Below are 144,179 nucleotides of genomic sequence, written 5' to 3'. Positions count from 1 at the left end.
AAGGACTTGCTACCTACCTTAAATTTCTTCAAGGCGTCCTTGAGTAGCAAGTTTTCCTTTTGAAGTATTTCTAAATCATGACATTTCATACATGGAGCTAAGCTATCATTATGCTCAATTTTTAATTTATCAAAATTACTAACAAGAGAATCATGCTCCTTTTTTAATAATTTATATTTTTTACTAATTATTTTATATTCATCAAATAAATCATAAAAAGCATTAAATAATTTATCAAATGATAAATTTACATCAATTGAACTTGATACCTCCTCTCCAATGGCCATTAGTGCATAATGAGCAACTTGCTCGGTGTTGGGCTCCTCTTCTTTGGATGCACTTGAGTCATCACATGTTGCTTTGAGCGCCTCCTTCTTCGGTGTTCTCTTCTTGGCTTAGGGACATTCACTCTTGTAATGTCTCAGTTTCTTGCATTTGTAGCAAATTATTTGATCTTTCTTGGGTTCAAATTTTTTTTAGTATCATTTTTAGATTTATTTTTTAATAAATTTTTTGAATTTTCTTGTTAAAAGTGCAAGTCATCATCAAAGTCCTCATCACTTGAGTTTTCTCTCAAGTGGTATTCTTGTGTTCTCAGTGCCATGTCCTTCCTGTTCTTTGGAAAGGTGTCCTCAAGCTCTTCATGAGCTTTGCATGTAATTTCATAGGTTATTAGCGACCCAATTAGTTCTTCAAGAGGAAAGTTATTTAAATCTTTGGCCTCTTGAATGACCGTGACTTTGGGGTCCCAACTCTTTGGAAGGGATTTTAAAACTTTATTAATGAGCTCAAAATCCGAAAAACTTTTACCAAGTCCTTTTAGACCATTGACGATATCTGTAAAATGGGTGTACATGTCTCTAATGGTCTCACACGGTTTTATTCGAAATAATTCATAAGAATGTACTAAAAGGTTGATTTTTGACTCTTTCACTCTACTAGTGCCTTCGTGAGTCACTTCGAGTGTGTGCCAAATATCAAAAGCTATTTCACAAATTGAAACTCGATTGAACTCATTTTTATCTAGAGCACAAAATAATGCATTCATAGCCTTAGCATTTAAAGTGAAAGTCTTTTTCTCCAATTCATTCCAATCAATCATTGGAAGAGAAGACTTTTGAAATCTATTTTCTACAATATTCCAAAGCTCAAAATCCATAGAAATTAGGAAGATTCTCATTCTAGTCTTCCAATAGGTGTAATTCGTCCCATTGAACATGGGCGAACATGTAATTGAGTGACCCTATTGTTAGGATCAAGAGGGCACTAAGAGGGGGGGTGAATTAATGCAGCGAAAAACTTTTACGATTTCAATAAACTTATTTCGATTAAAGCTGATTCAACAAGAATGGTTTCAACTCAATTCTTTTCGGAAGAACTTTGAACTTGAAACCTTTCCTGAAAGAGCAAGAAAAGATAAAGGTGATTTACAGCAAAGTAAAGTACACAAATAAAAAGTGTCGATTTTATACGGTCTTCGTACGATTAAAGTCGATCTCGAAAAATATTTACGTCAAAGCGTAAGTAGACATAGTTAAGGCATAGTAAGGAGGAGAGGCAATTTGTTATAAAGAAAAGTTGCTCAAAGTAAATGCAAACCAAGATTTTAGAGTGGTTCGGTCAACGTGACCTACATCCACTATCGGCTTCCTCCTTTGACGAGGTCATCGACATCCACTAGAGGCCTTCCATCAATAGGCGAAGGCCAATCACCCTTTTACAGCTTTTCTCCTTTTGTCGGGCTTAGGAGACAACCCATACAAGTTTCACTCCTCTCTTGAATGATCTCAACACTTAGAAAGGAGGAGAACTCTAGCTTTTACAATACTTTAAGGCCTTAAAGACTCAAGAGAATGTCAAGTTTTCGTTGCCCTTTCATGTAGGAAAGGGTGGGGTTTTTATAGGCCCCAATGAGTTTTAAAATGGAGCCTAAAAGTGTCCATTCTCGGATTTCTAGGGTTCTGGCGGTACTGCCACCATTACTGGGTGGTACTACCGTCTATCATCGGGCACTAGGCGATACTACCGCTCAGTTTGGGCGATACCACCGCTTGACAGAGCTCAAAGATTGAGCTTTGGCAATACCATCGCCTGACAAGGGTGGTACCACCACTGGCAGCAATAACTGTCGACGGTACTACCGCCTGACAGGGGCGGTACCACCGCCTAGAATTCTTGGGAGACCGAGTCTCCCAAGCGGTGCCACCGTCAGCCAGGAATTCAGGGGCCAAATGGGTTGTTTCATTCGACCCAATTTGGGTCTGTTAAGGATCCAGTTGGCCCCTAATTAAGTTAGTGGGATTACCTCCTAATCCAAACTTAATCTATATTCTAACTATGACAATTAAGATATCATTACTGCAATTCGTGTTCCGGTGCGTTAATCGCTTCTTCCGGCGAGCTTCCGGCATACTTCCGGCGTACATCTAACAAACTCTCAGCGATGCTCCAATGGACTCCCGACAAGCTCCTGGACTTTGCGATGATCTTCTTGACGAGTTTCGACGAGTTTCTATGGCAAGCTCCTAGACTTCTCGGTTGGTTCCCACAGAACTTCCGACGAACGTCCGGACTTCTAACGAACTCTCGAACTCCCAACATAATCTTGATCTTGACTCCAGCATAACACTTGTTGTATGTCTTATTGCCATCATAGTTAATCCTGTATATTTTTCTCAACATATAGATTAGATAAACAAATGACAATTGATTTCATCATCAAAATCTGAGATTCAATAGTCGTAACCTACATCCACTCTGATTCCTCCTCCGTCGAGGCTACCGGCATCCACTAACGATCTTCCTTCAATTGGCAAAGATCAACTACCCTTACAACTCAATTCTCCATATGATAGGTTCAGGAGAGAACCTTTACAACCCCTTTCACTCCTCTCTTAAACAAGACTAACACTTAAAGCATTTAGAGGAGTTCTCATAAGATTACAACATAGTTTATCTTCTTTTTTGCTCTTTAATCTTATGTTTATTAACTAGAGATGAGAGGGGTATTTATAGGCCTTGAGTGGATTCAAACTTAGAGCCTAAAAGTGTCTCATCCCCGGTTTTTGGGATACTGGCAGTACCACAGGCTATGTTGGGTGGTACCATCACATGTAGCACTGACACTAGATAGTACTACCACCCAATCTGACAGTACCACTGCCTAACATAGCTCGAAGACCGAGCTATGGTGGTACCACTACTTGACAGTCTCTCAAAGACTGTGTTTGGGCGGTACCATCGCCTAACACAATTTCGGAGACTGTGCCACGACGGTGTCACTTGTTGGGTCACTATTTAGGCCTTCCACTTGGCCCAACATAGCCCAAAGTTGGGCCCAATTGGCTTCTAATTGAGTTGGCCTACTTACATTCTAAACTGACTCAATTAGACTCTAAACTAACTCGATCTAGACATTATCGATTACAAGTGAATCCTATGTTGTCCGGCATATCATTGGTTCTTCTCGCACTTCGTCCGATCTTTCGATGCATCGTCCTCTCCTTTGACATATTGCCCAATCAGCATGTTGTCTTCTCACAACATCCGATCTCCTTGGTGTAATATCCGATCTTCTTGGCCCGATGCCCGAATTGATGGACGGAAGCCTTCTGCCGACACGTCGACTGATCCTTTGGCTCAACGTCCAATCTTCTGAAATGTTTGCTCCGGCCCAACGTTTGATTCCTCATACTTTAATCGATTTGCCTTTTCTGATCGAAGCTAGTCCTACGTCACTTAAATGCACATTAAATCATAAACACTATTAATTGGTTTCATCATCAAAATCCAAGATTTAACACTACGCATTATTTTATATCATCTTATTTTGCTATAAAATTACATAAGAATCGTGAGATAATGAGTAATGCATTAATGGTAGTAATACCAGTTGAAAACTCTTTGATAGTTGGTCAGATATATAGAAACTATGTTATTACTATTGAAAATCACGATTTACTAGTAGATCTTATTCTACTAGAATTTCAAGATTTCGATACTATCTTGGGTATGGACTAGCTTTCAGCATATCATGCAAGTGTTGATTATTTACAAAAGATTGTTACTTTCTCACCCCTAGATTAACCACCTTTTAAGTTCATTGGGATTCAAGAAAAGCTCCCTCCTATTATTTCATCCATGAGTGCTACCCAACTATTACTGAAAGGATGTCAATGATACTTGGCCTTCATTTCTAGAGAATAATCTAAGAAGCTAATATTAAAGGATATTCCCATTATATGGGATTTTCTAGATATTTTTCCTGAATATCTACTTGCACTATCACCAAACAGGTAGATTGAATTTATAATTGATCTTCTACCTGGCACTACACCTATTTCTAAACCCCTGTATAGAATGGCATCAATTGAGTTGGAGGAGTTAAAGAAACATATTCTAGAGCTTTTGGACAAAGGTTTTATTCGACCTAGTGTATCACCTTGGGGTGCCCCTATCCTATTTATGAAGAAGAAAGATGGATCTATGTGACTATGCATCGATTATAGACAACTCAACCAAGTGACCATAAAGAATAAATATCCCCTTCCCCGAATAGATGACATATTTGATCAACTTCAAGGTACTTAGGTATACTCGAAGATTGATTTGAGATCCGGGTATCATCAACTGAAGATAAGGAAAGGAGACATATAGAAAATTACTTTTAGAATAAGACATGGTCATTATGAATCTTAGTAATGCCTTTTAGAATTACAAATATATCTGCTACCTTCATTGATCTCATGAATAAGGTGTTCCACCCTTATCTTGATAAATTTGTAATTGTATTCATTGATGATATCTTGATCTACTCCAAAAACAGAGTAAAGCATGAATATAATCTTAAGACAGTTCTGGAAGTCCTAAGGTAAGATAAACTATATGCCAAATTAAGCAAGTGTAATTTCTAACTCAATGAAGTTATGTTTATGGGTCATGTAATTTCAAGTGTTAGTATATTTGTTGACCCTCACAAGATTGAAGCTGTGATAAAATGGAAGCAACCTTCTAATGTTTCGAAGATTAGAAGTTTCTTGGATTTGGCTGGATACTATAAAATATTCGTATAAGGCTTTTCAAAAATAGCAGCACCATTGACCAAGTTGACACAAAAGAATAGAAAGTTTATGTGAGATGATAAATGTCAACAAAGTTTTCAAGAATTGAAGAAAAAATTAACCAGCACTCCTATCTTGGTGATTCCTTTAGGGGGAGAAGGGTTTGTAGTGTATAGCGACGCCTCACTACAAGGGCTTAGTTGTGTTCTGATGTAAAACGAAAGGGTAGTTGCTTATGCATCTAGGCAATTAAAGCCTCATGAAAAGAACTATCCTACTCATGACTTAGAGCTAGTAGCTATCATTTTTGCACTGAAAATTTGGAGGCATTATCTCTATGGATAGACTTTTGAAATCTTCATAGATCATAAGAGTCTCAAATATATTTTCACACAGAAATATTTAAATATGAGACAAAGAATATGATTGAATTTTCTAAAGGATTATGATTTTAATATCAACTATCATCCTAGGAAGGCTAATGTTATTACTGATGCCTTAAGTAGAAATACTTATAGTCTTGTAGCCTATATGAATATTTAAAGGAATTCTATGATGACGGAGTTGGCAGACTTAAAACTTAAACTTTTATTAGAGATAAATAGAAGTTTTCTTGTGTGTTTGATAGTATAATCATATTTGGTAGAAAAGGTTAAAGAACGTCAGAAGGAAGATATATATCTTCAGATGATAGTTAAGGAGATAACTCAAGGATCTATACATGAATTCCTCTAAGCTGAAGATAGTTCTGTTATATTCCACAACCGACTTTGTGTTTCTAAAAGCCATCTAGTAAAGATGCAATTATTGGAGGAGGCACATATATCAAAATTTAATATCCATCCCGAGACTACTAAGATATATCGAGATTTATGCTAAAACTACTAGTGGCGTGGTATGAAGAGAGATATAGTAGAGTTTGTTACTAAATATCTGATATGCCAATAGGTGAAGGTAGAACATCGAGTACCTATGGAAAAATTATAAAGGATTTTGATTCCTGAATGGAAGTGGGAACAAGTCATTATGAATTTTGTGATAAGATTACCCAAAACTACGAAAGAATATGACGAAATTTGGATAGTAGTAGACATACTTACTAAATCTACTCACTTCATCTCTATTAACAAGAAGTATTCATTGGATAAACCAGCAAGCCTATATATTAAGGAAATTATTCGATATCATGGGGTGCTAGTTAGCATTATCTCAGATAGAGATCCAAGGTTTACCTCTAAGTTTTGGGAAGTCTACAAAAATCTTTGGGCATACAGTTAAAGTTTAGTACAACTTTTCACTCCCAAACTTATGGCCAATCTAAAAAGACAATACAAACTTTTGAAGATCTCTTAAGAGCATGTGCTTTGGACTTTAGTGGAAGTTGGGATATGCACTTATACTCTAGTATACAAATGACTCCATTTGAAGCTCTTTATGGAAGAAAGTGCAAATCACCTGTATATTGGATGAGGTAGGAGAATAGAAACTTTTGGGGCCTCAATTAATTCAAAAAGATGATGATAATGTTTGAATTATATGCCAAAGATTATTAATAGCTCAAAGTTTTCAAAAAAGTTATGCAGATCGAAGGTAAAGAGATCGAGAATTCGAAGTTGGTGAGCACGTCTTCTTAAAAGTGTCACCAATGAATGGAGTTATGAGATTTGGTCAAAAGGGAAAGTTAGCCTCAAGATTCATTGAGTCATTTGAGATCTTACAAAAGGTCGAGCCTATGGCGTACAGATTGGCATTGCCCTTGGCTTTAGCTAGCTTCCATAATGTATTTCACATATCTATACTTCAAAGATATATCAAAAATCTATCACATGTCATATCTTACCAACCTTTATAATTAAGAGATGATACCACTTTTAAAGAACAACCAACCCAGATCTTGAAAAGGAAAGAACATGTTCTAAGAAATAAAATTATACTTTTGGTAAATATTTGTTGGCAACACCATTCAATCCAAGAGGCAACATGGGAAAGAAAAGAAGATATGCGAGAGCAATATCCTCATTTATTCTATTAAAGTGAACTAAATTTGAGAACCAAATTTCCTATAGGATGGGAGAAATATAATCAAATCAAATAGTTAAGTTAGGAATTAAATTTTTCCTTACTTACCATTATACTTTAGAAAATCTTAATATATTTCCTTGTTTGCTATTACGAATTAAGAAATAACTATTAAGCATTCCAAATAGGATGATATCATATTTGTTAGTATATTAAATAGAAATAATTCATATTAAATAAATATAAAAAATTAAAATAAATTTCTTTTAATAGAGGCTCATCTCCTCTTATTTAAGGGGAAGGAATTCTCTTCTTTGTTTCTCACTTAGCCGAGCCTAGTAGCGGGAGGAACGAGAGGTTATATACCCTGTTGACGAGATGTAGGTTTTTCTATCTTTCTTGAAAATAAAAGTTTTAGTTTTTATTATGATTATTTAAATGTTGAAAGTTTTATAGTTTAAAAAATATTTATCAATTCTGTAAATGTCAAAAATTTTATTATTGTATTAATATCTATCAATTGAAATTTTTATAATGTTCTTTGACCCCTACTTAAGGGTTTTTATTTTTAGATTTAAACATGTTAAAAATTTACATATTTTATATATTAAATATATGATATTTCCTAGCATTACAACTTATCTTTAATATTATCTGGATTAAAATTTTTATTAGATTAAAATTTTTATTAGATTAAAATATATTATCTAAAATTTTTGATATTATAAAAGATTTAAAATTTATTTGACTAGAATATGTTGAAATTATACATGTGTTAAAGTATGATTTATAATTCTTATTAAATTTAAAAGGTTATTTCCTTATATTAAAGCTTATCTCTTAATCTTATCTTTTAACGTGTTATTATCTTTTTTTATATATAATTGTAAATATATGTTATGGTATGAAATTGGATATGAATTGGATTGAAATCGCTCACAGGTCATGCCCAACCCATAGGTAAGGCCACAACCCACTGGCCAGGCCTAATCAACAGACCAAGCCTAGCCCGTAGGCCAGGCCTAACCCACGAGTCAAGCCCAGGCCCGTAGGCTAACCCAGCCCAACCATCATGGGCGATCACATGCGACGCACATGATCAATCCATGGGCCAAGGTTGGGCTAGCCTAGTGTGATGCATGCCCAATTATATATAATGCACATGACTAGTATATGGGCTGGCCGAGCCTAGTCCAATATTATTGTTGGATTTGAGCCCAAATATTGATTGAACTAAACTAGGCTTGATTAGTCTAGATCGATTCAGGGTGATTCCAAATTAATTAACTTATTCAAGTCAGTTTAATCTAAATTAAATATAATCTAGTCTAAATTATACTAGTCTAGGGTGGTTCTAGACCAGTTAAATGAGAATTAAAGATCGGTTCAGTTAGGTTCTAGGAAATCGAGTTCAATTTGATCAATTGAACTATATGATTGAAGTCAATTAAGGGTTAATTTATATTATTTGATATTGATGATATTTAAAAGAGATGTTTTCAATGTGTTATTTCATCCCGATATAGATATAACCAATGTGAGATTATGTTATTTCCCTACCAAGTGTAGGTAGGGTGATTCCTTTCCGGGATTAGCGGGTTATTAAACATAATGGCTGGATGGTTCCTTCATCCGCTGTTAGGAAGAACGTGTTCTTACTTTGGTGGGTGAGGGACACTACTCCATTCGATGTTGGGAGTGCAATATGAGTTTGCGTCTATTTGTTGTTGGAAGAACACAAACTCATCCTGTAGGATAAAGTCTCTTCATCCACTATTGGGGGAGTGTTCCTTCTGGTATTTGATATACACCAATGGAATGATTGATTTTTTTATCATGTATTCATTTTGAGTTGACTTTTGAGGTTCCTAATCAGCTTTGCTGAATTTTATTTATTTTTGATTTTCAGAACAGTCTCCCTCTAGTACTAAATCAGATTCTAATAGAGAGCGGACCTTCTTCTACCGCTAGTAGAACCACTTGGATGATTCTTGAAGTTAACATCACTATGTTTACTTTTCTTCTTATGATTTGATGAATAAATAAATTATAATAAATATTTATAAATGATGAATAAAGTGATGTTTATATACTTAGCTTGAATGTGTGGAAAGATATGAAAAAAAAAATCCAAGATGTGACGGTAATGCTTAGTTAAGCCTATGAAGTTAGGCTTCCCTAGTTATGTGATTGAGATTAAACACATTTTTGTCCCTTTATATAGTTCATTATATCTTAACCCAACTTATTATTTGGGATAAGTATGTATAACACATGTGACTTATCAGGTGGGTCAATTCGGTCTGGGTAGCACTACATGACAAAATCTAATTTTCTCTTTTTTTATTAGTTTAGAATGATTTCAAACTAACTTGACTAGTTCAAATCTATTTAACAATTAAAATCAATCAAATCTAAATTAGACCAATCTAATGTGATTCTAAATTGGATTTATATGGATTTGAGGTTCATCGTTTAGATCTTAATTGAATTGACTTTAGTTTAAGTCAATTGGATTATTCTAATCATTATTCTTGTTGATCGAGGATTATTGAGAGATTGATGTCCTATATGTTTATGATTTGATCAACTTAAAAAATTTATTAAATATTTATGATTTAAAAATAATTATTAATTTTTTACTATTTCTTTTAGATCAAGATATCGATATTATTGTTATTATATAATACATATGATTGGTCCACATTGGAAGTATAACATGCAAAATAACTATGGGCTCATCATAGTGTAAAGCCACTAATGGACATAGTCTGACAAATCATACATCAAACATATTCCCTCATAATATTTTATTATATTATTTTTTAAATATATACATAAATAAATAATCATGATTATTTATGTATTTCTATCAAGGTTAAGTAAGATTATTTTCTTTGGGGTTTAATGGGTCGCTAAACATGATGTTAGATAATTCTCTACTTGATCGTTGTTGGAAGTGTGATATGGATTCTCTCTTTCGTTATTAAATTATTGAGAAAAATATATCTCGTAAAATATATTTCTCCATCCGTTGTTAAAAGAATAAACTATCATGTACACTTTTATTGTTTAACTATTGTGTATGCACGTTGCATATAATTGATACATGATTTTATTTATTATATAGAAATTATTATTATTTTTAATATAAATTTTATAATAAATTAATATATTATTTATTTTATATTAAATTATTAATATATATATATATATATTATAAATATTAAAATTACTTTTATAATATTTTTTTGAAGTTCCTAGTGTGATTGCTGGATATATTGTTGACATCTTCGGACCTCCTGCATTCTCCTGCCATGGCATGATTCTGAAAAATCTACTTTTCAGGTACTATATAGTAATTGCATTTAATTACATTGGCAAAACATGTCACATTTACTGGGCTGCAAGCCCGTCGGGAAAGGGGTTACAAACTCATGTGCATAACACGTGACCACTGTCCATCTAAAACCCTTGCTGGTCATAACTCTTCGCCCTCCCATTCCGTTCGCAGCCGATATTTTTAGGGTTTTACCTCACACCCTCTTAGCGATGACGCGGCGAATACTGATCGCTAAGCTCCACACCCTCTGCCGCTCCTCGCGGGCTCTCTCGCTCCCCCGCGCTTGCCCTTCCCCTCTGCTCCGCTTCCGTCCCCTCGTCGCCATCGCCACTGAATACCCCCTGCTCCGCCTCAACTCAGTCGCCGACGCCTCAGGGACCAGATGCTTCTCCACCCGGCCGACGACGTCTTCACTCAACGATCCGTCACCGAACTGGAGCAACCGCCCTCCCAAGGAGACCATCCTACTCGACGGCTGTGACTTCGAGCACTGGCTTGTCGTCATGGAGCCCGCCGATCCCTCCCTCACTCGCGACGAGATCATCGATAGCTACATCAAGACCCTGTCCCAGGTTCTTGGAAGGTGATCTTTTCTTTTCTTTCCCCCTTCCCCTCCTTTTCTCTCCCTCCTTTCTTCTATCTTATTTTGTATAAAATATTTATATCAAGACCCTTCTACATCCTCTCTCCTCTATCAAATTATTGAGTAATTATTTGCGATCTTCCCTTTTTTTTTGCAAAGAAAATATATCATATAAGGTTTCAAACCCTCAACCTTTGATAAGAAGATTTTGTACACCGCTATTTTACCAATATTTAAGGTATACACATAATAAAAATATATCAGATGAGGTTTTGAACCCTCAACTCTTGTTTATTTGTTGCTAGGTTGCAACAAAAATTCAAGGTTGTTTAGATTAATATATGGAGGTGGTTTATGTAGAATGTTGTCTGTATTTTTAAACATGTGTCTGTCTCAAGGGCCGTATTTTAGCTTTATTTTCTGCGGCTGATTACATAGTGTCATGTATGATTTATGGATATTCTTTCACGTGAGCTCTATAGTTTCTTGTCTTCTTGTTATCCTTAGTCTTGTCTCCTTCAAATGTGAACTATTTCATCTGTTACTGTTCTGTGTCAAATTTAGGATGTGTAAGCTGATTTTACAAATGAAGTAGATGAAGCTCCATAAACTATTAAAGCTACAATACTTTTCTTTGATCTAATTTTTTTGCAAATATCCATTTAGGTCTTCCGATGTGTTATGTCTTGAATGTTCTCTTGACAATTTATCCATCGTGCACCTGTTAGGTTCATTGTGAAAGGCATTGATTTAGTATTTGTTGTCGTGCATTGTAATCTCCTTTACATTTGATGACTTTTGTCTCATCTCTTTGCCCTTCAATTAATATTATGTTACAGTGAAGAAGAAGCGAGGATGTCAATTTATTCGGTGTCGACAAAGCATTACTTTGCTTTTGGGTGCAAAGTATCTGAAGAGATCTCATATAAGATCAAGCGTATGTTTGTTTTACTTAGTTCTTATTTTATACTTCCGTAAATATGTTTGTTCTTTCCTTTAAATTTTCCATGTATAATGCAGCTTTGCCGAAGGTCCGTTGGGTCCTGCCTGACTCATATTTAGATGTGAAGAACAAAGATTATGGAGGTAAATACCAGAAGAAAACTTATATTCTTTTCCCCTTTTTGCATCCTTTTCTTCTCTATAAATAACATAAAGATAAAAAAACAGTATATCGTGCTTATACACTGTTAACATGTGGTCTCTCAGGTTGTTACCATTATGATTGGTTAATTCCTTCTCATATTTCTTTTGTTTATTCTACAATAAAATGCATGGTTTTACTGGCTTTGCTTTGGTTATTGCCTTCTATAGCTTCCCCGTTCTTGTATCTCATAGCTGTAATAAAATATGATTATCACATTTAGTCATAGATGAGCATATAAAACACACAATAGTAATGAGGAGGTTACCCAGTTGGAGATTGTCAGAGCAGTTTTTTCAATATACAATGCACAATTTCATTCAAAAGGTTTACAAGATTTGCATTGGTCCATGGTAAATCTAACAAGCTAAGCTACCTTAACAAGCATTTCATTAAAGAAGTGTAATTTCATGGTCGTTAAGAGGATTGCTATCATAAGATTTTACTATGGTCTCTTTCATGATTGTATTATGTCAAATGAGTTTTGGTCAACTGTAAGCGGACATGGTTGTTACTGCATATTGCTTATGGTTGTTTACTCTGAATATATATGTACAGTGAAGCATCTTTTACTGGAGTTTAGGATTGCTTCAGTAATTTTCTTTATCACTAACAAATTTTTTCTTGATCTTCTCTGAACATTTTCAATCTATAATTTGTAAGCTGTTAACGTTTGTTGAACCTAGTTGATTGATAATTGTTTGAAATAACAAGTGAAAAGATGGGTCAAAAAATTTACAAATACATCTGTAGAGAGGTAATTGATCCAACTCAAAATTTCTACCACATCGTATATGATAAAATTTTGAATATAGAACATGAATTGAATATTCTCTTTATAAGCAGCTCATTTCATTAATTAAGGTAGGTATATATGATCAACATGGGAAAAGAAACATGTTTATGTATGAGTATGTTTTGTTCTATAAGCTGGCATAACTGCATCCACCAATTGCATTTTGTGGTCAAGCACACATCAGTGTATGACGGTGCTGGAGAAATCTATGCTGGCTTGACTGATGGTTTTTCTCCACGATGTTGCATAGGATGGAGTTTAGATTTCATTTAATAGGCTTTATTATGAGATCGGTTAGTGAAAATACAAGACAACATTGTATCTGCAGCATTAATTTTCCCTTCTATATGTCAATATAATTTTTACTTTTATATGTATATAGTAGGTAATGTTGCTCATATTCTTTGGTTTTAAAATTATGTGCTGCTTCAGTTGCTGCCTTTGTTCCATTAGGTTTTGCAGTACTAGGACTGAATTAGTTTCTGCACATAGATGAAGATAACATATTGTTGAGTTTGTTGAAATAGTGCTAGCTACTTGCATCAAACTTTTAGCAAGATGCTAATTGAGATTCTTAGTACACTTTAGATTATTAATATTGTACTTCATTTGGTTATTTGTCATCCCTGACTGCTTTTGAGTGTTGAATATTGCTGCTTACAGCATGAACAGAGGATGATAACTTGACTTGATTGCTTCTGTATGGGCCTTTTTCTTTCCTTAGTTGGTACTTCTCAATTTGCAAATTCTGAAGCTGAGTTCACCATAAGATAAACTATATTGATCTTTTTTCAGGAGAACCATTCATAGATGGTACAGCTGTTCCCTATGACCCTAAATACCATGAAGAGTGGGTGAGGAATAATGCACGTGCACAAGAGAGGTCGAGGCGGAATGATAGGCCTCGCAATTTTGATCGATCACGGAACTTTGAGAGGAGAAGGGAAAACATGCAGCACTTCCAGAATAGAGAAGCACCACCAATGCAAAACCAGCAGGAGTTCCAGAATCGTGATGCACAGAATGCAATGCCACAAAATGCCCAGAGTCCTATGCCTTCTAGAGATGTTCCTCCAACACCTAATCATGATCCCAATACCATGCCACCACCTAACTACATCCCAAATGCTGGAAGTAACTATGGAGGGGGCGGACAAGGCTATCAAGGAGGCCCTGGTTATCAAGGGGGTGGTCAAGGGTACCAGGGCAGCTATCCTGGAGGCAATATGCCAAGTGGTCCTGGTTATCAAGGTGGCCGCCCTGGTTACCAGGGAGATTCCCGTGGTTATCAAGGAGGCGGCACCGCTGGTGGAAATGCAGGAGGCATTATGCCAGGTGGTTCAGTCTATCAAGGAGGCAGCCCCGGTGGTTATCAGGGAGGTGGCCCAGGTTATCAAGGAGGCAGCCCCGGTGGTTATCAGGGAGGTGGCCCAGGTTATCAAGGAGGCAGCCCTGGTGGTTATCAGGGAGGTGGCCCAGGTTATCAAGGAGGCAGCCCTGCAGGTTATCAGGGAGGTGGCTCTGCATATCAAGGAGGTAGCCCGCGTTATCAGGGAAGCAGTCCACCTTATCAAGGTGGCTTATCTGGTAATCAATCTGAAAACTCTAGTTATGAAGGAAGCAGCCCCAACTATCAGCCGGGTGGTGGACCTGGGTACCAAGGTGGGGTTCCTTATCAAGGAAGAGACATGCCTGGAAGAGATCAATAAGCGGCATTCTACGTATCCTGTGCAGAATTGGTATAAAATGCTAGAGTTTCTTCTGTTACAATGACATGCGGGTTGACTCTCTTAGGGACTGAAATTTTACCTTCGTCTGCACTGTTTATTGTTTCAAGGACATCTTTTAGCTTCTGGAACATAATATCTAAGAATATATCAGATTTAGAATTGTGATCCAGTGGTTGCATCTAGTTGGAACTGCTACGGACAGTATTTCTCATAATTACTCGCGTAGTGCTTTTTTGAATATTTTGCTTCATCGGCAGTATTTATTTATCAATAAATTTGGCTGTTTTGTTCTTTAATGACCGACTTTCATGTGGTTGTTATCATTCTTTAAATGCAACACTGTAATCATCCGCTCGGGAAGAGGAGAGAAATCATTGATTAATAATTAAAGAATAAATTTTTAAATCAATATAAATAATTAAAGAATAAATTTCAAAATAAAGAAAAAAATAGATGTAACTCCTCCAGGATATTCTCTCACGTCTTACTCTCCCATTAAAACATACTACAGATATATGTGGATTTTTTATAAAACAATTAAATCTATTTATAAAATAATTAAATTCTAATTTTCTACGGCTCTTTTCTGCTAAAAAAATTCTGTTCATATGAGAATATCTTATTCAACAACAATATTTTATCTCTTTTCTTACAACAAAAATCCTTTTCATACTTGTTTCATCTTTTTATTATAGAATTTCTCGTCCAACATCAATTTCATCTCTTTCTTTCACAAAAAGAAATCTTTTCATATTAAATTTCGCTTCAAGAACACTGATTCACTAATCCAAAAATATTTCCATACCTAACATTATGTGCGTTAGTGTGCATCTCACAGTTAGGGCACGTGTCCCGTAAGGTAGCTTGGTTCGACTGGTCTCTTCACCTTCACCCGAGGCCCATGAATCTAGCTGATGAAAGAAGGCCGAGGGTTTACGTAGCTTCCCTCCATTTGAGTTACGCCAGGAGGCCCACCTTTTCCTCCCATTCTCTCCCTCAAGCGGTGTGATTACTCTAATGATTATTTCGTCTGTAATCAAAAGAGAGGAAGGAGGTAAAAGAGCGAGCACGACGGAGGAAAGAAAGCACGTTAGGGAGAGAGAAAAGCGGGTTCATCGCGATAGTCTTGGCTTAGATCTCGCGAGGGGAATCAAATTGGCTCTGCTCTTCCATCGGGATTCAAATTATGGCCGTGCCCGCCCGCCGAGTATACGACCTCCATCGAGTGCTATAGGCAAGACCCATCGATTTCCCACCTTCTTTACTGGCCATGTTGGATCGATGAGCTCCAGAATTCGTGTAGGGCAGATTATTGAATTATAATCTTCAATGAGTTTGTGTTAAAGTTACCTTCTTTACTGGCCATGTAGGTGCCTTATCAAAAGTAGACTTTATTTTATGATTATTATGATATTGGTTATATAAGATTTGTGAAGAATAAGATACTTGATCATATTTTGTGTGATAGTTGATTATATTCTTGATTTCACTAACTCTATTATGATATTGTTGTGATTCTTTATGTTGTGGCTCAGGAAAGGGCACGGTTTGGTTCAGTCATGATTGTGTAAGGTCATCCGCAAGGTTACTCTGAAAGAAGGCTTCAAGGGGGAAGAGCGGAGAGTCGTAATTATCGTCTCTTAAGGTGTTCTCTCAATGAATTCGCGAGAGGCTTCTAGTCCCGAGTCCCTACACAACAAGCCAACATTAGAGGGGGTGTTCCAGCTTGACCTCTCCAAAGCTTAAGTCAATTTTTTGTTGATAGTGAATCCTGTCCCTTGGCATATGCTTGGGGGTGATTTTTATACCTTCCGTGGGGAACCGACTCCCCTTGTGCACGCTGGCATTCGCCAACATTTCTAGCTAGCGATTTATTTGTTCTAGGGCCATCCTCCTGAGCTCATGCCTTGTGGGGTTGTATTCTTGTTGGCTAGTTTTGCTTGATTTTAGTTGATGTGGATTTGCAGTATGTTAGGAGGCTAGTTTTGCTTGATTTTAATTAGTGTGGATTTGCAGTATGTTAGGATCGAGTCGACACTAAGAGGGGGGATAAATTAGTGCAGTGGTAAAATCACATCAGTTAAAAAAAATAACTTCGTTTTGATTAAAATAGATTTCGAAAATATGCTTAGCTTGAAAACGTGTTCATAAACTTATTGAAAGCAGTAAGCAAGTAAAGTGGTTTGCAGTTAAAGTAAATTAGTCAAAAGAAAATACAAACTGAGTTTATAGTAGTTCGGTCATCATGACCTACATCCACTCCCGATTCCTCCTCCGTCGAGGCCATTGGCATCTACTATCGGTCTTCCTTCAAAGGCGAAGACCAATCACCTTTTTCAGCTCTTTCTTCTTTTATCGGGTTTAGGAGATAACTCTTACACCTCCACTTACTCCTCTCTCAAACTATTCTAACACTTAGACTTTTGAGAGTAGTTCACACAAGATTACAACAACATTTCTTTCTTTTTCACTCTCAATACTTGTGTAGTTTAACCAAGGATGAGAGGGGTATTTATAGGCTTCAAGTTGATTCAAACTTGGAGCTTAAAAATATCTCATCCCCAGTTTTTGGGGTCTTGGCGGTACCACCGCCTGCAGCATTGACACTGGGCGGAATCATCGCTTGACAGTCTCGGAGACTGTGCTACTACGGTGCCACCAATTGGGTCACTATTTGGGCCTTTCATTAGGCCCAATACACTTCATACATGGGCCCAAATGGCCCATAATTGGGTTGACCCAATTCCAATCCCAATTATATACTAACTATGAAATCTAAGACATTTATTAAGCTAAACAAGTCCGTAAGTCTAGGTTTCTTCCGGCGAGCTTTCGGTGATCTTCCAACGAACTTCCGACGATCTCTCGGCAATGTTCCAGCGGACTCCCGGTAAGCTCCTGGACTTTACGATGATCTTCTTGGTGAGTTCCGACGAGCTTCTTTGGCAAGCTCCTGGACTTCTTGGTCAATTCAGATATAACTTCCGACGAACATCCGAACTTCTGATGAACTCTCGAACTCCCAACGAAATCGCGTTCTTGATTCCGAGACTTTATTTTACTTTATGCCTTGATATCCTAGTTAATCCTGTACAATAAAAATATATTTTGATCTAGACAATTAATACTAAGCTAATCAGATGTTGTCCGGCATGTCATTGGTTCATCGACACTTCGTCAGATTCTTTGCCGCATCGTCTTCTCTTGTGGCCTATTACCCAATCGACTAGTTGACCTCCGCAACTCATATTTCCTTGGTGCAATATCCGCTCTTCTTGGCCCGATGCCTGAACTCATGGCCTAAAGCCTTCTGTCGATATGTCGATCGATCCTTTGGCACGACGTCCAATCTTCTGACATGTTTTTCTCTGGCCCAACTATTAGGATTAAGAGCACTAAGAGGGGGGGGGTGAATTAGTGCAGTGGAAAACTTTCGACGATTTAAAATGACGTTCGTACGATAAAAACAATTTCGGTAAGAAAGCTGATTCGGAAATCACTTTAACTTGTGATCAAGCGAGATGCAGTTAAAATAAAGATATAGAGGCAATTTGCAGTTAAGATAGAGAACATAATGTAATTGCAAACCGAAATACAACGTTCGTACGATAAAAGCGATTTCGATATGAAAGCTGATTCGGAAGTTGCTTTAACTTAGATTAGGCGAAGTGTAATTAAAGTAAAGCTATGGAGGCAGTTTGTAGTTAAGATATAGAACAGAAAGTAAATGCAAACCGAGATTTAGAGTGGTTCAGTCAATCTTGACCTACATCCACTTTTGGCTTCCTCCTCCGATGAGGTCACCGACGTCCACTAGAGGCCTTCCTTCAATAGGCGAAGGCCAACCACCCTTTTACAGTTTCACTCCTTTTGACGGGCTTAGGAGACAACCCTTACAAACTTTTCTCTCCTCTCTTAAAAGATCAAAACTTGGAAGAAAAGAGGGAGGAGAACTTCTAGCTTTTACAACACTTTTGAGCTCTAAAAATCACAAAGTAAGATTGGATTTTCGGTGCCCTTTCATTGCTAAAAGGGTGGGGTATTTATAGGCCTCAATCCAGTTTGAATTCTGAGCTCAAAACTGTCATTTCTCGAAATTTCGAGGTCTGGTGGTTCCACCGCCTGACTAGGGCGGTTGCACCGCTTGGTAGAGCTCGAAGACTGAGCCTCTAGGTGGTGCCACCTCTTGTTAGGGGCGGTTGCACCTCCTGGCAGAGCTCGGAGACCGAGCTCAGGCGGTGCCACCGCTTGATTGGGGTGGTTCAACCGCCTGGCAGAGCTCGGAGACCAAGCTCCTAGGCGGTGTCACCTCTTGTCAGGGGTAGTTGCACCTCCTGGTAGAGCTCGGAGACCGAGCTCAGGCGGTGCCACCTCCTGACTGGGGCGGTTCAACCGCCTGGCAGAGCTCGGAGACCGAGCTCCTAGGTAGTGCCACCGCCGACCCAAGCGGTGCCATCGTTGGCTAGGAAATCTGGGTCCGAATGGGTTGATCCATTCGGCCCAATCTGGGTCTCTTAAGAGCCCAATTGCCCCAAGATTAAGTTAATGGGATCATTTTCCATTTCTAACTTAATCATCGTGCTAACTACGATATTTCTTAAGACATTTCCTGCAACTTGCTCCGGTGCATCAATTGCTTCTTTCGGCGATCTTCCGACGAACATCCGACGAACCCTCAACGATGCCCCTGCGGACTTCCGACAAACTCCTGGACTTGGGACGATCCACTTCGTGAGTTCTGACGAGCTCCTTTGGCAAGCTCTTGGACTTCTCGGATTTGTTCCCGTAGAACCTCCAACGACCATCCGGACTTCTGTCGAACTCTCGAACCCCCAACGTGATCATAGTCTTGACTCCGGCGTAACTCCTGCAACATGTCTTACTTCCATCATAGTTAATCCTGTATATGTAAAACAAAACTTCAATCTAGATAATTAATCCTAAGCAATTAACCAAGTTGTCCGGCATGTCATTGGTCCCTCGACGCTTCGTCCGATTCTTCGGCGCATCGTCCTCTCCTGTGACCTATTGCCCAATCAGCCAGTTGACTCCGTAACTCCGATATCCTTGGCACAATACCCACTCTTCTTAGCTCGATGCCTGAGTCCACGGCCTGAAGCCTTCTATCGATACGTCGATCGATCCACCGGCCCGACGTCCAATCTTCTGACATGTTCCTCCGGCCCAACATGATTTTTTCTGCTTTAATTGTCTCATCTTGATCGAAGCATCCTGCGTCACTCAAAATGCAAATTAAATCATAAACATATATCATGTGGTTTCATCATCAAAATACGAGATTCAACAATCTCCCCCTTTTTGATGATGACAACCACTTGATGACGGAGTTAACCTTAACTCCCGGAGTTTAAACAAACTCCCCCTATCAATATGTCATATTGATAGAAACTCTTGGATTCAAAAATCCAAGCAACATGTCATCATAAACTTATGCATAACATGTCATGTCATCAACATACTTCTTCCCCTTTGTCATCAACAAAAAGGAGAAGTACAACTATTCTTGTGTTTGTGATATAAGTTAAACTCATTGCATGAAAAACATAATATCAGGTTTTATCATCATGCAGTTTTGAAGCTAGAAAATTTAGCAAGTGTTACATCATGCTTAGAACATTGAAGCTATCAAGTTTTAGATATGTAAGTTTTACAACATACAAGATAGCACTTTTGCTTCTTTTGAGATAGCAACTTCTACATCATGCAAGCTAGCAAATTAGAGATGTTCAAGAAGGCAACTCTTGCTTCTTGAAATATGCAAGTTGCAAGCTAGCAAATTTTTGCTTCCTTTGCAATGTTTGAGCTCGCAATTTTGCTTCCGTTGCAAAGTGCAAGTTTAGCATGTTTAGCTTTTCTTGAGATAGCAACTGTTTGCTTCTCTTTAGACTACAAGCTAGCAACTTTTACGATATGCAAGTTTTACTACATACAAGTTAGCACAAAAGCATAGCAAGATTCTTAAGTTCAATTATGGCAATTCAACACTTGCTTCTTGTGCAAGATTGCACTTTGCTTTTCTTTGCATGTTCTGACTAGCAAAATCTTTCTCCCCTTTGTTTTTTTCAAAAAGAAGGGAAGAGTACAAGCTAGCCAGCATTTGCCTTGAGCTAGCAATCTTTCTCCCCCTATGTCATTGCCGAAAAGAAGGAGAGGAACCAATGATTTAGACTTTTACATAAACTATGAATTTGCATCAATCAATATTTTAATCATCACATGATACATACAAGACAACAATGCAAAGAAATCATGTCATGAAAGACATCGATTGTTAAACATGATATGATAATAGTCTCAAAAATTTCAATTTGCGATACATGTGATACACTAAAAAATTTACTACGATGCTTTTAAGGATATCAACCTATTTTTGATACAAAGCATGACAAGAGTAATTATATTGCAAGTTTTCTAAGTTTTGTATTTTTTGCTTCTTTCGAGATAGCAATTCTTTGCTTCTCTTTAAATTGCAAGATTTGCAATTCATTGGTAGTTTTCATGATAGCAAGTTCTTTCAATGAAATGTTCGAGCTAGCAAGTTTTCTTTCCTTTGAAATATGCAGGCTAGTAAACTAACTCCCTCTTTATCATTATCGAAAATAAGGGAGAAATCAATGGCTAAAAAATTTAATTATTATACAAGCCATATTACAAAATCATGTCATGATATCAAGAAAATTCAAGAAGGATATGATTCATTTGACAAATCTTTTTAATAGAGCAAAAGAATTATACAACCAAGGATCATGACTAAAATATATCAATATCATAGATCAAGTCATGATTCGTGATTCATCATAAAGCAAATTAATTTTCAATCATCACATAAGGCATTTAAAGAATTTTTGAAACATAGGAGACTGATTAATTTAAGCATGCAATGTTTCAATCAAATTCAAGTCATGAATACCAATACTTTCATATTGTGAGTATCAATTCATGAATACCAAAAGATATTATTTGTGATTCCAATTTTACAAGATCAAGATTATGATTTAGATAAAACTCATTTAAGTCAAATCATTAACTTGAAACTCATAATCAAGTCATCAAAATCAATTTTGAGATTCACAAAATATCATGATATCATTAATCTCGATCAGATGGGAAAGGCATTTTTTAAGTGATTTTTTTTTCATCTAAGTATGCCTTAGTCTTTATATGCCAAATCAAGATAAGCATGAAGGTTCAAGACGTAAAGGCAAAATCTTATAAAACAACTCATCAAGCAAGATTTTAAACATATATTTTCAAGCCATATAAAGAGTAAGTCAAGGATTGAATTATCTCATGTCATGAATTCCAACAGGCATCTCAAATTATCAACATCACATTAAAAAGATATTTCAAAAAGATATATCGATAACTGATTCATTTGTATCATTTCATTCATTCAGAAGATTATCCTCTTTGGTAAATAAATCTAGGAGAACAAAATGAATTAAGGGAGATGTAACATGATTGAAGCATTCAACATGATTCATATTTAAAATATGTCTCATGTCATAAGTATGAATCAAGCATTTGTGAAATCCGAAATCATCCTCAAAGTCACATTCAATAAATTCATACTTGATAAGCATATATTTATTGAAAAGATGATAAGATAGAGGATCACATTTCGTTTTTATAAATTTCTATTCATGTGATTTGCTTCTTATAAGCATACCTTTACCTTTAATAAAACAAGTGTCAACATTTAAGACGGAAAGGTAAAAAACAAATCATCAAGCATGATTTCATAATAACATCCTTTTAATATCTTGATATTCATCATCAAGTATGATTTCAAAAAGTATGTTAAAGAGAAATCATTAAGACCAAATGCATGATACACTCATTTATTTTCAAAATATTCGTCATGTTTATTTTCATGAGATTCACAAGATTGGTAAAATAAATTCATTAATCTCAATAGGATAGAAAATTCATTTCTATTTCATACAATTGATTTCATGTGAGGGTATTCAAGTGTTTTGTAAAAACATGTATCATCATTTAAAATTGAAACATAAGTTTCGTCATGAAGCCGTCAAGACCAAACACATCATAATATCACATCTATCATCAAAAGACTATCAAGAAATTCATACATAGATGTACATGCACTATGTCATCTTAATATGTCACGAGAATGTCATCTTAATTTGTCATAAAAATGATTAGACCAAAAACATGTTAATCTAAAATGAGAGTTTCAAATTAACATTTACTTCAAAAACTCATGCATGGCATAAAATCATCAAGATACACATGCATGGATTAATCCTAAGCATTATCACATATCATATAATTATTATCCCTAATGTTGCATACATCATTCAACATTTCAAAACATAACATGCATGAAACCTTAGCAATATACTTTTCATGATCAAATTTTTAATTTTTCAATGATGCTAAAAAGAAAAACATGATATAATTTTTGAAAAGCAAATTTTTATTTCCTATTCCTACTAGCTAAATTAAGCACTCATGAAAAACTTCAAGTAATTTCAAAATAATTCAAGAGTGTTGAGTTACTTACCTTGTAGTCGAAGCCCGTCAAAGCCCAATTCGTCGTTTCGCCTTTGGAAGTTCTTGATTCATCCTTGGTTGCCTTCCTCTTCTTTGGCCTCTTCCTTCGCTCAAGTCCATTGTTTCATATGAATTCCTTCTTGATGAATTAGAAGTGTAAAATTTGTGATACTTTTAAGATATCTAAGTATCCTCTTAACTGCTTTAAGATGAGATATCTTAGGATTAGATTGAAACCTAGCACAAAGGCCTACACTAAACATGATATCCGGTCTTGTTACAGTGAGGTATAGTAGACTCCCTATTATACCCCTATAAGCTTTTTGATGAAAGCTTTCTCCACTTTCATCAATTTCTAACTTAATGAAGGTGCTCATAAGAGTATTGATAGCTTTTGAGCTATCCATATTAAACCTTTTTAGCAAATCTAAAGCATATTTTGTTTGACTAATAAAGATACCATTACTTAGTTGTTTAATTTGTAAACCCAAAAAGAAGGTTAATTCTCCCATCAGACTCATTTCAAATTCAAGACTCATACTCTTAACAAATGATTCACAAAGAGATTCATTTGTGGAACCGAAGATAATATCATCAACATAAATTTGAATACTAAGAAAATTATTTTTAAAATTTTTGATAAATAATGTAGTATCAATCTTGCCTTTAGAGAAATTATTTTCAATAAGAAATGAACTAAGTCTCTCGTACCAAGCCCTTGAGGCTTGTTTTAAACTATAGATAACTTTAGTTAATTTAAATACATGATTAGGGAGACTATTATTCTCAAATCTAGGAGGTTATTCAACATAAATTTCTTCAAAAATAAAGCTATTAAGAAAAACACTTTTAACATCCATTTGAAACAACTTAAAATTATTACTACGAGCATAGGCAAGGAGCATCCTTATGGCTTCTAATCGAGCCACACGAGTGAAGGTTTCTTCGTAATCGATACCTTCTTCTTGGTTGAAACCTTTGGCCACTAATCTAACCTTATTTCTAACCACGATACCAGATTCATCTTGCTTGTTTCTAAACACCCATTTAATACCAATAATTAAATGGTCAGTTGGCCTAGGAACAAGCTTCCACATCTCATTTCTCTCAAATTGATTTAACTCATCTTACATTGTGATAATCCATGAATCATCTTCTTTCATGGCTTTGTCAATACATTTAGGTTTAATTTGGGAGAGAAAAGCGGTGTTGGCATAAAAATTTTTAAGAGAAGAACATGTTTGAACCCCTTTAGATGTGTCTCCTATGATTATCTCCTTAGGATGAGCATCTACATACTTCCAATCCTTGGGTAAGGATGTTTCGGAAATGGATAAATCCAAGTTACTAGTTGGAGAAGTGGTTTCATTTAAATTCAAAGTATCAAAATTAACATCATCATCAAAATCATTTTTCTTAATTTTAAAAATTTCATAAAAAACAACATGAATGAATTCTTCTATAATTAAAGTTCTTTTATTGAAGATACAAAATGCTTTAGAAATCGAAGAATAGTCAAGAAAAATTCCTTCATCGGATTTAGCGTCAAATTTTTCTAAGGCATCTTTTTCACTTAAAATAAAACACTTACACCCAAAAACTTTAAAATATGAAACATTGGGTTTTTTTTTGTTCCTCAACTCATAAGGAGTTTTTGTGAGTAAGGGTCTTACTAGAATTCTATTCATAACATAGCATACTGTGTTTACAGCTTCGGCTTAAAAATATTTGGGTAGGCTATATTTATTCAACATGGTTCTTGCCATTTCTTACAAATTTCTATTCTTTCTTTTTACTACTATATTTTGTTGAGGATTTTTTAGAGTAGAGAAGTTGTGGTTGTATCCATTGGATTCATAAAATTCTTGAAAATCATGGTTTTGAAATTCACCACTGTGATCACTTCGAATTGACGAAATCATAGAACCCTTTTCATTTTGAACAAGTTTACAAAACTTAGTGAAATATCTAAGGCATTTACTTTTGTGTGTCAAGAAAGAAGTCCATGTGTATCTACTATAATCATCTACAATGACAAAAGCATAGTTGCTACCTCCTAGGCTTGATGTAGACATTGGTCTGAATAAGTCCATATGGATCAATTGCAAAGGTCTAGAGGTTTTTATTTGATTCTTAGGTTTGAAGCTACCTTTTATTTGTTTTCCTAATTGACAAGCATCACACACATTATCTTTGATAAACTTGATATGAGGAATTCCTCTTATAAGTTCTTTAGATGAAATTTGGGTGATTAATTTCATGCTAGCATGACCTAATCTCCTATGCCAAAGCCAAGCATCATCATTCAAAACCGAAAACACATTTCATTGCAAAGATTATTGATGTCAATGGTTGATACATTATTTTATTTTAATGCAATCATAGATATATTTTTATGTGATTTTTTAATAATGTAAGCATTAGATTCAAATTTAACAATATATCCTTTATCACATAATTGACTAATGCTCAAGATGTTATGTTTTAAACCATCAACTAACAAAATATCTTCAATAAAGAAGTTAGATTTGTTACCTATAGTTCCTTTGCCAATGATTTTACCCTTATTGTTGTCTCTGAAGCCGATATATCCTTCGTCTATGCTAGTGAGCTTAGAGAATTGAGATAGATCTCCAGTCATATGCCTTGAGCATCCACTATCAAGGTACCATCTCTTGCTCCTAGCTTATGATGGTATACGTTTATATAAAAAATGATGATTTTTAGGTACCCATTTGATCTTAGGTGCCTAAAAAATCGATCTAAATTGCTTATCATATTGCATAGAGTTCTTTATGATTCCTTTAGGAATCCAAATCAATTTGTTTGGACTAACCTTCTTGAATGAACAATGATAAGCTCTATGTCTATGTTTGTAACAAAAGTTGCAGTTGTTTTGGTACGAAATATGCAAGATAGAGCCTTTAATGAAGGTGGTTGAATTTTGATTAGAGCTTTTTACAAATCCGATTCCACTTCTTTTATGAACGTGACCCTTATTGTTAAGGATCATGTTCAAGGACTTGCTACCAACCTCAAATTTCTTCAAGGTATCCTTGAGTAGCAATTTCTCCTTTTAAATTATTTCTAAATTATAGCATTTCGTACATGGAGCTAAACTATCATTATGCTTAATTTTTAATTTATCAAAATTATTAAAAAGAGAATCATACTCTTTTTTTAATAATTTATATTTTCTACTAATTGTTTTGCATTCATCAAATAAATCATGGAAAGCATTTAATAATTCATCAAATGATAAATATACATCAATTGAACTTGATACCTCCTCTCCAATGGCAACTTGCTCGGTATTGGGCTCCTCTTCTTCGGATACGCTTGATTCATCTCATGTTGCTTTGAGCGCCTTCTTCTTTGGTATTCTCCTCTTGGCTTGAAGACATTCACTTTTATAGTGTTCCGGCTTCTTGCATTCGTAGCAAATTACTTGATCTTTCTTGGGTTCAAATTTATTTTTAGTGTCATTTTTAAATTTATTTCTTTTAATAATTTTTTTAAAATTTCTTATTAAAAGTGGCAAGTCATCGTCAAAGTTCTCATCACTTGAGTTTTCTCTAAGTGGTCTTCTTGAGTTCTAAGTGCCATATCCTTCCTATTCTTTGGAAGGGTGTCATCATGCTCTTCACGAGCTTTGCATATCATTTCGTAGGTCATTAGTGACCCAATTAATTCTTTAAGAGGAAAGTTGTTTAAATCTTTGGCCTCTTGAATGACCGTGACTTTAGGGTCCCAACTCTTTGGAAGGGATCTTAAAACTTTATTAACGAGCTCGAAATTCGAAAAACCTTTACTAAGTTCTTTTTGACGACATCCGTAAAACGGGTGTACATGTCTCCTATGGTCTCACTCGGTTTTATTTGAAATAGTTCATAAGAATATACTAAAAGGTTGAATTTTGACTCTTTTACTCTACTCGTGCCTTCATGAGTCACTTCGAGTGTGTGCCAAATATCAAAAGTCATTTCACAAATTGAAACACGTTTGAACTCGTTTTTATCTAGTGAACAAAACAAGACATTCATAGCATTAGCATTTAACGTGAAAGTCTCATTCTCCAACTCATTCTAATCGTTCATTGGAAGAGAAGACTTTTGAAAACCATTTTCAACAACGTTCCAAAGCTCAAAATCCATAGAAATAAGGAAGATCCTCATTTGAGTCTTCTAATAGGTATAATTCGTCCCATTGAATATGGGCGGACGTGTAATTGAGTGACCCTCTTGGTTCCCGGCAAATACCATCTCTCTTGAGTTTTAATCCAACTAAGAGTGAACCTTGCTCTGATACCAATTGTTAGGATCAAGAGCGCACTAAGAGGGGGGGTGAATTAGTGTAGCAGAAAATTTTCAATATTTCAAAAAACCTTGTTTCGATTAAAGCTGATTCAACGAGAATGATCTCAACTCAATTCGTTTCGGAAGAAATTTAAGCTTGAAGTCTTAAGTGAAAATGCAAGAGAAGAATAGGTGATTTGCAGCAATATAAATCACACAAATGAAAAAAATGTAGATTTCGTAAAGTCTTCGTAGAAAGCTGATCTCGGAAGATGTTTTACATCAAAGTGAATGTAGACGTATTTAAAGCACAATAAGGAGGAGAGGCAGTTTGCTATAAAGGAAAGATGCTCAAAGTAAATGCAAATCGAGATTTTAGAGTGGTTCGGTCAACGTGACCTACATCCACTATCGGCTTCCTCCTTCGACAATGTCACCGGCATCCACTAGAGGCCTTCCTTCAATAGGCGAAGGCCAACCACCCTTTTATAGCTTTTCTCCTTTTAACGGGCTTAGGAGACAACCCTTACAAGTTTTCACTCCTCTCTTGGACGATCTCAATACTTAGAAAGAAGGAAGAGAACTCTAACTTTTACAACACTTTAAGGCCTCAAAGACTCAAGATAATGTCAAGATTTCGGTGCCCTTTCATGTAGGAAAGGGTGGGGTATTTATAGACCCCAATGAGTTCAAAAATGGAGCCTAAAAGTGTCCATTCCTAGATTTTCGGAGTCTTGGCCGTACCATCGCCATTATTGGGTGATACTACAGTTTGTCATTGGACACTGGGTAGTACTACCGCACAGTCTGGGTGGTACTACCGCCTAACAGTGCTCGAAGACCGAGCTCTAGTGGTACCACCGCCTGACAGGGGCGGTACCACCACTGGCAGTAATAACTACCGGTGGTACCACCACCTGACTAGGGCGGTTCTACTGCCCAGAAATCATGGGAGACCGATGTTGTATCTTAGATTTTGATGATGAAGTCAATTGTCATTTGTTATCTAATCCATATGTTGAGATAAGTGTGCATGATTAACTACGATGAATGTAAGACATGCAGTAGGAGTTGAGCCGGAGTCAAAGACTATGATCACGTTAGGAGTTCGAGAGCTCGACGGAAGTCCGGACGGTCATAGGAGGTTCTACGGGAACAAATCCGAGAAGTCTAGGAGCTTGCCAAAAGAAGCTCGTCGGAACTCGCCAAGTGGATCGTCGCAAGTCCAAGAGTTTGCCGGAAGTCCGTCGGAGCATCGCCGGAGGTTCGTCGGATGTTCGCCGGAAGCTCGCTGGAAGAAGCGATTGACGCATCGGAGCAAGCTGTAGTAAATGTCTTAAGAATTGTTGTAGTTAGCATGTAGATTAAGTTAGGAATGGGAGGTGATCCCATTAACTTAATCTAGGGGCAATTGGGCCCTTGACAGACCCAAATTGGGCCGAATGGATCAACCCATTCGGACCAGAATTCCTACTATGTGGTGGCATTGCCCAGGAGAGGGTCTCCCAGGAAAGCTGGGCAGTGCAACCGCCCTAGGTAGGCGGTGGCACCGCTTGGGCTCAGTCTCTGAGCAAGACTGGGCGGTGCAACTGCCCCTGACAAGCGGTGGCACCGCCAGGGCTTAGTCTCTGAGCGAGACTAGGCGGTGCAACTGCCCAAAAGTTCAGTCTCCGAGCTGCCAAGCAGTTGTACTGCCCCAATCAGGAGGTGGTACCGTCGGACCTCGAAAATCCAGGAAAACATATTTTTGAGCTCCAAATTCAAACTAGTTTGGGGCCTATATATACCCCACCCTTTCCTGCATGAAAGGGCACCGAAAATCCAATCTTACTCTATGATTTTTAGAGCTCAAAAGTGTTGTAAAGGCTAGAAGTTCTCCTCCCTCTTTTTTCAAGTTTTGATCTTTCAAGAGAGGAGAGAAAAGTTTATAAGGGTTGTCTCCTAAGCCCGTCAAAAGGAGTGAAACTGTAAAAGGATGGTTGGCTTCACCTATTGAAGGAAGCCCTCTAGTGGACGTCGGTGACCTCGTTGGTGGAGGAAGCCAAAAGTGGATGTAGGTCAAGATTGATCGAACCACTCTAAATCTTGGTTTGCATTTACTTTGAGCATTTTATCTTTACTGCAAACCTCCTCAAAAGCTTACTACCTTATGCTCTTTTACAAACTCACTTTCAAGTTAAGTTTCCGAAAACAGTTTTACAAACTTCCTGCCTTACTTTACTTCAAATACATTTCTATAAGTTTTCAAAGTTATTATCTACACGAAACGTCTTTTATATTGGAATTGGATTTCAACGTACGAACGCAGTTTTAATCGTCGAAAGTTTTTCGCTGCACTTATTCCCCCCCCCCCCTCTTAGTGCTCTTGATCCTAACAATTGGTATCAGGGCGGGGTTAACTCTCAAATGGATTAAAACCCAAGAGAGCCATAAACCAAGAGGGCCACTCTATTACACGTCCACCCATGTTCAATGGGACGGACTACACCTATTGGAAGACCCGAATGAGGATCTTCCTTATTTCAATGAATTTTGAACTTTGGAATCTTGTCGAAAATGGATTTTCGAAGTCTTCTCTTCCAATGATCGATTGGAATGAATTGGAGAAGAAGACTTTCGTTCTTAATGCAGAGGCTATGAATGCCTTATTTTATGCGCTTGATAAAAATGAGTTCAATCGTATTTCGGTTTGTGAAACCGCGTTTGATATTTGGCATACACTCGAAATGACTCACGAAGGCACAAGTAGAGTGAAAGAGTCAAAAATCAATCTTTTGATACATTCTTTTGAACTTTTCCAAATGAAACCGAGCGAGACTATTGGCGACATGTACATCCATTTCACGGATGTCGTCAATGGTCTAAAAGGACTCGGCAAAAGTTTTTCGGATTTTGAGCTCGTAAATAAGATTCTAAGATCCCTTCCTAAGAGTTGGGACCCTAAAGTCACTACTATTCAAGAGGCTAAAGATTTAAACAACTTTCCTCTTGAAGAACTAATCGGGTCATTAATGACCTATGAAATGACTTGCAAGGCTCATGAAGAGCAAGAAGACATCCTTCCAAAGAACAGGAAGGATATGACACTTAGAACTTTAGATGACCACTTGAGAGAAAACTCAAGTGATGATAATTGTGACGATGACTTGGCACTTCTAATAAGGAAATTAAAAAAATTCATTAAAAGAAACAAGTTTGAAAGTGACAAAAAATAAACTTGAACCCAAAAAGGACCAAGTTATTTGTTACGAATGCAAAAGGCCGGAACACTACAAAAGTGATTGTCCCCAAGCTAAGAAGAGAACATCAAAGAAGAAATCGCTCAAAGCAACGTAGGATGACTCGAGCATGTTCGAAGAAGAGGAGTCCAACACCGAGCAAGTTGCTCATTACGCCTTAATGGCCATCGGAGAATAGGTAACAAATTTAATTGATGCAGATTTATCATTTGATGAATTATTAAATGCCTTCCATGACTTATTTGATGAATGCAAAATAATTAATAGAAAATATAAATTGCTGAAAAATAAGCATGATAGTCTTGTTAGTAATTTTGATAAATTAAAAATCGAATATCATGATAGTTTAGCTCAATGTGAAAAATGCCATGATCTAGAAACTCTCCAAAAGGAAAACTTGCTACTTAAGGACACCTTGAAGAAATTCGAGGTTATAAGCAAGTCTTTGAACATGATCCTTGCAAATAAGGGTTACGTTCCCAAAAAGAAGTGGAATCGGATTTATGAGAAGTCCTCACCAAAATCCAACCACCTTCATAAAAGGCACTATCTTACATGTTCAACACCAAAGCAAATGCAACTTTTGTTGCAAACATGGACATAAAACGTATCATTATCCATTCAAGAAAATTAATCCGAACAAACTGATTTGGGTTCCTAAAGGAACCATGATAAACTCTATGCAACATAATAAACAATGTAGATCAGTTTTTGAGGCACCCAAAAGTAAATGGGTACCTAAAAATTATCCTTTCTTGTAGAGACATTCACCATCACAAGCTAAGAGCAAGAGATGGTACCTTGATAGTGGATGCTCAAGGCATATGACCGGAGATCCATCTCAATTCTCTAAGCTCACTAGCATAGACGAAGGCTATGTCACATTCGGAGAAGGGTAAAATCATTGGCAAAGGAACTATAGGTAACAAATCCAACTTCTTTATTGACGATGTTTTGTTAGTTGATGGTTTAAAATATAACCTCTTAAGTATTAGTCAATTATGTGATAAAGGATATATCGTCAAATTCGAATCTAATGCTTGCATCATTGAAAAACCACACCAAAACACATCTATGATTGCATTAAAACATAATAACGTATACACCATTGACATCAATGATCTTTGCAATAAAATGTGTTTCTCGGTTTTGAATGAGGATACTTGGCTTTGGCATAGGAGATTAGGTCATGCTAGCATGAAACTAATCACTCAAATATCATCCAAAGAACTTATACGAGGAATTGCTCATATCAAGTTCATTAAAGATAATGTGTGTGATGCTTGTCAATTAGGAAAACAAACGAAGAGTAGTTTCAAATCTAAGAATCAAATAAGCACCTCTAGGCCCTTATAATTGATCCATATGGATTTGTTCGGACCAATCTCTACATCAAGCCTAGGAGATAGCAAATACGCCTTTGTCATTGTAGATGACTATAGTAGATACACATGGACTTACTTCTTGAAACACAAAAATGAATGCTTTAAATATTTCACCAAGTTTTGTAAACTTATTTAAAATGAAAAGGGTTTTATGATTTCATCAATTCGAAGTGATCACGGTGGAGAATTTCAAAACCGTGATTTCTAAGAATTTTGTGAATCTAATGGATACAACCACAACTTCTCCACTCCAAGAAATCCTCAACAAAATGGAATAGTAGAAAGAAAGAATAGAAATTTACAAGAAATGGCAAGAACCGTGTTAAATAAACATAGCCTACCCAAATACTTTTGGGCCGAAGCTATAAACACTGCATGCTATATTTTGAATAGAATTCTAATAAGACCCTTATTCACCACAACTCCCTATGAGTTGTGGAAAAATAAAAAACCCAATGTTTCATATTTTAAAGTTTTTGGGTGTAAGTGTTTTATCTTGAACGAAAAAGATGCCTTAGGAAAATTTGATGCTAAATCTAATGATGAAATTTTTCTTGGTTATTCTTTGGTTTCTAAAGCCTTTTGTATCTTCAATAAAAGAACTTTAATTATAGAAGAATCCATTCATGTTGTTTTTAATAAGACATCCGAAATCAAGGAAAATGATTTCGATGATGATGTTAATTTTAATTCTTAGAATTTAAATGAAACCCCTTCTCCAACTAGCAACTTGGATGCATCCACTTCCGAAACACCCTTACCCAAAGATTGGAAGTATGTAGATGCTCATCCTATGGAGCTAATCCTAGGAGATACATCTAAGGGGGTTCAAACACATTCTTCTCTTAAAAATTTCTATGCCAACGCTGCTTTTCTCTCCCAAATTGAACCTAAATGTATTGACGAAGCCATGAAATATGATTCATGGATTATCGCAATGCAAGATAAGTTAAATCAATTTGAGAGAAATGAGGTGTGGAAGCTTGTTCTTAGGCCAAATGACCATTTAGTTATTGGTACTAAATGGGTCTTTAGAAACAAGCAAGATGAATCTGGTATCGTGGTTAGAAATAAGGCTAGATTAGTGGCCAAAGGTTTCAACCACGAAGAAGGTATTAATTACGAAGAAACCTTCGCTCCTGTGGCTAGATTAGAAGCCATAAGGATGCTCCTTGCCTATGCTAGTAATAACAATTTTAAGTTGTTTCAGATGGATGTTAAAAGCGCTTTTCTTAATGGCTTTATTTCTGAAGAAGTTTATGTTAAACAACCTCCCGGATTTGAAAACAAAAGCCTCCCTAATCATGTATTTAAATTAACCAAAGCTCTCTATGGTTTAAAACAAGCCCTAAGGGCTTGGTATGATAGATTAAGTACTTTTCTTATTGAAAATAATTTCACAAAAGGCAAGGTCGATACCACATTGTTTATCAAAAAATTTGAAAATAATTTTCTCATTGTTCAGATTTATGTTGATAATATTATCTTTGGTTCTATGAATGAATCACTTTGTTAATCTTTTGCTGAAACCATGAGTCTCGAATTTGAAGTGAGTTTGATGGGAGAGTTAACCTTTTTCTTAGGCTTACAAATTAAGCAACTAAGCAATGACATCTTTATTAGTCAAACTAAATATGCCTTAGATTTGCTAAAAAAAATTAATATGAATAGCTCAAAAGCTATTAACACTCCTATGACCACCTCCACTAAGTTAGAAGTTGATGAAAGTGGAGAAAGCTTCGATCAAAAACTTATAGGGGTATGATAGGAAGTTTACTTTACCTCACTGCAACTAGACCAGATATTATGTTCAGTGTAGGACTTTGTGCTAGGTTTCAATCGAACCCTAAGATATCTCATTTTAAAGCGGTTAAAAGAATACTTAGATATCTTAAAGGTACCACAAATCTAGGATTATGATATCCAAAATCTGAGAATTTTGAGTTAATTGTGTATGCTGATGCAGATTTTGCTGGGTGTAGATTAGATAGAAAAAGCACATCAGGATCATGTCAATTTTTAGGACATTCCTTTGTTTCCTGGTCATCTAAGAAACAAAACCCAGTTGCACTATCAACAACCGAAGCTGAGTATATTGCAGCTAGTGCATGCTGTGCACAAGTTGTGTGGATGAAAAACACCTTAGAAGATTATAAATTCCATCTTAAAAACATTCCCATTAAATGTGATAACACAAGTGTAATATATTTAACAAAGAATCCCATTCAACACTTAAGAACAAAACATATTGATATTAGACATCATTTCATACGAGATCATATCACTAATCATGATGTAATCATAGAGTTCATTGATACTAAGCATCAACTAGTTGATATTTTTACAAAACCTCTAAGCGAAGAACAATTTGATTTCATTAGAAGAGAATTAGGAATGTTAATGTGTCCGAATGTATAAACTTGTTAAAATCATTTTTCGGACTTTATTGATTGAATGATCAAATCACTTGATTGCCATTACATGCCTAAAATTACATGTTGGAAATTATGTTTTTTGGATACAAAAATTTCCATAACAATGAGCATGTTTTGTCTTCATGATTGTATTTGAAAATCTACAGTATAGTCTTGTCCGAATGCATGAAAGTGTTAATTTCATTTTTGGATTCTCTTAACTGTGGTATTCTAACAATTGAATTTTCTCGATACATTATCCTTTTCCAAACTTAATAAGCATATGTATATCGAGTTTGATTCTCATCATTGATTTTTGACATATGGAATCAACTAGCAAAAACATCTCTCATACACTTATCATGTGAAAAATATTTTTTAAGAAATAAATTTGATAAAATGATTCCTGCGTGTAAATTCCTTTTTGAAATATGGATGATAATGTTTTTACTTGCAAAGATTTGTTTCACATACATATCTTGATCCTTGTAAAAATAGAATATGATTTAATCTCTCATCGATTTGAACTTCATTCAAAGTAAACTCACAAATAGCTGGTATCACAAATAGTCTTCCTCCTTCATGCAAAAAGATAATAACAAATGAAAAGGAAGAAGTATTAAAAGCTATCTCCATGTCATGTTTTCCTTGAGATGTTTGCATAATTGGTATCCTATCACTCACTGTTGGAAAATGGCATGAACCTAATTATGACATGAATAAAACCACACTTATGCTTAAAAATTGTTTATATCGTTTTCCTTTTTGTTGATGACAAAGGGGGAGAGATATATGAATTGATGCTATGATTATGCCATGCCTGCATCATCGAAAATATATGAATCGATGATAACTATGATTGCCATATTTGTATTTTGCCATGTTTGCATCATATTAAGATATCAAGAACTTGCATTGTAATTTTACATGTTGATATCTTATGTTGAACTGCTACAATCATTCATATTTGAAATGTAAAACTTGAGAATGGATGTCAAGTCTTGACATTATTTTCAGTAAGATACATCATGATAGGAATCATGATGGGAGTAATTGATAAGGATAAGAGTTCTTAACTTATCAATAAGTCTATTGATTTCAAAGGCCTTAAATTCAAGAATGACTTATCTCAAGTATGGCATATAGATAGGGGGAGATAAGGTTAACTCTGTTATCAATTGATTGTCATCATCAAAAAGGAGGAGATTGTTGCATCTCGGATTTTGATGATGAAGCCAATTGTCATTTGTTATCTAATTCATATGTTGAGATAAGTGTGTAGGATTAACTACGATAAAAGTAAAATATGCAGCAAGAGTTGAGCCGGAGTCAAAGACTATGATCACGTTGGGAGTTCGAGAGCTCGACGGAAGTCCGGACGGTAGTCGGAGGTTCTACGGGAACAAATCCGATAAGTCCAGGAGCTTGCCAAAAGAAGCTCGTCGGAACTCGCCAAGTGGATCGTCGCAAGTCCAGGAGTTTGCCGGAAGTCTGTCGGAGCATCATTGGAGGTTCGTTTGATGTTCGCCGGAAGTTCGCCAGAAGAAGCGATTGACGCACCGGAGCAAACTGTAGTAAATGTCTTAAGAATTGTCATAGTTAGCATGTAGATTAAGTTAGGAATAGGAGGTGATCCCATTAACTTAATCTGGGGGCAATTGGGCCCTTGACAGACCCAAATTGGGCCGAATAGATCAACCCATTCGGACCAGAATTCCTACTAGGCGGTGGCACCGCCAGGGTCGGCGGTGGCACCGCCCAGGAGAGGGTCTCCCAGGAAAGCTGGGCAGTGCAACCGCCCCAGGCAAGCAGTGGCACTGCCTGGGCTCAATCTCCAGGCGAGATTGGGCAGTGCAACCGCCCCTGACAGGCGGTGGCATCGCCAGGGCTCAGTCTTCGAGCGAGACTAGGCGGTGCAACCACCCTTGTTAGGTGGTGGCACCACCCAGAAGCTCAGTCTCCGAGCTGCCAAGCGGTTGTACCACCCCAGTCAAGAGATGGTACCGCCAGGACCCCGGAAATCTAGGAAAAGACATTTTTGAGCTCCAAATTTAAACTAGTTTGGGGCCAATATATACCCCACCCTTTCCTGCATAAAAGGGCACCAAAAATCCAATCTTACTCTGTGATTTTTAGAGCTCAAAAGTGTTGTAAAGGCTAGAAGTTCTCCTCCCTCTTTTTCCAAGTTTTGATCTTTCAAGAGAGTAGAGAAAAGTTTGTAAAGGTTGTCTCCTAAGCCCGTCAAAAGGAGTGAAACCGTAAAAGGGTAGTTGGCCTTCGCCTATTGAAGGAAGGCCTCTAGTGGATGTCGGTGACCTCGTTGGTGGAGGAAGCCAAAAGTGGATGTAGGTCAAGATTGACCGAACCACTCTAAATCTCGGTTTGCATTTACTTTGAGCATTTTATCTTTACTGCAAACCTCCTTAATAGCTTACTGCCTTCTGCTCTTTTATGAACTCACTTTCAAGTTAAGTTTCCGAAAATGGTTTTATGTTGGAAATCGATTTTATCGTACAAACATCATATTTCAGTTTACGCTTACATTTCGATTTCTATCTTAACTGCAAACTTCCTGCCTTACTTTACTTCAAAGACATTTCCGTAAGCTTTCAAAGTTATTATCTGCACGAAATGACTTTTACGTCGGAATCAGATTTCAATGTACGAACGCAGTTTTAATCGTCGAAACTTTTCCGCTGCACTAATTCCATCCCCCCCCCCCTCTTAGTGCTCTTAATCCTAACAACCGAGTCTCCTGGGCGGTGCCACCGTCGGCTAGGAATTCTGGGTCCGAATGGGCTATTCCATTCGGCCCAATTCGGGTCTATTAAGGGGCCAGTTGGCCCCTAATTAAGTTAGTGGGATTACTTCCCAACCCTAACTTAATCTATACTCTAACTGCAACAATTATGACATGATTAATGCAATTCTATGTTCCGGTGCGTCAATCGCTTCTTCCGGCGAGCTTCCAGCGAACTTCTGGCGAACATCCAACGAACCCTCGGTGATGCTTCGGTGGACTCCCAGCAAGCTCCTGGACTTCGCGATGATCTTCTTGGCGAGTTCTGATGAGCTTCTATGGCAAGCTCCTGGACTTCTCTGTTGGTTCCCGCAGAACTTCTGACGAACGTCCGGACTTCCGACGAACTCTCGAACTCCCAACGTGATCTTGATCTTGACTCTAGCATAATACCTGCTGCATACCTTACTGCCATCGTAGTTAATCCTGCACACTTTTTACAACATATAGATTAAACAAACAAATAACAATTGACTTCATCATCAAAATCTGAGATTCAACAAAGATTGGACATCGAGCTGAAGGATCGGTCGACGTACCGATAGAAGGCTTCGGGCCATGAGTTCTGCCTAGAAATCCATGAGTTAGCCAAAAAAGCTCATCGGAACTTGCTAAGAAGATCATCGTGAAGTCTAGGAGCTTGCTGGGAATCCGTTGGAACATTGCCAAGAGATCATCGGAAGTTCGCTGGAAGAAACCTAGACTTATGGACTTATTTAGCTTAGTAAATGTCTTAAAATTCGTAGTTAGCATATAATTGGATTGAAATTGGGTCAACTCAATTAAGGGCCAATTTGGCCTAAACTGGGAGTGATTTGGGCTTATTGGGAGGACCATTCAATGACCCAAATGTTGGGCCATGCGGTGGTACCGCCAGAACAGGCGGTAGAACCACCTATGAGTTGGAAAACTCAAAAAACTCGGTCTCCAAGGCTGTCAAGCGGTGGTACCATCAGACTGGGCAGTGGTACCGCCTAGTGATAGTGTGTCATATGGTAATACTACCAGACTAGGCGGTGGAACCGCCCAGTGTTAGGCTACAGGCAGTAGTACCGCCCGTACCCGGAAGTCTCGGAAGTTTAAATATTTGGATTCATTTTTTAAACCATTTGGGGCCTATAAATACCCCACTTAGGCAGAAAGAATGCAGCAAGAATTCTAGAGAAAAAAACTGAGTAAACTCTACCAAAACTTTTAGTTCCCTCCTCCTAGTGCTTAGTGTTAGTCCTAGGGGAGGTGTGTGAGGGAATACTTGTAAAAGAGCGACTTGTAAAGGTTTTCTCTTAAACCTATAAAAAGGATAAAGCATTATAAGAGGGTCTTTGGTCTTTACCCATTAAAGGAAGACCGATAGTGGATGTCGGTGGCCTCAACGGAAGAGGAATTGAGAGTGATTGTAGGTCACGATGATCGAACCATTATAAAATTGGTTTGCTGCCTTTTACTTTGTTCTTTACCTTTGCTACAAATAATTTTACTTGCCCATTGCTCTACTTCCTTATTACACACTTACATAAGTGTTTTTAAGGTAACATCCTTTTGAACAATTTTCAACGAATGAATATTTTATGAAATCGACGTTTTTACCGTTGCACTAATTCACGTCCTCGTCGTCCGGGTACTTCGCCAAGATGAGTCTAAAGGATGGATATCAAGATCCATTCGACTATGAGTCATATACAACTTGGGAGCCTTGCCTTCGTGGAAAACTGACCAACTCTCAATTTAGTTGAACTGGAGAGAGAGCCAATGAGCTGTTGGAACTCATACATAGTGATGTTTGTGGACCCATGTCAACTCATGCTATTGGTGGTTACTCCTACTTCATTACCTTTATTGATGATTTCTCAAGATATGGACATATGTACTTAATGAAGTATAAGTCCGAGGCCTTTGAGAAATTCAAAGAGTACAAGAATGAAGTAGAGAACCAGACTGGAAAGAGTATCAAGACTCTTCGATTAGATTGAGGAGGTGAGTACTTAAGTACAGAGTTTACTCAGTTCCTCAAGGACCAAGGGATTCTATCTCTATGGATGCCTTCTTATATATCTCAGTTGGTGTATCTGAAAGGAAGAATCATACACTATTAGACATGGTACGATCCACAATGAGTTTCGCTGACCTACCCATCTCATTCTGGGGATATGCCCTATAGACCACAGCTTACCTTCTAAACATAGTTCCAACTATGTCGGTAGTGTCTACACCATATGAGATATGGAAAGAGAAGAAGTCCAATCTTAAGGTCGTTAAGTTTTGGGGCTGCCTTGCCCACGTTAAAAGACGCAACCCCGATAAGTTGGAATCAAGGACGGAGCAATGCAAGTTCATGGGATACCCCAAGGAAACTTATGGGTATTATTTCTATCATCTCGAGGACCAAAAGGTCTTTATAGCCAAGAGAGCGGTGTTCCTTGAGAATGAATACATTTTTGGCGGAGACAATAGGAGCATGATAGAGTTGAGAGAGGTTGGAGAACTTAGTTCAAGCACCATTCTTTAGCCCGAGTCTGTTCTGGTACCTAACACACAAGTTCCAACTTTACATAAGTTCGATAGAGTACCCCATCCTCTTAAGAGATATGTGAGATATATTGATGAGAGAATGTTGAGGACATTGATCCTCAGACCTACGAGGAGGCTATTATAAGTATAGACTCTGAGAAGTGACAAGAAGCAATGAATTCTGAGATGGATTCCATGTACTCCAATAAGGCTTGGAACCTAGTTGATGCGCCTGAGGGTATTGTACCCATCGGTTGCAAGTGGATCTTTAAAAAAAAGATCATAGTAGATAGAAAGGTAGAGATCAATAAAGCAAAGCTAGTGGCTAAGAGGTATCATCAAAGGCAATGTGTTGATTATAACGAAACCTTCTCACCCACAGCTATGCTAAAATCCATCCGAATTCGATTGGCTATTGCAGCACACTATGATTATGAGATCTGGTAGTGTCACGCCCCTCAAAATATCGATAATATTAAAATTCAAGAAAACAAATCAATCCAGGATCCAAACTAACATTTGAGGTCACTAAGAAAATATGAGGATCAAAATTTCACCTCTATAATCTACAAATTTATAAACCCTGTGCGGTTCATAAACATACAACACATCGCTCGATGATTCATAAAATCTAAACCCAACTCACCAAAATAATAACGACAACATAAATTCACAAGTGTGGGAGTCTGTACAGTCACAAAACCAACGTTTACCATAAGTTCATATCGTTACACGAATTAAATTTACAATTCCATAATCCTAAACATGAGAGGTCCTTTAAACTTATAGAACATCCACAAGTTTAGATTCATCGCCAACATTTCATTAGATGCAGAGTGTGCTTATACAACAAAAACATATATACTAATAAAGATCTACCCAAAATCTTTTAGCTTTCCACTACCTCAGCCCAATCTTAACATTTAAGCAAGCGACACGCTATCCTGAAAAATTTATACAACAATAGAGTGAGCATATAAAGCTCAGCAAGTGACTAACATATCCATGTCAAAAGAGGACAATTTCCAAAGAGAAAGTTTCAAAATGCAAGGCAGAATATAAGAATTCATAGACGTAATATCATTAGGTGCAAAATCACAAATGACATTTTAATCAAACATATTTGGTTCATAACAGATGGGGCATAGAGTAATTGGAGCATATCAGCAACGAATGAAACGTTTTGGAGCATATCAATAATAAATGAAACATTTCTGAGCTCATCAATGGCGTATGAAATGTTTCGGAGCATATCAATGGCGTATGGAACATTTCGAAGCATATCAATAATGAATGAAACATTTCGGAGCATATAAATAACAAAGGAAATGTTTCGGAGCTTATCAGTGGCGTATGAAATGTTTCGGAGCATATCAATAGCGTATGGAATATTTCGGAGCATATCAATAACAAATACCAAACAGAAGCTCAAACGTCGTATTTGACGCTGCATTCAAATCATTCTTATCCAAAGCATGTACAGAAACACATAACCAAAGCTCTAGATATCATATCAAACATACAGAAAGTGTAGTGGGACCATAGATAGAATATAATTCATCCATTTCTGAATGACCACCAGACAGAAGTCTCTCACGTCTGGGAGCTCCATCCACCCACGTCTAGGTGAAGTCAGAGGGGGCCGGTAGAGCATCGCAGGCTCTATGCATAACTCCCTTTACCATTTCTGGCAAAGATTCACATTATCCAATAATATTAGAGTATAAAAGGGCAGTATGAACAATAAATAACATATATCGAAAGCACACACGGAATAACAAAACGTATATGTGCCTTTACGAGTCAATACGATGCAAGCAACAATCTCTCATAAATGTATTCAGATTTGGAATGAAATGAAAGCAAGAGTATATATGGATTTCATGCTAGTCATAGGTGCCCAGCAAGCCAATCACGTGAGTGATGGCACGTGTGACTTGATACAGAATCTTTTTGCTTATTATATTTTGGCGTATATCACTTTATAACTATTGCATAAATGTATATATATATTGTGATGTCCTTGGATTTGTGCAATGGGAATCAGATCGTGATGAGATCACGATAATGAGATCGATTCACCTTTAAACACATATCCTAAATAATCCCGGTCATAGGTTACTCGAGAGGGACATCGTGATAACCGGATAGACTGGTGTGCTGTATACCCATCCATATGATGGATGCAACTGGTCTCATAGCTGCTCGTGTAGGGACACTAGGGATACAGTACAGGTGCTCATTGGAGAATGAGTTCACTGATTGATCCGCTTACGGAATGCTGGATGGTTGATGATGCCTTATTGTCAGACAGCGATTCCGTAGTCCTAGTGGTGTATCTGGTCCTTAGACTTGAGACACCAAGGATGTCCTGTATGAGTGCTCCACTCTTTGATACCAGACTTATAGGTTTGGCTGTCCCAGATCTAGTACAGCTGGTCATTGGGAGTGGTAGTCGACCTTACGAGGGCTATTGAGTGTCGACAGATGATCATCCACTCTCGGCGTCATGAGAGGAATATCCCATGTGTTCTTGCTCAGACAAATCCCTGGCCAGGGTCATTCGGGTTGAGAGAGAAAGAGTTCTCCGGGAGAATCCGATTAGAGCGAGACTTGAGTAGAAACCGTATGGGTCTGACAACACCATGCTCGATATACGGTCTTTGGGATATTATATGGATGAGGGACTATAGGTACATGGTAACTAAGGACAGACAGGTCCAATGGATTGGATTTCCCTGTATCGTCTGGGGACTACGGCGTAGTGGCCTAGTACGTCCGTAGTCGATGAGTCGAGTGAATTATTACAGAGATAATAATTCACTGAGTTAGAAGGAGTTCTAACATGTATGACTCAGGGCCAGCTCGATATTGGGCCTAGAGGGTCACACACATATGGTAGGCATTGCGATGAGTAGAGGTTCGGATATGAGATATCTGACGGAGCCCTTGTCTTATTGGATGCAGATACAATACCCACTAGGGAAGGACCCATTAGGGTTTGACACGGGATCTCTATAAATAGGAGGGATTCACAGCCTCATAGGCTAGAGTCTTTGCTTGCCCTTCCTATTCTCCTCTCCCTATCCACCTCAGAGTAGGCCTGGAGCTGCCTTCTTTGGTTCCTTATACCCACCACATCGTGAGGTATAAAGGTGAATCGAGCTGTGTATACAGCCTCTTTCTGAGTAGCCCACATATAGAATAGGCGCATATGAGTAGGCCTGTATACCCACCACATCGTGATTCACAGCCTCTTTCTTCTTCTTCTTCCCCCTTTTTTCTCTTCTTCTTTCTTTCTTTCTCTATTCTTCATCGCAGCTGCCTTCTTTGGTTCCTTATAAACGAAGGCAGAGAGGCTTAAAAGGTGGGATTTGTAATTTTGTGTATTTTACAATTTAGTCCTTGTATTATTATATTTACGATTAGGTCCTTAGGGTTTACATATATGTCCTCAGATTTTTTTTTTTTTGAACAATTCCCCTAAATCTTATGAATAAGTTCTCAGATTCATACTTTAGCTCTTTTATCAAATTTAAAATAGATACTTACCTTACAACTAAAAACTTATACGAAAATTCAGAAATGAGGGATGTTACACTTGTTAGGATCGAGAGCACTAAGAGGGGGGGGGGGTGAATTAGTGCAGCGGAAATCTTATAATAAATTAAAAACCAAAAGCTGCGTTCGTTCAAAAACTATTATGATGCAAAAGCAAATTCTCAGTTTGTATCTAAGTGCAGTTTGCGTCTAAGCGCAGATTGCGTCTAAGCGCAGTTTTGCGTCTAAGCGCAGTTTTGCGTCTAAACTCAGATTTACGTCTAAATGCAGATTTACGTCTAAACGCAGATTTACGTCTTAACGCAGTTTTACGTCTAAACGTAGTTTTACGTCTAAACGCAGATTTACGTCTAAACGCAGTTTTACGTCTAAACGCAGTTTTACGTCTAAACGCAGTTTTACGTCTAAACGCAGATTTACGTCTAAACGCAGTTAGACGCAGATTTACGTCTAAACTTTGAAACTCATTTGTATACTCGCAGAAGGCAGTATGCAGTTCAAACCAAGACGTAAACGTGAACTGAAATATGATGATTGAGCGAAGAAAGCCGATTTACGTCTGAATGCAGTTTTACGTCTAAATGTTGAAACTCGTTCGTAAAATCGTAGAGGACAGATTGCAGTTATCAATAGGATTAAAATGTAAGCGTAAACTGCAAGGAAGCTCGTTCGTAAAAACACGGAAAACAGTTCTGCAGAATCAAACGTAAACGTAAACTGTAATGTATGAAAATACGAGTTTACGTCTGAATGCAGATTTGGAAGAACAGCACTTAGAACTTGTTCGTGAAAGCGCAGAGAGCAGTAGTGATGAGGGAGGTTTGCAGTAATGATAAAGTGCTCGAAAATAAACGTAAACCAGAGATTTAGAGTGGTTCGGTCAGCCTTGACCTACTCCACTTTTGGCTTCCTCCACCGATGAGGTTGCCGACGTCAACTAGGTGCCTTCCTTCAATGGGCGAAGGCCAAACTTCCCTCTTACAGTTTCTCTCCTTTTGACAGGCTTAGGAGACAACCTTTACAGACCTTTCTCTCCTCACTTTACAATTGAAAACTTGAAGAACAGAAGGAGGAGACTTAAAGGCTTTACAACACTTTTGAGCTCTTTAGAATCACAGAAAAGATCACAATTTCGGTATGGGTCTGTATCTTTTCAGTGCTGAATGGGTGGGGTATTTATAGGCCCCAACCCAATTCAAAATTCGAGCTCAAAACGATCAAATCGATCAAATCCCAGAATTTCTGGGATCAGGCGGTTGCACCTCTCGACTGGAGAGGTGGCACCGCCTGGCAGAGCTCGAAGACTGAGCTCTGCCGATTGCTCCTCTCTGCCAGAGCTCGAAGACTGAGCTCGATGGTTGCATCACCTGGCAGAGCTCGAAGACTGAGCTTGGTGATTGCATCACCTGGCAGAGCTCCAAGCTGAGCTCAGGCTGATCCACCTCTCTGCCAGAGCTCGAAGACTGAGCTTGGTGAATGCATCACCTGGCAAGGCTCGAGACTGAGCTCAGGCTGATGCACCACTCTGCCAAAGCTCGAAGACTGAGCTTGGTGGTTGCATCGCCTGGCAGAGCTCGGAACTTGAGCTCTGGCGGTGCAACCTCTTGGCTGGGGCGGTTGCACCTCCCAGCCGTGCACCCCTGGCGGTTGCACCTCCTGGCTGGGGCGGTTGCACCTCCCAGCCCCACAACCCAGGCGGTTGCACCTCCTGGCTGGGGCGGTTGCACCTCTCAACCCCACAGCCCAGGCGGTTGCACCTCCTGGCTGGGGCGGTTGCACCTCCTGGTGCAATCAGGGTCCGAATGGTTCACTCCATTCGACCCACTTTGAATCTTTTCAGGGGCCCAATTGCCCCAAGATTAAGCTAATGGGATCACCTCCCATTTTCATGCTTAATCATCGTGCTAACTACGATTATCTCTAAGACAACTTCTGCAGCTTGCTCCGATGCGTCAATCGCTTCTTCCGGCGAGTTTCCTGCCAACTTCCGTCGATCAACCGACAACCCTCGGTGATCCTTCTGCGGACATCCGGCATACTCCTGGACTTTGCGACGATCCACTTGGTGAGTTCCGACGAGCTTCGCTTGGCAAGCTTCTGGACTTCTCGGATCTGTTCTCTCTGAACCTCCGACGACCGTCCGAACTTCCGTCGAACTCTCGAACTCCCAACGTGATCATGATCTTGACTCCGGCGCAACTCCTGCTGCTTGTCTTACTCTCATCGTAGTTAATCCTGCACACTTATCTCAACACATAGATTAGATAACAAATGACAATTGACTTCATCATCAAAATCCGAGATTCAACAACACTCTCCCCCCCCCTTAAAAGAAAAATTTAGTCCTCTAAATTTATCATACCTCTATCGATGAAAAGATGGGGATAAACCTTTTTCATTTCCTCCTCTAGCTCCCAGGGATGACCCGATTCCTTAGGATCTTTTCTTTCTTATCAACAATCTGAGTGGGCTCTTTCACATAAGATAAATCTTTATCGATCTCCATCAGCTCATACTTACTGATATGAGAAGGATCAGATATATACTTTCTAATCATCGAAACATGGAATATATTATGGATATGGCACAACGATGGTGGCAAAACAATCTTGTAAGCGATAGAACCAACCCTCTCAAGGACCTCAAAAGGTCCAATAAATCTTGGGCTTAACTTTCCTTTCTTCCCAAACCTTATAATGTTTTTGGAAGGGGAAACCTTTAAGAACACAAAATCTCCAACTTCGAACTCAATATCTCGTCTTCTATTATCAGCATAACTCTTTTGACGACTCTGAGCAGTTTTTAACCTTTTCCTTATAACTTGAATTTTCTCGGTAGTTTCTTGTACTTTGTCTGGTGCTAACAACTTTCTATCACTAACTTCCTCCCAACATATAGGTGTTATGCACTTTCGCTCATATAAAGCTTCATAAGGAGCCATATGAATACTTGAATGATAACTATTATTATAAGTGAACTCAATAAGTGAAATATCTTTATCCCATTCACCTTTCCAATCTATAACATAGGCTCTAAGCAAATCCTCAAGTGTTTGAATTGTTCTTTCTGACTGACCATCAGTATGAGGATGATATGCAGTACTAAACTTAACTTTAGTGCCCATAGATTCCTGTAATCTTCTCTAGAATCTAGAGAGAAATCTGGAGTCTCTATCAAAGATGATCTCCTTTGGAATACAATGAAGTCTTACAATTTCATTGACATATAAATCTACAAGTCTATCAAGCGAACAAGTCATATTAATCGGTAGGAAATATGCAGATTTTGTTAACCTATCAATGATAACCCAAATAGCATCATGCTTTCTAGAGGTTCTGGGTAGTCTTGAAACAAAATCCATAGTAACATATTCCCACTTCCATTCAAGAATATCTAAAGGTTGCAACAACCTTCCAGGTCTTTGGTGTTCTACTTTGATTTGCTGACAAATCAAACATTTTGAAACATACATTGCAATTTCCTTCTTCATGCCTTCCCACCAATAATGACTTTGGAGATCTCTATACATCTTAGTGCTCCCAAGATGCATGGTGTACTTTGAAGTATGACTTTCCTTTAGGATTTGGTCCTTGATATCTGGTTCATTTAGTACACATACTCTATCTCTAAATCTCAATAGGCTATCATTTGTTACTTAAAATTTTGGCTTCAATTCCTTTTCTACTTCATTCGTCAAGTAGATTAAACGTGGATCTCGTAATTGTCCTTCCTTAATTTGTTGAATTAGATCAGATTGCACCTGAATGGAGGCCATCAATATCATTGAGTCTTGCTCTTTCCTCATAGCATTCAAATCAAAACTTTCTTCTAATAACATCCATTGCTTCACAACCAAACTAGCCATAAAACATGTAGATTTTCTACTAAGTGCATCAGCTACCACATTGGCTTTGCCCGGGTGATAACGGATGTCACAATCATAATCCTTTAGAAGTTCTATCCATCTTCATTGCCTCATGTTTAAGTCTTTCTGAGTGAAAATATATTTTAAACTCTTGTGATCAGTAAAAATTTCAAATTGCCGGCCATACAAATAATGTCTCCAAATCTTTAGAGCAAAAATAATTGCTGCCAATTCCAAATCATGAGTTGGATAATTCAGATCATAACCTTTTAGTTGTCTAGAAGCATAAGCAATCACTCTCCCTTCCTGCATCAAAACACATCCAAGGCCCTTTCTTGAAGCATCAGTATAAACTACAAATTCCTCACTACCACTTGGAATAGTGAGAATAGGAGCACTAGTCAATCTTCTTTTTAACTCTTGAAAACTTTGCTCACAATCATCACCCCATACAAATTTCACATTCTTTTTAGTGAGTTTGGTGAGAGGTTGAGCGATTCGAGAAAATCCCTCCACAAATCTCTTGTAATAACCTGTCATGCCCAAGAAGCTTCTAACTTCTGTTACATTTGTTGGTACTTCTCATTCAACTACAGCTTCTATTTTCTTTGGATCAACAGATATACCCTTCCCTGAAATCACATGGCCTAAGAAAGCAACTTCATTCAACCAAAATTCACATTTGCTGAACTTTGCATACAATTTCTTTTCTCTTAGTATGGACAATACATTTCTCAAGTGTTCCTCATGCTCCTGATTACTCCTTGAATACACCAATATGTCATCAATAAATACAATTACACAGCCATCCAAGAGCGGTTGAAATATCGTATTCATTAGTTCCATAAAAGCTATAGGGGCATTAGTCAAACCAAAAGGCATCACCAAGAATTCATAGTGACCATATCGAGTTCTGAAAGCTGTTTTTGGAATATCCTCCTCCTTGGTCTTCAACTGATAGTAACCTGACCTCAGGTCAATCTTAGAAAATACTTGTGCACCCTACAATTGATCAAACAAATCATCAATTCTGGGTATGGGATACTTGTTTTCGATGGTCACCTGATTCAACTTTCTATAATCAATACAAAGCCTCAATGTTCCATCCTTCTTCTTCACTAATAGTACCGGAGCACCCCATGGAGATACGCTAGGTTGTATGAAACCCTTATCTAATAATTCTTGTAGTTGCTTCTTTAATTCCTCTAGCTCGAGTGGTGCCATTCTGTAGAGAGACTTAGATATTGGGGTTGTACTGGGGACCAGATCAATAGCAAATTCACCCTCTCTATCTAGAGATAAACCAGGCAAGTCATCTAGGAATACATCAGGGAACTCTTTGACCACTGAAATTTCATCTAGGTGGGTTTCCTGATTTGAATGCTCCTTTACACACACCTTATAACATAAACAACCCTTTTGCATATGACGATAAGCATGAAGTACTGATATCAAGCAAGGAGGCAAATCATGCCTAATACCCTCAAAGTAAAATATAGGTTGATATGGTATGTAGAAAGTAATTATTTTTTTGTAACAATCAATACTAGTGTGATGAGAAGATAACCAATTCATGCCAAGTATAATATCAAACCCCTGGATCTCTAAGAGAATCAAATCAGCAAGGAGTTCATGTTCTCCAATAGAGATCAAACAAGATGAGTAAACCAAGTTTGTTGCCAAAGAATCTCCAACAGCAGTTGTTACATATAACATATAATCCAGGGGTCTAGGTAGAATATCCAAGTGACAAGCAAAGTATTGTGAAACAAAAGATAAGTTGGAACCCGGATCAAACAAAACTTTTGCATTTCTTTTAGAAACATGAAGAATACCTTCCACCACTGATTTAGAAGCTTTAGAATCTTGTTCAGTGATAGCATACACTCTAGCATGGGCTGAGGGTCTAGAAGACAGTGGCTCTTTCTTCTTCCTAAGAGGGCAATCTTTTATTTGATGATCTAACTTTCCACAAGCAAAACAAGCTCCAATCACCCGAAAACACTAACTTGTTTCATGATTTAATCCACATTTTGCACATGACTGAGTCCTCCGCAGTGGTTTCCCTTTCTCAAATCTAGATGTCTTGATCCTCTTGTTACTAGCTTCATATTCATTTTCTCTCCTGCTTTTGCTAGTAAATTTGTCCTTTTTGTTCCTGCCCATGATTTCTTGAATCTCCTCCAAGTCTCTTTCAATTTTCAAAGCTCTTTCTACCGTATCAGCATATGTTTGTAGTTTTAAGGCTGACATTCAACTTCTTATTGCTGGTCGTAATCCCCTTTCAAACCTTTTTGCTTTTCTAGATTCATCATCAGTCATATGTGTGGCAAACCTAGAGAGCTCAGTGAATTTAGATTCATACTTTGCAACCGTCATATTTCCCTGAATAAGATTCAAGAACTCCAATTCTTTTTAATCTCTTATACAATTTGAAAAATATTTATCGTTAAACTTTTCTTTGAATACCTTCCAGATCATTGGCTCATGTTTGACTTCAAAAATCCTCATAATCATTCTCCACCAGTGTTCAGCCTCTCCTTCTAGTATAAAGGTAGCAAGAGAAACTTTCTAATCACTAGGGTAATTTAAGGCATCAAATATTTTCTCTATCTGCATCATCCATCGTTCTGCTGCCATTAGATCATACTCACCACTAAAACTAGGAGGACTAAGCTTATGAAACTGTTCAATTCCTAACCCCGACTGGTTTGATGTTCCTATTCCATCATTTCTTCCATGTTGGACATGTTGTTGTTGTTGTTGTTGCATCACTTGTGCCATAGTATCCAAAGTCCGCATGATACCACTCAATTGATCAGCAGTAGATGCAACAAGAGAACCAGATGATCTCGTCATCCTTGCTTCCTAAAACATCTAAAGAAAATTTTTTTTATCAATCTCTAAATGAAAGTCAATAAACCTCCTTTTTTTTCATCTAATATATCAAAAAAATTCTTAGTGATTCTCAAATCATGCTCTGATACCACCTCTGTCACGCCCCTCAAAATATCGATAATATTAAAATTCAAGAAAACAAATCAATCCAGGATCCAAACTAACATTTGAGGTCACTAAGAAAACATTCAGATCAAAATTTCACCTCTATAATCTACAAATTTATAAACCCTATGCAGTTCATAAACATACAACACATCGCTTGATGATTCATAAAATCTGAACCAAACTCACCAAAATAATAACCACAACATAAATTCACAAGTGTGGGAGTCTGTACAGTCACAAAACCAACATTTACAATAAGTTCATATCATTACACGAATTAAGCTTAACATTCCAGAATCCTAAACATGAGAGGTCCTTTAAACTTATACAACATCCACAAGTTTAGATTCATCGTCAACATTTCATTAGATGCATAGTGTGCTTATACAATAAAAACATATATACTAATAAAGATCTGCCCAAAATCTTTTAGCTTTCCACTACCTCAGCCCAATCTTAACATTTAAGCAAGTGACAAGTTATCCTGAAAAATTTATACAACAACGGGGTGAGCATATAAAGCTCAGCAAGTGACTAACATATCCATGTCAAAAGAGGATAATTTTCAAAGAGATAAAGTTTTAAAATGCAAGGCAGAATATAAGAATTCATAGACGTAATATCATTAGGTGCAAAATCACAAATGCCATTTTAATCAAACATATTTGGTTCATAACAGATGGGGCATAGAGTAATTGGAGCATTTTAGCAACGAATGAAACGTTTTGGAGCATATCAATAATAAATGAAACATTTTAGAGCTTATCAATGGCGTATGAAATGTTCTGGAGAATATCAACAGCGTATGGAACATTTTGAAGCGTATCAACAATGAATGAAATATTTCGGAGCATATAAATAACAAATGAAATGTTTCGGAGCTTATCAATGGCGTATGAAATGTTCCAGAGTATATCAATAGTGTATGGAATATTTCGGAGCATATCAATAACAAATACCAAATAGAAGCTCAGACGTCGTATTTGGCGTTGCATTCATATCATTCTTATCCAAAGCATGTACAAAAACACATAACCAAAGATCTGGATATCATATCAAACATACAGAAGGTGTAGTGGGACCACAGATAGAATGTGATTCATCCATTTCTAAATGACCACCAGACAGAAGTCTCCCACGTCTGGGAGCTCCATCCACCCACGTCTAGGTGAAGTCAAAGGGGGCCGACAGAGCATCGCATGCTCTATGCATAATTCCCTTTACCATTTCTAGCAAAGGTTCACATTATCCCACAACACTAGAGTACAAAAGGGTAGTATGAACAATAAATAGCATATATCGGAAGCACACGCAGAACAACAAAACGTATATGTGCCTTTACGAGTAAATACGATGCAAGCAACAATTTCTCACAAATGTATTCAGATTTGGAATGAAATGAAAGCACGAGTATACATGGATTCCAAGCAATCATATATAGCTCAATTCAAATAAGAAGGTTAGATGAATTCAATATCCAAAGGAATGAAACTAGAATAGGCACATATCGAAAGCAAATGCGGAACAATGGGATATACATGTGCCTATATGAGTCAATGCGATATAGCATAAACGTTACACAAAATATTTCAAGAATGTAAATAATTTACAGACAAGAGCAAACCTGAATTCGAGCACTAACATAAGCCTTAATTGAGCAAAGGGGACTGAATAGAATCTATTTCCAAACAAATGAAACAGAATACGCGAAATTGACCAAAGCTCGATTTCTGACAGAATTCAAGAGGCACATTGAACAAATACTTTAGATTATCAATTATACTCCAATACCCTTAAGAAAGCTACTATCAAAAGATATATCAATCTATTTTCTGATGAAATAAGTTTCATATGAATCAAGGTTTCCAACAAGGAGTTACCATTGATTTAGTGACTAAAGGTCCAAAACTAAATCACTGTTTTACAGAATCCATAGAGCGGAATCAACAGATAGCAGAATAGGCATTTGAATTCTAAATTTTTCAATATATATCAAAAGAAAGGTTTACAAGTCTAGTTTCAAATGAAATCAGTTTGGTACAAATCAAAATTTCCAACAGGGACTTATAGGCATTTAAGTATCGAAAGGTCAGAAATTTTGATCCCTGTTTTGCAGCATCCATAGGCTCATTTAAAACAGACGTTTGGGTAAGTATTTAGTGTCCAAAATTTTCAAAATCAATGTCAAAAGAAAGATATAAGAGTCAACTTTCAAATGAATAAGGTTCTGTCTAAATTCACGTTTGGTGCTAAAAATTATGGCTGAAACAATGTATAGGGGTCAGTTTACCGAAAAATTTCAGATCCATGATTTTTGTATCTAACAAGAGAAATATCAGGTTCTAGGCTGAAATCTTTCAAATAATTCAGAATAAATATGAGATAAAAGACTAATAATTATGTAGGATGGGATTAGAATACTTTCCTTTGAGAATTATGACCCTAAATGAGAATTTTGAGCAAGAAACCTCAAAGCCCCAAATTTTTTCTTCTTCTTCCCCCTTTTTTCTCTTCTTCTTTCTTTCTTTCTCTGTTCTTTCATGCAGCTACCTTCTTTGGTTCCTTATAAACGAAGGCAGAGAGACTTAAACGGTGGGATTTGTAATTTTGTGTATTTTATAGTTTAGTCCTTATATTATTATATTTACGATTAGGTCCTTAGGGTTTACATATAGGTCCTCAGATTTTTTTTTTAACAAATCCCCCAAATCTTATGCATAAGTTCTCAGATTCATACTTTGGCTCTTTTATCAAATTTAATATAGATACTTACTTTACAACTAGAAACTTATACGAAAATTTAGAAATGAGAGATGTTACAGGTAGATGGACGTGAAAACTGCATTCCTCAATGGAAACCTCGAGGAGGAGGTATATATGATATAGCCCGAGGGATTCATGTCCAAGGACTGCTTGGATAAGGTATATAGGTTGCTTAGATTCATTTATGAACTAAAGCAAACTTCTCGAAATTAGAACATAAGATTTGATGAGACAATAATATCTTATGACTTTGTTATGAATGAAGATAAGCCTTCTGTGTGTAGGAAGGTAAGTGAGAGCACTATCACCTTCTTGGTATTATATGTGGATGATATCATGATCATTGGGAATGATATAGGAATGCTATCCATAGTAAAAGCTTGATTATCTAGACACTTTTCCATGAAGGACTTAGGGGAAGCATCATATATCTTGGGGATTCAGATATATAGAGATAGATATAAGAGAATGCTTGGCTTGTCCCAGTCCAAGTATATAGACACTATTATCAAAAGGTTTAGTATGAAAAATTCCAAGAGATGTCTCATACCGATAAGACATGGGATATCGCTTTCTAGGAGTATGTCCCCAAAGACTTCTGAAGAAAGGGCGAACATGGATAGGATACCCTATGCCTCACTGATATGGTTTATCATGTATGTCATGCTATGTACCAAGCCTGTTATAGCATATGCTCTAAGTCTCACAAACAGGTATCAAGCAGATCCAGGCTTGGAGCACTGGAAAGCAGTAAAGTGTATCCTTAAGTACTTGAGAAGGACTAAGGATTTTTTACTATTATATGGAGGTAGTAGCGTTAGGGTTATAGGCTACATGGACTAGAGTTTTCAGTCTGATGTCGATGATAGCAAGTCAAATTTGGGGTATGTGTACACCTTGAATGAAGGAGCAATATGCTGGAAGAGTTCCAAGCAAGATACTACTATTGACTCGACCATAGAGTCGGAGTACATTGCTGTAGTAGAGGCGAAAAAATAGGGAGTCTAGATGAAGAAGTTCATCACAGATCTGGGAGTAGTGCCAAGCAGTGAGGAGCTGATTCCCTTATATTTAGACAATAACAGGGCGATTGCTCAAGCGAAGGAACCCATGTCTCATCAGAAGTGTTCTGAGGAGGTTCCTCTTGATCAAAGAGATCGTGACCTAAGGAGTTGTAGGAGTGGAAAGAGTTTCATCCGAAGATAACATTGTAGATCCACTGACAAAGCCATTGTCTCATATTATCTTTGAGTGTCACGGGAGTATGATGGAGATTAGACACATTAGTGATTGGCTTTAGGTCAAGTGAGAGATTACTAGTCATATGTGCCCTGTAAGCTAATCATATGAGTGATGGCACGTGTGACTTAACACACAACCTTTTTGCTTATTATATTTTAATATTTTATCACTTTATATTGACTATTATATATATGTATGTATATATTGAGATGTCCTTGGATCTATGCAATGGGAAACAAATCGTGATAAGATCACGATAATGAGACTGATTCGCCTTTAAACACAAATCCTAAATAATCTCGGTCATAGGTTATTCAAGAGGGATATCAAGATAACCAGACAGACTAGTGTGTTGTATATCCTCTCATGTGGGGACACTAGGGATACAATACAGGTGCTCATTGGGGAATGAGTTCACTGATTGATCCACTTACGGAATACTGAATGGTTGATAATGTCTTATTATCAAACAACGATTTCGTAGTCCTAGTGGTGTATCTGGTCCTTAGACTTGAGAGACCAAGGATGTCCTGTATAAGTACTTCACTCTTTGATACCATACTTATAGGTTTGGATGTCCCAGATCTAGCATAGTCGGTTATCGGGAGTGGTAGTTAATCTTACAAGGGCTATTGAGTGTCGATAGAGGATTATCCATTCTTGGTGTCATGAGAGGAATGTATCATGTGTTCTTGCTCAGACAAATCCCTGGCCAGGGTCATTCAGATTGAGAGAGAAAGAGTTCTCTGGAAGATTCTGATTAGAGCGAGACTCGAGTAGAAACCGTATGGGTTTGATAGCACCATACTTGGTATACGGTCTCTGGGATATTAAATGGATGAGGGACTATAGGTACACGATAACTAAGGACAAATAGGTCCAATGGATTGAATTCCCTTATATCATTTGGGGACTGCAACGTAGTGGCCTAGTATATCCGTAGTCAATGAGTCGAGTGAATTATTATGAAGATAATAATTCACTGAGTCCGAAGGAGTTCTAATAGATATGACTTACGGCTAGCTCGATATTGGGCCTAGAGGGTCACACACATATGGTAGGCATTGCAATGAGTAGAGGTTTGGATATGAGATATCCGCCGGAACCCCCTATCTTATTCGATATCCAATAAGCCCATGAATTATTAGATCCTATGGATGAGATCCAAGAAGAGCCCAAGAGATTATTAGATAGAGATCCACTAATCTAAGAGGCTTGGATAGTTGGATGGAGATCTAATACCCAATAAGGGGAGGATCCATTAAAGTTAAGTTGATAGGGGACCTCTATAAATAGGAGGGATTCAATGGTTCATAGGCTAGAGCTTTTTTGCTTTCTCTCCTATTCTCCCCCCCCTCTCCACTTCAGAGCAGGCCTGGAGTTTTGAGGAGCGTCATCGCAACCTTGTTGTGTAGATCACCGCTAGAGAGGAGGGCGCTTGACTTCCTTCACCCTCTCCTAGAGATCTACAGGGATTTAAGGATATATGATCTCCCTAGGTAATACAATCTATCCCACACGTGGTTTTCTATTTCCTAGATTTTTACATACCAATCTTCACATGATGATGAATATATCTTTGGGAATTGGGGATTTTATTTTTTGTTCTTTCGCTACACATGTGATGTCATCCCCAAGATTTCCCAACACTTTTTAGTTATTGTGTTAATGATTTTGACGTTAAAAACTTCTCTAAAACATAACATACTTAGTTCAAAACCAATCTTTCACACAAACAATCTAGCTCTGATACTACTGTAGGAAAATCTAAGGGTGACATCACATGCGTGGTGGAAGAACATAAAATAAAAATCCCTAATTTTTTCATAAATTGTGTTCGTCATCTTGCGAAAATTGGTACTTAAAATCTAAAAATGCAAAAACTATGTATATGAAAGATTATGTTTTACCTTGGGAGATCATATATCCATGAATCCCTACAAATCCGTCGAAGAGGATGAAGGAAGTCAAGCGCTCTCCTCTATAGCGGTGATCCAAATAGCAAGGCTGCGACAACACTCCTCAAATCTCTTAGCCTGCTATCTAAGGAGAAGAAGGGGAGATGAGAAAAGGAGGTGGTAACCAAGAGACCTTTTAGCTTATGAGTCTTTGGTTCCCTCCTATTTATAGAGGTCCCATGCCAACTTAACCCTAATCGATCTTGCCCTATAGGATATTGGATCTCTCTCCCTCCAACTACCCAAGCCTCTTAGATTAGTGGATCTCTATCTAATAATCTCTCATTGGCTCTTATTGGATCTCATTCATGGGATCCAATAATTCAGTGGCTTATTGGATATCCAATAAAATAGGGTCTTCGACAAATATCTCATATTCAAACCTCTATTCGTCGCAACGCCTAGCATATGTGTGTAACCCTCTAGGCCCAATATCGAGCTAGCTATGAGTCATATCTATCAAAACTTCTTCTGGCTCAGTGACTTATTATCTCCATAATAATTCATTCGACTCATTAACTACGGACGTACTAGGCCACTTCATCGCAATCCCCAAGTGATACAGGGGAATCCAATCCATTGGACTTGTTTGTCCTCAGTTATCATGTATCTATAGTCCCTCATCCATCTAATATCTCAGAGACTGTATACCAGGCATGGTACTGTCTGGCCCATATAATTTCTACTTGAGTCTCACTCTAATCGGATTCTCTTGGAGAACTCCTATCTCAATTTGAATGACCCTGGCCAAGGATTTGTTTGAGCAAGAATACATGGAATATTCGTCTCATGACACCGAGAGTGGATGATCCTTTATCAATGCTCAATAGACCTTGTAAGGTTGGCTGCCACTCTCGATGATCGGTTATGCTAGATTTGGAACTTCTAGGCATATTATTCTGGTATAAAGAATGAAGTACTCATACAGGATGTCCTTGGTGTCTCAAGTCTAAAAAGTTGGTACACTACTAGGATTTATCAATCCGAATGACCCTGGCCAGGGATTTGTCTGAGCAAATCCACAAGGGATATTCCTCTCATGATACCACGAGTGGATGATCCTCTATCGACACTCAATAGTCCTCGTAAGGTTGGTTGCCACTTCCGATGACCGATTGTGCTAGATTTAGAATTCCAGGCCTATTAGTCCAGTATCAAATAATGAAGTACTCATACAGGACATCCTTGGTGTCTCAAGTCTAAAGAGCAGGTACACCATTGGGACAACGAAATCGATGTTTGACAATGAGGTATCATTAAACATCTAACATTCTATAAGCGGATCAATCAGCGAATTTATTCTCCAATGAGTACTTGTACTGTATTCCTAGTGTCCCCACATGAGCAACTATGAGATCAGCTACCTCCATCATATGTACAGGTATATAGTACACTAGTCTGTCTGATTATCTCGATGTCCCTCTAGAGTAACATATGACCAGGATTATTTAGGATATGTGTTTAAAGGCGAATCATTCTCATTATCGTGATCTCATTATGATCCGATTCTCATTGCATAGATCCATGAACATCACAATATATATATGCATATATGCAACAAGCAATATAAAGTGATAAAATATTAAATAATATAATGGGAAAAAAGAATGCATATCATATCACATATGCCATCACTCGCATGATTGGCTTGCAGGCACCTATGACTAGTAGTCTGGGCGATGGTACTGCCCAAATACAGTCTCCCAGACTGTGTCAAGCGGTGGTACCACTAAACTGGTTAGTGGTACCGCCCAATGTTAGTGTCAGAATGATAGGCAGTGGTACTACCAGTTGTTAGTCTTGTAGGCGATAGTATCATCCAATACTGGTGGTGGTATCGCCAATACCCCAAAAACTTATGATGAGATTATTTTAGCTCCAAATTTAAATCCATTTGGGGGCTATAAATACCCCACTCATCTTTGCTTGGTTAACACATCAATCAAGAACAAAAATTTGGGAAAACATTGTTGTAATCTTGTGAGAATTCCCCTCCTATAGCTTGAAATGTTAATTTCAGTTTAAGAGAGGGGTGAGTGGCTTGTAAAGGTTATCTCATAAACCTGTGAAAAGGAGAAAAGAGTTGTAAGAGAGTAGTTGACCTTTTCCCATAGAAAGAATATTGATAGTGGAAACCGGTGGCCTCGACGAAGGAGGAATCGGGAGTGGACGTAGGTCACGACGACTGAACCACTATAAAACTCAGTTTGTATTTTTGTTCTACTTTTTATTGTCATTGATATTGCTTTAATTGCTTATTACACTTATTCTAAGTCAAGCACACCTTCAACATTTCTGACACGATTTTTCATCAAATGAAAGTTTTCGAATAGTCGAGGTTTTTATCAAAGCACTAATTCACCCCTCCTCTTAGTTCCGATTTCAGTCCTAACAATTGCTATCTGAGTCAAGGGTTTTCTTATTTGGTTTAACACCCAAGAGAAATAGCTTTTGCTGATGATCAAGAGGGTCTTTCTATCATTCATCCTCCTATGTTCAATGGGATGGACTACACTTTATGCTTTCTATGGATTTCAATTTATGAAATATAGTCGAATTTGATTTTCAAAAGTCTTCCAAACCAATGAATAAATGGAATGATTTGGAGAAGAAGACTTTCTCTTTGAATGCTAAAGCAATGAATGCTATGTTTTGCGCTCTTGATAAAAATAAATTTAATCGGGCTTCTATATATAAAATTACATATAAGATTTGATATATACTTGAAGTCACACATGAAGACATAAGTATGTTGAATCTCATATTTTGATAATAAAACCAATTGATAAGTGTTTATGATTTGATCTGCGTTTTTAGTGACACAGGATGCTTCGATCAGGATGAGACAATTAAAGTAGGAAGAATCATGTTAGGTCAGAGAAAAATATGTCAGAAGATTGGACGTCGAGCCGAAGGATCGATCGACGTATCGACAGAAGGCTTTGGGCCATGGATTCAGGCATCGGACCAAGAAAAGCGAATATTGTGCTAAGGATATCGGAGTTGTGGAGGTCAACCGGTCGATTGGGCAATAGGCCGCAAGAGAGGACGATGCGCCGAAGAATTGAACCAACGTCGATGGACCAAAGTCAAGGCATTGTATAGGATTAACTACGATAGCAAGGCATAAAGCAAAATAAAGTCCCGGAGTCAAGAACGCGATTTCGTTGGGAGTTCAAGAGTTCATTGGAAGTCTAGACGTTTGTCGGAAGTTCTGCCGGAATTGACCGAGAAGTCCAGGAGCTTACCAAAGAAGCTTGTTGGAACTTACTAATAAGATCATCATGAAGTCCAAGAGCTTGCCGGGAGTCTGCTAGAACATTGTCGAGAGATCGTCAAAAGTTCGCTGGAAGATCGCCGGAAGCTCGTTGGAAGAAACCTAGACTTATAGACTTTTTTTAGCTTAGTAAATGTGTTAAAATTTATAGTTAGCATATAGTTGGGATCAGAATTGGGCCAACCAAATTAGGGGACAGTTGGACCAAGTTTGGGCTATGTTGGGCCAAGTTTGGGCTGTGTTAGGCCAAGAGAAAGTCCCAAACAATGACCAAATAGGTGAAACCATCATGACACAGTCTCCAAGACTATGTCAGGCAGTGGTACCACCCAAACACAGTCTTCTAGGAAGTGGTATCGCCAGACTGGGTGGTGGTACCTCCTAGTGTCAGACTGCAGGTGGTGGTACTGCCCGTACCCTAAAATTTCAGAGATTTGAATTTTGGCTCCATTTTTTAAGTCATTTGGAGTCTATAAATACCATAGCTATTCCTGTATAGAGAAACAAGAAAAGTGAACAAAAACTCTGTGTTTCTAGAGTTGAAAACCCTTGTAAAGTATAGAGTCCTTCCTCCTAAAGTTTAGAGACCATTCTAAGGGAGAGTACGAGGGAAGCTTTATAAAAAGGGGGTGTAAATGTTCTCTCCTGAGCCTGCAAAAGGAGAATAGAGTTATAAGAAGGAGGTTGATCTTTGCCTATTAAAGGAATATCATTAGTGGATGCCAGTAGCCTCAATGGAAGGAGAATCGATGGAGTGGATGTAGGTCACATCGACCGAACCACTACAAAACCTTGGTTTGCATTTCTATTCTTGCTATTTACCTTCACTGCAAACTACTTACTTGCTTTACTTCTGTTTCACTTACAAATACAATTTCAAAGTTAACATCTCTCTAAAATAATTTTCATCAAAATCATTTTTAATCGAACAAAGATTTTTAAACCGTTGTAATCTTTCTACTGCACTAATTCACCTCCCCTCTTAGTGTTGACTCATTCCTAACAGTTTGTATCAGAACCTCGTATTTCTCATTTGGTTTAACACCTAATAGAAATAGCTCTTTCTGGATTTAAGAGGGTCACTCTCTCATTCATCCTCCCATGTTCAATGGGATGGACTACACATATTGGAAAACTCGAATGAGAATTTTCTTACTTTCATTGAATCTCGATTTATGGAATATTATCGAAAATGGATTTCAAAAGTCTTCTCTTCCAATGAATAATTGGAATGAGTTGGAGAAGAAGACTTTCTCTTTAAATGCAAAGGCTATGAATGCCTTGTTTTGCGCCTTAGACAAAAATGAATTCAATCGGATTTTTACTTATGAAACGACTTTCGATATTTGGCACATTCTTGAAACCACACATGAAGGCATTAGTAGATTAAAAGTTTTGAAGATTAATATTTTGATGCATGATTTCGAGTTTCTTCGAATGAAGCCGAGTGAAACTATTGTTGATATGTACACCCGCTTTACGGATGTCGTCAATAGTTTAAAAGCACTTGGTAAAAAATTTTCGGATTTTAAAATTGTAAACAAGATTTTATGTTCTCTTCATAAGAACTGGGATTCAAAAGTAACTACCATACAAGAGGCAAACGACTTAAACAAGCTTCCACTCGAAGAACTAATTAGATCTTTAATGACCAATAAAATGAGTTTTACGACACATGTTGAACGAAATGAACTTGAAAATAATCTTCCAAAGAACAAGAAGGATTTCAGACTTAGAACAATCGAAGACCACTCGAGCATAAGCTCAAGTGATGGTAAACTTGAACTCAATATGAAATTTAAAAATTTCATAAGACAAAAATTAAAGAACAAAAAGAACGTAACTACTTGCTATGAACGCAAAAAGAGGGATGCACTTTGGGATGAATCGAGCTCCTCCGAAGATGAGGAGAAAATCAACAAAGGTGAGATGGCAAACAACGACTTAACGACTTTCGACAACGAGGTAACCAAAATTTCTTTAACTTAATTCGAAATTACATGATGCTTTTCATGAGTTATTTTTAATTTAGTTTAGAAAAATTATTTTTCTTAAAAATTACATATTTAATAATGTAATGAAAATACAAAAAATTAGGAATCATGCTTATCCTTCTAGTAATGATCATAAAAATTACATGTTTTATGATAAAATAATAAAATATTATATTTAAATATAATGATAATCCTATGTATGTTTTTAAGAAGAAATAATATGTATCTTGATGTCTTAATGAAAATGTTAAGAGGTTTGATACCATGCTTAATATGAAATTATGCATGTTATACCTTGAAAACTTGAAACCATATTTTGATGTCATGCCCAAAGTAATGATGCATAATGATCATGCTTAATAAATTTATATTTCGAAATTATACATGATAATTTTTGTGATTATCGATCTTTGTCGTAATGAAAGTTCTTTTTCGGTTTTAAACGTTAATGCATGTTTTTATTTGGCATAAATAAAAAAGACATGCTTCTATGAAATAAATCACATGAATTGAAACAACTAAAAAGAGAAAAGCATTTTTTCTTGAAAATTTAATTTTCCCTATTTTATCAAATTTTCACTAAGAGATTGATAAAGTTGTTTGTCATTTTGAATCTCTTGAAAGTAATTTTAATGATTTGACGATTTGAATTTGAATGAGCTTTATCTTGATTTTTTGAGATTTATAACTTGAGATTTCTTATGCATGAATCAAGATATTATATCATTTAATCTCCTATGTTTCTTTTTGCTATTTATAAAAAGAAGAGATTTGATGAAATAAATCATGTCTTGTGACATTCATGATTTGATATTATTATCTTTCATGACATGATGTGTAAATTCCTTTGTATTTGTGGTTGTAAACCTCATGTTATAAGTAGAGCATTGATGTAAAAATTGTATTCTTCCACTTTACTTCTTCCTTGTTTGCAATAACAATGGGAAGAAAGAAAATTGCTAGTTTGAATGTTAAATTTAGGCAAATTACTAAATCTCCCAAATGCATAAACTCTCATACATTCTTTTTCGGATCATGATCTTGATTTTTCGAATTATAGACTTGAATCTTCTTTTTGAATCAAGATTATTTCCCTATCATTCCTTCTATATACAAAAGAAGAGCTATGTCAAAAATCATGACTTAATCTTTCATTTTTTATGATTGAAATAATGATTGGAATATTGATGTAATTATGAATGATGATTTGGAATCATACATTTTATATTTTGAAAATATACATGATGATTTGGTATTATACATGCTATACTTCAACTTATAATAATGATGCATATAATGATTAAATATTCATGATGAAAAATTATTTTGACATTCACGACTTGATTTTTCATCTTTGTTACTTTAACTTTGTCATGTTTTGAAAATTATTGTAAAGGGAAAAAAAATTACAAAATTATATTCTTCCCCTCTTTTTAACAATGACAAAGGGGGAGATAGCTTGCTTTGCTTGCACATATATAGAGAAGCAAAAATTACAAACGTACATATCGCAAAAAGAGGCAAAACTTTTTAGTTTGCTCATCTTAAAAGCAAAAAATGCTACCTTGCAATATTAAGAGAAGTAATAGTGCTATCTTACCTATCTTAAGAAGCAAAACTTGCAACTTGCACATTACAAAAGGAAGCAAGAATCGTTGGCTTGCACACTTCAACAAGAAAGTTATCTTGCATTTGCTTTCAAAATTTTGCTAGCTTGTATGTTGTAAACTTGCTATCTCACTACCTTGCATATCTAAAACTTGATAGCTTGCAAGTTCTAATATGATATAGTACTTGTTAAATTTGCTAGCATACATAATAATTAAAATAGAGATTATGTTTAGTATGCAATGATTTGAACTTATATCTCAAATACTTGATAGTTGAACTTCTCCATTTTGTTAATGACAAAGGGGGAGAAGTATGATTTTATGCATAAGTTTTATGACAACATGTTGCTTGGATTTTTTAATCCAAGAGTTCTATCAATATGGCATATTGATAGGGGAGTCTGTTTAAACTTCGAGAGTTAAGGTTAACTCCGTCATCAATTGGTTGTCATCATCAAAAAGGGGGAGATTGTTGAATCTCATATTTTGATGATAAAACCAATTGATAAGTGTTTATGATTTGATCTGCGTTTTGAGTGACACGGGATGCTTTGATCAGGATGAGACAATTAAAGTAGTAAGAATCATGTTGGGCCGGAGGAAAACATATTAGAAGATTGGACGTCGAGCTAGAGGATTGGTCGACGTATCAACCGAAGGTTTCGCGCTATGGATTCGGGCATCGGGCTAAGAAGAGCAAATATTGTACCAAGGATATCGGAGTTGTAGAGGTCAATTGGCCGATTGGGTAATAGGCCGCAAGAGAGGATGATGCATCGAAGAATCGGACGAAGTGTCGATGGACCAATGACATGCCGGACAACATGATTCATGCTTAGTAATAATTATCTAGATCGAAGTATGTTTTATGTATGCAGGATTAAATACGATATCAACGCATAAAGAAAAATGAAGTCCCGGAGTCACAAACATAATTTCGTTGGGAGTTCGAGAGTTCGTCGGAAGTCTGGACGTTCGTCGAAAGTTCTGCCGGAATTATCCAAGAAGTCTACGAACTTGCCAAAGAAGCTCATCGAAATTCGCTAAGAAGATCGTCGTGAAGTCCCGGAGTAAAATGAAGTCCCGCAAGAGAGGACGATGCATCGAAGAATCGGACGAAGTGTCGATGGACCAATGACATACCGGACAACATGATTCATGCTTAGAAATAATTATCTAGATTGAAGTGTGTTTTATATGTACAAGATTAACTATGATGGCAAGGCATAAAGCAAAATAAAGTCCCAGAGTCACGAACGTGATTTTGTTGGGAGTTCGAGATCGTCGGAAGTTCGGACGTTCGTCAAAAGTTTTGCCGGAATTGACCGAGAAGTCTAGGAACATGCCAAAGAAGCTCATCAGAATTCATTAAAAAGATCACCGTGAAGTCTAAGAGCTTGCTAGGATTTCGTTGGAACATTGGCAAGAGATTATTAGAAGTTCGCTGGAAGATCACTGGAAGCTCACCGAAAGACACCTAGAATTACGGACTTTGTTTAGCTTAGTAAATATCTTAAAATTCATAATTAGCACATAATTGTTGAATCTCAGATTTTGATGATGAAACCAATTGATAAGTGTTTATGTTTTAATCTACATTTTGAGTGATGCAGGATGCTTCGATTAGGATGAGACAATTAAAGTAGGAAGAATCATGTTGTGCTAGGAGAAAACATGTCAGAAGATTGGACGTCGAGTCGGTGGATCAGTCGATGTATCAACAGAAGGTTTCGAGCTATGGATTTAGGCATCGGGCCAAAAAGAGTGGATATTGTGCCAAGGATATCGGAGTCAACTGGCCGATTAGGCAATAGGCCGCAAGAGAGGACGATGTACCAAAGAATCAGACGAAGCGTCGAGGGACTAATGACATACCGGACACCATGATTAATGCTCAGTATTAATTGTCTAGATCAAAGTGTGTTTTACATGTGTAGGATTAACTACGATAGCAAGGCATGAAGCAAAATGAAGTCCTGGAGTCAAGAACGCGACTTCATTGGGAGTTCGAGAGTTCGTCGGAAGTCCAGATGTTCGTCAGAAGTTCTGGCGGAACCAGCCGAGAAGTATCGGAGCTTGCCAAGGAAACTCATCGGAACTCGCCAAGAAGATCATCGTGAAGTCCAGGAGCTTGCCGGGAGTCTACCGGAACATTGTCGAGAGATCTTCGGAAGTTCGCCAGAAGATCACCGGAAGCTCGCCGGAAGAATAGACTTACAGACTTGTTTAGCTCATATTATGTCTTAGATTTTATAGTTAGCACATAATTAGGTTTGGATTTGGGCCAACTCACTTAGGGGTTAGGTAGGCCCATGTAAGAACTGTGTAGGGCCCAATAAGAGGCCCAAATAATGCTCCAAGAAGTCTCACCGTCGTGGCACAGTCTTTGAGACTATGTCAGGCGGTGGTACCGCCCCTGGTAGAGTGCCAGGCAGTGGTACCACCAGTATGGGTGGTGGTACCGCCCAGCACTACCCCCCAAGCAGTGGTACCACCAGACTTTGGCGGTGGTACCATCCAGGGCAATGTCAATGTCAGACTGACAATGGGCGGTGGTACCGCCTAGCGCAGGCGGTGGTATCACCCATGCCCAGGGAACCCGGGATGGGAAAGTTTTAGGCTCCAAGTTTGAATCAACTTGAAGCCTATAAATACCCCTCTCATCCCTAGTTAAAGCACACAAGCACAAAGAGTTCAAAAGTAGAAAAATGCTATAGAAATCCCTTGTGAGAATCCTCCTTTAGTCTAAGTGTTAGAATTCTATAAGAGGAGAGTGAGGGCTTATAAGGGTTGTCTCCTAAACCTGGTAAAAGGAGAAGAGGGGTGTAAGAAGGAGGTTGATATTTGCCTATAAAGGAAGATCATTAGTGGATACTGGTGGCCTCGACGGAAGAGAAATCGACAGAGTGGTATAGGTCATGACGACCGAACCACTATAAAATTGGCGTGCTCTCTAGTTTGCATTTACTTATTGCTATTTACCTTAATACAAACATCCATATGTGCTTTACTTCCTCATTACTTTTGCTGCACACCTTTACGAACACGCTTTCAAGTTAAGCACTTCCGAGTTCGATTTTTATTGTACGAAAGATTTTTCGAAACCGACATTTTTATCCACTGCACTAATTCCAATTGGTATCAAAGCCTCGTTATTTTTTATTTGGTTTAACACATAAGAGAAATGGCTCTTTTCGGCTTTTAAGAGGGTCACTCTCTCATTCGTCCTTCCTTTTTCAATGGGATGGACTACACTTATTGGAAAACTCGAATGAGAGTTTTCTTGCTTTCATTGAATCTCGATTTATAGCACATAGTCGAATTTTGTTTTAAAAGATCTTCTCTTCCAATGAAAGATTAGAATGATTTGGAGAAGAAGACTTTTTCTTTAAATGCTAGAGCTATGAATGCTCTATTTTGCACCTTAGATAAAATGGAGTTTAATCGAGTTTCTTTTGTGAAACGACCTTTGATATTTGGCATATTCTCGAAATCACACACAAAGACACGAATAAAGTTAAAGATTCTAAAATCAATCTTTTAATGCACGATTTTGAACTATTTCATATGAAACCAAGCGAAACTATTGGAGACATATACACCCGTTTTACGGATGTCGTCAATGGTTTAAAAGCTCTTGGTAAAACTTTTTCAAATTTTGAACTTGTTAATAAAGTTTTACGCTCACTTTCTAAAACTTAGGATTCAAAAGTAATGGCTTTACAAGAATCAAAATATTTGAACTATTCCCTCTCGAAGAACTTATCGGGTCATTGATGACCTATGAAATGACGTGTAATGCACATGAAGAACTTGAGAACTACCTTCCAAAGAACAGGAAGGATTTCAGACTAAGAACAATCAAAGACCACTCGAGCATAAGCTCAAGTGATGGTGAACTTAAACTACAAATGAAATTAAAAAGTTCATAAGACAAAAGTTAAGAACAAAAAGAATGGAACTACTTGCTTTGAACGCAAGAAGAAGAATATAAATTGGGATGAATCGAGCTCCCCCAAAGACGAGGAGAAAATCAACAGAGGTGAGGTGACAAGCTACGCTTTAACTACTTTCAACGATGAGGTAATTGAAACCCTCCTAATTTATTTTGAAATTACTTGATGCTTTTCATGATGCATTTATTTATTTTTTTGTTTAGAATAATTATTTTTCTTGAAAAATGCATGTTTAATAATGAAAATGCAAAAAATTATGAATTTTAAAAATAATCATGAAAATTACATGTTTATGATAAACAAAATGATTTTGATTAAAAATGCCTTATGAAATTATGCTTGATGTTTTAATGATGTAATAATGCAATAAAATGATAGATATAAATCTAATGTTTGTACACCTAACAAGATTAGTTTAAGAAGCACTATTGTGTATCTTGATGATTTCATGATTTTGATTGAAGATGATTTATGTTTAATGAAATCATGCTTGACGATTTTATTCTATGCATGACACTTTGAAGTTATTCATGATGAAATGTTGCTTTTTTTATTTTAAACAAGATGGATGGTTTTCATACAAAAACTTGAGTATATTAATTTGAAATCATGTTTAATGGGTTTATAATTTTTGATGAATCTTGCGATTTATGGATTATCGATTTTTACCATAATTAAAGTGCCTTATTGATCTTTATCGTAATAAATCTTGCACCTTCGGTTTTAAAAATGATACATGTTTTTATTTCGCATAAATGAAATAAAATCATATGAATTGAGACAACTAAAAAGAGGAAAGGTTTCTCCTTGAAAATTTTATTTTTCCGACTTTATTGTTTTTTTCAAAAAGGAGATTAGTGAATCTATTTGTATAACTTTTGTGAATCTCTTGAAAAAGATCTTGATTTGATGATCTAAATTTAAATGAGCTTTATCTTGATTTTTTAAAATTTATAACTTAAGATTTCTTATATACGAATCAAGATCTCCTATGTTTCTTTTATCCACTTATAAAAAGAGATTTATTGAAATAAATCATGTCTTATGACATTCCTGAAAAATTGAGACATTATGCATGAATCAAATTCTCATGAGAATTTATTTACGTTATCTTCATTAAGTTTTCTTGAAAAGATGTTGATGATTTTGATTATTTAAATTTGAATGAGTTTATCAAAATCATGATCTTGATTTCTTGGAATTACATGAGATTTTTTTTTTAAGATCTTTTCTTTGTACACCTACATTTTATTTTTGGTATTCTATTTAAAGAAGAGATTTACTATATGAATCATGTCTTTTAGTATTTAATTGGTCTTATCCTTCATGACATGATTTCTTTGTATTTATAGCTTGTATGACTTGAAATGTTTTGGAATGATGCATGCAACAATATAATTTTTCCCTTAGATAAAAATACATGCAACACAATGATTTTTTGAAATAATATGAAAATCAATATTTATCATTTTCTGAAATAATACTCTAGAATGATGATTTGGAATCATGCATGTAATGATGATTTTATATTTCAGTATCGAAAAATAAAATGTAAAGTTTTAAAATTATGTATATTTTAATTTGAATATATAATGATGCATAAATAAGATTGATATCTATCTTTGTCATGATTTAGAAATTGTTGAAAAGGGAAAAGAATTACAACATTATATTTTTCCCTTTTCTTTTTGACAATGACAAAGGGGGACCAAAATTTGCTAAAAAGCAAATTTGTTAGCTTGCATCTTTCAAGAAGAAGTAAAATGCTTGCTCATCAAAAAAAAAAAAAGGATGCAAAAATCTTGCCAACTTGCATGTGTGAAATTTGCTAGCTCACAAATTGCAAGGAGAAAAACTTTCTAGGAAGCAAAGTTGCTAGTTTATTAAAAAACGATGCATGCAATACTTATGAGTTTATTATGATAATGTATTTGATGTATTGCATATCATGTATGAGAATCATGATTAAAATTATATTGACTTGAATTAAATTTAAATTCAAAGTTTATATTAATTATGACATATTGCAATAAGAATGATACTTTATTTTTGTCATAATTTAAAAATTAATGAATTACATTATTGTTTTTGTTATTCCCCTATTTTTGCCAATGACAAAAGGGGAGAAAGAATTTCTAGTGTGCTGAAAAGAGGCAAACTTGTTAGCTTGCACAAGTCAAGAAGATGCAAAACATGCTAACTTGCACTTTGCAACAGAAGCAAAATAGCTAGCTCAAAAATATTGCAAAGGAAACAAAAATTTGCTAGCTTGTAACTTACACATTTCAAGAAGCAAGAGTTGCTTTTTTGAACATCTCTAATTTGCTAGCTAGCATGATGTAGTACTTGCTATCTTGAAAAGCAAATATGCCAACTTGCACATCTTTAAATTTGCTAGCTTATAAGTTATACTACCTTGCATATCTACAACTTGATAGCTTGAATGTTCTAAGCATGATGTAACACTTACTAAATTTTCTAGTTTACAAATTACATGATAATAAAACTTGATATTATGTTTATCATGCAATGAGTTGAACTTGTATTTCTAAACATTTGATAGTTGGTACTTCTCCTTTTTGTTGATAATAAAGGGGGAGAAGTATGTTGATGTTATGCATGATTTTATCATGACATGTTTTCTTGGATTTTTGAATCCAAGAGTTATATGCATATTGATAGGGGGAGTTTGTTTAAACTCCGGGAGTTAAGGTTAACTCCGTCGTCTATTGGTTGTCATCATAAAAAATGGGGAGATTGTTGAATCTCAATTTTGATGATGAAACCAATTGATAAGTATTTATATTTTAATCTACGTTTTGAGTGACACGGGATGCTTTGATCAGGATGAGACAATTAAAGTAGGAAAGAATAATGTTGTGTTGGGGGAAAACATGTCAGAAGATTGGACGTCGAGCTGGTAGATTGGTCGACGTATCAACAGAAGGCTTCGGGCCATGGATTTAGGCATCGGGCCAAGAAGAGCGGATATTGTGCCAAGAATATCGAAGTTATGGAGTCAACTAGCCGATTGGGCAATAGGCCGCAAGAGAGGACGATGTGCCGAAGAATCGGACGAAACGTCGAGGGACTAATGACATGTCAAACAACATGATTAATGCTTAGTATTATTAGTCTAGATTGAAGTGTATTTTATATGTGTAGGATTAACTATGATAGCAAGGTATGAAGCAAAATGAAGTCCTATAGTCAAGGACGTGACTTCGTTGAGAGTTTGAGAGTTCGTCGGAAGTCCGGACGTTCGTCGGAAGTCCGGACGTTCATCGGAAGTTCTAACGGAACCAACCGAGAAGTCTCGGAGATTTCCAAAGAAGCTCATCGGAACTTGCCAAGAAGATTGTCGTGAAGTCCAGGAGCTTACCGGGAGTTCGCCAGAACATTACCAAGAGATCATCGGAAGTTCGTCGAAATATCATTGGAAGCTTGCCGGAAGAATAGACTTACAGACTTGTTTAGCTCAGATTATGTCTTAGATTTCGTAGTTAGCACGTAATTGGGTTTAGATTTGGGTCAACCCAATTAGGGGTCAGGTAGGCCTATATAAGAACTATGTTAGGCCCAATAAGGGGCCCAAATAGTGCCCCAAGAAGTCTCACCATCGTGACACAATCTTCGAGACTATGTCAAGCGATGGTACCACCAGTCTGGGCAATTATACCGCCCCTAGCAGGGTGCCAGGCGGTGGTACCGCCCAGCACTACCCCCTAAGCGGTGGTATCGCCAGACCTGGGTAGTGGTACCGCCCAGGGCTATGTTAGTGTCAGACTAACACTGGGTAGTGATATCGCCCGTGCTTGGGGAACCCGGGATAGGAAAGTTTTAAACTCTAAGTTTGAATCAACTTGAAGCCTATAAATACCCCTCTCATCCCTAGTTAAAGCACATAAGCATAGAGAGTTCAAAAGTAGAAAAACGCTGTAGAAATCCCTTGTAAGAATCCTCCTCTAGTCTAAGTGTTAGAATTCTGTAAGAGGAGAGTGAGTGCTTGTAAGGGTTGTTTCCTAAACCCGGTAAAAGGAGAAGAGGGGTGTAAGAAGGAGGTTGATCTTCGCCTATAAAGGAAGATCGTTAGTGGATGCCGGTGGCCTCAATGAAAGAGGAATCGACGGAGTGGATGTAGGTCACGATGACTGAACCATTATAAAATTGGCGTGCTCTTTGGTTTGTATTTACTTATTGCTATTTACCTTACTGCAAACCTCCATACGTGCTTTACTTTCTCATTACTTTTGTTGCACACTTTTACGAATACGCTTTCAAGTTAAGCACTTCCGAGTTCGGTTTTTATCGTACGAAAGATTTTTCGAAACTGACATTTTTATCCGCTACACTAATTCACCCCCCCTCTTAATGCTGACCCCGATCTTAACAATTTATAAGCCCCAATGGCTTCAAAAATAGAGCCAAAAAGTGTCTCATCCCAGATTTTCGGGGTATTGATGGTACTATCGCCATTACTGGGTGGTACGACCGCCTACAGTTTGAGACTAGGTGGTACCACCGCCCAGTCTTGACGGTACCATCGCTTAACATAAGTAGTACCACCGCTGGCAGCAATAACTGCCGGCAGTACCATTGCCCAGATAACCTGGGGCATTGCTTTCCAAGCGATACCACCGCCGGCCATGTTTTTAAGGGCTGAATTGGTTGCTCAATTCGGCCAAATTCAGCCCTATTAAGGGCTTAGTTGGCCCCTAATTAAGTTAGTTGGATTACTTCCCAATCCTAACTCAATTTACACTCTAACTACGATAATTAAGATATAATCATAGTACTTCTTGTTTCGATGCGTTAATTGCTCTTCGAGCGAGCTCTCGACGTACTTCCGGCGAATATCCAACGAACTCTCAGCAATGCTTCGGCGGACTCCTGACAAGCTCTTGAACTTTATGACGATCTTCTTGGCAAGTTCCGATAAGCTTCTTTAGCAAGCTCCTGGACTTCTCGATTAGTTCCGGTAGAACTTCCAACGAACGTCCAAACTTCCGAGGAACTCTTGAACTTCTAATGAGATCTCAATCTTGACTTTGACACAACACCTGCTTTATGTCTTACTACTATCATAGTTAATCCTATACACTTTTCTCAACATATAGATTAGATCAAACAAGTTACAATTGACTTCATCATCTAAATCCGAGATTTAACAAAGGGATGTTATGATCTCCATGTATTAAAAGCAAGATTAGTTATAAAAGCAATGGCTTCGGAAGGAAATAAATTGGGAGTAAACATAGGTCAAAAAGATTGGATAACTAAAAATCGATTTGAATTTGTTCTCTTATTTATAACTTTTGATTATGATTGCTTATGTATTATCATTCACTTTAACTTGACACTCAATACTTGATTAATGTCAATATCTAATACTTGATTTTAGTCATTTAAAATAATTTGATCTCGAAAATATATATGGGGATATTAGAAACTAATACAATGAAGTATCATTATAATAATAAAATAATATAATATTAATATTTTGAGTTAAAAAATAAACTATTGATATCATTTCTATTTCGTGAAATATTGACATATATAATATTTACTCAAGATTTAAGAAGGTCCAATATCATCATTACAAGTATATCCTAAATATTATTATTCTATCCTCATAACATAATTATTGAAAAAAAAATATTTTTTAAAGCATCTAAATATTTTAATTATATGTTTTTATGAGTATTATTTTTTATATTATTTAAGACTAATTTCTTAATATAATTTTATAAATTTATTATTCTAGATCACTTTGACTATTATTAGACCAATATAAGAATATAAGATATATTTTAAATATTTTATAAATAATAAAATATTTATTATAATTTATATCTCATAAGTTTATAGTTAACTTTGGCAACTACTAATCAAATAAAATTTATAGATATAATCTATAAATAATATTCATTAAAATTTCTATTAATACTCACTTAACTAAACGTGTTCAAAAAAATATAATAATAATTAAACATAAACTTTAATTATCATAGTCATGTAAGTGTAGTAGTTAAGACAAAATAAAATTCATTCTTTCATGTGAAAATAAATATAATTTTATAATTTTTCTCTCATGCTTGTGTATTTAATAATTACATAAATTTTAAAACAATAATTAAAACTTAAATATCAAAAGCAATTAAATTTGAAAAACCAAATGTCAAACGAATTAAATTTGATCAATAATAATTCTTGTCACGTGTAAAAACCAAAATATCTATAATTTTCTTTTCCTGACAATTTTGATAAAATTATTTATCGAATTTTATTATGATATTTTTTTAATTCTATAAAGGATCTTAAATTGGATCAATCGATATTATTTAATTAGACATCTTGAGTCATAATGAATTAGGCATCCCAAAATTAAACAACCCAAATTGAGCCCAACAATTAACTTAATTAATTAAATCAATCAAAATTATGCTGATAAAAAGAAGGTTCAGATCGAGTCAAAATTCAAAATTAAATAGGACTGGTCAAATATGGAGGTTTGGTCATGGTTGACCGAGATCTAAGTCTAGTCAAAATTGCTTTTCGGGCAGGTTGAAGGTCAAAATTGATTTTGACCAAATTAAGCCAAGGCCATTACCTGTATCGCGCGAAGGCACCCGCGTAGGTTTCCTCACCGGCGGCTTCTCACGCTGCGCGCGACCTCCCCACCGCTGCCACCTTTCCTGGTGACTAGCTAACCGACAATGCACCACCCACGCGCTGCTGTGAAGCACGATCGCCCAACATCACCACGCCACATTAACCCATGTCGCCGCTTGTGGCTTGTTGTCTCCGTCCGCCTGCGCCGAACCAACGCTACACAACCTAAAGCTGCCCGCTTTCGTCAGTCACAGTCTGTTGAACCAATAGCGCCAGGCCACATCCCCAAATGTTGACGCCGTCTGCGATATACAGTCCGTTGCCCAACGACACAATACTCGGCCGCGGTGCCAACAGCAGCCGTCCGGCTGCGTCCAACCAATGCCGTGAGTCGTTGTCTGCGGTAATCCTTCCTGTCGCCGCGATTCACTCCGCCTGTGTGGCCACTATGCGACCGCCTCCGTCGATCTCACGCAGCCGCCGATCACAGCAGCGCCGCCACCCTAATTAGCAGCATTGCCGCCCAACGCAGCCGCTCCCCACGGCGGGACCAGAGCTTGCAGCCGTCGATCGCAGCAGCACCGTCGCCCTACGCAGCTGCATTGCTGCCTAACACAGCCGCTCCTCGCTATAGGCCCAGCGACCACCACTGCAAGTCGCCGCCCTCCGTTGCATAGCTGCCGACAGCAAGCTGCCGATGGCAGACCGCTGACCAAAGCTGGGCAGCACCTCAGATTCCACTTGCGAGTACTAGGAAATCTCCATGCGAATAGGCAAACGGAGGGAAGATCGGCATAATCCGAATACTCGTAAAATGCACACGGCCGAGTACTGTTTTTAAGTTGTCGGATAGTTTAAGCATCGAAACACCCTTTCTTAAGGAAACATGGATAAGAAAACATAGACACGGACGATGACAAGAAAACATGGATAGATTTAAACATAAACATATAAACATATTTAGTACTTTTTAATCTATGATCATTTAGATTTTAATGATATGATTGTGATACTAATTATAAATAAAAAATTATAATTAAAATATTTTAATATCAAGATTGAATTAAATATATAGATAAAAAAATATAGTATATATCTTTTGAATAGGAAGCACCTCACTACACAGATTTATCTGTAATGTTATTATAATCTTTAGGAGGTCTCTCGCTAATATAAATGTATTATTGGTCATAATAATCTAATTAGAACTTTAATTTATCTTAAAGTTAAATAGAACCTCAAACGTAAAAAAAAGAAAACTGGATTTGACGTTGAGATGCCCACGAAGCTGAGATGGTCCCGTCAACTTGTTTGGGCAATGGTTTGTTATTTTCCTATTGCAGGTTTGTTTGGTGGGTCCGGGTCAAATTTGTAATCGATTCGACCCGAACTCGGTCAGTTGGGTATCAACACTTGTCGGACACCGCCGAATGTCGACCGCGTGCAACGCCCGTAAATAACGGCCGTTGCGCTTAAAATAACGCGCTACCGATGTACTGCTATTGTGGTTCGTTTGGCCTCCGTTAGTCTCCTCTTCTTCCTTGGGACTGGGGGGAGCGAACCGGTGAGAAAATGGCGTCGTCCTCCAAAAGCCACCGTCCTCGGTCCAAGAGGGACGATGACAGCGACGAAGAGGGAGTTGGCGGAGGCGCCGCCTCATTGCCGGATCTCCTCCAGTTCTGTAGCAGAGCCGAAACCCTAATCTCTGAGCTCCTCTGCCTTTCCGATCGCGTCCCCCCCGAGTTCCTCAACCGCCACTTCGAATCCGTTCTCTTTGATCTCAGGTGCGTCCACCTCCGAAACCTTAATTGAGTTCTTGTTGCCGATCAGACACCTAGCATTCGATCCTTTGGCCTTACTAAGGATTGGCAGGACTTGTTGGCGTAAAGTATTCTCCTGATCTCATAGGAACTATGATGACCTACAGATTATATAATTCAAATCATGTTTCATCTACTGACTTGAGCTTTTAGATGCAATGACATTGACAAAAAAAATTAAGATGATATCAGAGTGGAAGGTCCTATGTCCGAAAACATATCCAAGTTATGCATTAAAAAATATGTCACTGATCAATTCAAGTTTCACGTCTTCAGTTTCAACCATCTGTCAACCGGTGTCATGAGAGGAGTGTTAAGAATACAAGTCAGATCATGTCTTATTTACTAGTTTCAGCTTTTAGGGTGAGTGAAGCGATTAAACATTTAAGTTGATATCTAAGTGGATTGTATTGTGTTGAAACACAGGCCATGTAATTAATTCAAGTTTCACACGTTGGGTTGAGGCAATTGCCACCTACACGTAAGGGGGAGTGTTAAGAATATAAGTAATATCATGTCTCATGGACTCATCTACTGGCTTAACTTGTTAGATGCAATGACATTGATAATCAAGACATCTCTGCTTCTCTCACATGAGAATAACATAGGCTTATAAATAGTAACCTAGGCGACATAATAATCTTTATTCCTTTTTTTTGTTCATGGAGAATGGATTTTCGGATTTGGAGGAGATTCATAGGATATTTTTATGGATGCTAGTGAAAATTTACACATTTGGATGGGGAAATTGTAGCATGCTGATTTTACTAGGGGGAGGAAGGCATTTATTTTCCCTTTTTTGGTTCTTGTCAACCATTGTGAATCGATAGTTGCCTTCTGCTTAAGGAGACATAAAATAGATTGTTGCATGTTGGTTATAATTATAGTCTGTTGGCATCTGCACGGACTGGATGGAACTTTGATGTACTATAAGAAGATCTATATTTGGAAACGTTTTTGAAACATAGAATCTATCTTCCTGTTATTGCCTTCAATGTGGGTGTGTGCTCATGCAGAACAAGAATTTTTTTTGTACAGTTTGGATCCAATTTTTTTTCTTCTAATAAGCTAAACTATCCTTTTCTTACAACTCCAATTTGATAAATAAATTCATTTGATCTGTAATTGTTTTTGGCTTCATTCTTTTATATTCTTGCTTTTAAGGTACTTTGACTCTCCTAGTATGTTTGAGACAAGGATCGAAGGAAACATTAGACTGGAAGCACTTGAAGACCAACTCCGTGAATCTTGTTCTGCTTTCATGCATAGATTCTTTCTTTTGGCCAATGGTGCTGTTGTATACCATATGGAGCTCCTTAAGTACCTAAATGAGCTGCAGGTAAAGTCATATCACTAATTGATTAATACCAAAACTCTTGTTGCTTAGTATTACAAAACGTATATAGTACTTCTAATGATTTCATCATACAGAAAATTTTCACAGTTTAATCTTATAATTTCAATTTGTTATTGGAAGCAATGACTGACATTTATTCAGTTGTTTCTTTTAAATATTACTGTACCTGGTGAATAATTTCATCATGTTAATTTTAGCTTCTGACATGATTGAAGCTTCTAAATTACCAAATATATGGGGCTTGAAAAATGTTTTTGATTTTCGCTATCTTTATATTTCTTTTGATCTTTTGAGAGATGCTTATAATGACATATGTAATGTCTCAAAGGAAAGTAGCACACATGATGTTTTCCATGCAAGACAAGGTTACCTATTGTGTTTGTGCTGTTGGACGATCGCACAACACTGTTCCATACCTACTGTACTGTGTCAACCTTTTAGTGTCATGTGGCTTTTTAAATAGAAGAAGGTGTGAAACTATTATTGTTTTCCTCTTTTCCTAATTTGTTGTTCTTTTGTCATGACCCAATTTGATTAGATAATTGACCTATAAACTTGATGAGCTTAAACCATCGTTCCAAACTGCATTAGTCTAGGTTAATATTAGTCAACCCATCTAGTCTTCCTATACACCAACCCAATTCTTCTCATGTCACATCTTTGATTCGACATGTTCCTCAAACTTAAAACTTAAGATCATGTACTCTGGGTTTGTACAACTAGATAGAAATCAATGCGGGATTAGTACTGGTTATTCAGTGTAGTTCTTTACTACTGTTTGCTTCCACTTTTTCTATCTCTGCATGACAACAGGGTATATTGTTCTTTATAGTAAATTCATCCTAGCATCTCCTTGGTTGGTTACGAATGTCTTGAAGATCTTCAAACATAACTGAAGGCACTCAAGAAATGTTGTGAGTGCAAGTCCTTACTGGTTTATATGTGTGTGCGTGGGTGGGTGTGTGCTGTTTATGCTATTTCTGTTGCTACTCACCACAAAAGAACGTACAGAAATACGCATGTTCAGAGATGTATATTTGAACTTGTGTATATCACTTGGCTTTCTGAAAGTTCATCATGATTGTACCTAAAGAAACCTAGCATTTGATATATTTTACATTTTAGGAGCTCTATTTTGATGGTACATCTTGCCGTTTGATGTTAGTGATGGCATTGTGATACATTTGACAAAATATTCAATCTCTCTGAACTTGGCTCAACATTTTGCTGTTGGGATAGGTTGTCTTTTAAAGGTTTGACTCATATGGCTTTATGGAAGAGTTATGATTGAGTTATTCAGCCTCAATCACTTGATTTAAGGTGCTTACTGTATAAGATGATACATCCAATCTTTGGCGTCTGATATGCAGCATGATAATAATGATATTATTTAAAAAAATGGCCCATTGCATGAGGCTTCTGCCATTATAGAGACTAACGAGCCTTAACGTGATCTTGCTACATTGTTGTCTTTTTAAGGATGATGCTATCTAGTTAAGGGGAAAAAAACCCACTACTTCTAGGTCTCTTGTGAAGGATTGGGTTGTTCTTGTGAATTCTCAGAACAATCTAGTGAAATACAACATTTAACCAAAGGATTTTATAGATGATCATCGTAGCAAACTTTTAATTATCTCTCAGAATTTTCTTTGTTTGGTGGTACCACTTACAAATTAATAAGATAATCATGTGCTAGAACTTGAGATATAAATTTGCTACTTGGACTTGTATTTAACTGTTTTCCTTTAAACAAATATATTTTGAACTTAGAATGCTTATTATGTTTTGATTTCTCTTCTATTCTTCCCTAAGGCTATCAAGTATTTGTGTTTTTCATACAGGAAGGCTTGTATGTGCAATGTACTCTAGATAGAGTACTCGATGATGAATGTGGCAGGCAGTTGCTGGCAGAGTCCATACAACTCTTTGGATGCCTTCTATTATTGGTTGAGCACCGAATGGGTGGCTTCTTGAGAGAGAAAATTCTTGTGGCATATTTACGCTATACTCGCTGCTTTGATTACCCGAACATAAAGCAGATCTGCTCATTTTGTCGTGCACACCGACCTATATCTGACACAATCTTGGATGTTAGCTCACTTTCTTTAAGATCAGCAATGATTCTTATAGAGAAGCCTGAAGATATCTTGGCTAAGTTTCCTTTTCCCAAATTGGTTGTTGATGCTATCATATCTCGTCTGCGGAGTGATGACTTGTACGATCAAGCACGCCACTATCCAGATCCACAACATCGTACTGTGGCATTGTCATTACAGGCCAGATGTTTGTACATTCTACTGCTTTATTCAACTGAGTTTTTGCATGATGGTTTTGTTATGCGAGAGATTGTTGATAGGTTTTTCAAAGATCACTGGGTTGTACCTATATTTTTACATTATGCGGTAGATCTGCTTGCAACATGGGATGCATATAAAGAAGCGAAATTGTCAATATCCTCTTGTCATTCTCCAACATTAATACGTGACCGCTGCCATAATCATTGCAGTCAGGTACATGTGCAATTTTGACTCAAGTTCTGAGAAAGAATACATGTGAGTACGTGTTGGCTGTGGACAACTTTTTTCACATCACCCAGATATCATAACTGAGTTCATTCTTGATGCTAAAGATAATTTTTTCTTCCTTTTCATTACTAATATATATGTATATATATATATATATATATATATATATATATTATATGTATATATATACATGTATACATGTGTATAAATATGTATATGTATATATACATGTATACATGTGTATAAATGTGTATATATTTATATATGTATATATATATATATATATATATATTTATGCTGAAGATAACTTTATTTTAAATTATTGCCATTAATTCTATGTGAAGAAATTAAAAAGTCACATGCCATCTAAACTGACGTGTCCTTGGAGTTATTTGGAGTTTCGTACTAACTTGATGGCCTTCCATTGCCAAATGATGCTGTTGATTTTTTGGTAAACATTTAAATAGAATTGCTATTTCATTTGTAATTTGTGCTTATCTCTTTTGTGTTGAACATCTTGGAAACTTGTTTCCTGCATGGCAAAGGTCTTGGGTGATCATGTGGGGTTGAGGAACCTAAGAAATAGCTTATGGTTAGCCTTTTTGGTTGAGGTCTTTAATTGTTATAATGTTATATATATTGGAACCCTTGTTTTAAGTGGTCTTGTCCACATTTTGTCTTACTAAAAGAAAAACAAATAATTGGTTGTGGTACACATTAGCTTCTTTGTACCATTGCTATTAATTAAGTCTATAGTTGTTGATCTAGCTTGTTATCCATGTTTTTAAAGTATGTTCATCTAAACTACTTTGGAGTGTTTCTAGTGCTTTTATTTTTTGTTACACTATTTCTTATGATTTTCTTGTTTTTAACTTTCGAGATATTAATTTATTGGGACTTTTGAGGGCTAAACATTATGATTAGAAGAAGACTACATGTTAAGGAGAAAAATAAAGAGTTTGATAGTGCTGGATTTAAAATTTGATATAAGGGAAAAATTAAACATAGAAACGGTGTAAGACTCATTGTATATAAGAATATTAACAATAATGTTCTAAATAATAAACTATATGGATATAGAATTATATTTATAAAAGTTATTCTATGAGAGGAGGTTTTGAATGTTATAAGTGCTTTATACCTCTCAAGTTGGACTAGATGATCTAATTAAAAGAGAATCTTAGAAAACCTTAAACAATATCATTCAAAAAATACCCATAACTGAAAAATTTATAATTAGAGGAGACTTAAATGGTTATATAAGAAAAACATATAGTGAATACAAAGGGTTGCATAGGGCTTTGGTTATGTAGAGAGGAATGAAGAAGGTGGTATGGTTTTAGAATTTTCCATTTTGTATGATTTCATAATCGTTAATACTCAGTTTAAGAAGAGAATTATGAACATTTGATTAATCATAAGAGTGGTCATAACTGTAGTTCAAAGTTAACATGTAAGAATTGTAAAGTTATGCTTGGTGAAATCTTAACAAATCAAAATAGGTTTATGATATTACATATTTGTTGTAGAAAAAATGGAAGAAGAAAAATATAATAAAAGATTTACTATGACTAGATAGTGAAATTTTAGAGATAATAATATAAGAATTTAAGAATAGGATGGAAAGGAAGCGGCGTGGAACTTAGATGAGGATAATCTTAATATTTTATGGATTATGAAGATCAATAAGATTTAAATCTCGGGTGGTAGGCATAAAATACTACTCCTCGGTCCATGCACCACCCTCAATTTGTATAGATGGGACCATTGACTCCCTAGCATCATCACTATTGTCGGTTGAGGTATTTCTATCTATGTCACTATCATGTCTTTGAATTGAGTGAGTTGTTGAATGCGATTGAGAAGTTGTCTATATACCTTTGATTAGAGAGTTCTTCCTCTAACTTAGATGTTAATCCTCCTTAATTAGTCTCCCAAGTTTGATCCAATCCACAAATTGCAGCTTTGTGAAGTTTTAAGAGAGTGAAAATGTGAGAATAAGAGAAATAAGTGAGTGAAAAAGAGATTGAGAAAGAGGGTGAAAGGGGGAGGAAAGGGTTTAAAAACCCTATCAAATGGATCTAACCATTGGAAAGGGTCAGATCTGAGCCGTTCGTCGGTAACGGTTGAAATCTGATTGTTACCGATTGGTATAGGTCGGTAACGGTTAGATTTCAACTATTACTGAGTGGTACAAGCCCATATTAGGCTATACAGAGCCTTTTAGCATATACCACCCAATATAGGGTGGTCTGCATATTGGTCCCTCATTGGACCAACTCGTACCGCCCATATCGGGTGGTATACCAAAGTACGACAAACCTTGGTTCTAAGTAGAGAGGATTTAAAATAAATATCTCTAAGAATTAATTTGATTTTATGCTTCGAAGATCAACAAAAAAAAAATTCATTTATTAAGATAAATAACGAAAAAGTATAGAAATAAATAGAAAGAAATTCAGATGGTTTTTCTTGATCTAGAGACGACCTATGATAGACTTCATAGATATTTATTATGATAAGTTCAAGAAGATTTATAATAAAGTTCCTAAAGTATATGCATGATAATATAGTCACTATTGTTAGAGTTATAAGAGTTTTTGTCTAGTGAGTTTCTTATTAGTATGAAACTACATCTAAGTATGGTTTGATGTATTGTCTAAAACTGTATGATACGAGCGGTACATACTGGTCTAAGAGTTGATAGGAATGCGGATTGCCCTGTATTGGGCAGTATAGCAGTTGGGGGGGTGTATCAGGTGAAATGGTCAAAATTTGATTGTTACCATCTTGTGCTGATTGGTAATGGTTGGTTTCGACCGAAATTAATCAAGGGCTTAGATTGAATTGTTCAAATGATCAATTTGATCATTGGACCCATTTGAATGTCTATTTAACCCATTCCTCCCTCCTCTCTCACCATATTTCAATCTCACATCTTCTAATACTCTTTCTCACTCAATCACTTTCTCTTTCTCACAAATTCTCACTATTATTCAATATTAACGGAAGAATCGTCGGGAACGTGTCGCAAAGCTGCAATGTCTAAAAAAGATAAATCCGCTATCCCTTATTTGAATAATTTTTATTGAAATAGAACTAAATTTGCAATTTAGTTCTAATTAAAATACCCTAATTTAGGTTTTTCTTAATTTTCATGTATTTTCAGAGTTTTTTGGGCATTTTTGGAATTGTTGACATGTTTCGGTGTACCATGAGTTGATACACCGAGACAAATTGGTATGTATCGGACTGGCCAAAGATCCGCATGACCAATCCACACAAAATTGCAGTCCTTGTGCATAGGTACCTACCTAACTTTTTCACATTGATAATTTGCGAACATACTAGTCATTTACGGGTTCTGCTTCCTTGATGGATGTTATTTGTTAATGATATTATATTTATGAGATTTTAAATGGAATTAACTCTGAACTTGAGTTTTGGTGATAATCCTTGGAAATTAAAAGTTTTAGATTAAGTAGGATTAAAACTGAATCTATGAGATAGAATGATATAATTAAGAATGATAAAATGTTCAAGCAAGTAAAGTTTAAAGGATGATTGATGAAAATTTTATTCATGATAAAAACATGATGGTTAAAATGATGAAGCACATGTCTTATGTAATTATCGGGCATCTTTGAGATTAAATTTTTTTTTATAAGGTAAATATTTGATCCTATGTTTTATGAAATTGAGTATTGGATAGTTAAGGAACAAAAAAAAAAAAAATTATGTTGCTAGGATGAGATGTTGAGGTGGATGTATGGAATCAATAAGGAAGTCAGAAAAAATTATTTTCATTCGTGAACAATTAAATGTTACTTCGAGGGAGAATAAAATGAAAGACAATCGTTTAAGATGACATAGATATAAATCTATGCATATGATAGTCAAAAGATGTGAAATGGTTACTATTAGTTGTATGAGGACTATTGGAATGAGGAGATGAGGAGAGTTAGAGGGAAACCTAAAGGCTTTAATATAAATTATAAGTAAAAATTTAAATCCTCCTAACTTAGTTAAAGATATGACTCTTTACGAATTGGTTCCAAAAGATTCATGTAGCTGACCCTAAATAGTAGGGAATTTACTCCATTGTTGTAATTTGTTGGGATTTTTTTTGTTCATATTTAAGTCTAGAATTCTCAAATGGATTATCAATGGTAGTAATCAAGAAGCATAATCTGGTCACCAAACCCCTTGCATGTGCAAACAATTTTGTTCTTCACCTATACTATAGCATTGATAACAACTAGGACATGCCTATTCTTTATTTTCACATATGCCAATCTTTTATCAGCATGGTGCCACAGCACCTAGCACGACTTGGTTTGGGTCCAACGTGCATTCTGCTCAAAGTGCTTGCGAGTTCCCAAGGTGATGTCGGCATACACCAAGATCAATGTCGGGTGGGGTTCATGATGTGGTTCCTCTAACACTCAAGTTGGCTCGAGGGTAAAGCTAGAGAGAGATCTAACCTTGTGGTTCCTCTAACACTCAAGTTGGCTCGAGGGTAAAGCTAGAGAGAGATCTAACCTTGATAATTGTGTCCCTGATCACCCTGTATAGCTGGTCCCTCCTAATCACATATGGGTAGGGAAAATGTACTTTGCGAACAGAAAATATCTGATAAATATTTTCTATTAGGGTGTTGCAGATGTGGCATATTTGGTGGTTTGGCTTTTTTGTCTTTTTCTGCTAATTGGGTTGCCACGTGGAGCCTTCTTTAGAGGTGAATATTACACCTTTCATACATATACTACCAAGATAAATGGTGGAACACACATGATAAAAATTGGGTTACTGAATACTGAACATGAAAGTGAATTCATTTGGGTCAAGATAATAGATTATCATCATTCAGAAGCTTTTGGGCAAAGATTCTACATCACTTTGTGCTATATATATGTAAGTGATGTACGTCATATCATGGTAGAATCATAGAACAGCAAAATATTGAGCTCATGTGATTAGCAATATGCAATTAAATAATTTGGTTTATTAGACATTGTTTTATATAGATCTCTTTAGTCTTCGATTAAAGTCCTTGTCTAGTTCCAACTCTAGCAATTGAAATTTGTAATTTTTTCAATTTTTTTTGATGATTTTTTGGGTCAGTTTTCACTATTTTGTTAAGATAATATCATAAAGAATTTAACAATTGGTTTTTCTTAATATTTTTAATGATTGTCTGGGTCAGAGGTAATGACACAGCAAGGAGCAGAGGGACATAAGGACAGTGCTAGAAAGTCCCAGTAAAAATATAATCTAGACTTGATTTATTCTGAGGAGACATCATGGCGGTCAGTGCAATGCATGTGCAGTCAAAGGTCAGGACCTTGAGTCTTGTTGTTGATCTTAAATGTAATACATATATTAACGAGTGGAGTTTCTTTTTTTTATAATAGAAGATAGTAAAATGTAGCTCAGGACACTTACAGGTTGCTGATTTTTTTTCTTGGAAATGACTTCCAAGATAGATGGTTCTTTGTGAGGAACATACTTCTCATGTTTCTGGGAAATTTTAAGGAATCCTTTGCAGGTCATTCATTGTGTGCTTTGGGAATGGCTTCTAAGATAGATGGTTCTTCATGAGGAACATCTTCTCATGATTTAAAAATTTTTTAGTATATCCCGTTTTAACCATTTAAAAAATTCTTAGGAAAATCACATCTTTATATTTGTTGTTTGAAGCTGTCCCTTGATGTCAGGGTAAGAGTTTACCAAGGTTCAGTCACAGAAACTCTCATGCAGTGGGCCACACAGTAGAGTTTTTGTGTTTTGTATGCTTATTTTGATTATGATTTTTTACATTATCTATCTGTGTTCATGAAACTCTTCAGTAATATTGGACATGACACCCATGCTTGATTTTTCCCACGTGCTTTGCATATGTGAGATCTAGCATCTTTTAATTTGTCCATCTTGAACAATTGAGAACAATGGTGACGAAAGATTTGGATTGGGTTAAACCTCAAAAGCTTAAAGGAGAGGCCTAATATATATTAAATTCTAAACTGCCCCTCTCACATCTGATCCGGATTAGGCTTGACATGTCCAATTGAACCTAGGTTTGTGTGGAAGCCTAAATGAGTTCAGTTGAGGAATGAACATTGCACAAATATCAATTAAACACTGGGCTAATTAAAGAGGAGCGGATACAAGATTCAAACTCAAACCTGCTTTGGTACTATGATAAAGATTTGGATTAGGTTATCCCAAATCCAAGAATCTTAGGCAATTAGGAAAAGGGCTAAATATATATTAAACTCTAGCAGATGGTACTATGTTGTGCATTTGACAGTGACAAATTGATGTAACAGCATTTATTGTCTATTGAACTTTAACAAAGCCCTCAGTCTTGATGTAAATTATCATGCTAACTTTATCCCTTTGCACCATATTCGTTGGAACTGATTATATGTGTTTGGCAGGTTAGACATCTACTGTCCAAGATAGATTTGGTACTCACTGGTTCGGTTTTAACCAAAGATTATGCCTTGGATAGATTTCAGAACTTGCTTTCACTGGTCAGAAATTGCAATGTTGCTTTGCGCTGGCTTTTGCTTCATAGAATTGTGAGCCTCTAGTCAGATTATATATACACATGCCTTTGTTTTTGTTTATGCTTGCAACTAACTTAATGATATATTGACATCTTACTTGTTGCAGTTAAACTTGAAATAACTCTTTCATAACTCCTGACTTATTGTAATATTTGTTATCTTGTAGAGCATCGAGAGAAAATTCCGGGAAATAGTTACCTCTGTAGGGATATCAGAGCAAGTGGATGAAGACTGTCTATTAGTACTGCTATTGAAGACCTCCCAAGTACTATGTTTTCCTGAGACATTCCCTTTGTTAGCTGTTTCTTAATGCAGTTCATCTGTCTTATGATACTGTTCAATTTTGTTAAAATAGTTGGAGTTCAAGGTGAAAGAACTTATTGTAGAGCTTCTAGAGAACAAGGAAGCTTTGTGGAATGAAAAGAAACATGGTGCTTCTGAATGTATTGAAGAACTTTCTGGCCACTGCTCTGGATCTTGGGTAAATACTAGCATTTTCATACAATTCAACTGTTATTGAGGTCATTCCATCGAATTGCTTATTGATAAAATTTTTGAAGGGATTTTGTTGTGGCTGAGCTTTGACTTGCAATTCTGTCCAAAAGAAAACAAGCATACTTCTGCAATCCTGTTATCATACACATCTCTTTGTCTACATTCTTTTTCAGTGGAACCACCAAGATTGAATACTTATACAGGCTGATTGGCCTTGCTGGTCAGCTAGTGTGCTGTGCTGTTCTCCAGAATTCTCTTTATATGAGATTCTGAACAATGAAGTTTGATATCAGGTAGGGAGTTGGTCAGCAGACATTTCCAAGTTTTAAAGGGATAAATTATAGATGGTAGGTCCATTGTAGTTTTTAATATCCAGAGAGATGCAACTTTGATTTCAATTTTAGGGCATTCCAGCCTGGCCCATGTAATAATTATATGGTGGGTGCCGTATTGTGTGACAAGCCCTTTTGACAGTTTTTGGCTTGTGCAATGTGTGGCATATTGTGCTGGCACATAACCAGCAGGAGCATAGTGGGGAAAACCAAATTCTTCCTTTGACGAACAGTCACATTATGAGGCAACTTTAAACTAGAGTTGCATATGGTAAACTGCTGCCTGGGAATAGGCATTTCATGAACATCAACTTTATAAAGTTTCAGATGCTAAAGAATGTCTTTTCATTTTATTGTCCAATACTTGATTTATTAGCCAACGATCTTGGAGTGAACGATAATACCCAATTTAGCAAACTATGATAAGTCATAAAACCTTGTTGCTCATTTCACTATCTTAATGAGCAAGGTTTTCAATTTCGATATGTATCGCTCAGTACAGGTGGTATGTATTGATCCGAGAGGATATTGGTATGCGGATTACCCTCTACCGGGTGGTACTAGTGTTTTGACTGGTTCCGAGGCATATCGATCAATATCACCCCAGATTTCGACTATTACTAAGGTGTACCAATAGGTATGTCCTAACATGGTAGGTGGAGATATTTTTAAGGTTTTAGGGTGTACCGTCGGTAGGTGAAGATATATATATATATATATATATATATATATATATATATATTACTTATATATAAATATAAATATAAATATAAATAAATAAATAAATAAATAAATATATATATATATATATATTTGTATATATATTTATATATATTTATATATAAAAGTAAAAAAAAAAAATCTGCGACGTTGCCTCTCTTCTCCCCAGGCTGTCACGAACGGTCGTCATGCATCTGCAACAACTTCGTTCAACGAACCATTTGTCACTTTTGCATGCTTGTACAGAGACATGGCTGTTTGTTTTGCCTTGGTTTTATGTGTTTTTGCTTGTAAAAATGCATGTCCGAACAAGTTGCAGCGTTGCACTGTGACTGCTCGACGTGTTAAGTCGAACTGCCCTAAAATGGCTTCGTTTTCGCGTGCCATAGCTTATTTTCTGCAAGCCGTAGCTGCACGCAAAACGTCAGCCATCTTAGCACCCTAGAACCCCTCGGGTGGCATAGGGTTGGATGGGGCTTCGATATATTGTCGGACGTTAAAAAATCTTCACAAGTTCGCATGTTAACTTGACGGGAACTTGCCTTCACGCCCGGCACTCGGTGAGCAGTTGCTTGTGGACTTGCAACTATTCATTCTACCTTCTAAAGTCCTTGTTTTCCTCCTTCCCCTCTTTTCTCTTATGCATGCAAGGTGTTCGTTGAATTGCTTGCAAAGCTTCCCTTTTCGCGAGATGTCGGGACTTGTCCGTTGCTCGTTTTCGAACTAATCGACTTTCTCTTTTACAGGTCCTTTGATACCTGAGTGAGGTTGCAAATTGGCTGACCCTTTGCGGACGCATATCGTAAGGGTGCGTCACGACTTAGGCAATCCTAGCTAAGTCCGAGAAATTGGCACAAGGGTGCTTCGTGACTTAGGCAACTCAAGCTAAGTTTGCGTCTTTGCCGCAAGGTTGCCTCACGGCTTGGGCAATTCCAATTAAGTCCGTGACAAGGCGGGGCAATATCGCCTCGACGACGCCCCTCTCTCTCTCTATATATATATATATATATATATATATATAAGTAAAAAAAAATCTGCGACATCGCCTCTGTTTATATATATATATATATATATATATATATATATATATATATATATATATAAGTAAAAAAAAAAAATCTGCGACATTGCCTCAGTGATGTCACCTCTCTTCTCCCCACGTGGGGCGATGTCGCACAAAAATGAGGCGACGTCGCCGAGTTGCCTTTATATATATATATATATATATATATATAAGTAAAAAAAAAATACTGTCCGGTAGCGAACGGTATTATTCGAAATTGAAGACCTTGCATACTGGTACATACCATACTGAGCAGAGCTCGGTATGCCGGTACGGACCGGTATTCAAAACCCTGTTAATGAGATAACTCAGCATCTTTCCACCTTTGTCCCTAAAAAGTAAGTGGTATAACAAGCTGTTGGGAGACAAAACATATAGACAAAGCCTAATTCTGATATCCTTGCCAATGCGTTTGTATTAGTCTTATTTTATTAAGCAATAAATAGTTGAACTGGTTACAAGATTATGCAAGTTTTTATATCATATGATTTTCATACTTTGATAACTGATTATGTTCTTAATAATTCAGGCTGCTAATTATGCAGTGTATCTTGACTTGCAGTGGATCCAAATTAGATTAACTTTCATTCTTTGCTCATTTAACCTGAACTGGTAGCCTCATATGTTAATAAAATAAAGGTTATCTTGACTTTGTGCATTTTGGTTCTGCCTGGCGGAGTAAATTATCCATAGTTATGTTTCACGTTGAGTAATGAGTATGTAAATTCAGCCAAGTGTTAGTAATGTCATCTTATAACTATGTACAATTTGATTCATTTGAGAAGATCATAGAGCTAACATTGATCTATAGTGTTCATACTTTTTTGAATAAAAATATGCAGCCTTTATACAAAGTTCTTTATTTGTGAAGCTGTTTTTATTAAATATCTAATGGCTGACTGTAGTGATGACTATTTGTGGTCTGTTCTGGCTCTAACTGTTGTTCCTTGCAATGCTAATTTTGCAAGTATTCTGGTCATCGGTTTTATATATCCTCAAATATACAATTTTCCTGATTAATTTTATATTTCTATTAATCTGTAGAGTGTTTGGCTTGCCAACATTTTATGCTTTATGTAGCCACACAAATAATTAGGACATTACGATCCATTGTTATTGAGTACTAGTTATTTCCTCTAGCATCCATTGTTATTATGAATTGTGATTTCCTCTAGCACTATGATCCATTGCTTCTTAGTTGTGCTCAACATGCACTACGTCTTACATTTATTAAATGGGTATTGGTTTTTGATGTGTTTTAGGCTTCACCATGCAAAACTAAGAATGAAAGTCTGAAGGACTGGTTTGGAAAGCTGTCACAGGAGGTTAGTGATATCACTGTCTATGATTTGCTTGTCTATTTCTAGGAAATGTAAGAACAGGGCAACTAATTGACAAAAAAATTAGATACTTCATTTTGCTGTTTATAGATGACTAATTATTTGAGGCATTTTCTATATCTCTGTATCTGATGTTGTATTAAGGTAGTTAATTTTGCATTGGCTTATCTATTGTGTTTAGTACTCAGGGTAATTAATCCTACATTGGAAGCAGTGACATGTATTTAGTGTTTGTAAGTCAATCAGGAATCAATAAATTGTTAATTAATAATTGTATGTTTGGTTAAAATATGACCATATTAGTCAATATTGTTAAGTCATAAATGTATCAATTAAACCAACTTGCTACTTTCTACTACTTAGAGATGTTAATTAAATGATCTTTTGGGGGAGAAAAGTGTGTCCAAACCAAACACTAGAATGATTTACCTATGAGTGTACTTTTAAATTTCTTTCCTTGTATCAATCCTCCTTTTCTTATTCAGCGAAAATCCTTGATCTCATACACCAATGACCATTGTTTTTCCTTCCACACTGTCATGGAAAACTTTGTCTAATGTCAAGCAGGAATGATATTTACATTTATGTTTTCATCTCATGATAATCTGCTTAAAATTTATCATAATCTAATTATGTTTTTCTTAGGGCAGGTTTGCTTGTTGGACCACAGAAGAGCTGGAAGTTCAGGCAGGATAATCTATCGGATGATATCTACACTGAAGGACATTGAAAAATTCCACCAAGTGAGATTTTGTTCACCTTAGATGGTGATCATGTGAACTGAGTAAAATAAACTCTTTACTTTGCAATGTAATTCATACTTACCGACATGTATCTGCATCTAACTATATCCTGAAAAGAGAATCTAGTCCTTCTAATCTGGTTGACAAAGATTTTACTTCTTTTATCTTTAGAAGGAAACATAGTCCTTTTAATCTGGTTGTTTACAAAGATATTACTTTTTTTTGTAGAAGGAAAAAAAAAAATTCTCTAGTCTCTCTCTTCCCTATTGTTCTTTTAAATAGATATTATTCAACTGCTCCAATTGATAATACCTTGCTTCTATCGCTTTCCTACCTGATAAGCTATTTTTTTAGGGAAGGTCATATCATCTAGAAGGAAGAATGGAGGGGAGAGAGACGAGAGAAATTGGGGAAAGAGAGAAATATGTTGTTGCAATAAGGAAGATGAAAGGAGATAGGCTTGCCTAAAGGTCTACGAGCATTTTTCTATAGACGAAAATGCTAGGACTCGATTAAATAAGCAAAAAAGTTAGAATGATAATGTTAGACTATTTCTCTTTTCCTTGGCTGACATCTCTTGTGAAGTTTTTGGCGTTGGCTATATTTTAGGTGGTTCCCCATCTTAGCTATTCAAAATAAAGCATTATTCAGAATGGAGGTAGACTCGGAATAGTGCCATAATGCCATAGTGGTGGATTTGCCAATTGGGAAGAAAAACGATGTGGACGCAAGGCAACGAGTAGTAGGCGGGACTTCTATATGACAATCGATCCCTCCCCTTATGGAGGGAGAGCACATAGTCATGAAAAGGGGCCTAGGAGGTGGAGAATGTAGTGACAAACTTCATGTACCAACGCAAGGCAAAAGGTTAATGGCTAGGGAACGTTATAAAATTAGTGTTGAAGGGCTTCTCATCAAGATAGCTTAAAAAAGTGATTTCAATAGGCTCTCAGGTGCTTGCCTAGGCACTCGGTCGAGGAGAGGCGAGGCCCGAGCACCTCGCTTCATGTCCAAGCTGCATGCTTCAAAGAGGTGCTGCTTGGGCGCTCGCCTGAAGCGCCCGACGCCTGGGCTCGGGCGAGCATCCGTGTTAAACCACGTGACCTCGGTGCCTTAGTTGGTTTAATCGAACCAACTAAAGCATCAATATCAGCCTCCCAACATCCCTCTCGTGACTTCCCAAACCCTAACCCTGCTCGCGATTCTGCCACTAGCATTTCCTCTCCTTTGCCGTTGCCTCTCTCCACTGTTGCTGCTCTTCGCTGCCACTACCACTGTCGCTGCTCACCACTGCCACTATCGCTGCTCGCCGCTGCCACTGTCGTTGCTCGCCGCTGCTGTCACATCGACTCGATAGTATACTGTTAACAGTATATTAACAATATACTAGTAACAATATTTTTTATTTATTAGATTAATAATATATTATTTTGATTTTAATACTATTAATTTTTATTTATTTGAAATTATTGTTATTGTTTTGAATTTTGAGACTTTTGTTAATGTGATATTGTGATTTTGCAAGATTTTCTTAGTTTAATATAATATTTTTATTTAAATAATTATATTTATTAATTATATTATATATTTTTATATTTTAGCACCTCGTTTCGCTCGGGTGAACGCCTAACGCCTTGGGCATTTTTTGACCTTGGCGTTTTTTGGCGTCTAACACTTTTTAAATCACTGGTTTAAAGTGGGTGACTTTGGTTCGATACAGTGGTGCTTGACTATGGAACAAAGTAGGCAACATGCAATGTTGTACACTTTTCTTCTTAGAGTAGGTGGCCAAAACATTAAAAAAGGTGGTGCAATCCCAGGGATGACCAAAATAAGTGGAGACTTGCTCTAGCCAAGTCAAATTTTTCTCTTTTTGAGCAATGCTTCCTGTGTTTCGGAAGTTTGATGGTGATAAGATCAGAGAAGGTGAATCACGATAGTTAACTTAGCATAAGGGGTTGCAATACTCGAGTGCTTTAGAAGTGTGAGGAAAAAGCAGGTTCGCATCAAGTGTTTGCTGAGATATTTGTTTGTGGGATGCTGAGTTAATGCTTCCACCAATTGTTCTCTCTTTTGCACATCCTTACAGGACCCTACGAGGTTATGAAGAGGTTGTATCTTTGCGGATGGACACTTTATGACTACTAATTTGGTCAAGAAGGGGTAATATCTATCGTTAGATGGTGATTCAACTTGTCTTTCTGTGGTAATTACAAGAGTTTTGGTTTTCTCTGGTTTTAGTTTAGGGCTGTTCCATATTTGGAAACCCTGGTAGACTAAGAGAGGAAGTTGAAGATCACACCTTACTCGAATCCTAAGGTAAATAGGAATCAGCAACCTTGACTGTTAAATTCATCTCCCAAGCCAGTAAAATTCTCCTCTATGAGGTAACACAATCCCATGAAGGGCATAAGCAGCTGACTTGGGAAGTATGAGCCCTATAAGCCACTGAAGCAATCCCTAAGGCCAACCAGCTCCTAGGGCTGCATTGCTCATTGACATTGCTGGCGATGATGCCAACATTGCTGGCCAAATTAGTCTTCTTCCATCCTTGAATGTTGATGCTGATGACAAATTTAAGCAATGAAAGGTCCTTAAATTAGTGAAATTAGCTATGTTGAGGAGCACAAAAATAGAAGTGACAAGTAGCGTAGCACAAAATTGCAGCATTACATGTTCCTGTGCGACGTTCATGCTGATATATTATGTGTCAATCAATATGCCTAGGAATAGGGTATCTGCTTGTTGTCTGAGACCTTACACCATTGTAACGCCTTAATGGGGATCTCTAGGCATGGTATTACTCCCATGTTTGTAATATTTGGTGTTGTATATGTTGTTACATAGGTCAATAAAGAAGACTAGATGGCTGGTGGTGATTGGGTTTGCTACTTGCAGGTACTTGTGGAAGTAGTGGCATAAGTAGTCTGATGAGAGTATCCCAGTGAGAGGTTATGGAAAATGAACACTTCATATTGCTTGTCGTATCTTTATATGATATATTTTAGATATGATACTTGACAATATTTCTTAGTTTTACAAACATGTAGAATACTTCCTTGAAAGTGTTAAAAAGTTTTTGAAAGGAATTAATAATTTAAGGTACTTAGTGGATGATTTACAAATACTTTAATAGATATTTTTCAAATACTTTTGGGAGAATTATTTAAATATTCAACTTCAAATTCTAGATGATATTATTTTATGTCATTTGTATTAATTGTTAAATTATGATCAGTTAAATTTATCTAATGATCTCACTCAGTTATCAAATTCTTGCTATGTTCTCTATATTTCTAAATAACTATGTTTCTAAAAATAATTTTCATGATGGATAAGTAGGATGCTAGTTACTTATTTGATTATTCGTGATGATAAGTGCAATGTCGAAATTTGTCATGGATAGTAATACATTTTCAGAAGATAGATTTTATTGTTACATCATGTTATATTGTGTATTATAATCACAAGACTTGATACATTTTAGTATTTGTATTTTGTCATTTCAGTATCCCATTTCTGAACCCTTGTTTCGTAGGGTGGGAGGGAATTGAGACTTCGATAGGGAGGTAGATGATGAAGATGGTGTTGGAAGAGGTAAGGATGATAAGGGGGATGGTGTGTGATGGGTAGTGGATTGAAACATGTTTAGTTGGGTTGATAGATTTGGGTGGTAGAATAGGGGAGATGGAGAACATGGGGGCAACATAAAAGGTTATAATTGAGAGGAGGTGGTTGGTGATAGAACTTAGAAGTTAGAAGAGTGGTTGGAAATGCTCAATCTTGTGATGAATTTCACCAAGAATTTTTAGACATTTGAATCCTTTACTTAAGCAGATAGAGCATGACACAGCTTATGGAATACCTTTTTTCTGTTGACATTCTTTTACTTACGATGTAAGAAGAATTTTGTCTTACTGTTGTTAGCCAGCAAGAAATTTCTAAGGCCCTATTTTGTTGGGTATAAAATTTCCGTGGTTTTTGCAAAGAGTTACAAGTAGGAATCCAAACTCAAAAACAGATATTTCTCCAAGTTTTTAACAAGGAAATTTTTTTTGTTTTTATCGGGGGATTTCAATTATGGGAATTATGTGTGAAAATTTATAAATTCTAGGTTTTGGAAGTTCCATGGTACCGCTTGGAACCAAAAACCTGGGTTCTTAATAGGGTGGGAAGTTCCATAGGGAACTTGGCTTTGGATTTGGAGGGAAGGATTTGGATAATGGGATATTGAGAGTGGGTTCTGAGAGTGGAACTTTCTGGATGTGATTTTGAGGATGTGTGGCCAAAATTCCACTATTTCATCGAAAATCCCTATGAAACCTCTCTACTAGATGAGGCTTTTGTGATTAGACATCTACCAACTAGTCCAACTAGTTTTTCCTGGGTAACAGTCCATACCCCTTGCTTGTTATAAGGAAAGGAATGTTGAGTTACTTTGGTATATATATGTATTAGGCTTTTTATTTTTTCTTGAGGAAAAATGCCTCAATTTCTTTAAAGTCAGTGGGTCAGTCTAAAGACCTTTATAGCAAACTGTTGCTGAGGCCTAGAAGTTGAGCCAGAAAAGAAGCTAATAACTTTGATTGAGGTGAAAACTCCTGTGCTAGTGCATAAAAGAGGTACCTAATGTTTCTTTAAAAGTGTAATTGTCATATAGCTTTTCATTGTGCAGCTTGTTTATTCTCTCATCTAAACTTTTGTTGTTGTTTATCTTATGCACAAGTATATTACAGTTTTTGCTTATCCTTTTCTTTCTATCTTTGCTTACGTTACTATCTGAGAGACACATATAGATATACAATTAACAGAGAAAGATATCAGTTACTCAAGGTTATTTTGAGTTAATTTTTTATTTTAGTGATGGTTTTATTCTTAGAGTGGGTTTGTAACTGTTTTTTTTCTTTTTGTTAACATTTCAGATTGAAGAAAATGTACAAAGTAAGCAGCATTTGTCAGAGTTACAGAAGTACTTGCAAGATATGATTAAAACTCTTAATTTGGACAATGATGCTCTTTCTACATTTTCTGTGGTACTATTCTAAAATTTAGTTTAAGATTTGGCCAATAGGGTTAAGATTTAGCCTTAATTATTCTTACTCCCAGAAATATTTTGTGTAGTAATATCAGAACTTTTTTTTTCTCCGATGTATGGTTGATAGTGGCAAAGTTTTTCTGACACAAAGAAGGGTTTATGGTTTAGTTCTTAACAACCATGCAGTGTGGAAGAAACGAAAAGCAAGATGAACCATCTCCTTGTATGATAAACTAGACATTCTTGTAACCTCACTACCCATTGACAGCTGTAATGCACTGAGCAACAAATGTCATGACAAACCATTATTAGGAACTCCACAATTAATTATTTTATAAAAGTTTCTCGTCTTTTTAATAAAAAGATTGGCATATGCTATCAATCTTCTTCCAACAAGATGGTGAGATTGGAATGCTATGTGATAACCAGAATGCTAAGAAATATTTCTTTTAAAGAGGGGATGCAACTATGGATCTTACTGATCAACCTCTTGAAAGATTCCTTATTTACTGAAAGTGGCAATACTGTCACAGATATAATAATTAACTCATTGAGAAAGCTGGTTGGCCTGATACCATAATATATTCACCCAAATTTCTAGGTAGTTTATGTAAGGATTTAAAGACCAGTCCCTAACAGATACCATACATTCTTACAGGATGGGTTAGAAAATATAAAAATATTTCTATATTTGAATTACTCTGCTATGGTTGTACCTTATACCTGTTTGGCGTTTGGGTCAGCATTTACCTGTCAGTACAATTAATTTAAATTATTGATTAAGAAATGAAGGTTGTGTGTGTACCTTGCATTGCCATCTTTGTAACTGATCTTTAACCTTTAGCCACAAAGTATAACTCAGAACCAAATGCTCCATGCATGTATTGCCTATTTTGAACATACTGCTCTATACTGGCTGGGATGATTTGAGCTTGGGATTCTGAATGGAAACTATTTTCAAAGGCAGACAATACTAGTAAAATTTTTAGTGAGGCACTTAGACCAAATAATTCAGATATAAATAACAACTTTATAATTGTTGGGTTTGGTGTTGATTTGCAACTCTCTTGTTAGGTATTATGATATGTCTCTATGACACAATTTACTTTTTATATGATAATAATACCAGAGTTAAGGCATCTCTCGAGTGTACTAGCTAACTAGACTATCAAGCAATCAAAAGAACTAAAGTGCACGTTCCATGGCTTTCACAATTTTCATTTTTTTCAATTTCATATTCACATTCCATTATCTGCTGTGATTATAATTTCCTGTTAAATGATAAATTGATTTTTTGTGCTTGCAGCAGATTAACTTAAAATTTCGATGGACTTCAAACTGTTACTGGGCTTCAAATTTTATATTTGTAATTAATCACCCATAAATGGATATGAATAGTTGAGTAATTTTGTCAAAATAGCAGCTTAAGCTGCTATGTGCTGATGATTTGGGTATGTCTTGAGTACTGAGACAACCTTTGCCAAATTGGAAAATCTTTGAGAAATTTTATTCAGGAATATTCCAGTTTAATTCCCCCTAATGATTATATTTAAGATTTCTCTATCATCCCTTGACATGGAAATTTTATTTTATTTATGCAGATTACAGATGCTATATATGCTTGGGGGTATATTCCAAGGTTTGGTGAACTGCTTGGCAAGAAGATTGAGCTAGATCCTTCACTAATGCTCATTCTGCATATGTTTTTTCTTAAGTTTCGGAGATGGGTAGATGCACCATTATTACGGGTTGCACAAAATGAAAGGTTTTACTGCAGACAATTAATACATCTTCTTTCTTTCTGTGTACATATTGTGCATCTTTTTCTCATGTAGCTTGATTACTATATTTAGTATTTTATATTGGAGTTACTCCACAATGGCACAATATCATGGATTCAAAAATCACTTCACATGTAGGTAGGTTGTCTGCATATTGACCTTTTCATATTCCTTCATGATGGAAGTCTTATGGCACTGGCTTCCTCTATAACTTTACAAGAATCCCATTTAGAATTAAGTACTGCTGCAGTGCTGCTTATATTTGATTTTACAAGAAGCCCCGTTAGAATTAAGTACAGCTGCAGTTCTGCTTACATTTGATTTTACAAGAAGCCCCTTTAGAATTAAGTACTGTTGCTGTGTTGCTTATATTTGATTTTACAAGAAGCCCCTTTAGAATTAAGTACTGCTGCTGTGTTGCTTATATTTGATTTTACAAGAAGCCCCTTTGGGTATATATATGCAAATAGACCTTCTTTGATGGGGCATATATGCCAAAAACCTAAAGAAAATCAATCTATGCTGCAGTTTTCACATTAGAGTTCCAGAACAGAAAAAATTATCATCTTAATGCTTGATTAATAACTTATTAAAAAAGGACATGGTGGCCTTTGGACTTCATGATGATATTGTCTTTGAACGATCTAATTTGTGAATAAAATCTGTATTGCCAATCCCAAGTGGCTAAAAAAATGATTGTATATATTAATTTAATATTTTTGTGGAATATGAGCTTGACTTATTCACATATGTTTGCATAAGCTTTTTTTTATATGTAATAGTACTAGATAAGACCGGAGAACTTATCGCCTTGAGGATAAGTTCGGGATCGGATTGATTTACAGTATTAGTGAAATTGTCTTACATTCTTTAGATCAAGGTTTGAAATATCGTACCGTACCAGCAATTCAACATTCGCTCGGTGTGGTATGATACAGTATATCGAGCGATATACCATTCGGTATACCGCTTGGTTTATTTATATATATATATATATATATATATATATATATATATATATATATATAAAATTCGGTGATGTCACCTCATTTATACATATATATTATTTATATATAAAAGAATTTTTTATATATAAAATATTTTTATAAAAGGCGACGTTGCCTTTAAAAAAAAAGAAAAGAAAAAATATATATATATACCTATACCGTCCGATAACAGGCGGTCTGTGTACCGGTCAGCTAACGGATCGGTACGTACCGCCTGGTACGAGCGGCATTATTGGAAACTGCATACCTTGCTTTAGACACTTTTGATGAAGATTATTTGGTGCATAAATTAGCAATAACAAGTCAGCAACTAAAGGTGCCATAACCAGGAGAAGTTAAAGGAGAAAAGGGTCTTGGGTAGAAATACTAGAAATAATGTACAAAGAGATTATGTCTCTTGTTTGCTGGAGCTTTAAACAATCACGCCAATAATCTTTCTTATAAGTATATTAGAATATCATTGAAGGGGATCCATGTAGACAACTTCGAATGTTGCTGTTTAATTTCCTGCTATACTATACCATGTAAATTAAAAAATTCCAAAGCTTATGTTATTATAAAATAACTGGCTAGCAATTCTCTCTTGTAACTCGGAATGTTGATATGGTGGTTCTTTTATGTCTTTGTGCTCCTCTTTTATTTGCAAGGATTACAATACCGAATGATACCGCTCGTACCGGGCGGTATGTACCGGTCCGCTAGCAGACCAATACGCGGATCTCTAGCTACTAGGCTATACCGTTGATCTAGCCCTTTATTGGATGATACGAGGTTGTATCAGGTGGTAACGATCGATATTTTGACCGATACCGCCCAAAACAGGTTAGTAACGGTCAATTTCAATTGTCGTTGCCTGCTACTGGGTGGTATCAGCTTGGCTGCAGCCTGGCTACGACGAGGGAAGAAGAAGCATCAAGGGAGAAGAGAGAGAAGGCGCTCAAAGAAGAGGGAGAAGAAGAGAGAGAATCGGGAGAACCTCAACGCTTCTCGATCCGACGCGGCCCTCTCTCGATGATCCCGATTTCGGAGGTAATGGAGAGGTGGCGGCTCGGCTTCTTCTTCGCCGCGTTTTTCGTCGACTACCGGAGATGCCTGCGGCTTTCGTTGTGTTCTTTGCTGAAGGCCTGAAACGTCTACGACCTTTGACGTCTTTACTGAATGCATCAGATGAGGAGAAGACCACGTTCTTCTCTTTGTCTGACACGAGGAGAAGAAAAGGAGGCAACACCCTCGAGGCAGCATATGCCTCCTTTTTTCTAATTTTAATTTTATATTTTTATATATTGATTTTTTATATTTTTATATTATATACATATACATGTACCAAGCGGTATGCCTGCACTGTACCATACCAAGCAAAGCTCGATACACTGGTACGGTATGAAATTACGAACCTTGCTTGCTTGTACTTAATTTTTAGGCCCCTAGTAATCTTTTGCACTTAATGTCACACATATGTCCATTTAGAAATGTTGTATAGCACTTTTAAGTTCTAACCAACCGATAGTCATTCTATTTCATGTCTTATTTCTCTTCCATGTTTTTTCCTTTTCCAAGTTTTCAATTTTTAGGTGTTACTTATTAATGATTTTCTGTTATCTTTGAAATCTCAGTCCAGATCTTCCCTGTGTCTCAAATTTTTATTCGTCACAGTTTGCGGCTCAGATATGTACAGCTTTGGATACTCTACCTGTTAGTTCTTCTTTGTGATACTGTCTTGAGTTTCTTGTTTAACCAACCAATACTTTTTTTATCTTACACTTGTTTTGTTTGTAGGTTTTACTGCTTGAAATATTTAAGGAAGATGGAATACAAAATCAGTCATTTTATTCAGTAAATCGTATAGACAAAGATAAGCTTGAAGATCTTATGCTGGTATTGGTTCTATGAGCGAAATTATATTTATCACTTTTCCTATTAATTAACATATTGGATAGTATGTTATGGTTGTCAATTGTTAGTTCTACCACAACAAGATTTGCAGTTTGTGTTGTTGATTCTCATGGTTTTCTCCATTAGGTAATATGTTTTTTGTAGTTTTTGCTGTGGTTTTGAACCTCCTACTTTTGGCTAGTGCAAAAGTAGAATGATCTGAAGCCTGAATACCTATACATGTTTAATTATTAGAAGGTAATTAATAATTTCAAGCAGCTGCTGATCTTTGGTACACCTTGTTCCTGGACTTGTATGCATGGATTAATTTGAAAATTGTTTTTCTGTTCCTTCTAAACTGTGCTAAATATTCCTCTAAAATGTCAGCTATTGTGGAATTTCAGTAGCAGTCTTATGATCAACTTGTTATTGAGAAATTAATTGTAATGATGCTCACTAAGTATCTTGAAAATATAAGCGCCCATCCCTCTTAAATTGGCTAATATAAGTTGTCTTCTTCCTTAACGAGAAGCCATGATCATTAGGCTTAACATCAAGAAAGAGACTTACGTTTTGGCACTTTACAAAAGGATGGTTTCCTTACGTTCTAAGCAGAATATGATTTGGTCTTAACTTCCATGATCATTGGACTTAACAAGGAACAGTTACCTTCTGGTCAGTCTTTGGTGGGATTATCGATACGCACAAAGAACTTTGTTGAGCTCTCTGTTCATATAGCCAAGAGACATGCTGCAGCAACATCTTAGTTCTCAATTTTTTTCACTAGAAGCAACCATCATGACCAGGCTGCCTGGTTACGGTAGTCAATAAACTTTGTCATTGGCTCTATGCAATGAGTTCTGTTGCCTCAGTAATATCAACCATTACATGGATGCTAAAAGTGTATCCCTGCATAGAGAGCAGAATATCTGCTGTTTTGTCAAAAGTCTGCAGAAACTAATTTTTTTCTGATTTTTTTATTATTAACAAATAAGGGAGAGATAGAAGTAAGACTGTGCTATATTGTTTTTCTTAAATCTTTTTGCTAATTGAATTTTAACTTAGATCTTCAAGGGAGTTCAAGTTCCACAAATAGTATTTTAAACAGATCACTAGGCAACTTGTCCATTCCTCATACTCACAGCTACCCAAACCTCAATTTCTTAATGGTAAATATGAAAATGTCCAATTAAAATTTATTAGAACAAATTAACTTGATTAACTCAAACCCTTCCAAAAGATAAAATATTGAATTTTCTCTTTGCACTTGTCTCATCATCAATTATGAGAAGATTTTCAAAGAAGCTAAGTTTATGCTTCTTCTCTGTTGACTCAATAATTAGATGCTTTAACATTTGACTTTTGTGTTTTCTGATGGTGCTTGCTTTAATATATTATTATCTTAAGATAATCACAAGAATCTTCAAATCAGTTGCTTCTGAAGATTATATAGAAAGGACTCAGATGCAATATCTTTTTACTTGAATGACCATCTTTCATAAAATTGAGAAACTAATTCTGATCAAATTGAGAAATATATATTAATGTAGTATGGTTACTTATTTACATAAACAATATTTGGGGTTGATTACATGAATCATTTCCCATTATTGAGCTACATTGATGGAAATATAATTAGTTGAATTATGAGTCAGCCAATCTCCTTTTGTTGTTTTTGATATATGTTATGTCAGGCTTTTCTCTACCACTTCTTGCATGACTAATTCTACTTAAATCTTTTTCCTATTAAATTAAAGTATTGTTTATCTTGCTGCCGGTTTTATAGTTGGATAAGCAGCTTAAGTCAGGAAGGGCAGTCAATAAGGCATCTATTATATCACAGGTAATTGTTGTTCCTTTTTATTGAGAAATGTCTTGGAATTGCATGTGTATGATTCAGTAAATATGCAGCTGCTGCTATCAGTTAAAAGGCAGATAAAGATTAGGAATTTCTTTGTGCTACAAGTCAGGATAACATTTGATGATCTGCTGTAGCTGGCAAAGTGGTTAAATACTCCAAAGCATCTTCTTTGGCATCAATGTTTCTGAACATATCCTTTGCCATAGACTTGTGACATGTTTGGTTTTCCAATTGTATAATCATCTAATCTCATAGTGTGTGAAACTTTTTGACTGATAATATGATAGATGACCTTGATACTGATAAGATTATTGTATTTCATTTATTACAGTAGAAGAAACTTTACTAGCCTTACCAATTACTATAGTCAAGTGAGCATTGTCGTGATTTATATATAATGGCAAGTGGTGGGTCGACAAGCTGTTATGGTCTTAACTGGTTTTGCCTAAGTCGTATGATACCCTTGTATGTTCGTCCACAAAGGATCACTACCGGTACGGTTCTTCTTCTTGGATCTTGGAGTCAGGATGTAGACCCCAACATTTCGATCCTAAGAGAGTAGGAGAGAGAGAGGAATGGAGAAAGCAACGAAGAGGATAGGATTATGCGTCTCGAGGCTGGATAGGTGCGTGGGAGGGTGGCAAAGCTCGCTGAGAGGGATGCAGAGGCGGTGGAGGAGGGCGACCAAGCGATGGGCGTCGGTGCAAAAGGTGATTGGAGGGGCAGGATTGAGAGAGAGAGAGAGAGAGAGAGAGAGAGAGAAAGAGAGAGAGAGGGATGGGGTTGTGTGTCTCAAGGCTGAACAAGTGCATGGGAGGGCAGCGGAGCTCACTGGGAGGGACATGGCGGCAGCGGAGGAGGGCGACCAAGCGACGAGTGTTGCCACGCAAGGTTTGCCGTACCGGACTGTACCGCCCGGTACGGGCGGTATGTACCGGTCCGACAGACCAGCGGTACGCGGACCGCCCGTACCGTACCGAGTACTGTAGCAGTGTACAGTAGCAGTGTAGCAGTGTACAGTGCTCGGTACACGTGTGTGTACCGCTCGGTACACCTGGGTGTACCGAGCGGTATACCGTACCGTACCGGTACCGAGCCTGGGTCGAAACGCCGGTACGGTACGGTACGGCGAACCTTGTTGCCACGAAAGGTGATGGAGAGGATCAACGAGGCCCAAGGGTTGGACGGGGCCGATCCCATGTCTTATAGAAACCCTGTGTTCTAAGGTGATGGCTCGTTATCAATGCATGGAGAGCATCGGGCCGTGCATGGTGAGATCCGTTGCTTGGTGGTCACGGGTCTTGACTAACCGCATCAAGTAAACTAACTTGCATTCGATGGCCGTTGTGGTTGAACCAACCCGCAATCGCTCGGTATGCCTTGGTGTACTGCTCGGTACATTGGTACCTTACCGAGCAAGGCTCGGTACATTGGTACGACACGAGATTAGAAACTTTGGTGGATGCTACATTTCTTTGCCTTTGCTGAATTTTTAATCCTTTGCTTTAGGTGCAACACACCTTTCGGCTCCTAACTGCTCTCCATCATTGCTGAACTATGATCTACTTACATTGCTTCTACTTGCTAGTGACTTTTACTCTAGTGTAGGGTCGGTCAATTTGTGTTGATCTTCGTTGGTCCTTGCGAATCCCTTGAATGAAGGAAAAGACCTTCGTTGTTGTGTGTTGGTCCCTCAAACATCTCACGTTGCTTGAACTGGATGGATGCCTGTTGGAGCATTAATGAGCATAGCCTCATAGACTTTGTAGTTTCAAGACCTTTCCTTCCCAAAATTTGCCCATTAATTTCTCTTTTACTTAGTCATCACTTCAGAATAGGTGCTTATTTTCTCTACTTTAGGTTGATATTTTTTTGAGAAATGAAGTGGACAATCTACTTTCGATAGAGTCAATCATTATTGATGAGGATTTGACAACTAGTGTCTATCACTTGGTTTCTTTTAAAGGATCTTTGACAATGTGTAGAGCTCCTCTACTAGATAACTAAGAGAACTGGGTTATTCAATTTCACTCATTATATCAATAGTTAAGAAGGCTAAAGGTACTTGACTTTGGCCACCTCTTTGAGAGTTGTACTTCATTCATCAAGCTGGTTACTCACCTTCACTTGTCCTTTGCTCACACTTCTAAAGCAGTTGAAGTGTTACACTCCTTGCACTGTGTTACCTACTGAGTTTCACTTTCTCGTTGCCATCAAATTTTTAGAATGTAACTTTCATAATGCAAGAAGTATTACTCGAAAAGAGCAAAATCTTGTCTTGCTTAGAGCAAGTCTTTGGGATTGTACCACTTTTATTGTTTTCACTAAGGTTCGTAATTTCGTACCATACCGACGTATCGAGCTTTGCTCAGTACGGCACGGTATGGGCATACCGAGTGGTACGCTATGGTGTACCACTCGATATGTATATATATATATATATATATATATATATATAATATAAAAATATAAAAATCAATATAAAAATAAAAAAAAATATAAAAAGGAGGCTTATGTTGCCTCAGTGATGTCGCCTCCTTTTCTTCTCCTCGTTGCATTAGACAAGGAGAACGCAGTCTTCTCCTTGTCTGCGGCGTTTGGCAAAGACGTCGAAGGCCGCAGACATCTCCAGCCTTCATCGAAGAACGCAACAAAGAAGAAGTCGAGCCGTCGCCTTTTTGTTATCTCCTGGATTGGGATCGTTGAGGGAGGGTGGCGCCGGATAGGGAAGCGTCGAGATTCTCCCTCTTCTCCCTTGACACTTCTTCTTCACTTGCCGTAGCTAGGTGACAGCTAGGCTGATGCCGCTTGGTACCGGGCGACGACGGTCAAAATCGACCGTTACCGACCTGTTTCGGGCAGTAACAGTCGATATTACAGCCTTGTATCGTCCGATACGGGGCTAGATCAATGGTACTGCTCGGTACGGGCTGTATCATTCGGAATTACCAGGCGGTATTATTCGGTATTATAATCCTTGGTTTTCGCCACCTACTCTTGTAAATAGAAAGGGTATAACATTGCGGATTAGAGGAGGTGCAGGATTAGAGGAGGTGAAAATATGGATTGCAAGCCTTCACCATTAGAAGAGAGAAATGGCAAAGAAAAGAAATGGGTGTGAAGAAACGATAGAAAACAACTACTCAAAGAGGTCTTTGATCTGTATAGAATGGTACTTGCCAAGCATCTGATTTGGTATTAGGAGGATTTAGAAAGACATGGACCATGGTTTAGTTGTTTGGAGAGGAAGATGGTGGATGGATAATATTCTATTTCTGAGTGCTGGTATTGGTGGGGCTAGTAGCAGCAAGGATATTTCTGTCATTTTGTTGAAGAAAGAAGATAGAAAAAAAGAGAAATTGATCATTAATTTGGAAAGTTTAATAATTGAAATGACTCGATGACTGAGAGTATACCAATGATTTTGATGAAAATGGATTTCTGAGAATTCTCTGATTTAGTAGGGTATTTGTTGTTTTGGATCTTTGACATTAGCAATACTTTCCATTCCTTGTTAGTTGCAAGATAAGTGATGTTTTTTATTGGTTTGGTAACTTTGACAGAACGATTAAAGATAAAATGTACATCAATGTGCACATGCATGCCATGGAAGTTCATAGCGATTTTTTCCCCTATTAATCTTGTTTAAATTTCTACTCTTTATTTAGCATCGTTTATTATTCTAATGCACACAAATATTAGGGAGAAATTTATGGTTTGTACTGATTTTATTGCAGGGAATAACAATCTTGTCAAGGAATTTCTTTGGCCTGATCAATCTGGTACATGCTTATCTTGCTTAGATCCTCATATGAGTTCTTATTCTTTATATCAGTATAATTAGTTATTATCTTAGCGTCATTAAGGAAGACGATAATGTTGACTACTTTGGACTAAAATGATATTTGATACAATAGCTAAAACAAGTTCTTAAATGAGAACATTTGGTAAACTGCAATGAAGTGACATAACCGGTATTGTTGTGCCAATGCTATTCTATGAAAGGTTGCACATGTTATAATTTCATTGTGCATTTCTTTCTTGATTAATTGCGGTTCATGTGCTACTTTGGTTGGACAGCAGCAATTGAGTGCAGGAAAATTCAGGGTGGATCTTGTGCTTCCGCATAAGGAACTTCATCTCTTCTTCCAGGAATATGGACACTGGAAGCAGACTACATGAAGGCTTTTGTTATTTTTGGCCATTATTAATATTCATAAGTTAAGAGGGTCACTCAATTATTCGTCCTCATATGTTCAATGGAACAGACTATACATATTGGAAAACTCGAATAAGAGTTGGAACTTCAACTTATGATGGCTAATTCATAGCAAGCATTTAAAGTTGTGCAATTTGTTTGAGTCTAGACAATGTCAAACTTCAGTCCATTTATCTTGTTATGTATTTGAAATCATATCTATGCATTTTGGTTCCTTTTGTATCTATGATATTTTTTGTCATTATTTTGTATCCGTGATACCTTCTTTTATATTATGAAATAATTTTCTTCTATGTTACAGAACATCAAAGACTGGTTGGTGGAGCGGACAATAAAGGAACTTGGGAAGCAAATCGAGAACAGACTGAATTGCTTTTGCCTGTCATCCAGTGGTAAAGAGCTGCAATAGACACCTTCTGTTATCTGTTACTTTATTTAACAGAATAGATAGTTGTGTGTCAAAATGCTTGGGGTCGAGTATATGAATCTTTTTCATAATATTGTAAAATTCATAATGCAACCTCTGTTTATCTAAGGAGAATATAGAGCAGATAGTTTCTATTTTTCTTGAATCATAAATACTTTTCTATAAAATAAAATGTAGATCTATTTAATGACTGCTTTATTAAATATCTAACTGTTGTTGCAATTAGAGGATTGGCGTTCAAACACTAAGAAATTAAGAGGAAGATATCCTATTAGAACTCCTAATATTGCTTCAGACAATTAAAATTAACTATTGTCAATACTAAAATAAAGTTAAACTATACATGGCACCCAACACTTCAAGTATGATGTTAACGGGACTTTTGCTGAATTCTGGCTTCAATCAACATTAGTTTTGCCTCTTTCTTTTCCTTAAATTTTTCGTAATGAAATGAATTTGGCTAGGAATTTGCGAATTACTTGTGAAGAGAAGTAACATTTATGTATGCATAATGTAAAATGTTTGTTTGAAGCTGCACGTGTCAACAAGCTCATTTGCTCATGTATGAAACAAGGCATATATAAAAATGTCTCTTTGTGATCCATTATATGCCATCGCTTTACCATTGAGATCTGTTGCTGTCAAATCCATGGATAGTCCAAAAATTGTACATCGTGCCAACCATTGTTTTCTGAAGTACAGTTCGAGTGCCATCTTAGGCACTTTCCTAGGCTATACACTGTAAGTTTACCCCATCGATGCTGCTTTAGGGGAAGGGAGGTTAGACAATTGTTTGATTGGCTGGATGGCAAATAACCTTCCCATTATTCCATGGGTTACACCATATCATAGCCTGTTCTGCTGTGCAACTTGTCAGCTTAATTAGTTGACATCATGCTTAATCCTTCATTCATTTATTAGCCTGCTGTAGCACTAGATATTTTACTTTCTTCATTTTGAGATATTTATACTCCACATGTACTATATATCATTGCACATATACAAGTTAACTGGAAGACAGTATCAAATGTATTAATTGCACATAAAAACAAGTGTGACATATTGATGAACATCAGAGTTAATATGTCCTGGTTATTTGTACAAAGAGCAAACCAATGCGTTTCAGGTAAAAATTTCATGGTAGTTCTTTCTAAAGTTTCTACAAGAGCAAACTAATGCATTCCTGGTAAAAATTTCATGGTAGTGCTTTCTAAAATTTCCTCCCATGCGAATTCTACAGTCAATAAGAATGTAAAACAATAACAGCTAAATCAAGTTCTTGATTTTTGCAGTTTCTCATGGAATTCTGGAAGCCAATCTAAGGACACTATCTACTTATATCCATTCTCAAATGCAAATGGTGGAGACTTTTCAGGTAAATATGAATGTCTTCAGATCTTAGTTTTAGACTTCAATGCCCATCATGTGCTACATGTCTTTGCTAGTTTACCATATGCTTACCATATTGGCATAATATCCTATTCTGGGCATCATTCCAAAGTTATTTCCATGAAATGATTGTCTTATGTCAATATACCCTCCTCAAATGCTTTTCATCGATTTCTCACTTTCAGAAATTATTAAAAACTTACTTAAAATTCTGAAAATTAATGTAATTAATTGGCACTAAAATAATCTATTTTAGATCTTTGGTTTAATAAAGCAAAGTTTGAAAAAGACAATCAACTCAGAAAAAAGGAACAGTTTTTGGTGTTGTTTCTTGCCAATGTGGTCTTTGGTTCAATCACTCTAAGAGGTATCTTGAGAGGCAAAAACACATGGAAGGCAGAAAGATTGAATGCAATGGACTTGCTTGGTCAGTTTTTTTTTTATAAGGAATTGATTGACCATAACCCTAGAAAAAAAAATACTTCATTTGGATCTGGTTTAAATTAGCTTGTCTTTCTTAAAAAAAAAAGTGATAAGTTATTAAATGGATCCAACTGGCTTAAATAGAAATGTCATCAGTTTGCATTGTTTTATGTCACAGTTTCATGTTTATTGTAATTAGGATGGAAATACTGGTGGTACCAAGGAGTTTAGCTGGTAGTCGACATCATACAGCTTGGGCACAATATTATAGTGATGTCCTTGTGCTAGCTGAACTGATCAAAAAAATTGCTTTCACTGTGCAACCAGATTTTAATCCTTTTTGTAAACTAGAGCTTATGTTATCATCTAAGAATTATCTCTTTGATATGGTATTGTTTATAGAGTATGAGTTAAGAAACATGTAGCCTCCATACAGTCGAAGTGCCCTAAGGAAAAACTATCTTCTATAAATTGGCCTACAATTGTCAGGAAGAGAGTGAAGGAGACAGAGGTAGAGAGAAAGAAGAAGTCATTGCCATCATCCTTGGTTATTACCTGACAGAGGAAGAAGGATGAGAGATGAGTGGATGCTTCGTCAGGGCAGATGATTATTAGGTGGATGTGTGATTTGGGCATGAAAACGAGGGATATCCGTGATGTATCCTGGTCTCAATCTTGTTTCACTTTCAATTTCAAGGTGGAGTGATATGTGCTGCTGATTGTGGAACCCCAAGTTATGATAGTATATTTTAATACAAAACATCTATCTGCTCACTTATGGTGAAAGTGATTTCAAGCTGGACTTCTAACAACCATGTTAAGTGGACTACTACTTCAAAGTTTAATCCCTGAAAGTGGAATTCTCGGCAACCAATGAGTCTCATTGTGATATATTAGTTCTTCCTTCCTGGCTTGCATTGAATAGATGTTCCACAAAATTTTAGCTTGGTCAGGCACAATTTATCCATATGCATTCTTTAATTCCTTGTTTGTTGCTGGATACTGCACAAAGCACCCTTATACTATTATATTCTTTGAATACTGTGCCTATCTTATTTCATAAATCATGACGACTAGAAATTGCAGGACTTGTTTCATATACATGGGAGATGTATCTTGGAAGAAATCTTAACCAATTTTTTGAAACAATCTGCTCAGAAAGTATGTAAATATGGTTGTCATTTTATCCATTCTTTTTTTCCTTTTAATTTTGACTAAATAACTTGTGTGGTCAAATTTTTTCTTTACAGGTATATACTGAACTTCTGAAACAAAAGCAGGAATCGGTTCCTTTTTCTGCTCTGTTGATTAATCTTTCTAAGTCGGACACCTTTTACGGTAAGGTCAATCAATATAGGCATTAGTTATATGTTGAAATTACTGTAGTTTCAATGGAAAAACTATTTTATGATGTATTTATTTTACTCTTGCTTATTGCTACCAGGGAATTGAAATTGTTCTCATGTCATTATTAATTCTTTTTATAATTCTGCCATAAGCAGTAAATACCACATGAACAATGTCTAAGTTCACGTATACTGGCAATCTTCATTTTCAGGAAATTTGTTGCTCCAAGTACTGCAGTTAACAGATCCATCTCGATCAATGTTTATAGAACCTATGAGCGGTTGGTGAGTGCATTTAACCCCTGCTTAATTTCTTAGTTTGATAATGCTATTCAACAATCAACTATTTGTGGTAGTCTAGAAGCCAGTGTTATTCATGAAATATCTGCTGCCAGGTGTCCTCCTAACATCGAGTATTTTAATTTCAGGTTTGGTGCTGAAGGACATGAATTACTGGGGTTGCTCTTCTTTGATGTACTTGATTCATGGTTTGCTGAAGCATTTCTTCACTTATTGAGCTCATTGCCTCTGATATATCTCACAGAATGCAAATTCTTTTATAGTACAAGCCTTTTAAGTTTTGCTGTTTAATTCATGCTTTTATAAATATTTCATCTTTCTTGCTGTCCGAATGACTGCATATAGTATTTATTGAATGCAGCTTGCATATATTTTCCATCTGTTATTGACTGCTATTGTTAACATTAAACACATGAAATGGTCTTCTTTGCAACTATAGTGCTACTTGGTTCTGAAGTTGGAAAATAATGAAGTAACAGCTTTATTCTGGTACATAAGATTCAAAGTGCCACAATCAGATAATATACCTGGAAGTAAATAGATTATTAGTTTTGGAGGCAGCATTTAAAGTGCTTCCTATTTCCTTCTTTCCAGAATGGTCTTTCTAGATATTTCAAAAGCTGAATTCTTGCAGTCAGCTTTAAGAAAATGCAAAAGCACAAGACATTATTATAGACTTGATGTGGTGAGGTACAAAGCTACTGCCACAACTGTATCCTTTCTTTTCACTGTCATTTGCTTGGTGTTAGGTGAGAGCAACAAGTTGAGGAATGGATATGTATTCATGCGTATTAAACAATTGACACGACATAAATGTTTACAGCCTACTTAGATTCTTCAAATCATGTGGTAAGGTGAATTACAAATCACACATTTTTTATTTACAATAAATTGATTTTTTGATTTATCTCCATATCTGAACATTAACTGATGGAGAAATTCTACATCATCCATTTTCTAGTGAAATAATTAAAGCTTAAAGTCTTTTCATAAAATCGTGCAATGTCATGGAAGGCTTAAATCTCATGCACGTCAGTTTTTTCTAAAGGTTTAGGCATTTTACCAAAATTTCACATTTAAAAGTAGCACAAAATATATTTGAATTAGGGTGCATCATCGGCAAACAAGAGACAAAATGACCTTGACGATAAATGTCATTTACATCATGACAGGTTTAGGTAAGTGTGATCTTTTTTTTTCTCAAAAGAAGAAATTAAAATTACATTGACTGATGTTAATACAAAATATTAGGAGGCGCAGAACCTCTCCAAAACCATTAATTATACCTGCAAAATTGGCGAGATTATGTGCCACAGAGTTCAAAGATCTTGGATATAATTCCATCCAGTGGTCATCACAACTTTGGTGTGATACAATAGATGTTGGCAGATATTTTTAAAATACCAGGGAACACAATTTGCATTGGTAAGGATCCGAATGAGCTGTGAAGAATTGGATCTCACCGATATGTGAGATTTGCCTTCTTTAAAAGTCTTCCTCAATATGGAAAGAAGCTAGAGGAGGAAGAAGGCCAGACAGACTGCTCCTTAATAGAATTGGAGCAGGTATGTTTCTACCCAAGTGTGCTTTCTTATGCGGGTAGACAGACCATTTCCAACCAACTTCCTAAGCCATCTTTAGCCAAGTCCAGCAGCTTTCACTAGCCTTTTCAGGCACTAGAACTCTTTTTAGTTTGACAATTCCAAGGGTTAGGGGACCCATATCATTATACACTTTGACCCACAAGCAAACCTGAGTTGTTAAAATGAGAGTTCCTTGGCACCCGCAGTTGTTTTAACTTTTAACAAGATTGAGGAGTTTCAAGCCAAGCCCACCATCCAACTTGAGATTGGTAACACAGTCCCAACTGAGAAGATGCATTTTGTTCTAGGAAGAGTTGTGGCTCCACAAGTATATTTTTTGGCTACTCTGTTAATGTTCTTTTCAGAAATCCAAGTATTCATGAGGGTGTGTATGGGGATAACATTAATAACTGAGTTGATGAGGGTGGCTTTCCCAGCTTGGGAAATCGATCTTTTGTTCCACCCCTCCAACCTTTGAAGGACCTTATCAATCAGACAATCTTGATATCTGTCCTCTGACATGCCATGACTGACGTAAGTTCCTAGGTTGCATGAGCCAGGCTAGGAAAGTGAGATCTTAAGATTATCCTTGTTACATGTCAAACAATCGCGAGAAAGCTCATTTTGACACTTTGTTGAACTGCAACATTTGCCCGTCACTCTAGGCAAGGGCCCTTCTGCTTTTCTACCTACCTTTGCTGAAGACTACATGAGCGAATATCTATTGCTTATTAGCAAAGATTTTCTCACTTCTGTAGCATTCAGTCAACTAATGTTACTTGATGCCCTCCAACAACTGTAACTTCTTTGTTACTCTCTTTATATAACTGAATCCAGATATGATGCCCTTGGACCCTACTAGTTCAGTTTTATAACTACATGAGAGAATATTTATTGCTTATTAGCAAAACAATTCTCCCTTCTGTAAACTAATCTTACTTGATGCCCTCCAATTACTGTAACTTCTTTGTTATTATCTTACTATAACTGAATACAGATATGATGCCCCTGGACCTGTTAGTTCAGTTTTATAACATCGAGAATCCAGTTTGGCTTTTGTAACTTTTTAGTGTATTTATGTAGACCTGGTTGAATTGGTTTTTATTCTGTAACCAGTCATTTACTAATCCTGTTCTATAAATTTGTTTTGTTACTCCTGGATGATAATTTCATTGTTTCGTTTTTATTTGAGATAAGCATCTAGAACATGCAACCCTACCATCCAAATTCTGTATTAGAAGTTGCATGCACAAGTGTACTGCTTTGAGTTTTTCTTTCTCAACAATTTGTTTGCATATCACCGATGACTACAATAGTCGTTAGTTATTAATTTGCTAAGTCGTATTTACCTTATAAATTTTATTCCGTTCATTATGTCAAGTGCTTAAATACATTATATTTTTCAGTGTTGGGCAGGAAGGTTTGTGCATCTTGGATTCTCTGTTATGTATCCTTCTTAAAGACAGTTTGGAGCATGCATTGAGGAGTCTCAAAAGTTTGGTAAGCTCGAGAATAATGCTTAAGCTTGTTATTATGTTTTCTTTGATTTTTTTCAGGAAACTATTGACCTAAAGCTGTATTTATATTGATTTCGTACATGAATAATAGATTGTGAGATTGCATTTGAATGCATATGGGAGGAACTGATTGGGTATCAATTGTGAGCTCCCTTTTTCCAGTAGGGATTGTCCATTCTGGACCACAGTAGAGGCATTTGAAATTATGTTGCAACTGTTTGAAAGTGCAAATCTAATACTTTCTGAAATTGAGACCATACATGTATTCTTACAAGTTACAACTGTTTGAACTATCAGGGATTGTGTTTATTTGGCTTATTGTCATACTTGCACCTACAAAAGGACCTTGCTGCTTGTCATTTGTCCGATACTTCTTCTGGTTTTCTCAGATGTAGGAGAACCAGAAGAAATTGCTTCCTAGTTGCATGACTGTACTGTATGCTGCAGTGAGTAAGATGTTTCTCCTATCAACTATCTTTTCTGTTTTAGGTTCTTTGGCAAGTTACTCTCTTGCCTAAACTTGCCTCATTCAGAAACTTGGCACCATCTTTTGAGTGTTTGATGTTAGATTTGTAGCTATCATCACTCTGTGGGGCTTTATTAATATTTTGCTGTATTTTATAGCTGATACCATATTGTTTCAGGAAAAGCATTATGATGATTGTCTAGCAATATAATTTATCTTAATGAACATTTTTCTTGTGGAAAGTTTGCTTTCTGGTGCATTCTGACACTCTCCAATTGGTTTTCACTCTCTAATCTTGTGTCATGATTCAGTTGGATGCTAGTGTTTTGAACGAACTACATAAGATGGATGATTATCTGGGTCCAGCTACATCTCTACCATTGCTAGGTTGGACATCATATAAGAATATGGTAAGAGAACATGAAATTGTCTTATAACTTCCCCTTAGTGATTGATTCTTATGTTTAGAAATGGTTCACAATAAGACTATTCTAAGAAATTTATTCAAACATTGAAATTAAATAATCAAGGATATTATTCTTTTTTTTTTTTCTCTTTCTGCTGTTGAATTCAGTAGGCATTCCACATTAGTGCAAACTTGCAAACTTTTGAATAATGAATAGTTTTAGTGTACTCTATAATATAACTTTGTTTGAAAAGAATTATAATCCATTTTTATTCTTATTTTGACAATTAATAAAAGCGTAGGCCTTCACGTCATAGTAAGGCTGCTCCACTGGGATCTAGGTAATCAAGGTTCATGTCATGCAAAGCCCTGCATTGGCAGAAGCCTTGTGCATTCAGCCACACTTTTTTCCTCTTGCACTTAATAAACTTTTTGTTCCTCTGATCCTATCTCATCTTGTTTACCAGAATGCATATATTATTGATTGATTCTTTTTTTTCTCTTTTGTATAGATTAAGAATGCCAGTGACTCATGGGAACCACTGGTTCCATGTTTCGCGACTATTGGACAACTGCAATTAGTTCGCTGCCTCATTTCCTTTAAGCTGCAGTCAACATCTAAGGTAATCATTGCAAAATGATCAAAGTTGTCATCTGAAAATCTACCATTGATTTGATATCCAAAATGAACAGGTCTTTCCCAATCAAATTACAGAACTTACTAATTTTTGGAAGGTTTTCCTGCCCCCAACTTATTTGTTTTACAATTGTTATCATACTAGCAACATGGTACATTTCCATCTTAATAATAAAATTCACTGCTGTTGTTCTAAAAAATAAACTTAAGAATATGATGCTTAATATGCATGCTGCTAGGGAAACAGTTCAGGATGTTTTTCACCAAGGATTGTTGTGCAGATCATCAAAGGGTCAAAACATATTATGATATAGTGAAAATATACTATCTATCTCAAGAAGGGAACCTTTTCTTAGCTTCATTCCAGCTTTCTAGCTCATTTTGTTTGCCATAGCTCATGCTACAAGCTGAAAACTGACATAGGATATGAATGTTATTATTAAATTAAAGTGTTAGTCATCTCAGCAATTGGGTACCCCCAAGGTGTTACTTGGATGGATACCACGACTGAGTAGCACCTAGAAGGTGGACATTGAAAGTTAAGCTGGCTGCTTCACTTGTGTGAAGTTTTTGGGTGACAATTTCTCTTGCCCTAGAAATCTTTTTAACATTGCATCAAGTTGTAAGACCCTCTTTTATTTGCAACTGTTTATGCCTCACCTTTATCCAACAAGTGGTGAGCAAGTGGGGACGACCATGATACTTTGCTCTTATGTGGTTTGGTCCAGTGATTTAAAAAGCACTAGGCGCCAAAAGGTACCAATGTCCAAAATTGCTCGAGGCGTTAGCCGCTTGCTCAAGCGAAGCGAGGCACTAAAATATAAAAATATATAATATAATTAATAAATATAATTATACTTCGGATCCTTTAGATAATTATACTTCCATGTAGGATCTTTTTTTGATGTCATTGGAGTATCTATTGAGTTGCTTTGTACACTTGTCATTTATCTTGAAACCTATCAATAATTTCAAATAAATAAAAATTAATAGTATTAAAATAAAAATAATATATTATTAATTTAATAAATAAAAATACTGTTACTAGTATACAATTAGCAGTATATTGTTAATATACTGCTAACAGTATACTATCGAAATGCGAAGAGTGTGAGTAAGAGGAAGATCGAGGCTGCTGAGAGCAACGACAGTGGTAGCAGAGGTAGTGGCAGCGAGAGCGGGAGGGCGATAGTGGCAGCGACGGCGGCAGCAGCAGCAGTAGTGTTAGAACCCTTGCAGATTCTAAACTTAGGGTTGATCTCTTTAGGGGATCGGCCTTCTTGGAACTCTATAGGGGTTCCTCCCTCCAAGTTGCTGCTCAAAGGCTGCAGAAAAGATTCATTTATTGCTTATGAAAAGAGGAGGAAAATATGGCTATTTATAGGGCTTCTAAACCCTAACTCCTAATAGGACTCCTACTCAAGACTCCTACTTCTAACCAACTCCTAATAGGACTTCTACTCAAGACTCCTATTCCTTTACAACTCCTAATTCTTCTCTAAGAAACAACCTCCTAACCCTAGCCGGCCTCTTCACCTCTTTAATAGGGGTCGACTTAGGTAGGTTTTACATGAATGTCACTCTCAATTAGGACTCTCCTAGCTAGAGTCCTGACAGACCCGCCCTCTTCAAATCAGCCTTGTCCTCGAGGCTGACGATTCATGATTTTTGGGAATTTGATCTTCAAGTTTTCATAGTTCTCCAAAGTGGCATATTTTGTTGGTAGGTTCACTCACTGTATTAGCACTTTAGTAGTGGGTCGTCATCGTCGAGTCACGATCCGTCAATCAACAATGACACTTGGCTAGGTCTGGAGTTCTCCTTGGGTAGTCATATTTGGTGGGTGGCTTTGGGTTGTCTCCAAGCACCTATTTACAATTTTTGTCTGGCCGTTGATTTGTGGGTGATATGCCATACTCCTTTTCAATTTAGTACCCTGCATATGGAATAATTTTGTCCAAAATCTACTCGTGAAGATGCAAGTAGAATTTATCATAAGCACGATGCGTCCCTTATAGTGTAATTCTTTTTAGTCCCAATTGTAATGAGCCACGGAGCTTGGTGCTTCCTCCAATTTTTTTATGATCTTACTAGTCTTCGAATCTTCCTGCCATTCCATCTTAATATCCTCAAGGAAGTCGCTGGTCGAAAGTGAAACGACCGAAAATTCAGCTTGCTTGGGTAGCTACGAAAGCACATTTGCAACAACATTCTTTTTCCACTTTTTGTAAGTTATTTCATAATCAAATCCAAGAAGTTTTGTTACCCATTTTTGCTGCTCAAGGGATGATATCTTTTGCTCCAAAAAGTACTTGAGGCTTTTATGGTCGGTTTTAATTTGAAATCGTCGACCGATCAAGTAGGGTCTCCACCTCGTTGCTGCGTGCACAATGGCGAGCATCTCCTTATCATATGTTGACATATTTTGATGGGAGGGAGACAATGCCTTGCTAGTGTATGCGAGTGGTCGACCATATTGTATGAGAATGGCTCCAATTCCGACTCCAGATGCGTTCGCCTTAATAATGAAGGGTCGGCTGAAATCTGGTAGTGCTAGAACCAACGTCGTCGTCATGGCTGCCTTAAGTTTGTCGAAGGCAACGAAGGCTTTGTCCGACCATTAGAAGACATCTTTTTTCAGTAAGTAAGTAGTGCACTGATCTTTCCATTGTTTTTCATGAACTTACGGTAGTAGCCTATTAAACCCAAAAATCCATGTAGCAATTTTATGTTCATTGAGGTCGGCCAGTTCTGCATTGCTTCTATTTTGGAGGGGTCCACCATCACACCTTCCTTTGATATGATATGCCCAAGATATTCCATCTTTTGTTGCAGAAAGCAAAAATTCATAGTGGTCGTTGTGTGTTCGAAAGGCGATTTTCGGTATGCCTTTTTCACACACTCGTATTTGATGATACCCGGAGCGAAGGTCCAGCTTTCTGAAGATTTGTGCTCCCTTTCATCTAGCAATTCATCTACTACTGGAATAGGGTATTTATCCTTGATGGTTATGCCATTGAGAGCTCGGTAATCAACACATATTCGCCATGTTCCGTCCTTCTTGCGTACAAGTAGCACCGGTGAAGAGAAAAGACTGCAACTTGGCCGAATAACTCCTGTTTCGAGCATCTCTTTTACAATCCTTTCTATTTCATCCTTCTGAAGATGTAGATACTGATATGATCGAGTATTTGTTGGAGGTTTGCTTGGAAGAATCGTTATATAATAATTATGCCGACGGGTAAGAGGTAGGTTGTGCGGTTCGTCAAATATATCTGAAAATTCAGCAAGCAAAGGAAGTAGGTTTGGATCTTCAAATTCTATTGGCTCTCCCTTAGTTAGCTGCTCAAGTTGTACCAAAAAGCTGCTGTATGCTTTATGCAAAACCTTCTCCATTTGTTGTGTGCAAATCATCATTACGTCGCCCCCACGTTTCCCGTACAGTATCACTTGTTTCTCCTTACTGTAAAATTTCATAATTAGTTGCATAAAATTCCAAGAAACATCACATAATGTCGTCAACCATTTAATTCTGAGCATGGCCTCATGATCATCAAGAGGGAGGAGGAAGAAATATGCAATTATCTCTTGGTCCTGCAGCAATAGTTTCACTCACGGGCTCCTATGATCATACTTCAAAATCCATTCGTCAGTGACCTTAACGTCAAACCTGTTGCAATTCCCAATAGGCAAGGCCATCCGGACAGCAACCTTACTATTTAGGAAGTTATTAGTACTGCCCGTGTCGATGAGAACAGTGATCGGTTGTTGTTTGGGAAGGCCTCTAACTTTCATCGTTTGCGGGTTTGAGTAGCCTGCTAGTGCATGTACCGTAACTTCGGTCGATTGTGGCTCTTCTTCTGCATCTTCTTCTTCATGTTCAAGGCTCTCTTCTGGATGTTCAATGACCTCTTCTTCTATTGGTTCAATCATAAGAAGTCTCCCTTTACTACAGCGATGCTTACGGCTCCATGGCTCATCGCAATGCCAACATAACCCTTTTGCATATCGCTCCCGAAGCTCTTCTCTTGTTAACCTCTTTGGTGTAGGGACTCCGTCGACAGTAGGGGGGGCTGAGGGCTTCGATATTACTGGTCGAGGAGCGACCCTAGTCCTTCGAGCTTCATGGTTCAATTGCTCCTCTTGATGTCGTGCGAAAGAGATGGCTGCCATAAGCGTGTACGGTTGTCGCGCTTTAACTTCTCCTCGGATCTCCGGCTTCAAGCCCTCAATGAAGGTCCCCAATAGCTGTTTTTGAGACCAATCATGAGTTTGATTAGTTAACCTTTCAAACCTGGTTTGGTACTCTTGAATGATGGAGGTTTGTCGGATCTTTGCTAGTTGTCCGTCAATGTTCTCGTAATCGGTTGGTCCGAAGCGGATCAGCAGTCCTTCTTTGAATTGTCGCCATGAAAGGACTCCATAAGTATGTTCAAACCAGTCAAACCACTGTATTGCATCCCCTTCAAGATGTATGGCTGCAATTTTCACCATTGATGCATCCGCGGTTTTGTGGTACCGAAAATATCGCTCCACGCGCGAGATCTAACTAATCGGGTCTCCTTCTTCCCATCTAGGAAAATCCACTCTCATGCATGGATAGTTGGGGTCGGTCATAGAGCTTCCCCTCTCTTGGAAGTCATATCTTCGGGTTTGGTGCGATTGGGCAAAGCTCTCTCCTTGATGTGATTTCTTCAGGCTTAGTGGTCGGCCCAATCTGAGTTCGGTAAAGAGCGTCCGAATCTTATCCTCCATTCGCGCTTCGAAGGCTTCGAATTTAGCATTGATTACCTCCTTAGATGTCATAGTATATGCCGCCAAATCTGTGATGTTAAGATCTCTCTTTTGTTGTCGGGTTAAAGGCATGTATTGGTTGAGAGAGGTGATGGTCAAAAGGGTTGGTGGATTGGTGGATGTAGGCTAAGGTTTAGGCTTGTTTTGTGGCTATTTTGGGTGCAGTTTGAAGGTGTGGTTTGGTGGAGTTTTAGGGCTGTGGATGAAAGTTTTGGATCTGTGGTATATGACAGCAAAGGTTTGATAGAAATCAATGGAAGTTGCAGCAAGTATGTGCTGTCTTGTAAGAGCAGAATTGTCGTCGAAGAAACAGTGGTTTTTCGACGAAATTTTCACCAAAAACTTAAGAGAATTGAGGAGGGAATTGATAGCAAAATCACAGTTTATATGACAGCAAGGATGTCTAATTTAATCAAGAAAATTTTGGCAGTATAACAACAAGGAAATTGGTGCAAGCTGCTATAGCAGAATTCTCGTCGAAAAATTTTAGCGGCTTGGGACGAAAATTTGAAGCAACACAAAATCATTTTTAGAGATGAACTCCTCAATAGATCAATCTTAGATGGAAGCCAAGATGATCTATGAAGTATCTAAGAAATTTCATTCAGAAAAGATTGCAAATAGATGGGTTAAGGCAACAATATGTGGCTGAAATTTTCTGTAGCACAGATTTTCAAGTGTATCAGATTGGACGTAAAAGATTGGTGGTTTATATTGAGATTTTTTTGACGAAACGAAAGGGAAATCTACTATTAGGAAGTGTCAAAGCTATCATAAAAATTTCGTAGAGATTTGGACAGAAAAAAACATAGTATCAAGATCAAACAAACAGTACTATACGGCTGAAATTTTATAATGCAGATTTTCAAGTATAGCAGATTAGACGTAAAGGATCAATGGTTTATATTGAGAATTTTTTGACAAAACTAAAGGGAAATCTACTTTAGGAAGTGTCAAAGATGTCATAAAAATTTCGTAGAAATTTGGATTGAAAAAACACAGTAGCAAGATCAAACTGACAGTGCTATGCGGTTAGAATTCTGCAATGTATCTTTCGTCGTTGAGATGAAAACTTTGTGACGAAAAGTTTATGCAGCAATATAGGAATAATTTTTTTGGGATTTTTGAATAAGGATAACTAAATTGCAGCAGCAGTAAGGTAGGAAACCAGAACCTGTTGCAATTCACGGGGAGATCAAAGGATGATCCGCGGTGGTAGAGATGACGACGGAATTTGACGACGATCTTTTAAGTAATTGTGGGAATTGTTTTAGGCGGCTGTGATGGGTTGATGGATGGCTGTGGAACGGCAGCGAGATGCCACGAACGCTGCTCTGATACCAGATGTTAGAACCCTTGCAGATTCTAAACTTGGGATTGATCTCTTTAGGGGATCGGCCTCCTTGGAACTCTATAGAGGTTCCTCCCTCTAAGTTGCTGCTCAAAGGCTACAGAAAAGATTCATCTATTGCTTATGAAAAGAGGAGGAATACATGGCTATTTATAGGGCTTATAAACCCTAACTCCTAATAGGATTTCTACTCAAGACTCCTACTTCTAACCAACTCCTAATAGGGCTCCTACTCAAGACTCTTATTCCCTTACAACTCCTAATTCTTCTTTAAGAAACAACCTCCTAACCCTAGTCGGCCTCTTCACCTCTTTAATAGGGGTTGGCTCAGGTAGGTTTACATGAATGTCCCTATCAGTTAGGACTCTCCTAGCTAGAGTCCTAACAAGTAGCGACAGCGGCGAGCAACGACAACAATGGCGAGCAGCGATTGTGGCAGCGGTGAGCAACGACAGCAATGACGAGCAACGATAGTGGCAGTAGTAGCGGAAAGCAACGACAGCGGAGAGAGGCAACGACAGCGGAGAAGAAATCTCGGTTGTAAAATCACGAGCAGGGTTAGGGTTGGGAAAGTCACGAGAGGGATGTTGGGAGGCTGATATCGGTGCTTTAGTTGGTTCGATCGAACCAACTAAAGCACTAGAGACCAAACCAGACCTAAAATATTGGTTCGGTCGCTTGGTTTAACACGGGCACTCGCCCGAAGTGCCCAGCGCCTAGGCTCGGGCGACAGCCCAGGCGGCGCTTCTTTGAAGCGCACCACCTAGAAATGAAGCGAGGCGCTCGGGTCGCGTGTCGCCTCGCCCGAGTGCCTTTTGAAATCGCTAGTTTGGTCAAACTACTTTTGTATTCATATGGAGATACTTCTTCCGAGTAGTACTTAAGAGGTGGGTATTGAGGGTTAAGCTAGTTGTTTCGCTCTTGTTTGAAGTGTTTGGATGATGATGTCCACCTTACCACTTCTTAGGACCTTTATGACTGCATTGAATTGTAAGCACTTATCTATTGATTCTAGCAAGTGATATGCAAGTGCAGACCGGCCAAGGCATTTTGCCGTTGTACACATTTAGTTAGGCTAACTTCTTTTATGTGTAGTTAACTGGGCAATGAAGTACCACATTATCACACACCTAGCTGATTTTGCGTAAGTCATGCAGCACCGTTCGATGTTTGCCCACAAAAGGTTAACCTCCTTGTAACCTTGTAGAGTTCCCTAAGGATCTACAAAAGAGAAGACAGATGAGTAGAAGCATTAAACTCGAGATCTCACAAATAGATATTTCATCAAATACTTAATAAGCAAATGCCAAATACAAAGATAGACTTTGTAAGCTTTGAATGGTCGTATAATAAAGGGTCCAAGGTAATCTACCACATTAAAAAGTCCTTACAAAAAAGTGCCTATATGACATCACTATAGAGCTAAGCAATAAACCAACATAAGGCACTACCCCAAGGCCCATCTAACTATATGTCACCCTAGCAGATCCAAGATGCTTGGATGACTGACGTTTTTGGTTATTTTGTGCATATGGAAAACACCTAAAATGGCTGGCTAGAGGTCTTATTTTTGGGCGGCTTTTCCTTTACACGACAACCACACACATGCTACGTTTACAAGCCTATAACGACCACAAAACCTAACCAAAATAGGGACATAAACAAAACAAAAAAATATGAACATGCATAAACATTACATCGAATACCTTACGAACTGTTGATGACATTTTGCCCCACTTATTCTTGGCTCCCAATTATTCTTTGTCATTGTTGTTGAGTAGTTGAACTTTGATCTATCAACACTGCTCTAATTCGCTAATGACTCCGACTATGGTGTAGGGTTGGTTGAGTCATGCTAATCTGCTAGTATCTATAGATCTTTCAAATGAAGGAAAAGACCTTGTTGTGTGCTAGTCCCTTTAACATCTTTTGTTGATTGAATTGGATGAATGTAGTTGGAGCTTTAACGAGCATTGCCTTGTAGAATATAAAGTTTTAAGGCCTTTCCTCTATAAAATTTGACCATCAATTTCTCTTTTGCTTAGTCGTTACCTCTAAATACATTCACATCACTTATGCTTTTAACTATTACTCTATTAAGAATAAAGTGGACAATCTACCTTTAATAGAATCGATCACTATTGGGGAGGGTTTGGTACCTATTGTCTGTTGCTATGTCTCCTCGAAGGATCTTCAAAAATGTGTAGAGCTTATCTGCTAAATAATCAAGAGAATTAGGGTACTTGGCTTCGCCCATTCTCTCAAAAGTTAAAAAGAATAAGGTTGCTTGATCTCGCTTGCTTCCTAGAGGGTTGTACTTCATGTATCAAGTTGGTTACTAGTTTTCGTCTGCTCTTTACTTACACTTTTGAAGCACTTGAAGTATTGCACTCCTTGCGCTGTGTTAGCTACTATGATTTATCTTCTCATTGTCATCGAACTTTCACAATATACCCAAAAATAACAAAATTTCACCCTGACTAAAGCAATTCTTTATTAGTTTTTATCATCCCTCTGGGATTGTACCACCTCCATTTTTGTCACCTACTTTGAGCAGAAAAGGATACAACACTATGTGTTGCCTACTTCGTTCATGGGTTGAGCACTCTCGCATCGATCCAAAGTTCCCAACATTCGTTTACTTTGATGAGTAGCTCGTTGACACTTGTTTTACTAAGTTCCATGGCCTTTGCCCTTTTGCCTTGTCTTGGTACTTAGAGTTTGCCACTACACTCTCTATTGTCTTGGCCCCTCTTACGACCATATGCTCTCCCTCTATGAAAGCAAGGGATCGATGGCTCTACGGAATTCCTATTTTTGTGGTATTAGGGAGCTTCCTTATGCCTATAACCCTACTATCTATCGCCTCACATCTGTGTCCCTTTCCTACTCCTTACATTGGCAAATCTACCTCTATGGCACACCTCCAAGTCTACATCCATTATGTTCGATGCTTGGTTTTAGGTAGCTAAATCCTTGTGGACTTGTCATCACTTCTGCACCCCTTTCGACCACCTGTTTCAATACTTCTATGTTCTTTGAGCAGTTGACCTTGGTCGATAGAAAGATAGGCTATAACTTCCACGCATGGCCTCTGCTACTATGTTGTAGGGTTCGTGTCGTTCTCCTTTGCATCTTTGGTAACAATGTTCACTCACTCAGCCTTCTCCTTTGACTTGCTAGGCTCCCTCAGGCGAATGAGCTCTAGAGCAATCCACCCTCTAGCAACTTAAATCATACCTCCATATGACCAAGTCATCCATAGAACTCTTTGTACTTGCACTCAAAAGATCCACCATTGCAATACATAACCCTCATATGTTGATGTCTAAGGCTTTCATCTGATACAAAATTTGGTGCACTCCTGGAAAACTCACCTTTATGAGACCATGACATTCATTCCTTTAATTCAAGGCCCTTCTTACTATCGTGTTGCTCACTGAACTGTTCTACCATAATCCGCTGCATCATATCACCTCCTGATAATGTCTTTATTGCACTTTAATCTTTGTGTGGTGAACTCAAACTACGATATCTCCATGTGTGGCCTTCGTCGACATATCACTAGGCCTTTACCATCTTTAATTGTGTTCCCTCCATTGGCAATTAACCTTTCTCCATCCGCACTTGGGTCATTCACGGCCAAAGCATAGCTCTAGGTCAAGCTGTTACCTACTAACTCTTGAAGTCCATCGACTTAACTGAAAATTGGTGTATCATTATTTGGATCCTAGGCTTATGCCCTAGTGTAATCTCTATTGCGCACAGCTTCCTTTGTGACAACTTGAATGGTACATTGCGGTATATTCTTCATGAGCATCTACCTCTACGGTCTCTTGCCTCGTACCATTCCAACTTCACCATTGCAAATTGAGTTGGCCTCCTGCCTTAGTCTCTTTGTCAATTGCCTTGCCGAGATGAAGTGCATGTGCCTCAATTTTCTCTTTAACTTTGGCATCGTACAAGATAAGTCCGCTCCATCAGAATAAGGAACCCAGGGATCAGCATGGTTTCGCTCTTGTCTTTGCAACAATTCATGTCTTTGATCTTTCCAAGGAAAGCTCCACGAAGTTGGTACTTTCGCTCTATATTCTGTCTTCTAATTCAACTCCTTTCATGCGACTTGAGTACTTCATGAAGTTCACCCAAGTTGCTTTGCTTCTTGGTTTGCATTGAGATGATGGTGGTCCTCGCATCCACCACATCATGGGTTAACCCTTTGTTGAGCCCGATATTCTCCTCATCTACTCTTAGTGTGTCTTTGTTTGGTGTTGCCTTTGGTTTCTCCCCTACTTTGATCATGCAATGTGTCTCTCGATGCATCATCTCATATGAGATCTTATGATGACTCCTTACTACTTGCTCGTTTGAGCTTTATAAAGCTTCAATCTTGAGGTACCTTTCACAATATATGCAATCCAATGCACATGAATCTCTCACTAGAGCATCGAGACTTAACCCTTGAATACTTATCTCATTGGAGCAACTTCTTTCTTTGTATACTTCTTTCTGGAAGTTTCGGAGATCATCTCTTTTTACTACTTCGCGTTACTGAACAAATTGTGTGTTGTTTTACCACTGTGAACACACTTGCTAGATCGTGACTCTTCATCAATATAGCCCTCTGTTGAGCCCCACCAAGCCTAGCAACATGCTGAACCCATTGCTCAGTTCAACGTCTTGCAAATGTATGCATCCATTGTGTTGAAGAGAAAGTTTTCATGCTCCACAGCGTCGAATTTCGATCACCTAGCAATGGCCATAGATAGTTCATCGTTTTTATACAAGGTATTACATGAGTATCGAATTATTCGAGTCAACAATTTCCCTTATCTTTGCTAGCTTTGTACAAACTCTTTCAATCGTTGAGCAACCTATGCCTACTTGCACTATCTCACATTTGCTAAGCGCCCCCGCTTGCATTAAACACCATCAAGTTACGTTGCCAACGTCAAACTGTAGCTCAAAATCAGCTATCTCATCCTTTCTGCGCTATGCGTTCTTCCTAGGTCGCTTGTCTTCATGGTGCTTCTCGCACGAAGGGTTGGTCATTCCTTTAAATGCCAATCTCGGATGTTTGCTCCTTTGAGTGACTCTTTTCACTATGCCTCAATGTCCGTTTCCCTCAAACGATCACGCATGCTAGATGCCCTCCACATAGCCCTGTTTGGTCCCCTATGTTGCATGCCAAGTGTTTTTAACATGTTTGTCCTGCTCTGATATCATATGTCACATACTTGATTTTGCCTAAGTTGTATAGTATCCTTGCATGTCTATCTACAAAGGGTGAGCATCTTCGTAACCTCGCAAGGCCCCTTAAGGACATGCAAAAAAGAAGATGGGTTAGTGGAAGTACTAAACTCGGGATCTCATAAGAAAACGTTTTTAGCAAACACTTGGTAGACAATGCAAAATATAAAGATGGACTTTGTAAGCTCTGAACAATTATGCAATGAAGTTCCTAAACAATCCATCGTGCCCAGAACTCCTGACGAACGAGTACCCATATGACACCGCTACGGAACCAAGGGACAAACCAACCCAAGATACTATCCCAAAAGCTCATTCAGCGATGTGTCTTCTAAGTAGCTCTAAGGTGCTAAGGTGCTGAGATGTTGATGTTTTTAGCTATTTTGTGCACATGGAAAACACCCAAAATGGCCAGCTGAAGATTTTTTTTGGGGGTAGTTTTGCCTCTGCGCGATGACCACACACATGCTGCGTTTACAAGCCTGAAATGACAACAAAACCTAACCAAAATGGGGCTGCCAAGCCTATTGCAAGCCCCTTACATGTTGTTCAAGGCATGAACAAAACAGAAAAGCACAAACATACATAGACATTACATCGATCACCTTCCCTATGAATTGTTCGTGACAACAAAGATTACCCAGAGTAACTTAACCCATGACTGTAAGCATGACCAAGTTAAAAGTAATTTGAGTTGTAGAATTTGCTCATTACTAGGGCAAATTTTGCATGAAGCTATGATCAATGTTTAGTGATAAATCTCAAGGTTTCTTCAGTTTGCACCTTGATAAGATTGACGTAAGACTGGAAAGTTCTATGATGATACGAAAGAGCAAGATATACAAATCCAACAAGTGTTTTTGGCCAAAATTTTGACTATCCAAGTGTTCTAATTTTCCGACTGAAGCAACTCAAATGGTTGCACATACATCTGTATATTCTTTGAGGCCTCAGAGCATTTGTACCAACAAAGTAGTTCTTGATATATATATACTTATACATATGTATGTATATATAACTGTTATTTTTCTTTGTTTAGTTGATATTTTCATTTAAATTACATCTAAAAATAGATTTGACAATTTTATAACCTAGTGTACCATAATTTTAGCAGATTAAGGCAGGTCGTGTTTATTCTGTTGTTGAAGGTCTAAATGCCTCAATTTACTCCCAGAGGGATGAAATACTTGAGGTTAGTAGATTTTTCTTGTGAATTTTTCTTATTCAAAGAGCAAACTTTACTGTAGAAATATTGATAAATTAGTCATTATTTTCTTAAAACAGAGCATAAATTCAGAAATGAAGGATAATCCATCTATAAAACTTCTTCAAGCTTTTAACAAAGAGCGGAAGCTTTGTGGTCTCTTTTCTCCTCTTCAAACCATTTATATTTCGGAAGAGCCTCCTATTTTGTTGGGCAGATCTGCATCTATTTTGTCCATATCACAGGTAATTGTTCCTTGATGTTTTATGTCAGAAATTTGTGTAGTTGAATTTTACATAGGACGACAAGTCATAGTTTCGAACTGGAAGAGAATCATTTCATTTCTTTCTACTGTAAAAAAAAATCAAGTCAATTGCTTACTACTAAATGACAAAGCTACTTCATGTGTAATTTCGAAAGCTGTCTCTCTGCCCTGTTTATTTCTTAGAATCTTAGTGTTATGGAGTAAATCTGCTAATGGCACCTGCCATCAATACTATTCAGAGGTGAAGTGATGGATCCGAAGAAGAAAACAATTATGTGGGGAAAAAGGTTGTTCACACTCAAGACATTTGACGAGCATGATGTGGTACTGGCTTTTAACAGCCACTTTTACTTGAACAGGAACTTGTTTTCAAACTAGTGCTGCTATATGTCATAATAATTAGCTCTAAGCCTTCCTATCAGTAACTCATGACTAAATCTTTGTTGTTTTCTCCAAGGTTGCTTTTGGGGCCTTTATGCCAACCATTGACTCTGGATAGTGCTGAGAGCCTTTTCAAATCAGAAATGAGGCTTAACATGCTTGACATTATTGTTTGAGCATTCTAAAGCACCATGATCTAAAAGTTTTTCTAGAAGTATTGTATTTTTTTTCTATTGTATGAAGCACCTTCCATTGTTTCTTTTTTGTTTTGTTCCACCTTTCAAATCGTATCAATGGTGGAGTCAATGCTTCATGATCTCATGCTGGAAATCTCATGCAATTATGGTTATTGGATCTTCACACAATAACTGTTTCTCTTTCAAGCCACTTTGTGTAGCAAAGCTAACATTTTAAATTGATTGGTAATGAACTAAATGGGGCCTAATAAACTTCCTTGACTTACTTAGCTTAGCGATGAGTTCTATGCTCTTCTTTATAGTCTTTGCAAACTGAAGATGATTTTAGGTGATTTGCTCCTTTAGTGCATTAGATGAAATTGTAACAACCATAATAAATCTTTCAGCCTGCATACCACTTAGGTACCATTGCAAGAAACTTTATCATTAATTTTGCTTTAAAAGCTCACTTTCATGAATTACCATGGCATGAAACTCAACCTGTTTCCAAAGGGTGAATTGCAATCAACTACCAGTGATCTAAATGATACTTTCAATGAAACTTCTCAATTTGCATACTCAGTAGGAATCAACTGTCAGTGATCTTAATAATGCTTTCAAGGAAACTTCTCAATTTGTTGTCCTCATTAGGAACACTGATAATATGATAGCAAAACAAATTAGATGCTGATGATGCTTCATGAGTGGTTAATTAGCTGATGATTATAGAATGGGCATCTAGATTTAATTGCTCTTCCCCTAATGAAGGTCCTACTTCAATAACAGTTATAGTATCAACTTTCTATCAAGGCTTATTTTTATTGGCAGAACTGTTGATTGTGGTTGCTTTTATGTGTGTTACATGTTCTGCACCACACATTGTTTTATGCTTTACTTCATTCATGATAGGCATTATGCACTGGTACCTCAGAAAACAATATGCACCAATAATTACAAGTGCAGAACCATGTATTGCTGTTGTGACAACCAACGTGCTTGCATTGACACTGAGCTCCTAGATGCACAAGATTTTTAGAATATCAGTACACGCTAATCTTTTCTGGATAAAGAGGAAGCAAGCATCTGAGTGAAATTCTACAGAAACATGAGGATGCAGAAGAACATTATTATACACATTCTATTAGCTCAGTTATTTCATTAGCATTTTGAGGAAAATGTCTAATGAAAGTTATCCTATGAGGATTGTATAAATCAACATTTGTGTTTGAGCTTTTGTGGTTTTACTATGATCTGTGTATTGCAGTTTGAACATTGTGTCGCAGACTTCTATTCCAATTTGTGTATGATAAGTTAAACTAACGTAATTTGGAATACTAAGACTAAGAGACCAGTAGCACAAATTTTTTTATCTCAGGATATACCTTGAATTGAGGTTGGTATTATCATCTTTCCCTATGTTGATTTGACATTTGGAGGAGGCAATTAGATTTAGTTGTCTGTCTTCTATTGTCACTTTGCATCCCTTTATTTAACATTATGCACCTACTTTCATTTTGCAGTAAATGATTGAAAAACTTGTAATTTAACAAAGTTGTTAAATGCTTGGTGTAATAACACCATAGATGGGCTGATTAAGGTGCTTTTCAAATTAGCTGAACCATGAGAATTATCTAGGTTTACAAAGGATTTTAGTGGTATTTATTCTACACAAAGAAATGAGCAAAATGTTATCAATTAGCTTGCCTAGAAACTTTAAGAGTTGTGTGAGAAAATGAAGAGTTATTTTTTTCTAGGTGTTAACACTGGGACTCTACTTCTATATTAAGTGTACCCTTTCCTTCTCAGCTGTGATAAGTTTTTAAAGCTGTTGAAGTCTACTAAGAGACATTTTGGGTTTTTAAAAGACATAAGTTTCCTAGATTTCAAAGGAGGAAGTCTAAGAGGAAACTTCTGTACCATAGTTCCTAAACCTGTATAAACAGTAGAGCTTGTCAATGGATGAAACTGTGAGGTTTACAAAAACAAAACTAGTAGCGTCCGTTAAGAAGTATTGTCAGCATGTCCAACATAGTCTTGACTCTTGAACCCCTTCAAGAGCTCTCTCATCACTAAATGGGAAGTCATGAAACAAAAACTGAAGGAAAAATAACTGTCAGCCTACTTTCGGAGCCAAATGATTGAACATTATTAAACTATAAGCAGTTGACTTTTAGTATGGCTGAATATTTGGCCCGATTTGAGGAACTTTTGCTTATGTGTGAAATTGAGAAGAACCAAATCATCACCATTCAAAAGTTTGTTAACATATTAAGGTTTAATATCAAATAGAAGTCGGCCTTAGTTTTCCTGACACTTGGACTCGTCGAGCCTTTAAGATTGAGAAGTATGTGCATCTTCTCAGTATTTCAACAATAGAATAATTTCCTTATCTACTCAAGTAATGGCTCTATCAAGCCAAAAATCCCAACTACAAGCAAAACCTTTGCCTAAACCATGAATCATCCATCTCGTTCGGTCACTAATTATTTAACTAGTTCTTCAAATCCAGTCTCACTAATACCATAATAGAGATCATATTGTCTTTCATTGTCTTTAACATACCCTTACCTTAAAACAAAAAACTAAGGGATCAAATCGAGGAAGTAGACCAAGTAGTTAAATTCGAAACATACTTAGGTAGTGAAAATGAACTAGAAATTGAAGATGCCCATGTCAATGTTGTCCACATTATTTTCTATAGTACTAGTGATTTCAATGAATGGAAGCGGACAAATATCTTTTATACTTTTATCCGAAGCAAAGAGAGAACTTGAAGTTGGTTATTGATGGGGCAGCACTAGGAATTTAGTCTCAAAATTTGTCATCAAGAGACTAAACCTTAAGATAGAGTTACATCCGAAGTCATTCAAGGTCATGTGGCCACTTTACCCATGATTGAGAGGTGATTGGTACCAATCAAAATAGGTGATTACTAGACTGAAATTTACTACGATGTTCTAACAATGGATGTTGCCCATATTCTTCTAAGTTGGCCTTGGCTATATGACCTCGATGTTATCAATCAAGGGAGGAAAAACAACTGTCTTTTGGTACAAAGTTAAAAACATCATCATGCGACTAGTGAAACCATCGAAAAAGGGCAAATCAAGAACTCCTAAATCCTTTTCACAAGCCCCAACCACCAAGGGAACTCCATTTACTGGATCCTAAGTCTTTAGAAGTAGAGAGCCTAGACAACAATTTTGTGTGGCCATCATCACTAAAGAGATTCCAAGCCCTTGCACTGCTAACTAAGGTTAAATCCTTGTTAGATGAATTTTCTATTATCATACCCATTCCACACTCACAATGCAAAATGTGAGTTTAGATTTTGTCCGTGGACTTTCTAAAACAACCTATGGCCATGATTCTATTCTAGTTGTTATTGATCGAATTTTAAAAATGACTCATTTTATCCCTTGTAATAAGACTAATCATACCTCATACATTGCTAAGTTGTTCTTTTGGGAAGTGGTTAAGTTAGACAGTTTGCCTCAACCATGGTGTCTGATAGGGAAGTAAAATTTGTTAACAATTTTTGAAAAACTTTTGGAAACTATTTGACACAACATTGAAGTTCTCTTTAGCCTTTCGCCCTTAGATTGATGGCAACTAAGATTGTTAATTATTCCTTAGGAAATCTTCTTACATATTTAGTTGGGGAGAAATTGAGAAACTAGGACTTAATGATACCACAACATAGTTTGCATACAATAACTCAGTCAATCGTTCTACTAGAAATAGCTCATTTAAAGTTATTCTTGGCTTTAGTCTTGACCCACCCATTAATGTTGCACCCTTGCACTTACTATCACACCTCAAAAATTAGCCCACTCCTTCGCTCAACTTATCTAAGATTTGCATACTAAGATTCAACATAAAATTACCCAAGGTAATGAAAGTTACAAACTTGCTGCCAATGCACATAATAGGAGGCAAGAGTTTCAAGTTAGTGATTTTGTGTTGATTGGTATTCACCCTGAGAGATTCCCCAAAAACTTATTCAAAAAGTTACATGCTCGAGCTATTGATCCTTTCCCCATTAGCCAAGAATTTAAATCTAATGCATATATGCTCGATTTGCCTTTGGATTTAAAAATGTCTAGTTTTCAATATGGAGTATTTAACTCCATATCATGGTATTTTTAAACCTCCTCCGTCTATCAGTGTTCTTGCAAGTGGCAATCCTCTCAAAGCATCGACTCTTCCACAAATATAGGGATGATGTAGAGGCTATTCTTGATGATCGTCTTGTTACATCTGCTACTAGCATCACTCAACACTTTCTTATCAAATATCGTGATTGTGCAACTTCTAATATGCCACTTGGATTACTTAATAGAATTTCATGATTTTGCACTAGACTTATTGGACCAGTATTTTATAGACCACTCTTTGGGGTCGAGTTATTTTCCATCAGGGAGAATGATGGAGAACCATTTAGGTTTATAAAAGATTTTAGAAGAGTTTATTCTACACAGAATTCAACAAAAAGTCATTAATTAGCTACCCTAGTAATTCTATGAGTTGTGGGAAGATAAAGAGTCTTTTAATCTTTCTAGATGTTAACCTTGGGACTACTTTTGTAATAAGTGCAATCTTTTTCTTCTCAACTACGATAAGTTTTTAAAGTTGTTTAGGTTTCCTAGGAGCCCGCATTTTGGGTTTCTAAAAGACATAAGTCCCTTAGAAGTAAAAGGAGGAAGTCTAGGAGTTTACTCTTGGGAATCATTGCCCACATTTATTGTACTAAAGCTCCTAAAACCCTATAAATAGTCGAGCTTGTCAATGGATGAAATAGCTCAGATTTGAGTGAAAAAATTTGCATCTTCTCTCTTCTAGTCTCTTATTCTCCTATCTAAGCTCACTCCTCTCTTACTCTGTCTCTCTACTTCTCTTGCTGGTCTACATCACCTATAGTATTTTTATAAGGTGACAGCAATTGTTTTTTATGTATACAGGAGACATGCTCATTAAAAGATGTAGACATGTAGATTCTAAATTGAGTTCTTTTAACATTTTTTTTATTTATGCTTCTATTTTGTCACACGTAGATTCTTTTTTTTAACACTCTTGCCTGATTTGTCTTACAAACTCTTAAAGTACTTTGCCTAAGCATAGGGTATATAAATATATATTTTGGTATATATTTGAAATTGCTCCTAGACTTGTATAATTGCAAAATGTGCTTTGTTCAAGTCATCTTATTTAAGGCTACTTGTGCCTCTTCTCTGACTCGATTGATGGGGACAATGTCTTTTTTTCATATCTACCATATGGACTGGCTAACATGAATTTGTTTTGGGGTAATGGAGAATATACCAGTATCTCACATCTTATCAAGCCAGATTTTTTTCATTTATAAACCATTTGTTTTATAACATGAATTTGCTTTTTTGTGTGAATGTGTTCAATGGAAACCACAATGTGAGGTTGAGTTTTTCGAATAGCTTATTTCTGAAAATTTATGCTCTTCAAAATACTAACAGAGAAAAGAAGATCCTAGGTTTACTTGGTTCTGTTCTTAATTTAATGTTTATTTTTATTTTCCATGCAGCTGCCACAATATGTACTCGATTCTCACTTGGGCACTTTGACCAGTAAAACAAAGAAATCCATTATTGACTTTTCTCCTGTTGTAAGTCCCTCTATATTTTTTCTTGTCAATTGACCTAGTTATAGGGTATATTCATTAAAAGAATGGATAGATTCTGCTACAGTTATAGGAGCTTCTTGTTTCTGTTTCTGAATTCGTTAAATATATTATATATTGAAATCATAATGTTTCCAATTTATGATAGTATATATTGAGTCGATTTCTGTTTTAGGCCATTGGACTTGGAACATTTCTTAAGCAGTTTCATCCTTCTCATACGACCCAATATGTACAGGTAATGTCTCACTACATGGAGTGATCTCCTTAAGTTTGTCATATTTTTTCTTAGTTGATTTGTCTTAATGCAGTACATGGGTCAGTATGTAAGAATTACGGCAGAAATAGCATATGGAGGGGTCTATGATCCTCAGATATTGTCTGGTGACCCGGCATCGGAGGTATTTACTCATATTCATTATCCAATAATCATCTCGTTATCTTTTTAAAATCATCTAGTATATGACATTAACTCCTGATTGAATTCTAGGTACAGATTTATGTTAAGAATTCTTGAATGCTTTGGCAATTATTAGACACCTCATATTGTGGCCTTTTTTCTATGGCATGAAGTTTTTTCCTCCATTTGTTATTCTTCCATGTCATCATTATCATTCTTTGCATTCTTTGCCTTCATTGCCCATAACAATAATATTCTTGTTGAATTTCTTGTTCATTGCTTACCACCTGCCTCTTTGTTGTCTTCAATTTTTTCAGGTTCTGAAGCCAGCATTCTGGTTGATGTATTTCTGTAGACATATGAGCATCTCAAAGAATTTAGCAGAATCGTGTCTACCGCTGTCTCTTGTTGCCATGCTACAGATGTGATCAAGTCAAGCTCCCGCTGAGGAGATACCTGGAGCTGCATGGTGTCAGGCCACCAGGAACGATATCTGGGAAAGCTTAATGTACATGTCATCACCTAATAACAATAATGTTGATGTCTTGGGAAGAATTTTGCCTACAGTCATCTGAGCACACCTGAGCACACGTGATGGAACAGAGTGATGCATAACCAATCGTCAATGACGATAGTGATTTGATGCATGATCGATGTGCAAGGACAAAGAACCATATCAAGGAAATAGTCGTTTATGATGATGAATTGTTCTTATGATTCATATTCAGTCTGACCGATTGATAATTTATTGATTGAACCACTTCTGAGGGTCAAAATACAGAAAGATTTTATTAGAAAGTATTGATCACTTGGCAGATATCATGTTGATTTTGGCATTCTAGTTACTGGTAATGTTCATAAGGAGGTAGACATATGGATTAAATAACAAATGACAATTGTCTTCATCATCAAAATCCGAGATTCAACATATGAAAAGATCAATGCATCCCTTACTTCCTTACTGAAAAAAAATGCTTTTCAATGGTCGAACAAAACCACCACCACCTTCGATGAACTTAAAGTCGCAATGACAACAATGCCAGTATTAGCGCTACCCGACTTTGGTTAGACTTTTGTTATTGAAGTCGATGCCTTCGGAGTCAGAATTGGTGCTGTACTAATGGAAGATGGTTGCCCTCTCGCTTATATCAATAAGGCAATATCTCCTTCTCATCTCAAGAGGACTATTTACAACAAGAAGATGTTCGTGATTATGCATGTGGTGACCAAATGGAGATCATACTTGATCGGACGACACTTTCAAATCAAGACTGACTATAAGAGCCTAAAATATTTCTTAGAGCAGAAGATATGTTCCCCCGAGCAGCAAAATTGGTAACAAAGCTTCTTTATGATTATGAAATAACTTATAAAAAGGGGAAAGAGAATGTTGTTGCAAATGTGCTTTCGTGGCTACCCGAGCAAGCTGAATTTTTGGTCGTTTCACTTTCGATTGTTGAATCTCGGATTTTGATGATGAAATAAATTAATAAGTATTTATGATTTGATTTGCATTTTGAGTGATGCAAGAAGCTTCGATCAGAATGAGACAATTAAAGCAGGAAGAATCATGTTGGGCAGGAGGAAAACATGTTAGAAAATTGGATGTCGAGTCGGAGGATCGGTCGACGTATCGACAAAAGGCTTGGGGCCATGGTTTCAAGCATCAGGTAAAGAAGAGTGGATATTACACCAAGGATATTGGAGTTGCGGAGGTCAATTGACTGATTGGGCAATAAACTACAAGAGAGAACGATGCGTCGAAGAATCGGAAGAAGCGTCGATGGACCAATAACATGTCGGACAACATGATTCATGCTTAGTAATAATTGTCTAGATCGAAGTATGTTTTATGTATGCAGGATAACTACGATAGCAAGGCATAAAGCAAAATGAAGTCTTGGAGTCAAGAACGTGATTTCGTTGGGAGTTCGAGAGTTCATCGGAAGTCTAGATGTTCGTTGGAAGTTCTACCGGAACTAACCGAAAAGTCCAAGAGCTTGCCAAAGAAGCTAATCAGAACTTGCTAAGAAGATCATCATGAAGTCTAGGAGTTTGTCGGGAGTCCGCTGGAATATTACCGAGAGATTGTCGGAAGTTCATTGGAAGTTCGCCGGAAGAAACCAAGACTATCCAGACTTAATTTGCTTAGAATATGTCTTAAGACTCATAGTTAGCATATAATTAGAGTGTGATTTGGGAGGTAATTCTATCAACTCTGTTAAGGGCCAACTAGGCCTGAAGTTAGGCTGGTGTGGGCCGGATTCAAGGCCCAACCAGGATGTTAGACCCTATCTGGCAATGGCACAACCATATTGGGGCGGTAGCACCACCTGGGACTCGGTCTCCCAGGAACTCTGGGTGGTGGTACCGCCCAGTGTTAGTGTCACGCGGTGGTACCGCTAGTTTGGGTGGTGGTACTACCCAATGTAGTGTCAGTGTCAAACTAACATTGGCGATGGTACTGCCCGTACCTAAGAAACTCGGGATGAGACATTTTTAGGCTCCAAGTTTGAATCAACTTGAGGCCTATAAATATCCCTCTCATCCCTAGTTAAACTACATATAACTGAGAACAAAATGGGAAAGAAAACTTTGTTTCAATTGTGTGTGAACTCCTCTCAAAGTTCAATTGTGTCAGGGTTATCTCCTAAACCCGGTAAAAGGAGAATCGAGTTGTAAAAGATGGTTGGTCTTCACCTATTGAAGGAAGACTGATAGTGGATGTCGGTGGCCTCGATGGAAGAGGAATCGGTGGAGTGGATGTAGGTCATGACGACCGAACCACGATAAAAATCCGGTTTGCTTTTCTTTTGTGCAATTTACCTTATTGTAAACCTCCTTACTTACTCATTACACTCTTATGAACACTTTGAAGTTTAATATCTTTCTAAGATCGGTTTTATCGTATGAAACATTTTTAGAACCGACGTAATTTTATCGTTGTACTAATTCAAGCCCCCCCCCCACCCCCCCCCTCTTAGTGCCGACTCATTCTTAACAATTTGTATTAGAGCCTCATTTTTCTTATTTGGTTTAACACCCAAATAGAAATGACTCTTTTCGGCTTTTAAGAGGGTCACTCTCTCATTCGTCCTCCCATGTTCAATTGGACGGACTGCACATATTGGAAAACTCAAATGAGAGTTTTCTCGCTTTCGTTGGATTTGAATTTATGGAATATTATCGAAAGTGGCTTTCAAAGATCTTCTCTTTTAATGAACCATTGGAATGATTTGGAGAAGAATATTTTTTTTTCTTAAATGCTAGAGCTATGAATGCTCTATTTTGCACTTTGGATAAAACTGAGTTTAATCGGGTTTCTACTTACGAAACGATTTTCGATATATGACATACTCTCGAAATCACACACGAAGGCACTAGTAGAGTAAAAGATTCTAAGATAAATCTTTTGATGCATGATTTTGAACTTTTTCATATAAAGCCAAGTGAAACCATTAGAGACATGTACACCCATTTTACCGATATCATCAATGGTTTAAAAGCACTTGGTAAAAGTTTTTTGGACCTAGAACTTGTAAACAAAATTTTACGTTCTCTTAATAAGAGTTGGGATCCGAAAGTAACCGCAATACAAGAGGCAAAAGATCTTAGTAACTTTCACTTGAAGAACTTTTTGGTTCATTGATGATATATGAAATGGCACACAATGCACAAAACGAACATGAGAACAACCTTCCAAAGAACATGATGGATTTCGGACTTAGAACAATTAAAGACCACGCGAGCATAAACTCAAATGATAGTGAACTTGAACTCCTCACTATGAAATTTAAAAATTTCATTAAATAAAAAATAAAGAACAAAAAGAACGCAACTACCTGCTATGAACGCAAGAAGATGGAAGCACTTTGGGATGAATCAAGCTCAACCGAAGACGAGGAGAAGATCAACAAAGGCAAGGTGACAAACGATGCCTTAACGACTTTCGACGATGAGGTAATCAAAATGCCCTTGATTTACTTTGAAATTACATAATGTTTTTCATGAGTTATTATTAATTTAGTTTAGAAAATTTATTTTTTAAAAAAATTATATGTTTAATAATGTAATGAAAATATAAAAAATTAGGATCATGCTAGTAATTTTGAAAATGATAATGAAAATTACATGTTTTATGTTAAAGAAATAAAATGTTAGATTTAAATCTAATGATAATCATATGTATGTTTTTCAAGAAGAAATAATATATATCTTGATTATTTTCGATTTTGATTGAAACCATGCTTGATGTCTTAATGAAAATGTTAAGAGGTTTGATATCATGCTTAATGTGAAATTATGCATGATGATTTCTATGATTCATGCCTTATTGATCTTTGACGTAATAAATTTTGCACTTTCGGTTTTAAACGTTGATGCATATTTTTATTTGGCATAAATGAAATAAATTACATGAATTGAAACAACTAAAAAGATGAAAGATTTCTCCTTGAAAATTTTGTTTTTTCCCTACTTTATCAAATTTTCTAAAAAGAAGATTTATGAATCTATTTATATTAATTTTATGAATCTCTTGGATCATGAAAATGATTTTGATGAGTTAAACTTGAATGATTTTTTTATCCAAACCTTTCACATATTCTTAATATTTATGAATCAAAATCTTATATCTCCTATGCTTGAAAAATTATCCAAATGAATCATGAATGTTCTTTCGGTATTCATGAATTGATTATAACTTAAAAGTTCTATTATGAATTAAGATTTTTTTTTATAAATTGTCCTCCTATGATTTTACTTGGCATTTTATTTAAAGAGGATATTTACTATATGAATCATGTATTTTGGTATTCACATGATCTTATCTTTCATGACATGATTTCGTTATATTTATGGCTTGTATGCCTTGTGATGACTTGAATATTTACACCATTATGTTCTTCCCTTCTTCTTTCTTTATTTACAATGACAAAAATGGGGAAAGAATATAGCTAGCATCATAAATAGAACCAAATTGGCTAGCTTGAATAATAAACTTAGACATGTTAGATCTTTCAAATGCATAATTTTTTCTTATATATTTTTTGGATTATGCTCTTGATCTCTTGAATTTTAGACTTGATCTTTCATTTTTTATGATTGAAATAATGATTGGAATATTGATGTAATTATGAATGATGATTTGGAATCATATATTTTATATTTTAGAAATATACATGATGATTTGGTATTATGCATGTTATGATTCAACTTATGATAATGATGCATGCAATGATGAAATATTTATGATGAAAAATTATTTTAAAATTCATGACTTGATTTTTCATCTTTGTTATTAACCTTTGTCATGATTTGAAAATTGTTGTAAAGGAAAAAAAAATTATAAATTCATATTTTTTCCTTCTTTTTAACAATGACAAAGCTGGAGAAAAGTTGCTAGATTGCTCAACTCAAAAGAGAAGCAAGAATTACTAGCTCATACATCTCAAAGGAGAAGTAAAGATTGCTAATTTATATATTTCAAGAAGCAAAAGTTGCTTTCTTGAATATCTCAAATATTACTAGCTTACATTTTTTTGTAAAATGATGTAAAAAATTTGTTAGCTTGCATGTTCTAAAATATTGTAAGATTCACTATCTTGCATGATGTAGCACTTACTAAATTTTCTAGTTTGCATAATGAGAAAACTTGATATTATGTTTATTATGCAATGAGATGAAGTTATGTCTAAAAACACTTCTAGTTGCACTTTTTTTGTTTGTGATAAAAGGGGACAAGTATGATGTTATGTATAAGTTTTATGATAACATATTGCTTGGATTTTTGAATCCAAGAGTTCTATCAATATGCCATATTGATAGGGAGAGTTTCTTTAAACTCCGGGAGTTAAGGATAACTCCGTCGTCAATTAATTGTCATCATCAAAATGGGGGAGATTGTTGAATCTCGAATTTTGATGATAAAACCAATTAATAAGTATTTATGATTTGATCTACGTTTTGAGTGACGTAGGAAGCTTCGAACAGGATGAGACAATTAAAGTAGGAAGAATGATATTGGGCCGGAGGAAAACATGTTAGAAGATTGGACGTCGAGCCAAAGGATCGGTCGATGTATCGATAGAAAGCTTCGGGCCATGGTTTCAGGCATCAGGCCAAGAAGAGTGAATATTGCACTAAGGACATCGGAGTTACGGAGGTCAACTGGCCGATTAGGTAATATGCCACAAGAGAGGACGATGCGCCGAAGAATCGGACGAAGCGTCAATGGATCAATAATATGTCGGACAACATGATTCATGCTTATTAATAATTATCTAGATCGAAGTGTGTTTTATGTGTGCAGGAATAACTATGATAACAATGCATAAAGCAAAATGAAGTCCTGGAGTCAAGAAAGCGATTTTGTTGGGAGTTCGAGAGTTCGTCAGAAGTCTAGACGTTCATTGGAAGTTCTGTCGGAACTGATCGAGAAATCCAAGAGCTTGCCAGAGAAGCTCATCAGAACTCGCCAAGAAGATCATCGTGAAGTCCAGGAGCTTGTCGGGAGTCCGCTGGATCATTACCGAGAGATCATCGAAAATTCGTCGGAAGCTCGTCGGAAGAAAGAAAGACTAACTGAACTTGATTTGCTTAGAATATGTCTTAAGAATCATAGTTAGCATATAATTAGAGTATGATTTGGGAGGTAATCCCATCAACTCTGTTAGGGGCCAACTAGGCCTGAAATTAGGCTGGTTTGGGCTGGATTTAAGGCCCAACTAAGATGCTGGACCCTGTCTAGCGGTGGCACCGCATGGGACTCGGTCTCCCAGGAGCTCTGGGCGGTGGTATCGCCCAATGTCAGTGTCAGGCGGTGGTACAACCCAGTGTAGTGTGAATGTCAAACTGACACTGTGGTGGTACTGCCCAGCATAAGCGGTGGTAATGCCTATACCTAGGAAATTCGGGATGAGACATTTTTAAGCTCCAAGTTTGAATCAACTTAAGGCCTATAAATATGTTAGGATCGAGGTCGGCACTAAGAAGGGGGGGGGGGGGGGGGGTCGGCACTAAGAAGGCCTATAAAATGCCAAGTAAAATCACGTCTTCAAAAATATTTCGTTTCGATAAAACTGTTTACGTTGAAAACCAATCTCGAAAATATCTTAACTTGAAACACGTTCGTAAATGAATTGAAGGAGTAAGCAATTAAAGAGGTTTGCAGTAAAGTAAATTGCTAAATAGAAATACAAACTAGAGAGCACGCTAATTGATAGTGGTTCGGTCACCATGACCTACATCCACTCTGCCAATTCCTCTTCTGTTGAGGCCACCTGCATCCACTATCGATCTTCCTTTACTAGGTGAAGGTCAACCTCCTTCTTACACCCCTCTTCTCGTTTTTACAAGTCTAGGAGTCAACCCTTACAAGCACTCACTTATGTCTTACAGAATTCTGACACTTAGACTAGAGGAGGATTCTCATAAAAGATTTCTACAGCATTTTTTTACTTTTAAACTCTATGTGCTTGTGTGCTTTAACCAGGGATGAGAAGGGTATTTATAAGCTTCAAGTTGATTAAAACTTGGAGCCTAAAAACATCTCATCCTAGGTTCCCCAGGCACGGGCGGTACCACCATCTGCGTTGGGCGGTACCACCACCCAGATTGGCGGTACCACCATCAGGCACCCTACCAGAGGTGGTACAACTGTCCAGATTGGCAGTACCACTGCTTGACACAATCTCGAAGACTATGCCACGATAGTGAGACTTCTTGGGGTGCTGTTTGGGCCTCTCAATGGGCCCAACACAGTCCTTACATGGATCTAGCTGGCCCCTAACTAGGTTGGCTCAAATCCAAACCTAATTAATTGCTAACTATGAAATCAAAAACATAATCTGAGCTAAATAAGTCCGTAAGTCTATTCTTCTAGTGAGCTTTCAGTAATATTTCGGTGAACTTCCGATGATCTCTCGGTAATGTTCCGGTGGACTCTCGACAACCTCCTGAACTTCACGATAATCTTCTTGGCGAGTTCCAACGAGCTTCTTTGATAAGCTTCGAGACTTCTCGGTGTTGAATCTTGGATTTTGATGATGAAACCAATTGATAAGTATTTAGGTTTTAATCTGCATTTTGAGTGATGCAGGATGCTTCGATTAGGGAGAGATAATTAAAGCAGGAAGAATCATGTTGGGCCGGAGAAACATGTCAGAAGATTAGACATTGGGCCGAGGATCGATCGTTGTATTGACAGAAGGCTTCGGGCCATGGATTCGGGCATCAAGCCATAAAGAGTGGATATTGCGCCAAGGATATCAGAGTTGCGGAGTCAACAGGCCAATTGGGCAATAGGCCACAAGAGAAGACGATATGCCAAAGAATAGGACGAAGCGTCGAGGGACCAATGACATGCCGGACAACATGATTAATGCTTAGTATTAATTATCTAGATCAAAGTGTGTTTTACATATGCAGGATTAACTATGATAACAAGGCATAAAGCAAAATAAAGTCCTGGAGTCAAGGACGCAACTTCGTTGGGAGTTTGAGAGTTCGTCGGAAGTCCGAACATTCGTCGGAAGTTCTGCCGGAACCAACCGAGAAGTCTCGGAGCTTGCCAGAGAAGCTCATCAGAACTCACCAACAAGATCGTCGTGAAGTCTAGGAGCTTGCCAGAAGTCCACCAGATCATTGCCGAGAGATCATCGAAAGTTTGCCAGAAGATCGCCGGAAGCTCGTCGGAAGAATAGACTTACGAACTTTTTTAGCTCAAATTATGTCTTAGATTTCGTAGTTAGCACGTAATTGGGTTTGGATTTTGGTCAACCCAATTAAAGGTCAGGTAGGCCCATGTAAGAACTGTATTGGGCCCAATAAGAGGCCCAAAGAGTGCCCCAAGAAGTCTCACCGTCATGGCACAATCTTCGAGACTGTGTCAAGCAGTGGTACCGCTAGTCTGGGCGGTGGTACCGCCCAACACTGCCCCCCAGGCATTGGTACTACCAAACCTGGGTGGTGGTACCACCCAGGGCAGTGTCAGTGTTAGACTAACATTGGACGGTGGTACCCCCCAATGCAGGAGGTGGTACCACCCATGCCCGGGGAACCCGGGATGGTTAAGTTTTAGGCTCTAAGTTTGAATCAACTTGAAGCCTATAAATACCCCTCTCATCCCTGGTTAAAGCATATAAGCACAAAGAGTTCGAAAGTAGAAAAACGCTATAGAAATCCCTTGTGAGAATCCTCCTATAGTTTAAGTATTAGAATTCTATAAGAGGAGAGTGAGTGCTTGTAAGGGTTGTCTCCTAAACCTGGTAAAAGGAGAAGAGGGGTATAAGAAGGAGGTTGATCTTCACCTATAAAGGAAGATCGTTAGTGGATGTCGGTGACCTCGTCGGCGGAGGAAGCCAAAAGTGGATGTAGGTCACGTTGACCGAACCACTCTAAAACTCTGGTTTGCATTTACTTATTTCTATTTACCTTACTGCAAACCTCCAAATGTGCTTTACTTCCTCATTACTTTTGCTGTACACCTTTACGAACACACTTTAAAATTAAGCACTTCCGAGTTCAGTTTTTATCGTATGAAAGATTTTCTGAAACCGACATTTTTATCCGCTGCACTAATTCACCCCCCCCTCTTAGTGCCGACCTCTTGATCCTAACAATTGGTATCAAAGCCTTATTTTTTATATTTGGTTTAACACCCAAATTGAAATGGACTCTCTCATTCATCCTCCCTTTTTCAATGGGACGGACTACACATATTGGAAAACTCGAATGAGAGTTTTTTTACTTTCGTTGAATCTCAATTTATGG

The 144,179-nt window shown here is 37.0% G+C and overlaps 2 protein-coding genes across 4 annotated transcripts; both read left to right on the top strand.

The window, feature by feature from the left end:
- The first annotated feature begins 10,566 nt into the window (after positions 1 to 10,566).
- On the top strand, positions 10,567 to 14,913 carry LOC103973516 (multiple organellar RNA editing factor 8, chloroplastic/mitochondrial). Of its 2 annotated transcripts, XM_065183663.1 has the most exons (5): positions 10,567 to 11,005; positions 11,845 to 11,942; positions 12,026 to 12,091; positions 13,741 to 14,325; positions 14,392 to 14,913. In XM_065183663.1, exons 1-5 carry the CDS (start codon positions 10,632 to 10,634, stop codon positions 14,652 to 14,654), a joined length of 1,386 nt encoding a protein of 461 aa, XP_065039735.1. In that variant the 5' UTR covers positions 10,567 to 10,631; the 3' UTR covers positions 14,655 to 14,913. The 2 variants fall into 2 exon arrangements, with proteins under 2 accessions (XP_065039735.1, XP_009386371.2); XM_009388096.3 differs by having other exon boundaries at positions 10,568 to 11,005; positions 13,741 to 14,913.
- Positions 14,914 to 75,186: 60,273 nt separating this feature from the next.
- Positions 75,187 to 135,230, top strand: LOC103973517 (uncharacterized). Of its 2 annotated transcripts, none has more exons than XM_009388098.3 (29): positions 75,187 to 75,482; positions 76,683 to 76,857; positions 78,717 to 79,385; positions 85,841 to 85,984; positions 86,139 to 86,237; positions 86,328 to 86,453; positions 89,845 to 89,907; positions 90,573 to 90,665; positions 95,588 to 95,698; positions 97,302 to 97,465; positions 100,102 to 100,180; positions 100,265 to 100,363; positions 102,147 to 102,203; positions 105,959 to 106,003; positions 106,742 to 106,832; positions 108,160 to 108,242; positions 109,766 to 109,840; positions 109,930 to 110,017; positions 110,238 to 110,310; positions 110,454 to 110,513; positions 113,315 to 113,408; positions 114,203 to 114,301; positions 114,810 to 114,920; positions 127,444 to 127,521; positions 127,614 to 127,778; positions 133,913 to 133,993; positions 134,184 to 134,246; positions 134,320 to 134,409; positions 134,726 to 135,230. In XM_009388098.3, exons 1-29 carry the CDS (start codon positions 75,271 to 75,273, stop codon positions 134,834 to 134,836), a joined length of 3,498 nt encoding a protein of 1,165 aa, XP_009386373.2. In that variant the 5' UTR covers positions 75,187 to 75,270; the 3' UTR covers positions 134,837 to 135,230. The 2 variants fall into 2 exon arrangements, with proteins under 2 accessions (XP_009386373.2, XP_018676998.2); XM_018821453.2 differs by having other exon boundaries at positions 127,441 to 127,521.
- Positions 135,231 to 144,179: the final 8,949 nt, after the last annotated feature.

This window comes from Musa acuminata, chromosome BXJ1-5, assembly GCF_036884655.1.
Source record: "Musa acuminata AAA Group cultivar baxijiao chromosome BXJ1-5, Cavendish_Baxijiao_AAA, whole genome shotgun sequence".
Taxonomy (NCBI): domain Eukaryota; kingdom Viridiplantae; phylum Streptophyta; class Magnoliopsida; order Zingiberales; family Musaceae; genus Musa; species Musa acuminata.
Note: the sequence above shows the minus strand (reverse complement) of the source record. Positions and strands in the feature narration are given on the sequence as shown.

Coding starts and splice junctions, on each gene's coding strand:
- LOC103973517 (XM_018821453.2), top strand. CDS start 75,271: ATGGCGTCGTCCTCCAAAAGCCACCGTCCTCGGTCCAAGAGGGACGAT. Junction 75,483..76,682: donor TCCGTTCTCTTTGATCTCAG/GTGCGTCCACCT, acceptor CTTGCTTTTAAG/GTACTTTGACTCTCCTAGTA. Junction 85,985..86,138: donor GGCTTTTGCTTCATAGAATT/GTGAGCCTCTAG, acceptor GTTATCTTGTAG/AGCATCGAGAGAAAATTCCG.
- LOC103973516 (XM_009388096.3), top strand. CDS start 10,632: ATGACGCGGCGAATACTGATCGCTAAGCTCCACACCCTCTGCCGCTCC. Junction 11,006..11,844: donor CTGTCCCAGGTTCTTGGAAG/GTGATCTTTTCT, acceptor ATTATGTTACAG/TGAAGAAGAAGCGAGGATGT. Junction 11,943..12,025: donor GATCTCATATAAGATCAAGC/GTATGTTTGTTT, acceptor TGTATAATGCAG/CTTTGCCGAAGGTCCGTTGG.